This window comes from Macrotis lagotis, chromosome 4, assembly GCF_037893015.1.
Source record: "Macrotis lagotis isolate mMagLag1 chromosome 4, bilby.v1.9.chrom.fasta, whole genome shotgun sequence".
Lineage (NCBI taxonomy): Eukaryota > Metazoa > Chordata > Mammalia > Peramelemorphia > Peramelidae > Macrotis > Macrotis lagotis.
The window spans coordinates 227,065,871-227,174,072 of record NC_133661.1 but is presented as its reverse complement, the minus strand read 5'-3'; the positions used below and the strand labels follow the sequence as shown (position 1 = coordinate 227,174,072).

Here is a 108,202-nt window from a genome sequence, read left to right as displayed (position 1 = left end):
GTTGAATTTTTTTCTGAGATAGGGTTGTTTAGGTATTTAATCTCTTCTTCATTTAACCTGGGCAACTTATATTTTTGTAAATATTCATCCATTTCACTTAAATTATCAAATTTATTGGCATAGAGTTGGGCAAAATAATTTCGAATTATTTAATTTCCTCCTCATTGGTGGTGAGTTCACCCTTTTCATTTATGATACTAGCAATTTGGTTTTCTTCATTTTTTAAAACAAATTGACCAGAGGTTTATCAATTTTATTGGTTTTTCCATAATACCAACTTTTGGTTTTATTAATTCCATAGTTTTTTTTGCTTTCGATTTTATTAATTTGTCCTTTAATTTTTAGAATTTCTAATTTGGTATATATTTGGGGATTTTTGATTTGTTCTTTCTCTAAATTTTTTTAGTTGCATGTTTAGTTCATTGATTTCCTCTTTCTCCAATTTATTCACGTAAGCATTTATAACTATATCCCCTGAGAGTCGCTTTGAATGAATCCCATAGGTTTTGGTATGTTCTTTCATTATTATCATTATCTAGGATAAAATGGTTAATTCTTTCTATAATTTGTTTTTTGGTCCACTCATTTTTTAAAATGAGGTTATTCAGTTTCCAATTTGTTCTGGGTCTATATCTCCTTGGCCCAGTATTGCATATGACTTTTATTGCATTGTGATCTGAGAAAGATGTATTCACTATTTCTGCCTTTCTGCAGTTGATCATTAGGTTTTTATGTCCTAGTACATGGTCAATTTTTGTATAAGTTCCATGTACTGCAGAGAAAAAGGTATATTCCTTTCTATCCCCATTCAGTTTCCTCCATAAATCTACCATATCTAATTTTTCTAACAATCTATTTACCTCCCTAATTTCTTTCTTGTTTGTTTTATGATTCGATTTATCTAGATCTGATAGAGGGAGGTTGAGGTCTCCCACTAGTAGAGTTTTGCTGTCTATGTCTTCCTGTAGTTCTTTCAGCTTCTCCTCTAAGACTTTCGGTGCTGTCCCAGTGGGTGCATTTATATTCAATATTGAAATGACTTTATCGTCTATGGTACCTTTTAGGAGGATATAGTTTCCTTCCTTATCTCTTTTAATGCTATCTATTTTTGCTGCTGCTTTGTCTTAGATAAGGATTGCTACCCCTGCTTTTTTTACTTCAGCTGAAGCAAAATATATTTTGTTCCAACCTTTTACCTTTACTCTATATGTATCTCTCTGCTTTAGATGAGTTTCTTGTAAGCAGCATATTGTAGGTTTCTGGTTTTTAATCCACTCTGCTATTTGCTTACGTTTTAAGGGAGAGTTCATCCCATTCACATTCAAGGTTATGATTACTAATTCTTTATTGCCCTCCGTGCTATCTTCCCTCTATTTGTATTTTTCCCCCTTCCCCCTCTTACATATTCCCCAGTATTTTCTTTCTGAATACCACCCCCTTCAGTGTTTGCCCTCCTATAACACACCCTCCCCTTTCCCCCTTTCTTTCTCAATAAGTTTAATACCTCAGTTTTCTCATCTGTAAAATGAGGGTGGGTTAGCCTTGGACGTCTCTAAGATCCTTCCAACTCTAACCAGAATAAATCACTCAGATTCTCTTACCTTAGGTACTGAACTTATTGAGAAAGAAAGGGGAATGTCTTGGAGATTGGTAAACAAAAGTTCCTGCAACTCCACCAGTATGTCACACTTTAAGTCATCTCCCATCTTGCTTGTGAAGCGCTGTCCCTGTTCTAACACAGAATGGAGTCCTTGTTAAATTACTTAGTTGAGGCACCACTCTCATCCTCCCAGTTTCATACACTGTCCCATTCTGTTTACACCTGTCCAGGATAGTTCTAGCCATTCCAACCCTTATGGAAGTCCAAGCTTATCACCATTGGACAACCTTACAGAACCAGGCTCAGACTGACTGGCTAAGAGGGATCTCATACTCCATAGGAACATGCTTCCTTATCTCCAAATATTCACTTTCTGAAATCCTTAGGTCCAAACACCTGTTCTTTTCAAGGGCCCCTGAACATGAGTTATGGTGGTTTTTAACACCAGAGTATACATTTTATCATTACCATATTTTTTGCTGTTCTCCCTCCTGGAATGTCCTTTTCACTTGAACCATATCACATCTACTTCACAGGGTTGTTGTAGGAGCATATGAGATAGGTATGTGTAAATTTCTTTGCAAACTTTAACACTTTATAAATGTTATTTATTATTAGTATTATTTGTCCTTAAAGTCACTCTTTGAGCCCCTAGAGTTCTCTAGAGTGCCTTCCTACTGGCTTTTGTTTTCTCCATCTATCCAAAGTTCATTCATCTTTCAAGGCCTAGCTCAAGTCCTTTGATGAATTCCCCTGAGAATCTCTCCCAAACTACCCCAACCCACAGCTTTCCTTCCCATGAAATCCTATATAGAATATGTTCTCCACACTGTTCAACACAGAAATGCCTTTTAGAAATCTATGGAGCCACTGGATCAGCCTGATCTTTTTTGTGTTGCTTTATAAAGGGAATTTCACTGAGACAGTACCACCTGAAGAGAGCTGCTTCATATCCTCTTTGATTGGATCCTCATTACACACCACCAGTAATATCACATCCAGAGAACTGGTTACTGTTGACAATGTGGTTGTTATAGATGCAGAAGGTGCCCCACACCTGTTCTAGTGACAGAATACATGTGACAAAGACCATTTTCATACACTGCATAATCATCAGAATATTTGTCATCTGGGTGGGATGTGAGTGGTCAACAACCACCAGTCTGGTCTAACCTGGCTTTTTTCAGGACTGGACAGGGCTATTACACCAGTGAGACAACCAAAACTTTGTCCCAAGCTGGGCACAAAAATTCAGTGCAGAGATAAGCTACCATAACAATTAATTTCCTGCCCCCAAATGAATTTAACTATTTCTAGGATTATTTTCCAATCATGAATTATAAATAACAATGAATGTTACATGAAATTAATATCTAGTAATATATATGGGCAGATGTTCGTTAGCATCATTGATTAGTTTTGCAAAGGGGACAGTTAGGTCTATGCTAAGTATAGGCAGCAGGAAAGATGAAGAGGCTCAGGGGAATTCATCAAAGGTCTTACCTTATATTATCATTGGTCATCCTCTATGCATCTCAAACAATTAGCAGAGCAGTATAAAAGGAATTGAATATTATTTTACCATTCTATTCTAGGATCGGAGATTAAGAGTTGAAATGAATTTTAGATGCCATCTAATTATAACAATAGCCAACACATGGCATTTTAAACCTTACAATAACCTTGGGTAAGGCTTTTCTTTTTGCCTTCTTTTTGGTTTTTGCAAGGCAATGGAGTTAAGTGACTTGCCCGAGGCCACACAGGTAACTATTCATTGATTGTCAGAGGTCAAATTTGAATTCAGATCCTCCTGACTCCAGGGTCGATGCTCTATCCATTGTGCCACCTAGCTGCCCCCCCCCCCCGAAGTGCTTTTCTTATCCCCAAACCACTATCACCACCTTGATCACCAAATCCCCTCAGACTCAAGGGCCTTGAGTTTAGCAGTGCTGCAAATCACTTCCCCTGAAGCAATCACTGAGGGCAGATATCATTGTGAAGAATGGATTCACTTGCTCATCTTCCCCAGCAACAAGGGCTTACCAGTTTCCAGTAACAAGTAGTGTTACTAGTTCTAGTAACCACTGGTCCTGATTTTGACTCAGTCCTCTTGGTCATCAACCAGGAAAACAATTCCAAAGTTTAGAGAATGGGCCTACCATTCTCATCAACCACCAGTCAACTGCCAACTATAGTACAGGCAAACCAGTCAGGCAGGTCAGGCCAGCATCATCATCTTCACCCCAATCTCCCCTCATCCAGATGGGGACCAGCCCAAGATGTTGAGAACTACAACACTCCCAGGTCAGTGACTACAGCCATCGATGGAAAGCAACCCTTTGTGAGATGTAACCTGGTAGCCAATCCTGCTGGTATAGTTCCTGAAGACACAGAAAGGAAAATGGTAGTACCAGAGCCTTTGACATGAAAGTCAAAAAAGTTCAACATCAGAAAGTTTTATGATTTTATCAGTGGAATTGACATTAAACATTAAAGAAGAGGTATTAATAGCTGCTTTGCTGCTATACCCAAGGACATGGGACCTTTCCATCTGACTTGCAGTTCAAATCTTCCAAATGCTTCATCTCCCATTATAAAAAAGGGAGCTACTTGAGGGCAGAGACTATCTTATTTCTTTGTTTCCCCAGTGTTTTAGCACAATGCTTTCTGCCTAGTAAGCAGATAAAAGTCTTTCATTCATTCATTTTCTCACTAAAATTAATGTGCAGGTCTGTGTGACTACCAAGGTCTGTACTTCTGGACAACTTTAAGGGGAGCCTTCATCATGTCTGCGAGGTCAGGGAGGCTAGGTGTACAAATAAGTTTTGGAGGGACAGATGCTTGAGCTGGTGGTCAGTGTGGATGTTGGTCCTGCAGGAACCTGCAGATATGTGTGTAAGAGAAGTTCTTCAGAGGAAGATATTTCAAACTTAAAGGTTTCAACGGACTGCCAAAGGGGTCCGATACAAAAAAAAGGTGAAGAAGTTATGCTTGGCAGGAGATCTTAGTCTATGTAATTCCTGGAGTCTAGAGGTAGATTCTTAAGTAGCATTTAGAACAATGATGATGAAAGGTTCTGAACAGACAAATCTGAACTGACAGGCAGTTGCTGGGAAAGCCTGGAGAGTAATAGTTAGACCTAAGAACTGGAATGTGAAAGTGTGTGTGTGTGTGTGTGTGTGTGTGTGTATACACACATATGAAGTACATGTGCATGTGCTGTGAGTCCACTGGAACAAATACTGTAATAGAAATTATATAACAGTGTAGAAACAGAACTTCAAAGCTAAAAATAATCTTTCACCTGGAAAGGGGTATTGACATTTGAACCTGTTCAGGACTAAAGCTACAGACTGAAATACTTCAATACAGAGAAGTCCAAAGTGATCAGAAAGATGGAAAAGGAGAAAAACCAAGCAGAATGGTCTAGGTGGAGATGGAAGCCCCCGTCCAGACTGCTGCAGGTGGCTAAGGCTTATGATCAAGCTATAATGTCAGCAGGAGATGAAAACTTCAAGCTGATGTCCTGATTAGATGGTCACCAATCAGGGTTCAATTTAATCAGATGGAAAAATCCCTTTTGTTATTTTTTTTTTTTGCAAAGCAATGGGGTTAAGTGGCTTGTCCAAGTTCACACAGCTAGGTAATTATTAAGTCTCTGAGGCCGGATTTGAATTCAGGTCCTCCTGACTCCAGGGCTGGTGCTCTATCCACTGCACCACCGAGCCACCCCAGAAAAATCCCTTTTCCAAAAGTAAACTGTACATTAAGGCTTTCAGTCTCTTCATGGTTTTGTCTTTGGTTAATGAAAAGCCACTGTCATCAAAGGTTATTAGCTAGCCTAATTAATAAAATTATTATTAATTACCCAGAAATTCTGTCTCTTAGGTTTTTCATACATTATACCTGTATCACTGAGTAAAAGCTGGAAGGCACCTTAGAAATTACTGAGTCTAAACCCCTCATTTTACAGATGAGGAAACTAAAGCACAGAGAAGTTAAGGGTTTGATGAAGGATCTGAACCCAGTCTCTCTTATCCCAAGTCCTAAGTCCACCATACCATCTCACCAAAACCAAATCTCTTCTCCAGACTAAATATGCCTAGTTCCTTGAGCCTGTTCTCATGGGACATTCTGCTCTGCAATTTCAATTAGAAAGTTTCTTTTCTCAGTTTTCACAAAGGGCTCTTTATCTTCAAAATGAAGACAAAGCAAAAATAAATAAAACTCCAACATTAAAACTCAGCATTATAATAATCAAGGAAAAGCAAAGGACATTTGTTAAAAGCAACACTACAAAAAAAATACATCTCTATATTCAATAGCAAGTTTTTTTAAAATTTTTTTTTTAGTTTTTTTTCAAGGCAATGGGGTTAAGTGGCTTGCCCAAGGACACACAGCTAGGTTATTATTAAGTGTCTGAGGCTGGATTTGAACTCAGGTACTCCTGACTCTAGGGCCGGTACTCTGTCCACTGAGCCACCTAGCCGTCCCAATAGCAAATTTCTTAAAAGTTGTTTTCTTCAAGTTCAAACTATTTTATGGATTTAAAGATCCCAGAAACATCAGTCAAAACCTCCTCAGAACATTTTCTCCTTATGAACCTTTTAAAGAATTACTAACAATTTTAAGTAAAAAAAAAAACACTTAAGACCATTGTCAACTTTGGCTCCGTTGTTTTAAAAAACTAAAACAAATAGTTAAGAGGGATTCTCCCACTGATGAGCTCCTCCAACATCTTGCTGTTGCATGGAGGTGGTTTTGACTTGGCTCCCTAAGGTAAAGAAAATCTGTCATTCCAAGCTCAGGGGGTCTGGTTATATTCTGAGAGGTTTATCACCATTAAATCTGACCATGGGTCTCTAGAAATAAAAACAGTATGGGTTTCTTTTTTTCTTTTTGCAAGGCAATTAGTGTTAAGCAACTTACCCAGGGTCACATAGTTAAGTAATTATTAGTGTGTCTGAAGTAGGATTTGAACTCTGGTCTTCCTGATTCCAGGGTTGCTCTATCCACTGTGCCACCTAACTGCTCCCAAAAAGTATTTATTTCTATAGTAACACAAGACCTTAGAACAACACTGTGAGGCAGTTAATGAACATATCAATCTCAAGTTTCATTTTACCTAAGAGGAAACTGAGGCAGAGTGGCAAAGTGACTTGACCAGAATGACACAGCAATAAGTGTCAATACTCAGGTCTTCTGCTCCAAGACCTGTGTCCTTCCCACTACAATGAATAAATGCTGAATCAAAAATAACACTGAAAAAAGGGGAGCATCTCCTTGACAGAGGATGGGATTATCAGAAAGTGACATGTAACTTTCACACTTTCCCATTACAACAATTAAAAAATTGCTACTGAATAAACAGTGGTCTCAATTATGATAGGAATGCCTTAGGAAACAAAATAACAATTCAATACAAAGAGCCATAGAGTCATTGTTAAAACTGACATATGTTTGGGAAAAAATCCACCCTAGAATTTTCCCCAAGAAAACCCCATTGAAAATATGGTTCATAGGGTCACCAAGAGATGGTTATAACCTAACAACATCAACTCTTACAATTTGACAAAGAGTCCGAAGTTATATCCTGCAAAAATAAAAGCTCCCTGAGAGACGATGATCATGATCTTTGGTCCCAAATTCATACATAACCTATGTCTAATTCAGGCTAAAGGGGCTAGTATTCTCACCTCCTGATCTCCAAGTCCTCTGAGGAGATACAATTAACATGCTGATAATGAACCACACTGAGAAAAAGCTTTAAAGGGAACCATCTATAAAAGAGTTATTCTTTATTCCTAAATTTGTCTTTCTATACATATATACATGATATTCACATATATATAATTTATAAAATAACTGGTTTCTGTATGAATAAGTTATCCAAAGCATATGGAGGGTATGAGACTGCTAAAAACTGAAAATACAGCATATTGGGCTAGAACCCTTGAAAATTTAAATAAATTCTTTTAAAAAGAAAGGGGAAAAAAAAAAGCTTTCCAATCCTAGTCCAAGATTCCCAATTTGTACAATCCAAACTTATCAAAGAACTGTCAGACTTCAATCTTAGAGACATTAAGCCCTCTTGTTCCACTCATCATTAATCTTCTAAGAGAAGCTCTAGTTCTTCTATTGGCACCCGAACTCTTAATTCTTTCTCAGTCATCAGATCCAGGATTTCCTGGATTTGGTCAGGGAAATAATCCACTGCATCCATATATAACACCTACAAAAAGAACAAAAAAGAGGGTGTGAGTAGAAGGGACAATTTATACCTTATAAATGAGGAAAGAAATCAAACAATTTTCAATAAACAAAAGCAAAAAAAGGGCAGCATTTGGAAAGGAACAGGGAATGAACCTTTCTGTTCATTAACAGCTTCCACTAACATGAATACAGTAGGGATTCTTTCTTCTCCCTCTCCTGCAAAAGTGTGGGCACAGTGAGAAGTCTTCTTTTAGGAAAGTTGCACTCAAACCAAAAAAATAAAATGTGTCTAAATGTGAATACTCTCAAAGACAAGCAGAAAAGAGTATCAAATGGCAATTGTGTTTATTAAGCACTATAAGAGAGGCATGAAAAAACCTTAGGTGAACATTCAACCTGGAGTTCAGACTAGGCCAGAATCTAGGTGGAGAAATCAAAAACAATTTGGAGAAACAATCTTTCCCCCCAATGCCCCCCCCCCATTCTTTCCTCAAACTTTAAATTAAAGAGCTATGAAAAGAAAAAAAAATGTCGCATTATAGGATAAACTCCCAACAGAATATACATGTTATCTGATGTGACCATATTTTCCTAAAACAGGCAATCACCACAGGGTGTAAGAGCCTCCCCACAGACAGACGTTATGTAACTTCAAGTTGAGATTCTGTCATGCATCAGCTTTTCTTTTAACCTACCTTTGCCCAAGGACAATGCTGGAGGGCTCTGTAAAACACACCTTTGCTTCTTTCTTTGTTTCCTAGAGAAACCTAAAAGGATAAAGGGAAAAAAGGAAATCAAAGAAATAGAATAATCTGCAATGAGGCAGTCAGAATCAAAAATCCTTCAGTGACCCCAAAAAACTAGCATTAGCTACACTATGACCACCCAACTTTACCAACGGTAGTTTCTTTACCAATGGTCAACCATCCAAACACAGTCAAAAGACTACTCAGACTCCAGGGGCTCCCTTTCAGCTCCAGGATTAAAACCTCCTCAAGAATGGGGATTGTCATTTTAATTTTTATAACTTCAGCATCTAGTAAACAAGCTGGCATATAAAAAAAAGTACGTAATTCAATGCCTAAGAATTTAAATTAAAATCTGAAAAATTGGATTAAAGAAGATCCAATTCTAAAAAAATAAGACATATCATGGTGTTGGAAGCAATTTTAGAGGCCAGCTCCTTCATTTTATATTAGCTTTATTTTCAGCCTCTTTATTTTGCAGATACAGAAAACAAAGCACAGAAAAATGACATTGCCCAATTCTGGATAAATGAAATATGACTATAAATTCTACAGTGGAAAAAACTATAAAACTATTTCTTAAAAAGTATCATCCATCAAGTATGAGTAGGAACTTTTTTACCCAGATTTTTGGAAAACTCTTAATATGTTATAAGGAAGTAAAATTTTGGGTCTTGACTTCCGGCCAAGACAGCAGAGAGAAGACAGGCACAGTTCTAAAGTCTCCTGATCTCTTCCCCATCTATCACATGAAACAAACCTCTTAAAAGAAATCTGAACCACAAAACCCAGAAAGAAAAGCCAGGAGAAGGAACATCTACCTCAGGATTTGTCTCCCACAGCAGCCTTGGCTGAGTACCGACAGGTGAGTCTGGGCTCAGAGGGAGGATCAGCCCCGGATCAGCCAGATTAACAGCTGAATTGGAACCAGGAGTCTGAGGGCCAGAGAGCCAGACATGCTGGATCAGCTGTGGGGCTGGACAAAAGGGGCTTGGGTCCTCGGGGAAGCAGAGGTGCTGGTGTTGGTGCTGTACCCCTGGAGCTCGGGGACCAGGCTGGGGAAGAGTTCTGGTGCAGGAGAGCTGCAGACACCATCCCTGGGCTCCTCAGGTCTGAGAAACTCTGAGCCCATGGCACCATTGCACTGAGGCCTCCTCCCAAACAAAATGCAAATTATTTCTGCCTCAGGCCCAGGTGTGTGAGCAAAAGAACCAGCCCAGCTGAGGAATGACCTCAGGCCAGGGTAAAGTCCACCATTGACTGAAGGCAAAAGAATTCAATAGCTCCAATTACCTCCCTCAAACAAAGGGAGAAGGCCTAGAAACCCAGGTCACAGACACTCCAGAGAAAGCAACCGGCACCTCCTACTGGCCAGCCAGAGAAACTGCACTCAGTACAGCCTTTAGTGATCCCAAGCCCAGGTGAACCAGCCCCCCCCCAAACTCAAGGTCTTAGCATAATGAAGAAGGGTCAGCAGAAAGGTGGATCCATAGAAAAATTCCTGGAAGGGAAAGACCCCAACTGAGAGAGACCTGGAACCTCTGAGGAGAATACAATCTGGTCTCCAGCACAGAAAGACTTCCTCGAAAAAATAAAGAAGGAGCTTAAAAATTTGGGAGAGACAATTAATACCTTGCAACAAGAAAACAAAACCTTAGAAAGTACAATTGAGGGCGGCTAGGTGGCGCAGTGGATAAAGCACCGGCCCTGGAGTCAGGAGTACCTGGGTACAAATCTGGTCTCAGACACTTAATAATTACCTAGCTGTGTGGCCTTGGGCAAGCCACTTAACCCCACTTGCCTTGCAAAATCCAAAAAAAAAAAAAAAAAAAAAAAAAAAAAGTACAATTGGACAAACACAAAAGGAGAATAAATCTCTCAGATCCTCAAATGAGCAAATGCAAAAAGAAATTAATTCTCTCAAAACATCAACTGGTCAAATGGAAAGCTCTTTCAAAAGTAGAATTGACCAATTGGAAAAGGAGTTTCAAAAGGCTAATGAAGAAAACTCCTCCCCCAAAAAAAGAATGGAGTCTACAGAAACTAATGACTCCATGAGACAGCAAGAGTCAGTTAAACAAAATCAAAAAATAGAAAAAATAGAAAAAATAGAAAATACCTCATCAACAAAACCACTGACCTCGAGAATAGATTGAGAAGGGGCAACCTGAAAATTATAGGACTTCCTGAAAACATTGAAGAGAAAAAAAAGCCTGGACTTAATATTACAGGATCTAGTGATGGAAAACTGCCCTGACATCACGGAATCAGAGGGCAAAGTAATTACTGAAAGAGTACATCGATCCCCACCAGAAAAAGATCCTAAAATGAAAACACCAAGGAATGTTGTGGCCAAACTCCAGAACTATCAGATAAAAGAGAAAATCCTGCAAGCAGCCAGAAAGAAACAATTTAAATATCAAGGAGCCACAGTAAGGATCACGCAGGACCTGGCTGCATCAACTTTAAGGGATTGAAGGGCCTGGAACGAGATATTTCAAAGAGCATGGGAGCTTGGAATGCAGCCAAGAATCTACTTTCCTGCAAAGCTGAGCCTTCTCTTCCAGGGAAAAAGATGGATATTTGATGAAATGGAAGAATTCCAAAAATTTCTGATGAAAAGACCAGAGCTAAACAGAAAATTTGGACATCAAACAGGAGGTTCAAAAAACACATGAAAAGGTAAAAAAAGGGGGGGGGGCAGTAAAAGGAAAAAAATGCAATCCAGTAAATTGAAACCGGCTATATCCCAGCATGGGGGGGGTGGGGGGGTGGGGGAGACTCTCATAAATCCTGAGAAATGTAACTCTAACAGAGAGAATATTCCTAGCCAGAAACGATGGACATCCATGACCTATCCATGAGACTGCTATCTAATGGGATGTAACTGGCTTTAACCCCACTTGGGAGAAAGACTCTAATAACTCTCAGGAATTTTGACACTATTCAATAGAATATACTGAACTAGAAAGGACAGACACTCAGAATTTTCTATGACTTAAATAGAATAATCTAAAAAAATACACTACCTCCCTAAAAAGGGGGACAGGAAAGAGACAGGAGGAGGGAGGGGACTGAATGGGACAAATCTCATTACACTAAGAGGTACAAAAAAGCCTATGGTTATACAGGGGATGAAGGGAGCAGAAGAGAAACACCTGAATTATCTTCTCAACAGACTTGGCTTAAAGTCAACATACACATACTCAGGTAACTTATGAAATATCTAACGTTTGAAGTATTGAAAGGGGAAAAGGGGGGGGGACGGAGAAAGGGAAGGGGAAATAAAGAGAAATAACAGGAATGGAAGGGAAAAAGGGAAAGGGGAAAGAAAGGGGAGGGTGTGATATAGGAGGGCAAACACACTGAAGGGGGTGGTATTCAAAAACAAAATACTGGGGAATATGGATAAAAGGGGGAAGGGGGAAAATACAAACAGAGGGAAGATAGCACAGAGGGCAATGAAGAATTAGTAATCATAACCTTGAATGTGAATGGGATGAACTCTCCCTTAAAACGTAAGCAAATAGCAGAGTGGATTAAAAACCAGAAACCTACAATATGCTGCTTACAAGAAACTCATTTGAAGCAGAGAGATACACATAGAGTAAAGGTAAAAGGTTGGAGCAAAATATATTTTGCTTCAGCTGAAGTAAAAAAAAGCAGGGTTATCAATTCTTATCTCAGACAAAGCAGCAGCAAAAATAGATAGTGTTAAAAGAGATAAGGAAGGAAACTATATCCTCCTAAAAGGTACCATAGACAATAAAGTCATTTCAATATTGAACATATATGCACCCAGTGGGACAGCACCCAAAGTCTTAGAGGAGAAGCTGAAAGAATTACAGGAAGACATAGATAGCAAAACTCTACTAGTGGGAGACCTCAACCTCCCTCTTTCAGATCTAGATAAATCGAATCATAAAACAAACAAGAAAGAAATTAGGGAGGTAAATAGATTGTTAGAAAAATTAGATATGGTGCATTTATGGAGGAAACTGAATGGGGATAGAAAGGAATATACCTTTTTCTCTGCAGTACATGGAAATTTTACAACAATTGACCATGTACTAGAGAAAGAACAAATCAAAAATCCCCAATCAAATACCAAATTAGAAATTCTAAAAATTAAAGGAGAAATTAATAAAATTGAAAGCAAAGAAAAAAACTATTGAATTAATAAATAAAACCAAAAGTTGGTATTATGAAAAAAACCAATAAAATTGATAAACCTCTGGTCAATTTGATTAAAAAAAAGAAAGAAGAAAACCAAATGGCTAGTAGTATAAATGAAAAAGGTGAGCTCACCACCAATGAGGAGGAAATTAAAGTAATAATTCGAAATTATTTTGCCCAATTCTATGCCAATAAATTTGATAATCTAAGTGAAATTGATGAATATTTACAAAAATATAAGTTGCCCAGGTAAATGAAGAAGAGATTAAATACCTAAACAACCCTATCTCAGAAAAAGAAATTCAACAAGCCATTATTGAACTCCCTAATAAAAAATCTCCAGGGCCTGATGGATTCACAAGTGAATTCTACCAAACATTTAAGACACAATTGGTTCCAATCCTATATAAACTCTTTGGAAAAATAGGGAAAGATGGAACTCTGCCTCTTTCTATGAAACCAATATGGTACTGTTAGCTAAACCAAGAAGAGTTAAAACAGAGAAAGAAAATTATAGACCTATCTCCCTGATGAATATAGATGCAAAAATCCTAAATAAAATCTTAGCAAAACGATTACAACAAGTCATCACTAGGATAATACATTATGATCAAGTAGGATTTATTCCAGGAATGCAGGGTTGGTTCAATATTAGGAAAACTGTTAGTATACTCAATTATATCAACAACAAACCTATCAGAAATCATATGATCATATCAATAGATGCTAAAAAAGCTTTTGACAAAATACAGCATCCATTCCTATTAAAAACACTAGAGAGTGTAGGAATAAATGGACTGTTCCTTAAAATAATTAGCAGTATCTATCTGAAACCATCAAAAAGCATTATATTCAATGGGGAGAGGCTAGAGGCATTCCCAATAAGATCAGGGGTGAAACAAGGGTGCCCATTATCACCACTACTATTCAATATTGTATTAGAAATGTTAGCATCAGCAATTACAGAAGAAAAAGAAATTGAAGGAATTAGAATTGGGAAGGAAGAGACAAAACTCTCACTCTTTGCAGATGACATGATGGTCTACCTAGAGAATCCCAAGAAATCATCTAAAAATCTACTGGAAACAATTAGCAATTTTAGCAAAGGTGCAGGTTATAAAATAAACCCTCATAAATCCTCAACTTTTCTATATATGTCTAGCAAGAAACAGCAGGAAGAGCTAGAAAGAGAAATCCCATTCAAAGTAACCTCAGACAGTGTAAAATATTTGGGAGTCTATTTGCCAAGACAGACTCAGAATCTTTTTGAAAACAATTATAAAACACTTCTCACACAAATTAAATCAGATTTAAATAACTGGGCAAATATCAACTGCTCATGGATAGGTAGAGCTAATATAATAAAAATGACAATTCTACCAAAACTAAACTATCTGTTTAGTGCCCTACCAATCAAAAAATTACTTTAATGAGTTAGAAAAAATTGTAAGTAAATTCATATGGAGAAATAAAAAGTCAAGAATTGCCAGGAGCTTAATGAAAAAAAGTGCAAACGAAGGTGGCTTAGCACTACCCGATCTAAAATTATATTATAAAGCATCAGTCATCAAAATTGTTTGGTATTGGCTAAGAAATAGAGTGGTGGACCAGTGCAATAGACTAGGTGTAAAAGCAGGAGAGGATTATAGTAATCTGCTGTTTGATAAACCCAAAGAGTCTGGCTATTGGGATAAAAACTCCCTCTTTGATAAAAATTGCTGGGATAATTGGAAGTTAGTATGGAAGAAACTTAGATTAGACCAACACCTCACACCCTTTACCAAGATAAGATCCAAATGGTTACAGGACTTAGACATAAAAAACAATAGTATAAGCAAATTAGAAGATCAAGGACTAGTCTACCTGTCAGATCTGTGGAAAGGGGAACAGTTTATGACTAAGGAAGAGTTGGTTGGAGAACATTACCAAAAACCAATTAGATGATTTCGATTATATTAAATTAAAAAGCTTTTGCACAGATAAAACCAATGTAATCAAGATCAAAGGAAATGTAGTAAATTGGGAAACAATCTTTACAACTAATGATTCTGACAAAGGACTCATTTCTAAAATACACAGAGAACTGAGTCATATTTTTAAAACAAAAAGCCATTCTGCAATTGACAAATGATCAAAGGATATGCAAAGGCAATTTACAGATGAGGAGATCAAAGCAATCCCTATGTCATATGAAAAAATGCTCTAAATCATTAATTATTAGAGAAATGCAAATTAAAGCTTCTCTGAGGTACCACCTCACACCTCTCAGATTGGCCAGTATGACCAGGAAGGATAATGATCATTGTTGGTAGGGATGTGGGAAATCTGGGACACTATTACACTGTTGGTGGAGCTGTGAACTCATCCAACCCTTCTGGAGAGCTATTTGGAATTATGCCCAAAGGGCAACAAAAATGTGCATACCCTTTGACCCAGTAATACCACTACTGGGTCTATACCCTGAAGAGATGAGGAAAAAGGGTAAAAACCTTACTTGTACAAAAATATTTATAGCAGCCCTGTTTGTGGTGGCAAAGAACTGGAAATCCAGTAAATGTCCTTCAATTGGGGAATGGCTTAGCAAACTGTGGTATATGTATGTCATGGAACACTATTGTTCTATTAGAAACCAGGAGGGATGGGATTTCAGGGAAACCTGGAGGGATTTGCATGAATTGATGCTGAGTGAGATGAGCAGAACCAGAAAAACACTGTACACCCTAACAGCAACATGGGAGTGATGTTCAACCTTGAAGGACTTGTTCATTCCAACAGTGCAACAATCGGGAACAATTTTGGGCTGTCTGCAAAGGAGAGTACCATCTGTATCCAGATAAGGAGCTGTGGAGTTTGAACAAAGTACAAGGACTATTCCCTTTAATTTAGGAAAAAAATAACCAGATATCTTATTGTCTGATCTTGTTACCTCTGAGAATTCTGTTCTCTTTAAGGATATGATTTTTCTCTCTCATCACACCCAATTTGGATCAAGGCACAACATGGAAACACAGTAAAGACTGAAAGAGTGCTATCTGTGGGGTGGGAGTGGGGGGAGGGAAGCAAGATTGGGGGAAAATTGTAAAACTCAAATAATATGTTTAATAAAAATAAATTGAAAAAAATAAAAAATAAATAAAAACTATGTGGTTTCTCAAAGGGAAAAAAAAATTTGGGTCTTTACATTTACTTGTGATTTTTCTTCTTCCTATGAAATGAGGGAAAAGAGAGATCTTTTTCTCTCTGAAATCACTGCTCTTTGTTGAGATAGCCAATTTCAAATTATAGCATAAAGTTTGCCCAAAGTCTATCCTAGTTAGCAAAGATGAAGCTCCTCAAAATCATTAACAATGATTTGTTGTTCAGCTCTTCTAAAGGATTCAAGTTAACATAGAAAGCATCTCTAGGACAAAAGAATGTGTGCAACTGAATAAAATGACATGGATGTCTGGGTTAAAATGTTCCTTTGGATATTAGAGATGCTCATTTTCATTGGTCTGTTCTCCCATTGGATTATAAGTTTCTAAAGCATAAAAGTCATTTCTATTTTACAGGTACTTCAAAACTAGAGATCTTAGCAGCACAGAGCTAAAAAGGAAGTTAAAGGTCAAAATCCAATTGCCTCATTTTACATATGAGGAAAATAAGACTGAGAAGGTTGTAATTTGCCCACGGTCATATAGCTAAGAAGGGTTAGAGGTAGGATTTGAACCCAGGACCTCTGACTGCAAAGCCAGAATTCTTTTTTATTTTATTTAAGTCAATGAGGTTATGTGACTTGCCCAAGGTCACACTGTTAGGCGATTATTAAGTGTCTGAGGTTGGATTTGAACTCAGGTCCTTGACTCCAGGGACAGTGCTCTATCCACTGTGCCACCCACCTAGCTGCCCCCAGGACTATTTCCATAGTACCACACTGCCTCCCTGAGAGTGAATGTTGTTGACTCACTGAAATGATGGAGATTTAGCTAATGAGAAAGTCCAAATTATTTGAAAGACCTGCTTCTTCTTTCTTAAGTGCCTTCTCCTCCCATCAAATACATACATTTGATTTTTAAATCTGTCTCAACACAAGACTAACTTTAGTTGGACAAAATCAAGAAAGAGTCTATTAATCCCATAATTAAATATTTAACTCAAAATTAATTCCTGACAGCTTCTTATATTGAGTCAGTCAATAAAGCAGGAACTCTCTTGTTGGAGGACAGGATTCATGCTCCTCACTATTTCATTTATTTGCTCAATAGAAACACTGGACCCTAGAAATGTTTCCTAAGAAGGAACACTTTCCTATATCTGAATTCCTTTCTTCCTTCTAAATGACTATTAGGTACTATGAGATATCTCCTCTTTCCTTCTCAGTATTTTCTGAATGCTATTTGAATCTAATTCATTCTTTTCACAAAAGGTGTGAGAGGAATATATTTTCCATACTTTCTCAAAAATCACCAAGAAGTATTTGTGAGAAACTTCATGGATATTTTGAGAAACTCAACAGTCAAGCTCAATGACAGTTATAATTGTTCTTTCAAGTTTTCATTTGAGAATTTGTTCAGTTACTAGATAGATTAAATAAATGCCATAAAAATAAAATGTAGCAAGGATTAACACTGAGTGGAAATCTCTAAGTAGGGAGGGTGGTTTTAAGGTTGTCTTTTTTTTTTTTTTTTGAAAGAAAAATCTAAATCCTCAAACACTGAGATTAATTTGGAAAGGCTCCTCTCCCCACAATGACAAAAACACTGACCAAGTTCAGGGGCAACTTCTGAAAAGAAAAGTTGATGGAAAATAACATCTGCATTTGCTTTCCACATCCTCTTTACTTGTTCTCTAAGTCACATACTAAGAATAAGTTCTTGTCTTGAGTATAGGCCTTCATATGTTATTAAATTCAACTTAGCCTTTTTAATTCAATTCAATAAACACTTCTTAAATTCTCATAATATGCAAAGTATTATTGTTGGTCATTGTGAGGGATATAAAGATTAATGAGAAATGTTTCCTGTCCTTGAAAAACTTATAATTTTGTATACATAAATTGATATTGCATACAAGAAGTACTTTTTATAAGATTTAAGAAGAGAAGGGGCAGGGAGAAGGAAGAAATCCCCAAGGGTTTCTTGGGTAAAGTAGCATTAGAGCAAGGCCTTGGAGGATGGGTCTCTCGTTTTCATAGCTGAACTCTTTCAAGAGTAGGTTCAAAGATGTTTTATTAATTGGACATTCTCTTTGTTAATGTCAATTAGATCTAAGAACTTGGAACTAGTTAGTAGCAATGAACTCTGGAGAACTAAGTAAAATTTTAGGAAAACTGTGTGTGTACCAAAGGTTAGCTACCTAAACTCAGTTCCCCATATGAATAATTCTCTCAGTGATTTGTTTAAAGATCATGATTCTTAGAAAATCAACAAGTCAGAGTCTAGATCAATAAGCAGAGGTCCTAAAAATCTAATCAATCTTTTTGTAAGATGTTCATTAACTCCCTAGAGATAAAGTATGTTTAACTGTTCAGGTCCACTGATTAGAGATGATTTAGTTTGGGTTTCTTCTGTTTTGCTGCCTCTTCTTAGGTAGGGAAAATTTTTCTAAGAAAATGAAAAGCCTAAAGTTTGTCAGATCCTTAAGACTTTTTTTCTTACCTCAGAGGGGAAACAACTGTAGCCTGCTGACAGTTTGTATGGTGCTATAAAAAGTGAATTTGAGAAAATAGTGATATCTACCACACAATCATTAAAAACACTATGTCTATATAACAATCATGCAAATGCTTATGAAAGACTGACAGTGGGCGAGATGGATATACTGATTCATCAAATGGGGAAGGGCAAAATGAAAAGGAATTTTCCCCTCCCACCAACATTTGAAAATAGCAGCCTTTGAAATTATACTAACTTCTGTCTGTGATTGGCAAAAGGGAGGGGAAATTATATGGGAGGATGGCAAAATAAGATCCCACATTTAACAAGCCAGAAGTGCCATTCCCACAATATCTGTTTACTGATGCTTCTTTTCTCACTCAAACAAAACCATCATCATATTCAAGTTGTTTTCTTTGCACTTTTGGCAGATAAACAGCTTCTATGCAACCTTAGCTCTGAAAAGAGCTAAGTCACTGCAGTCAAAACTATAAAAATTCACAATACCCTGGTAATGCTTTATAAAAGTAAAAAAAAATTAAAGTTAAAATTAATATTATTAAGCTCATACTGACTGAATCACAGCCATTTCTTTTGTCCAGATAACTTCTTCTGAACAGACTTTGGATTTCAAAACCCATGTTAAAGTCTCAGCTCCTTTATGAATCTTTCTACCCAGTCAGACTCATCTCCCCTTTTTCTGATCTTTTAGGGCTCTTACTATCTGTCCTTTGCTTTTTGACATTTAATGACATTATCTTGGGATAAAAAAATCAGGAATGAATCAGCAGTCTAACAGGCTAGTCACTTTTTATCTGCCAGACAAGCACACTTACTTGATGAGAATCTTAGACCTTTAGAGCTAGAAAGACCTTGGGAATCACCTATAACAGTCCTCTCCTTATCTGACAAATGAGAACATTCAGGTCCCAAGTTGGTTAATTGACAGGTGTAAGATCATACAAATAGGTATTGACAAATCTACGACTCAAGTCACTTAACCAATCTCTGCATCAGTTTCTTCTCCCATGAAATGAGGGAGTTGGATTAAATGGCCTCTCTAAATCTATGGCCCCATTTAGAACTATGACTGAAGTCTCTTCTCAGGGCCAACAAGCTATCCTCAATGAATGCTCATAACATTATCTATAAGCTTCTGAGCCCAGATAGCAAAGTCCTTCAAATTCTGGTTCTAACCTGCCTTTCTGGAATTATTTTTCCACTTTTTTCCTTCTAAACTCTAAATTACTTGCCATTTCCAAGTTATTCTTTCCTACTTCTTTTCGTTTGACCACACTGCTCCCATGCCTGGCATATTCTCCTTACCAGTTCTACCTATTGAGAGTCTTTCTTTTTTTCAAAGTCCAAGTTCAGGTCTTCTATGTAGCTGACCCTGATTCCTTGAAACCAGAAGTCTTCACCCTCTACTTGAAGTTTTCATAGCCCTCAGTACTCTTCCTATGCACTTTTATTTGTAATATAATTCTCCCTTTATCTTACTTATCCTATTAGATTGCAGACTTGTTAAGGGAAGGCTCCGTATCTTATTCATCTTTGTATCCCAACATCAAGCACAATGAGCAAACAGCAACCATTGGTGCTGTGGTATGAGTATATCAAACCCTTCTCAAATCTTTAATAGCTCTCCAGGTTCTAACATTCTAAATTCATTTCCAACATTTAATTCATTTCTAACTCTAAATTCACTTCTAAATTCATCTCTAACTCTGAGAGAAGAATGAAGATTAAATTCCATTACCTGGCCTTCAAGGTCTTCCATAAACTGATTCTAACATTTTTCTTATCTCACTCTATGTTCCAATGAAGATGGATTATAGCCTATTTCTGTACCTATTGTAATAATCATGCTTGTCCTTCATTTTTGAAGACCATTGACATCAGGAAAGTGATGCTATGACAAACACATGAACTGGATTTGAGTGAGGTGGGGCTGTGCTAAGTCACCAGAATTACTTTCTCCTCCAGAGTCATCTGGGTCCAGTGGCCAGATATGAATTAGGAAGATTAGAAATGGCCCTGGATATGAGGGCAGTCAGGATTAAATGACTTGTCCAAAGTCACACAGCTAGTTAAGAATCATGTCTGAGGGCAGATTTAAATTCCTGTCTGAGGGGAGATTTGAATTCCTGTTCTCCTGACTCCAAGGCCACTGTACCACTTACCTGCCCCACTGATTGTAATATGTCTGAAATATTCCCCCATCATCCACTTATTAATGTCTTCCTAATTTTTCAAGGTTCAGATACAATGTCATTATCTCCATGAACACTAATTCTGGATTCCTTCTTACTAGAAATGATTTCTCCTTCATCTAATCTCACAACTTCTTATGTTCTCTCTCATATAATTCTATCTTAATGTGTTGTATTTACCTGAATCAATATATTATTTCCCCCTACCCTACTAGACTGTAATCTCTCCTTGAAGGCAGGAGCTATTTATCTTTGCAGAATACGTCATATCATCCCTATATGCTATATTGCAAAATAAATATGTTTGTTGAATGAATATTGAGTAAAAATTAAACCATATGCAAACAATATTTTATAATGATTCAGGCGATAAACTTTTTAAGATGATCATAAAATCTAATTTGCATATTTTTAAAATCCACATTTCACATCTGAATCAAATTTCTTTACTTAAAAAATATGAAAAGGTAATCAGGGCTCTGAAAATCTGAGTAAAATGGAAGAGAAAAAATCACTTATAGTAGAGTCCTGAAAACATTGTCAAATCGATTCTCTTACTCTAACAATTCAGGAAAGACTTAAAATTTTGCTTTAATTCTACATTCCAATCAGTTACAAAGTCTTACTAATTCATCCATACTATATTTCATGAATCTGTTCCCTTTCATCTTTCACTCATCTTGTTCTTTTCACCTTTCACCTGTAACATTGTAAATGCCTTATTTCTAAAAATGGCATCTCTGATTCTGTTTTCTCTTACCTGATCAATCTGTCCTGAAGCTGACAAATTAATCTCTTTTTATGGCAACCCCTTAGTCAATAAACTTTAGTAGCTTCCCACTGTTTGCAGGATAAAATACAAATATTGTAGTCTTCAGCTAAGACTTGACAGTATCTGGCTCCAATTTACCTTCCACTCTTCTTTCTCATTACTCCCTTCCCACCCATCCTGTGTTCAATCAGCCATTAAGTTGCTCCCTACTCTTGTCCTACTCCACCAGTTCTACATTTTCATGCAGATCATCCCCCCCCACTAAAACTCATTTCCACTACTTTTTCTTTAAGATTCAACCTTTTTTTTTCCCCAAGAAGCCTTCTCTGAACAAGATTCCCCAGTTTGAAATGTTCTTTTCCTTCTCAATATTTTAAAAACATTTTGCACAGATCTCTGTTTTATATCTATCACAATTTGCTTTGAGGCATCCATATTTGCATCCAAGTGTTGATCTTGGTGGCATACATCATTTTGTTTTTAATTTTGGAATCCCTAACCCACTTAGTATCTAAAACATACTATTTTGTAGAACTAAATTGATTCACTGTACACAAATAATTATTCCTATGGTTCATTTCTAGAACTAAACCTTTACATAATAAGAGAAAGTCCAAAACTCTAGTTTCTTACCAGAAAATTCAAATACATCCTCCATAATAAGGGGCAGTTGCTCCCATTATCACTCTGAATTGCATTTTCAAACAAGGCTTTGATTCGATTTGATAAACCTGTTTCAGGAATTGTTGAATGGATTTCTCCAGCATCTAGTCTATAAGAAAAAAATAAAATGGAATGATTTTTGAGTCCTAAAGAGATAAATTATTTTGTTCTATTGTTTGGGAAGAAAGAAATTTTGGTAACAATAAACTTTAATTACAATTAGAGCTTGTTACAATTAAAATTACCTTACATAATTCAAAGAGCATGCTTTAAATTTCACAACTTTATTTTTAAAAATTATTTAAATTTCATCTATTTTTAAAATTTTTAAATTTAAATTACTTTTATGATCATTATATATTTTAAAGGCTAATTTTTCTACCTTGCCCAGGCTGGATGTGCAGACTGCTCTTATTGACATGGGAACTTTGATCTGCTTAGTTTCCAACATGGGCTGATTTGCCTCTCCTTTAGGCACCTTGGATACCCCAAGGGTTAGACTAAGTGTGGACATCTGACTGGTTTAGCTCAATCTATGGTGATTCACCAGTCTCATTCACCTTAGAAGCAGAGATTACAGGTATGTCACCATGCCTGGCCCATCAACTTTCCAGTGCTTAGGGCTGCATATGGTAGATGCTAAATAAATATTTGTGAAGTTAGAAACATGGCTTTTAATCAACAGCATACAATTGTTTTATTTGAGATAGAGATCTAAAGTATAAGTTAAATATCCCTTTAAGTTTATAATAGAGAAAATATAATTCATAAAGGGTGATTAAAATCCAATCCAAACATTTATTAAACAAAGAGTTCTGTAAAGGCTTAGGGTATGCAATGAGGATGAAAAATGATGCAATCCTTGCCCTCAAGGAGTTTATAACAATGGCAGTGATGTGATCTACACAAATCGGTATGAACTTAAAATCATAGAAACTGAGAATTTAGAAGAAATCTCACAGGTACATATGTACATCCAGTACGTACCTATATCTCCCTTTACAACATCCTCAACAAATAACCATCCAGCACCAGCTCCAGTACCCTCCAAAAAAATTAAGTTTTCTTTTGGACAAAGATAATTTATAATAAAGTTTTTCTTCATATTGAGCCCCAATTATGCCTCTCAACAATTTTCACTGATTACTCCTTGTCGCGTTCTCTGGGTCCAAGGAAAACAAACCTATCATTTCCTCTGCAGGATAATCCTCTAAGGTACTTGAAGACGGATGTCACACACCCTCTTACCCCATCCCATCTTTTCTCCAGAGTGAATGTCTCCTGTTCTTTAAAAGATCCTTATATGGTATGAGTTCAAGCTCTCTCACCTATTCAGATATGTATTTTAGAATTGGAAGGAAATGTAGACATCATCTAGTTCAACACCATTAATTTATATATTAAAAACCAAAAGCCCAAAGAATCAAAGTGGCATGTGTATTGTCCCACAGGGAATAAGGAGCTGAGCGGGACTTTGAACCCAGTACCTCTAACCTGAAGACCAGATCTTTTTGCACAACATATCTTAATCAAACACACTCAAAATAATTTTCTCCTATAAGAAATGTGTTTCAGTATTAAGTTTTCCAGGTTTGTTAAAGAAAAACAACATGAAAGACATTGGGAACAACCATTAGTGATTTAGCTCAAAACCACAGGTTCGCCCTCAGTTATAAGAGTTAAAAATTAGCCAACTAGATTTGGGTGACCTTAAAACAATGCAATTTCTACTTCAAAAAAATTAATAGACACTACCCAAACACCTTTTTAAGTTGAAACTGGCAAATACCACTTATATAGCATAATAATAATAATAATTCATCAAATTTTCTTTGTACCAAAAAGAGGCCCTATATGTACTAGGAAAGAGAGTTCTCTAACTCCTTCTAATTAAGGATCCTAGTGGCACTTCATTTTTAAATATCTTGATACATTTTCAAATCTGTCATCTTGTAATCCCCATGGTTCTTTGCAGGCTACAGGGGTTATGCTGTTATTATACAGATACCTCAGAACAGCTTCCACCAGCCTTTTTCTCATTTTCTCAGCTTGGATTGCAAACAGCCGTGGCTCCAGGTATGCAGAAGACCTCATGATGACATCAAAGAATCTTCTTGTCTTGCTGGCATTATGGGTTTTGTTTTGGATCTGTACATATGACCTCCAAAGAACCTGGTTGCCCGGATACAATTTTAAAGCCTCTGAAAGTGCTTCTCGAAGAGGATTCAAAGGGAACACACTCACTTTCATGTGGTACCTGAGTAGATTTGTGTGCATCAATGTGACAGCTTCAAGGGCATTGGTCAAATTTGGGGCTCCAATATTTGTACTTGGCCCTGTGAATTCTGATGAAACAGACCCTTTAAGTCTTTCAAACACTTGTTTATATATATGCATCGAAGCATTAACCCCTATGGTCAAATACTGGAAAAGCATAAAGCATCCAACCATACTAACTAGATGACTGGAACAACTTTCATTCAAAAGCTTCTGAAGTGTGTGTTCATATGCTTTGCGGGCTTTCAAAATGTTCACAGCCAACACCTGTCCAGTATAAGGGACATATGGCCCATTCTCAGTCAGCTTGGTTAATATATGAATCGCTCTGGATATGGCAGCCCCTTCCACATTCCCTGACTGTTCCACTTCTAGTTCAGCATAAAGCAGGCTTAAGTCATAGAGTCTTGAACTTAAGTCTTCTGGCCCCACCATGCTAATGGCAGTGTCAAAAACCTTCCTGGCATCTTCAATGTTGCCAAGCAACCACTCCAAATGAGCATACTCTTTCCAAAGGCAAAAATTGTTTCTGTTCTCAGGTTCCTTGAGGAGATTCTTGGCCAATTTTTTGCATTTTTTCCCTTGAGACTTCAGTCTCTTCTTGTTTTTGGTTTGAAGATACCAAATGACCTACAGGCAAAAAAAAAAAGATGAAATTAAACAGTGGTAACTTCTAAAATATTAAATTCATTCTGCATCTTTAAATTAACTTCTTTATACTTCAAATTCTGTACAGAAAACACAAGTCATCTATGATATATTTCTTTTATCATGCTATCATTATGCTCCTGAGATCACAGAATCATAGATTTCAAGGTAAAAGAGAGTTGTCAGGTTATCTCCTCCAACTTTAGATAAAAGAAACAGATGGTACAACTGTTATTAATTCAGCAAAAAACACTTATTCCACAGAAATGAAAATATCATCAGTGTTTCTATTTGGAATTTTCAAAAACATGGTTGTAGATCTTTGATCTGTTTTACACAAAAGACATTAATATTCCAACTGTATGAAGGATGTTATTTTAATAATCTAAAGTGATTCTAAAATTAAGCCATTGCAATTTGAAGCAAAAGTCAATGTTAACTGTGTCCAGCAGAGGGAAGAGTAAGTTAATCACATAATTTTTGTTCTATATGCCCAAATAAAAGTTGGGAAATAAGCAATTTTATTCAAGCTAAAATTAATCAGAATTCTTAAGGCTAATTACAGAAATCTGAAAATATAAATAACCAACATAGTATTCATTGTATTTCAGTAACCTATATTATCTACTCTCATCCTATTCCTTGTTCTCCCAATGATGAAGTCACACATAAAATATGGGGAGAACAATTAAGGATTTCTTCTAAAGGATTAAGGGGGTGACTAATATGACATGCAAAAACAACAATAAAAGTTGGCAATTAAATAACATTCAAGGGTTTGTAAAACACCTTTTAAGCACTTTGTTATTAGATCCTAACCACCCCCTATGAGATAGGTATGTACTTTAGGCATTATTCTCATATTACTGAGATTGGCAGAAAGGGGTAACAGGGCAACTGAGGCTGAAAGGTGAAATTACATCACATTAGGCTGGAATTTAATACCACTGTCTCTTGAATTCAAGTCTAGAACCATATGGTATTCCCAAGAGAAAGCCCCCAAATCTCAACCAACATGAACCATAAAAGTTAACCAGAAATGAATAGAGCACCAGACAGATGTAATGTGAACACAAATTACCTTAGCAATTTCATACTGCAACCACGAGACACAGAGATGGGATTTTTCTTGCCCCGAAAATAGGGGCAATACAAGATGAAATATATTCTGTATGAACTCCTCGCCTTCTTTGCAGTGACCCATCCGCTGTCCCTGTCTGTTCATTTTGTCCATGTGACCTATGCAATTAACCCCAGAAAATGATGGGTTTGAAAAAGTCAATGGCTTTTCATCAGAAAGCCTCTCATCAAAAATACCATTTTCATCCATGGCAAGATAGAGGCATGAAGTTGGAAGATTATAGCCTGAAGGGACTCCCAAGAATTGTAGAAATGAATCAATCAGACGAAATTTTAGATCCAAGCTAGAAAGTTTTATGAGAGACAGACCTAGGTCATCAAATAACACCTAAAAAAAAAAGGGGACAAATTTATTAAAGTCACACATCTAAGACTTCACAGTTTAATGGAAAAACCCTGCCAACTTCCCATTGTTTATTCACAGTTATTTTCATAAGGGTATCCTGACAATTCAATATCTGGAAATATAAAAATAGTACACAGACAAGTGTTAGAGGTTGGTCTACAAGATTCAAAGAACACAGAATTCAAAATCTGAACCCAGAAAATGAAAGGAAAAAAAAATCTGCAAAACAATATAACTAGTGTATTTTTATTTTTTGAAAGATTTTATTTATTTTGAATTTTACAATTCCCCCCAATCTTGCTTCCCTACCCCCCCCAATCCAGTATTTAAAAGCATTTTAGCCTATAGTTTGCATACAAGTCTAGTTATATTAGTTCTGAAATCCAACAAAACTGCTTTGGTAATCATTCAGATAAATGGCAATTGTGCATCATTTTCATCATAAACTAGACTACATTTTTATTTTATAGTTTCTGGATAAAACTCCTCTAGGAAATTAAAATTAGAATTTAAAAAAAACTCAATAAACCAAACATAGCAAAAGAAGGAAATCCACAGACAATTGACCACACCAACAACGATTTCCAGATCTCAGTAAAAAAAATATACAGTACTTAAAGTTGAGTTAACAAAATTATTTTCAAACTCTAAAGTCCCCAAGTGGCAACAAATTGACTTATAAGCCATCCTGGCTAAATGGGAGAGGGTGGTGAAACGATGAAATGGTGAAACAGGAATGGAAGATATTTGTGGATTTTAACAGTGAGAAAGCCAATATAAGCAAAAGCTTGGTCACTGAGAACCCAACTTGTTATATATCAATTGAACTTTTTCTCCATGCTTTTCTCTTAGAAGAATGAGAGAAGGAAAAGCAAAGATCTCTTAGAAAAAGGGAACTCCCAGGATATGAACAGATTTAAGTCTATTTCCAGAACCCTTTCACATTTAAGTCCTATACAATAAGAACTTATGAATCCATAGTCCAGCTGAATCCTCAAACATCAGTAGCTTAATTACTTTCAATACAATCTGGTTAAAGCAGCAAAATGCTAATGTAATTTGGAAAAATTATATAAAAGATTTTTTTAAATAAGAAAAATGTTTGATTAGAAAGCTTGAAACTAAAAATTGTTTTGTCATGTCTACTTTGAGAAGAGAGGAGAACAAGTAAGAAGTAGAAGTGGGCATGCTGTGCTCATGTATTCTTTTTAAATACTTGCTGTTCCAATTCCTTATTGAAATCCACCCATTTCCCTTCACCTTGAGCACTGTTGGATCTTAAGGATGGAAGGGTCTTATTTTTTTTTTAGGTTTTTTTTTTTTTGCAAGGCAAATGGGGTTAAGTGGCTTGCCCAAGGCCACACAGCTAGGTAATTATTAAGTGTCTGAGACCGGATTTGAACCCAGGTACTCCTGAATCCAGGGCCGGTACTTTATCCACTGCACCACCTAGCCGCCCCGGAAGGGCCTTATTTAGGCATTAGGCAGAAAGGGGTAACAGGACAACTGAGGCTGAAAGGTGAATACCTACAGTAACAGGTATGATGGTGATCAGCACTTTCACAATGCATAGTCTTACTTAATCTTTATAACAAACCCTGGTGTTGGGGGGGTCATTATCTTTCCCATTTTCAGATAATTAACTAGTACTTAGGTCATGTTTTTAAGGTTTGCAAAGTGATTTTCACATATCTTAATTGATTCTCACAACAACCCTATGAGGTAGGAGCTGTGATTATGCCCATTTTACAGATAAGGAAACTGAGGTTGGGAGATGTTAACTGACTCCCCCAGGAACACACCTCCTAAATGTCTAAAACAGGATCTGTCCAGACTGACACCAAGTCCAGTCCTCTGACCACTACGTCCCCTAGATGAGAAGTCCAAGATTTAATGACTTGGTTATAATCAAATGGTATGGAAGTGATGTAGTGAGGACCTGAAGTTGGGCTTTCAGTTTAGAGCTCCCCCCCTCAAAATCTGCTGCCCTTCCTCACAAATGTACTGTCTTTTCCAGCAATGGTCTATAACAATGGTCACTTATATAGTCACAGAAATGACCCACAATGGTTTTGAAAATACAGCTGCAAAAACAGGAAGCCTTTCAATTGTGCTTTAGACTGATCACCAAACGTTAAATTATTCTGAGTTTTCAGAATGATTAATACAACTAACTATACCATGATGGTGAAATTTGACAGAGAAAATTTTCCATGCTGTACCTATAATTTGTCACATACAAGGCATATAATTGCTGTCTTGTGAAACTGGGTCAGTTCCAGAAACCAAAATAGAATTCCCTCCTTCATCACAATTCAAAACCTACACAGGTGGATATTTGCTTCACAAATAAAAGGCTAGGTACCACTATGGACCCATCCCTTCTTTGTCTACTTAACTATTCTTTATCCCCTACTAACTCTTTTCGTGCCAGTTATAAAGCCACCCAACACATCCTTCAATTCCACCCCAAACCCCCATCAGCCACAGGGACCCACAAAAACTAATAATGCCTTCTTTGGGCTGGGATTGAAAAATCTTACTGACTTCAAAATGTCCTGGCCAAATGAGATGGGGCAAGAAGGCTGGGGAAGAATGATGACACAGCACTACTCTCCCAGCACTCCCTTCCCAAGGGGGAGATGCAGAGTCATAGAGCCACTACTGATGAAGAAAGAAGAAGGCCCTGGACAGTTCCATGACTGACTCTCCCAATAGGTCAATCATCTCCAAATGATAATCACTGACGTTTGTAAATCTTGTAAATGAAAAACTTATCAATGCCTCTTTAGCAGTTTTATTTTCATTTTTTTTAATTCATCTATTTAGAGGCAAAATTTAAAGTTAACCAGAATTTCTAAACAGGTTCAATATTTCTGTCCAAACCCTGAAAAATTTACATGAACTGATGCAAAGTGAAGTGAGCAGAACCAGACTATAATAACACAGTAAACAGCAATACTGTATAATGGTCAATTGTAAATGACTTAGCTATTCTCAGCAATATTAATAATCTGAGACAATTCCAAAGAACTCTTTTTTTTATTTTGCAAGGTAATGGGGTTAAGTGGCTTGCCCAAGGTCATACTAAATATTAAGTGTCTGAGGCTGGATTTGAACTCAGGTCCTCCTGAATCCAGGGCCGGTGCTCTATCCACTGTGCCACCTAGCTGCCCCTCAAAGGACCCTTGATGAAAAATTCTATCCACTACCACTTGGAAACTTACAAATAATTCAGAAACACTCTTTTCTCATTCATTGGAAAGCATAAGTGGATTATAATATGCTTTGAAATAATGTGTTGTTTTATTTTTTTTTAGTTTTATTTATTTAAGGCATTGGGCCTAAGAGTGACTTTCCCAAGGTCACACAGCTAGGCAATTACTAAGTGTCTGTGGTCACATTTGAACTCAGGACCTCGTGACTCTAGGACTGGTACTCTGTCCACTGCGCCACCTAGCTGGCAAAGAATTGATAAGAGTCTGAATGAAGATCAAAGCATAGTATTTTTCAATTTCACTGTTGTCTTTGTTTTTTTCCCTTCGGGTCTATCTTTTTTCATAACATACCAATATGGCAATATGTTTTGCATGACTGAACATGTATAACCTCTAATAAATTTCTTACTGTCTCAGGGAGGGGGATGTAGGAAGGGAGAAAAAATTTATAACTCAAATTTTTTTAAAAAATGAATATTGAGGGGTGGCTAGATGGCGTAGTGGACAGAGCACTGGCCCTGGAGTCAGGAGGACCTGAGTTCAAATCTGACCTCAGACACTTAATAATTACCTAGCTGTGTGGCCTTGGGCAAGCCACTTAACCCCATTTGCCTCTCAAAACAACAACAACAACAAAAATGAATATTGAAAATTGTCTTTACATGTAACCGAGGAAAAAGTAAAATATTATTTAAAAAATATTTCTGTCTTTCAATGATTCACAAGTTCATCATTATAGGTATTCTCTCTACTAGTACTGACTCCTTTGTGATTTACATCAAGAGTTGCTGTGGTTGGGAAAATTCATTATCTTATGACCAGAACTGAGCTAGGCTGGTCCTCAGATATATATATGTGCATCACCAGAGAATGCCTTCTACTAGAAAAGTTGTTACATATCCAGGTGTAATCATCATGTTATAATGAGACATAAGAGTAAAATTATTACTAATTTCTTTAAGAAAGGACCCAACAGACTGAAAACTGTCTGATAGTGCTGGCAGTGAAGAGGATGATCAAAATAGCAACTCTGAGAGGAGGCTAACATGTGGCCTCACATTATTCCTTTCTAGGATCTGTTTACCACCACTATTCTCCTCTCCCCTATCTCATCCCTAATTTTCACACAGAACACAAACAAGGACCTAAAAGATAACCCCACCTTTCAAGAAACAGATGGTTATCAGATTGAATCACCCTCAGTTACCAATGACCAGTGACATTTTAGTTACCAATGACCAGTGACATTTTACCCCAGATACCCACAGTTCAAGTTAGATAGGCATTTATGAATCAGTGATAAGGCTCCACATCAATGAACTGGAAGAGGCTGGCTTCCTTGGGACCAAGTCATTCCTCAGAAAGAGTTGGTAAATTAGCCAGGAGTCTTTTTCTTCCATAATTAAAAATGTGTGGAAACCAGAAATCAGGGGAAAAAACAGATCCCCACCTCCTTTGGCAAGTGTTACCTGTCTCTCTGGGTCATCACAATCTTCATCAGTCTGTTTTTTTGTTTTGTCAGGACGCCAGGGCAGCCAGTGCCTGTGTTCACGGGAATGCTCAATACTGAGCCAGATTTGCCACTTGGGAAGATTCTTATTCTTTATTTCTTGGTCATCCTCCTCTGGTTCATCTTCATCCTCATCTAGCCAAAAACAAAACATACAGAATTACCAATCATTGATGAATTCCAACAAAAAGCCCAATATTAATCTGTAGTATGTGTATATATATTACATACATATAGGTATGCATATATTTATATTTTTTATCCTGATTCCCCATGGAAAAAGAAAAGATTCAATGCTTGTAAATCAGATAATCTTTTAACAAAATCAGAACTAAAACAACAAAAATGTTAGAATGTAACTTTTAAGTTATATTTATATTTTAGTCTGCCTTGGATTTAGTACTAACTTGGATTTTTTTAAAGCAATTGGAATACCTGGCCAGTTGATAAGCTACAATTAATAGAACATGTTGAAAACAAGACATTACAGAGGCAGCTAGGTGGCATAGAGTACCACTCCTGGAGTCACAAGGTCCTGAGTTCAAATTGAGCATCAGACACTTAATAATTGTCTAGCTGTGTGACCTTGGGAAAGTCACTCTTAGGCCCAATGCCTTAAATAAATAAAACTAAAAAAAAATAAATAAAACAAGACATTATTTCAAAACATATTATAATCCACTTTTGTTTCCCAATGAATGAGAAAAGAGTGTTTCTGAATTATTTTTAAGTTTCCAAGAAAAAAAATTACAAAACTATTTAAAATGTAAAGTAGAAATATGTTTACATAACAACCCAATTGTGACAGCAAAATTTACAGTAGTAAAACTCTAACCTAGGTGGCTATTTGAGGAAAAATATCAAGTTTCAATGTAATTCATTACCTAAATCTTATCTTATTCTGAAGTTCTACAAATAAAACATTCCTTTGAAAGTCTCTAGGATTGTCAAAAGCAACTGACTCTGAGACCTAGTTTTTTAATTGAGACATGAATTCATTAATATATTAATTAATAGTAATTATAATTATAATAATTATTATATTAGCTAAAGAATTCAAATAAGTGACATGAAGTTGAAGAGAATCCACTCAACAGTAAAACAAAGGCAAGGAGCTTGTTTAAAGGCAACACCGATGTTTTTAATTAGTCAAAAAACCAAATTTAAAATTTGTTAAGATCCAAAAGAAAAAGGCAGGAGATAGAAAAAGAGGGCAAAGAAAAAATATGCTGGAACATATGACATAAAACTTGTCTAGTGAATGTCACCCCTACCTCAGGAGGGACACAACAGAGCTTGGATGAAAGTACTGTTCTCTAGTCCGTCCCCCCCCAAAAAAGGCATCTTCAGGGTAAAACTTTTCTTCTGACATTGTTGAATTTCCAAACCAAAACTGTTAATCATTTCAAAATGAGTAAGGAAGGCAGACTAAACTTAGACAGAAGCTTCAACTGCAGTAATCTTTCTGAAAAGACTAACTTTGTGTGACCAAATATATTTGGTAGTTTTCACAAGAAATGGTAATTTTGAAAAATGTTCGCTAGCTATTACTGTGAAGATGTATGTTTTACATTTTTCTACCTTATAGAACTGTTTGACAGCTATAAAAAGGTGTAACAGATTTCAAAAAAAAGCTAGCTACCTTAAAATAAATAACAAGACTACAAAATAAGCTTGATTCTTTCATTCAAGGAGGGTTTAGATCCCTGAAAGTATCTTCTTTCATCATTTGTTTATACTCCACATAATATAGATGGATTAGGTTTTTATATTTTGCACTTAAATATAAATTAACTAATTCTAGTTTTGGTGACATAAATTATTATTGGTCTAAATGAGATGCTGGTAAGTATATCCCTGAAAGTGGAAGAGTTCAATTTTTTTTTTAATTCTCAAAGAACACCCAAATCACTATGTACTACATTATCCCCCAAGAGACATCACTAAACACAAAGGCAAAGGCAAAGTTCTATGAAGAATTATGAGGTCTCTTTAGGACATATTCTAAACCCACAACTCCTTTTCTGAGGCAGACATATCACATTCCAAACTGAATTTATTAGTTGGTTCGTTGATTCTTGTCTTTCATTATCAAAGATGACCAAAATGACATCACTATGTTTGAGACAAATTACAGTGTGCCCAACTGTGGCTGATCAGACCAATACAAATTTGGAATGCTCTACCACAAGTTGGGCACAAAAAGTTCATGAGAACACCTGGGGTGGGTATTCTAAACTTAGTACTTTCCAATGGAAATAAGAGTGATACAGTGGACCAAGGTTCAAATTCTGGCTTTGCCACTTAATAACTGCGTGGCAAGTTTCTTAAACGGTCTTAGTATCAGTTTTCTTATCTGTAAAATAAAAAGTTTGCATTAGATGTCCTCTAAGATCTCTATGCAGATCTAAACCTATTATCCTATAAGCTTTCCTTATTTCTTATTGAAAGCCTGCATGTAGTATGGCTGACCACCTTTTAAATAACTACTACATTAACATTTTAAGTTATGCCAATATTTTAATGAATAAAGCAATAACAGCTCTACAACTTCAAAAGCACTTTCTTCACATAACTTATAAGGTAGGCTATACAACTATTATTATCTCCCCTTACAGATGAGGAAAGTGAGATCAATGAAAGTGACTTCTCCAAGGTCACTCAGCTGGTAGTGATGGAAGAGTCACTTTTCTTCTAACAGGGCAGAACTATATCTTCTAATGCTAACAATGTTCTTTCATGCCATCATGCTGATTGTTTGACTGTTGCCTTCATAATCAAAGAAGACCATCAAGTGTATCATCATATAGCATGCACACATGTTGATTAAAGTGAGAATATTATACAAAGACATCTTTCTCACTAACTTCCAGAACAGTCTTAACCCAGTGGCCTGATGGTATAGGAAACAAGATTTCTGGTCTGGATGCGATGGGAGACCTTGGTCTTTTGGATGTAGGTTTTTCCCATATCATTGAGGCATCAGGGTGTCACAGTAATCAGTATGATACTTTTATACTTATGACAGTACAATAAAGCTAACTTGTCTCACAGAGGTCTAATCATCAGTATGGTAATATTTGGTAACAAGCTTTCAACAACAGGACAAAGCTAACTGGTCAGTCACTCAATGGTCTATTCAGCTCCATAACCATACAAACTCCTGGAATCCAAAGACTCTGATTTCCCAAAAGCTGGCCAGAAGGTCATGGGAATCTCCTGTTGGCATCATTTATGGTCAGAACTACAATGGTTTCTGATCATCTTTGAACAGCCAATTTTCATTCTTGATTAATGAAAACATTATTGGCAAATGCTTTCACTCTGGTATGTTTTGTGTGGTCCAAGAATTTCTCTTCTAAGGACATGATACAAATGCCCCTGGTTATTTCTCTTAATCATAGCTCCAATCCCAGAAACCCAACAAAACAAAGGGGGGGGGGGGTCCTATTCCATTATTCCTAGCTGGGTTATTTAGGCAACTTGGGTCTGCTTTGAACACTCTAACTTTTTCAAAGTAAACTTTTCAGGCCCCATAGAATCCTCAGCTAAGAGCATCAAAGGGGCTCAGAGAGGCAGGGGCTGAGAAGAGTCAACTATGAGCTTCTTAACTGTAGCAACTGTAATATTAGAGTTAGAAGTACCTCAGCAACTAGCACCAGACTTGCCCTCCAATGCATATAACTAGTTAAAGAATTTAAAGGATACTCATTCCATTTATAGGGCCTCAAAAGAGTCCTGTATTGTTATTTTTGCATCTCTACTCCTTGGGTCTGTAGTGGGCAAAATACCTTTATCCAAATGTGTAAATAATCCTGGGGTCATCCAGAATGATACATAAATGCTAGTTAGTAATTATTTTTATAATACTCCTAAAAAAGGAAAATATTTTTAAGTAGTCTGTCAGCCTGTGAGCTGCAAAGGGAACAAAAAAGACTGACTTAAATGAGCACTAAAAATAGAAGGAAAAAAGTTAGGAATAAGATTACAACTTGTGAAGGAGCAATCTATAAAAAAAAGAAAAATTAAATTAACTTCATTTAGAAAGAAACTGAAACCCTCAAGTGTGTAAGTTACTGGAAAAAAATATAGTTGCATGACTTTATGGCTTCTAACTTATGAAGGAATGAAAAAAAACAGAGCCACATTCCCTTATAACAATCAGCTTTAATGTGGTTTTGACATTCAGATATTTATGGAGTTGCCAGTCTACTAATAAGCAAAAGCCTATACAGGTAAACAGAGAATATTGCAAAAATTCCAAGGTTGAAAACCACATAAAAGCATTAAATAGCTTACCAGGCTTAACAACGACCCAGCCACCCCTTTCTTGCTGGTGCATCCAGGCTCGCCAACCTCTGGCTCCCTTTTCTCCAACCCGAGGTTCTCCACTATCCCAAAAAGGCTCAAAGAATTCCACCTATTAGGGAGAAGAAAAAAGATTAAACATTATAGAAATGAGTAGTCACTGTGCAAAGAATATGCAGGCAGAATTGGCTAGGTTCTACAAATCCTGGACCAAGATGAACTTCCCATTTTGAAATGAGAATAAAAATATTCATCTCCCAGAGCAGATTTGTCACATGGAACATAATAGCTGCAGCACTGGACTTAAAAAGTAGAAAACCATAGTCAAATAACTTAAATTCAAGGAGGAGGAGGAGGAGGAGGAGGAGGAGGAGGAGGAGGATGGTGATGCTGCAGCTACTGCTGGTACTAGCTCAAAAGGGTTGTTACAAAAAAAAAAGCACTTAGAAAATTATTAGGAAGATAGAAAAAGCACTAAACTTGGTATCAGGAAACATGAAGTTGAATCCTGGCTCTAACATTTACTAATAATATGACTATGCACAAAGTGGTCTATCTCTCCAGGCTTCATTTTTGCTATATGTAAAATAGGAATAATATTTACACCACTTGTACCTCACAGGACAGTTTTGGGAAAAGTACTTTGAAAGTATTAAAGCACCACAGAAATGTGAATTATCATTACGTATGCAAAAACGAAAAAGTCTTCTAAAAGCCTCACTCTTTAATCTTATTAAGTCTTGGTACTAATGCAAATGGCCCAAAAGACCTAAAAGAGATGCATGACAGGTATAAATGAGCTGTAGGACATTAGTGACAATTAATGTGAAGCCTAAAATATACCATTAAGAAATGTATGATCAAGGGGCGGCTAGGTGGCATAGTGGATAAAGCACTAGCCTTGGAGTCAGGAGTACCTGGGTTCAAATCCGGTCTCAGACACTTAATAATTACCTAGCTGTGTGGCCTTGGGCAAGCCACTTAACCCCATTTGCCTTGCAAAAAAAAACCTAAAAAAAAACAAAAACAAAAAAAAGAAATGTATGATCAAATAATAAAGTTAACAGGTCATGTAGCAAGGACAAAGGATGAATGAAAGATGGCCTGAGCACTCTCCTGCTTCCACAACATTGTTACTATTGCTTTTCTTTTTTAAAAGATCCAGAGGAAGAAGTCATCCACTGTGATAGGATAATACATCTCTGCTGGAGAAGTTATTATAGGGACAAAAAGAATAACCTAGGGATGAGTAGGCATGGATGGGCTAGTGATCTGTATGTTAATTAACCACATTAATGAGACTGCATATCTACTGAAATCTTAATAATTACAATACAGTAGCAATATTAATAGGATTCCATGGTCCCTACTTAATAATAAAGATATGACATGAATAAGCAGGCTGTGAGCTATGTACAACATGGGTACTGAGAAAAAAGATTCTAGAACACGAATCCTGAATAATTTTGTGTATTTTCAAAATAGCATGTGGGCAGACCAAGATAAATGGGCCGACACTAGTATTGTATTTTGAAATATATTCTACCTCTGCTAAAGAGGGAGTTGTAAGGATTATCTGCCCTTGAAATTAGATTTCAGTACTGTGCTCTGAACCCTTATGATTACAGGGGAAGGTGCTACCAAGAGGAGGGGGAAAAGGCAAAACAAATACAAAAAGTAACATGACATGTGTTTACAATTCCTCCAGTAACATGTCATCAGATTCCTCACTGAACAAAAACTAATTGCTGAAACAGCTGCAAGGCCTAAGCTAATTTTTGTAATTGGTCTAAAATCAGTGTGATTCTTGGCATCCTCTGCCTCTTTTCCTCCATTTGCCTACCCCTGGAATAGAAGCAGAAGAAGGTCACAGAAGACCGAGGGCCATTTTATATTTTTGTCCATTTCACAGGTTAGTCTGGCTCCCCAAATTCATTCCCTGGTAATGAGGCCTTTTATACTTTAGCTAACCTTTTTAGCTAAAGGATCAAAGTCTTCTCTGAAACCTCTAGTCAAAGCCTTTCTAAGCTGGGAAAACCAAATGGAGTTTGAATTTCTTTATATATCTTTTGGAAACTCTAGTTCATCATGAAGAGGTATCTGAGTAGGAATTTTGCTGAGGTTACCCCATGCTGGATTTAACACAATATTAAAGGCATTCAGGGCTTAGTTTTCAAATATTCTAAGAAGAATGCAAAAGAATGCAAAAGATCACTAACAATGCTGTTTTTTAAAGGAAAAAAATCTCAGAATCATTTATCTATATGTCTCATTTCTCTAAAATCTTCTTGATAGTGCCCTTAGTACACAAAGAATAGCACTGAAGAAAACATAGGGAAAGGCAGGCTTTCCCATTTCTCTACTGCAGAACTCATCCTTGTGGTCCTATAACTAACAGAACCCTCAGTGAATTGGAAGTTTCTTCCACTAGTAGCCAGAATTTCTGCAAGACTTTAGTTTGCAAATTGCTCTACATATGAGAACATATGTTCTCTCATTCAAGCCCCACAACAGCCCCTTGAAGTGAGTGTAACTAATATCCTTATTTTGCAGATGGATTCAAATTCAGGTCTTCCTGACTTACTCTACCACCTAGCTGCCCATTCCTCGCTACCAATCCTGTGGGACTCTAACCTTCAATGGCCTCACCACAAGCAGTTCACCCAACATGGTAGAAGCCTCCTTTACTTTCTCCAGACATTGCAAAAGATCAGTAGAGCAAGTTAGCTTTCCACTTGTCAACCTTGTCCTTGCCATGACCAGCTTACCTTACCTTCCTATCATAAATTCCTTGATGCTCTTCTCTGAAGTTCCTCACTGGGTTCTTATATTGCCTGATTACATCCATCATGTCTGACTCTACTACCCTCTATGCAATGCTGATGTTTACTCCTTCAGAGAATGTTTTATTCTATGTAGCATGCCCTTACACAAACACCAGTAGAATGCTAGAATTAAAAGGATGGGCTTTTGCTTCCACAAGAAGTATGGGTCATTACAAATCTGGTAATTTACTAATGGCAATATAGCCCACTCTCCTAGTCCTGTTTTAACTCTTGACTAAACGCATTGTCCTTCTGTACTATCTATCCAAATTTAAATTCTTATCATTTTTTATGCCCAGTCCTTCCCAGATGAATGGCCAGGCCAAAACTTCATTTGAGTGACTATAGATCTCTTTCATCTCTTCTATATAGAGTTTGAAGATTGATAAAATCAGCACAATGTCATTTGCAAACAAATATATGAAGAACCTTATAACCTACAAAGGATTTCTCTTCAATGTCAGAGTTACTCTGCATCATGTCCATCACATTTTAGCAAGCATCTATTTGCCTATCTTATATCTTGCACCTGGTATATCTATAATCAGAGAGAGGCTGAACAGTCATTTCTGTTTTTAGATCTTTGAAGGGCTCTTAAAGGATTATAATATGTGATGGGAAATACTTTGTTAAAAAATAGCCCATAACAATAAACATATTGGGACCATATTATCTCTATTTCTTTCAATTATGATTTAATGAAGCTATGATCCATTGCTGACTATCAGTTGTCAAAATCTGCTTGTTACTTTATCAAGAACGTCCATACAAATGAGTGGCTCACATAAAGATTTCATTTATATAGGAGAGAAAGTGTGCAGATTATTGGTTACTGATGTTCTTTCAGTAATCATTTTTTGACACTCATAAGGATTGAGATTTTTTCTACACTTCTGAAATCTTCTTTCAGATACATTTAAAAGAAAATATGGATCCCTCCCTAACCTCACAACTGCATCTTTTCCAGCTCAGAATCTCCATTATTTTCACTTGGTTCAACCCATCTCTCTTGTTTTTAGTGTGTTTTTTACCCCATCTATAAACCCCTCTGGGGTTGTGATGATCTCAATATGGTGGCTCCACTGTTCTTAATGAAGAAAATCTTGTTGGATGATTTTTAAAAATCTTTAACATTTTTATTCCATTTGTAATCCTTCCATTTTCATATTTAAATGCCCTTGGGATTAGTTTTCTCAACCCCAAATCTTCCGAAATTTCAACAATTTTAACCTCTATTACATCTCATTGTTTTATGAGATAATACTGCTCAAAAGAGTCAATTAACCTTCTTCATAAAAGTTTACAAACAAATTTATATTCTAACCTACTGTTGCCTTGGCAGGTTATATCAATCCAAGCAAGTCAATCAGATTTTTGCTAACTAAAGTACTTTCTGGACTCTTCCCTTCTTGTAGACATCTTTTCTGTTGTCAATTTTCCAACTAACTCAAAGGTATTCCAAAAACACTAATAAGTATACAGAATAAAAACGTATTCTGTCTATTGTGATAAGAAAAAAAAAGCAGACCTGAGCATTCTTCTTAGACAAAGAAATCTCTCTAGTTAATGCAGGTGATTCTCAGCTATATCCATATAAGAAGTATCTCTATGCTGAGTTTCAGTCCAACATCATCAATTATTTATTGACTATTTCAAACTACATGTCCCAGAGATATCTTCAATTCCACAAAGCTAAAGTTGAACTCATTATCTTTCCCCCTAAATCTTCCCCTCTCCCATATTTTTCTATTTTTGTCAAAATCACTACTACTTTTCCAGAGTCTCAGATTTGCAATCTTCAATAATATCCTAGGCATCTTGCTCTCTCTCATTCTATGAATCTAGTCAATTGCTAAATTTTGTCTTTTCTACCTTCCTATCTCTCAAATTAGACTCTTCTTAACTTTCTAATAAGCTTTTCAGCAACTATCCCTGCTCAGGCCCTCATTATCTCTTGAATAGATTAATGCAACAATCTAATTGTCTCCTTACTTCAAGTCTCACCAATTCTGTCCATCCTATCTACTGGTGACAAAGTAATTTTCTTTAAGCATAAATATGACAATATGACTCACCTATTCAACCAAGTCCAGTGGTTTCCTATTGCCTTTAGGATAAAATATAAACCTCCATCTTGAGCTTCATTCTGTATGTTGGGCACTTAAATTGTTCCATTTCTCAATTTTTCTATTTTTTTCCACTCAACTGCTTCTCTTCTTTTCCTATATGTGTTAATTTTGTTTGTGCAGAAACTCTTCAGTTTTATCTTTTGCAATCACTTCTAATCCTTGCTTGATTTAAAAAAAACTTAATAAAATAGGTTCAGGAAGGGCTAAAGATATGGCATGTATATATTATAAACACTTTCAGATAAGGGCATTGTATGGTTATTTCTGCTTGACTGTATTGCTTTTGTAAGTAGAGAGCTCTCATGGGTAGGTAACCTGGAAATGTTCATAAAGTAGAAACAAAAACAACAAATAAGACTTTTTTAAAAGGCTGTCAGGTATTTTTTTTTTCCTTAGGTTTTTTTTTTTGCAAGGCAAATGGGGGTTAAGTGGCTTGCCCAAGGCCACACAGCTAGGTAATTATTAAGTGTCTGAGACCGGATTTGAACCCAGGTACTCCTGACTCCAAGGCCGGTGCTCTATCCACTACGCCACCTAGCCGCCCCCTGTCAGGTATTTTTCAGAGCAGGACAAGCAAAGGCTATGCTAACAGTTTGAAAAGGGTAGTGTCATGTCAATAAAGAGAAAGAACTTAAACTGGAAAGTGCAGAAGAAACACAGTTAAAAGGAAATTTGAACCTAAGACAAATGTATAGACTGCAAGCTGCTTTAAGAAATTCAAGTTTTCAAGCTCTGGAAAAAACTACATTCCATGGACCTGAGATATCATGGAACCTTTGACAATCACTTCTGAAAGACTATGGGGAATAGGATATATGATAAAAAGACATGAGATGGAAAACCTGTCCTAATTTTCAAAAAGGTGAAAAAAAAGGTAAATTCCTGAAACTAAATACAAGTGAATTTGACACTGATTATTGGCAATATCTTAGAATATATTAATAGATGATGAATATAGGAAGAAAAATAGTGATCACAAGAAACTAACACAGGTTCATCAGGAATGAGCCTAACATTTCATTTTTTACATGAGATTAGTAGCTTGGTAGCTAGGGAAATGTTTAAATATAGTATGTTATTTTAACAAAGGATTTCACTGAAAGACTCGTAATATTGTCGGTGAAATAGAGAAATGTGGGTTTGTTTTGGTAAAATCATAGTTAAATGAATTACTATACTACTACTATACTATTATACTACTAGAATTGATATCAACTTGCAAAGAGAACTTTGTAGAAAGCTCTATTCTTTAGTTTTGGGTTTTTTTGGTAAGGCAAATGGGGTTAAGTGGCTTGCCCAAGGCCACACAGCTAGGTAATTATTAAGTTAATTATTAAGTGTCTGAGACTGGATTTGAACCCAGGTACTCCTGACTCCAGGGCTGGTGCTTTATCCACTATGCCACCTAGCTGCTCTGAAAGCTCTATACTGCTCAATATTTTTATTGATGAGTTATGTAAAAAGACAAAGGCATAAATATCAGTTATGAAAAAGATGAAGTGGGAGGAATAATGACAAATAAGTTAAGAGAATCTTGATCTAAAAATATGACTACATACCCAATATATATCTTTAGACAAACCAGATGAAAATTTATTAAGAACAGATATAAAGTTTTATAATTAACTTCAAAAAGTAAACTACAAACAAAAACATTCAGGTTTTAGTTGCTTAAAAATTCAGCAGTGTGCTATGGATGCCCAAACAGAGATAACTTTATAAAAATAACTTTACATGACTCAGAAATTGTGATAAATATAATGAAAAACAGTTTCAAAAGAACTGATAGAGATATAAAGGACTCAGTTTGCAGAATGAGCTTATTTCTTTTGATTCAGATCAATGATGAAATTCTGTTTTTCTTGACTATACATGCTGCACCAGGGGTTTTATTTTTCATACTTTCTCAACTGAGAAGGGGAGTGGTAGGAAGAAAAAAAAGATTTTTCTTGATTAAAAGAAATTAATTTTAAAAATAAATAGTCCCACTACATTCTGCAGTACTTAGTCCTTGAGAATTCAATTCAATTAATTCTAGGTATATTTTAGGAGGTCTATAAAGAAACCAGAGGAAATTCTGAAGGGGTGACCAGATGACTGGTCTTAAAATCACTTCATGTGAAAAAACAAACATCCAAGAATGTTTCACCTAGAGTGTAATTGGGGAGGAAAAACAACTATCATCTGGTCATCATCTAAGAAAAGATAATAGATTCTTTCTACGTAGGCGTAAGGAACAAAACTATAATAAATTAGTGGTATATTAAGGATTCCTGTATATGATAAAAGTTTGAACCAGCTAACTATAGGAAAAACTTTATTTTTACAAACAAATTGGCATGTTTTCTTTGGTCAAAATAATGGAAATTAGGTATAAAGGGCTTCTCTTTCAACCTCCATTATCAAGAAACTCAAAGCTAATCTATCCAACTATAGTAATAGGCTTCTCTCAGTTCTCCTGCAGCATCTCTCTCTGCCATACTTTGGATAGTCTTTGATCCATTTTCATCTGGAATTGTCCTACTTTTGAAGTAAATTTAACTTGAAACTCGTCTACAATCCTTCTAGAATCACGTGGAATATAAATACTAAATATATTTTGACTTTTTAAATTACCAATATATGTGAGCAAACAACTCCTAAAAGGAGCTCCAAATGACACCCAATGTTTCTTATTAGAAAATCAACTTGCCTAAGGCTGCTATTCATTAGTGACCATAAAACAATATTAAGCACCTCCATGTGCAAAAGACTAAGCACAAGTATGTAGAGTTATTTTCAAAAAACAAATAATACTGCTCATTCATCTGTGATTCTAGCTAAGAATAAAATCAGAGAGGGAAATTTCTGGTGACTGAAAGATTAATTGGGCAGTAAACATTAAAAAGTGTGAAAGGGGGGCAGCTAGATGGTGCAGTGAATAGAGCAAAAGCCCTGGAGTCAGGAGGTCCTGAATTTAAATCTGGCCTCAGACACTTAATAATTACCTAGCTGTGTGACCTTGGTAAGTGACTTAACCCCACTGCCTTATAAAAAAAATTTTTTTTTTAAAAGGTATGAAAGAGTTAAACATTGTGAAAGAACAAGGCAATGATCAAATTCCAGTGTTGTGCTATAGATATTGTGCATTCACAGTAAAAGTTAAGTCAATCTATGGGGCAAAACTGTACTATATGAAAAGGAAGGGCACAAAACTACCTAAAATGAGACACCTCTCTTAGGTTTTCCTTTCACTGCTGCTATATTGGTTTTTTGTATTTTTATTTTTTTATTAAAGATATTATTTGAGTTTTACAATTTTCCCCCCAATCTTACTTCCCTCCCCCCACCCACCCCAACGGAAAGCAATCTGTCAGTCTTAACTTTGTTTCCATGTTGTACATTGATCCAAATGGAGTGTGATGAGAGAGAAATCATATCCTTAAGGAACAGACAAGAAGTCTAAGAGATAACAAGATCAGACAATAAGATATCTGGGGTTTTTTCCTAAATTAAAGAGAATAGTCCTTGAACTTTGTTCAAACTCCACATCTCCTTATCTGGATACAGATGGCACTCTCCTTTGCAGACAGCCCATAATTGTTCCCAATTGTTGCACTGAGTGAGTCCTTCAAGGTTGAACATCACTCCCATGTTGCTGTCAGGGTATACAGTGTTTTTCTGGTTCTGCTCATCTCACTCAGCATCAGTTCATGTAAATCCCTCCAGGCTTCCCTGAATTCCCATCCCTCCTGGTTTCTAATAGAACAATAGTGTTCCATGACATACATATACCACAGTTTGCTAAGCCATTCCCCAGCTGAAGGACATTTACTTGATTTCCAATTCTTTGCCACTACAAACAGGGCTGCTATAAATAGTTTTGTACAAGTGATGTTTTTACCCTTTTTCATCATCTCTTCAGGGTATAGACACAGTATAGACAGTCAAAGGGCATGCTCATTTTTGTTGCCTTTTGGGCATAATTCCAAATTTCTCTCCAGAAAGGTTGGATGAGTTCACAGCTCCACCAACAGTATAACAGTATCCCAGATTTCCCACAACCCTTCCAACAATGATCATTATCCTTTCTGGTCATATTGGCCAATCTAAGAGGTGTGAGGTGGTACCTTCAGAGAAGCTTTAATTTGCATTTCTCTAATCATTAATGATTTAGAGCAATTTTTCATAGGGCTATGGATGGCTATGGATTGCTTTGATCTCCTCATCTATAAATTGCCTTTGCATATCCTTTGACCATTTGTCAATTGGGGAATGGCCTTTTTTTTTATGTTTTTGCAAGGCAAATGGGGTTAAGTGGCTTCCCCAAGGCCACACAGCTAGGCAATTATTAAGTGTATGAGACCGGATTTGAACCCAGGTACTCCTGACTGCAGGGCCGGTGCTTTATCCACTGTGCCACCTAGCCACCCCAGGAATGGCTTTTAATGTTTTAAAAATATGACTCAGTTTTCTGTATAATTTAGAAATGAGTTCTTTGTCAGAATCATTAGTTGTAAAGATTGTTTCCAAATTTACTACATTTCTTTTGATCTTGGTTACAATGGTTTTGTCTGTACAAAAGCTTTTTAATTTAATGTAATCAAAATCATCTAGTTGGTTTTTGGTGATGTTCTCCTACTCTTCCTTAGTCATAAACTGCTTCCCTTTCCATAGATCTGACAGGTAAACTAGTCCTTGATCTTCTAATTTTCTTATAGTATTGTTTTTTATTCTAAGTCCTGTAAACATTTGGATCTTATCTTGGTAAAAGGGTGTTAGTCGGATCTAAGTTTCTTCCATACTAACTTCCAATTTTCCCAGCAGTTTTTATTAAAGAGGGAGTTTTTAATCCCAATAGCTGGACTCTTTGGGTTTATCAAACAGCAGATTACTATAATCCTCTCCTGCTTTTGTACCTAGTCTATTCCACTGGTCCACCACTCTATTTCTTAGCCAATACCAAACAGTTTTGATGACTGATGCTTTATAATATAATTTTAGATCAGGTAGGGCTAAGATCCCTTCTTTTGCACTTTTTTTCATTAAGTTCCTGGAAATTCTTAACTTTTTATTTCTCCAGATGAATTGACTTACAATTTTTTCTAACTCATTAATTTTTTGGAATTTTGATTGGTAGGGCACTAAACAGGTAGTTTAGTTTTGGTAGAATTGTCATTTTTATTATATTAGCTCTACCTACCCATGAGCAGTTGATATTTGCCCAGTTATTTAAATCTGATTTAATTTGTGTGAGAAGTGTTTTATAATTGTTTTAAAAAAGATTCTGAGTCTGTCTTGGCAAATAGACTCCCAGGTATTTTATATTGTCTGAGGTTACTTTGAGTGGGATTTCTCTTTCTAGCTCTTCCTGCTGTATCTTGCTAGACATATATAGGAAAGTTGAGGATTTATGAGGGTTTATTTTATAACCTGCACCTTTGCTAAAATTGCTAATTGTTTCCAGTAGTTTCTTGGATGATTTCTTGGGATTCTCTAGGTAGACCATCATGTCATCTGCAAAGAGTGAGAGTTTTGTCTCTTCCTTCCCAATTCTAATTCCTTCAATTTCTTTTTCTTCTCTAATTTCTGATGCTAACATTTCTAATACAATATTGAATAGTAGTGGTGATAATGGGCACCCTTGTTTCACCCCTGATCTTACTGGGAATGCCTCTAGCCTCTCCCCCATTGAATATAATGCTTGTTGATAGTTTCAGATAGATTTTTCAAGACAATGGGGCGAATTGGCTTGCCCAAGGCCACACGGCTAGGTAATTAGTGTCTGAGGTCGGATTTGAACCCAGGTACTCCTGACTCCAAGGTCAGTGCTCTATTCACTGCGCCACCCAGCCTCCCTGATGGTTTCAGATAGATACTGCTTATTATTCTGAGGAACAGTCCATTTATTCCTACACTCTCTAGTGTTTTTAGTAGGAATGGATTCTGTATTTTGTCAAAAGATTTTTCAGCATCTATTGATATGATCATATAATTTCTAATAGGTTTGTTGATATAATTGAGTATACTAACAGTTTTCCTAATATTGAACCAACCCCGCATTCCTGGGATAAATCCTACTTGATCATAATGTATTATTCTAGTGATAACTTGTTGTAATCATTTTGTTAAGATTTTATTTAAGATTTTTGCACCTATATTCATCAGGGAGATAGGTCTATAATTTTCTTTCTCGGTTTTAACTCTTCCTGGTTTAGGTAACAGCACCATATTGGTTTCATAGAAAGAGTTAGGCAGAGTTCCATCTTTCCATATTTTTCCAGAGAGTTTATATAGAATTGGAACCAATTGTTCCTTAAATGTTTGGGAGAATTCACTTGTGAATCCATCAGACCCTGAAGATTTCTTAGGGAGTTCAATGATGGCTTGTTGAATTTCTTTTTCTGAGACAGGGTTGTTTAGGTATTTAATCTCCTCTTCATTTAACCTGGGCAACTTATATTTTGTAAATATTCATCCATTTCACTTAGATTATCAAATTTATTGGCATAAAGTTGGGCAAAATAATTTCAAATTACTTTAATTTCCTCCTCATTGGTGGTTCACCTTTTTCATTTATGATACTAGCAATTTGATTTTCTTTTTTTTAATCAAATTGACCAGAGGTTTATCAATTTTATTGTTTTTTTCATAATACCAACTTTTGGTTTTATTTATTAATTCAATAGGTTTTTTGCTTTTGCTTTTATTAATTTCTCCTTCAATTTTTAGAATTTCTAATTTGGTATTTAACTGGGAATTTTTAATTTGTTCTTTCTCTAATTTATTTTATTTTTTTAGGTTTTTTTTTCTTTTTGCAAGGCAAATGGGGTTAAGTGGCTTGCCCAAGGCCACACAGCTAGGTAATTATTAAGTGTTGAGATAGTATCTGAACTCAGGTCCTCCTGACTCCAGGGTGGGTGTTCTATTCACTGCACTACCTAGCCACCCCCCTCTAATTTTTTTAGTTACATGTTTAGTTCATTGATTTCCTTTTTCTCCAATTTATTCATGTAAGCATTTAAAGTTATAATATATCCCCTGAGAGCCGCTGTTTCACTGCTGCTGTACTGAACTAAAATATATTTTCCCCAACACACTTGGACTACATTTGTTTTTTTTTTATCATTTTTATATCATATTTATTAAATCCATACAAATTCTTCTATCATACATATCTTAATCAACTAACAAACTGTTTATTAGAAAATATCAAAGACAAGAAAGAACTTTAAAGGTTATCCAATCCAATCCCTTCATTTTATAGGTAGAGAAATCTAAATCTTTTATTGTTAGAGTAAATTAGCCAAGATCACTCCATCAGATGGTCTTGGACTTTGAATTTAAACTACTATGAATTAGAATTTTAACTATTTTAATTCAAGTTATGTTCCAGTATACAGTATCACCTCCACTTACTATTCTCTAGACCAATAGGTATATACCAATAGGTAATACCTCTGGTCATAAACTTATTTCATCTTTACATATATGCCTTTTGCAGTATTATATTATACAAACATACATGCCAGTAGAACTACTAGTACCTTGTTCAGTAATCATTTCAACAGAAGCATAAACTTAAAAGCAATAAAGCCTCTTCTATGACATTCATTATACCTAGGCAAAAAAAGTGGGCACTCAATATTGCCTAATGGATAATAAGAGTTCACTAAATTCTGTTCACAAGAAAAGGCCAGTTTAATTAACCAGCATAGTCTAGAAAAAACTACTTACTGAAAATGATTTTTTTTCCATCTGACCACCATTCTACATGTCATCCTTGGTTTCCTTCCTAGCCCTCAAGTTCCTGTGTGTTCAAGATGGCATTCTAATGAGGAAAAATAAGAAAGTAGAAATTACTGACCTGTCCCCTGGTAGGGAGATCTTTCACACTATCAGGTTTGAAGAAAGTAAAGTCAATCATGGCTTGGAACAAAGAAATTGCTTTTTCAGTGTGGCCAGCTTGTCTGAGAAAATGACACTGCTGAAGAAAGAGTGCTATAAAAGAGAGAAGAAAAAGAGAAAATTACTCTTTAACATCATTAAAAGAAGGAGCTCATTTTCCAAAATACACAAATTTCCTCCTCTTTAATCTAAAAATAGGTTTGCACTGAGCTGAAAACAAAAGAACAAAAAAGTATTGTTTTTCCAAGAGGAAAAAAAAAGCTTTAAATATTGGGTGGGGGGGGGCACAAGGCAATGGGGTTAAATGACCCAAGGTCACACAGGTAATTAAGTGTCTGAGGCCAGATTTGAATTCAGGGCCTCTTGACTCTAGGATCAGTGCTCTATCCACTGTGCCACCTACCTGCCCAAAAGGTTTAAACTTTTAAAAAGCTTTAACTGTTATCCAATATTCTGGTATACCTACACAAGCAAATAACAAAATGCATTCCCTCACATTTCATAACTAATCTACTTGGTTAAAATATCAGAATTAAAAATGGCACAGTATATGAAATAAGTTGAGAAATTATCCTAATTATTAACTATCTTAAAGTCAAATTTCACTTGTACTTGATAAAAATGCCATTAAAGTGTATCAGATTTTCACCAAAAAGTAACGAGACCTATATCCACTCTAGCACTAGATGGCATTATTCACCAGCAGATTTTATCATATGTCCATGGCATAAACAGATGAAGATCTTATGATGGAATCTTTGAATTTATTTCACTCCAATAACTACTCATCTAAGAACCTTAAATCATCTATAAGGATGATAAGTAATTATTTGATCAATTTATAAGAACAGTAAATCTGTACTTGAGTAAAAAGTCAGTGAAATGATTTCATTTAAAAAAATTAGGAATCTAGGTTGTCAGAATGCTTTCAAAATTATTTTTTAGTAGATTTTCTCTAAAAAGTACTTAAAATATCAGCTTTTCTAATACCTGATAGAAATGTCTTATTCATTCATCTAATATATCCATTTGCCAGAAATAGAAGATGCTCCTTACCACATTTTAAATAATTTGACTTATGACTCAAGAAGAGCAGTGGATTAGTGTCTGTTAATTGGATGATTGGCTCCAAACTGACTCAGTAAATGTCTACTTTTATCTATCAAATGGCAGCAACCTACTAAGTAGGAAAAAAGCAACTAGAAAACTAAATAATAAATATCATATACCAAACAAACTTTTCATTACCTTGCTAAGTATTAATTCAAACTCAATTTATTTTACAAGATGAAAGAATTTATCTTTAGAAAACTTCACATCTATCTCCTCATGTTAATATTCCAGGTTCAGCTTTGAAATATCAGTAATTCACTCAATATATGTTCCCAGTTCTTTTGCAAACAACAAGCATCTGTTACATCCATATGGGGGGTAGCAATGCTTGCTTTATCAATTCAAGAAGCAAGACTCCAGACATTTTCAGTACATTTTTTTCCTAACACACACACACACACACACACACACAAAACAAATGCCCTTGATTACAACTATCTTTATGTATTTCATTTCACAGTGATATCTTCTTACCAAACATAGCTTCTTCAGTTCCAGGCAATGCAGGATGAGATAAGATGCTCCCATCTTGTACTGCTGCCAGGGTGCTGAGGCATTTTCCATACAGATTGTGAATTTTGGTTACTGTAAAGGTGCTAAATTGACTCTGGCAAAATAAGAGGTATTTCTGCCATAGGGCTGAATTATTGGGGTGTAAAAAGATCAGTTTCTGCCACTCTTTGATCAAAGTAGATGGTTCCCAGAATTCTGTACAGAGTTTTAACCTGGCAAGCTTCAGTTCCACATTGTTTTGGTTGCTTTCAATGGCACGCTCTAAAATGGACAATTTTTTTTCCAGAATTAGTTTCAGCGATTTTCTTCTAGACTCTTGCTCTCCCTCACTGATGGTGTATAAGCCAGGTCCTTTCATTACTTCATCCTCAAAACAAAAGGAAAACTGAGTTATAATTATACATGACATGTAGTTAATGTCAGGCATCTAAATGTTTTACAGTACATGGACCATCTCAAATTGGCTCTTCCTAGCAACGCTAAAAAGTTATTATTGTTATTATTAATAACAACAGAATTCACAATTACCTTTTTTTTAAAAAGTGAAAGTTGAGAGATTCTTACTGGTGAAACATTACTCAGGTTTGGTGCATAAATTTCTTTAAGTTTATGTCCATCATTTAAAAATATTGCGTTTACATCCCAATTATATCATAAAAGCACCATTAACAATTGTACTGAATAATATTCATCTGACTGACACAAGGCATTCTTTTTTGAGATAGGAGAATCACAACTATTTAAATGACTCAAAATGAATGGCCAAAAATCTCCCCGTGTCCACATATTTTAGTTAACAACTAGAGTGACTACTTCATTTGTCCATACTTAGGGCTAACCCCAAATGAGAGAACTTAAACTAAACAATGGACAATAAAACTTACCTGAAAAGAAACAAATTCCAGCCACAGTTGAATATCCCTGGGATTCTCACGAACTTTTCTGTTAAATTCCTCTACTTTAGCTTTTAAAATAGCATCTTCATTATCCTTCTGAGACACAGGCTGCTTTGTCTCTTGGTCTGAGGGACCCTGTCCTTGTAACCACAATGTTGTAGACTTATCATAAACTCCCAAAGGATTCACCCAAGTTGAGGTAGAAGGTAGAACTTCATCATCAGAGTCTTCTACTGGTATAAATGGGTTGGGATCAGGTGAGAATACTTCAGCTTTGCTACAAACAGCAACTCCATCAATGCTAAGTGAACGCACACTTTTCTTAGAGAAGTAGCGTTCAGATTTCTTATGCAATTGCTTCTTTTCTGTGGAAGTACCTTCCCAAGATATACGTTGTTTTTTAGGATTAATGCCAAGACAAGAGTTTCCCTTCCTTTTGTATCTTTAAAAAAAAAATTAGTAACTGGTTATGCATACATTTGAGTATCACAAATAGCTGGATCTCAGAAAGGTTTTTGAAGTCCCCTACTACACAATAAGCAGCAATAGAATATGGGTCTTTTTAACATATTTTTTTATTTCCTTCATGGGATTTAGCATGGTGTTTTGAATACTTTAGGTGTTAAATAAAGGACAACTTCTAATTCAGCAGGTGGAGAAATTTAAAGTCCTATGAAGAAATCTGACCAGGTCAACAGAGTGACCTTATGGCAGAACCAAAACCAGAAGTCATGTCTTCTCTCGTGCATTTCTATCCTCTTTCCAACCCACTACTTCTGACCAAGGTATAATTTTTTTAAGTTACAATTTCTTTCCCAGTAGTCACAATTCAAGCAGTATTTACTAGTAGCAATCTGGTAAAGCTTATAGGCAACCTTTTCAAAATGTTTTTAAATACATAAAGCATAATACACAGGAGTATTAAGAAAACCTATACTGAAATATATCTATGCAAGAATATATATGTATGAAGGCATTGTTTTTAAAGACTTTTAGTTTTTAAATACTCTTATCTACCCTACGGAAGTAAGGTTACTCTAAGAAATATTAGGGCCTTGACAATATTATGAGTTGTACAATATTTCAGATCATTAGTATAACCTCTGAAGTATTCTTTAAAAAAAATGAAGTCAGTTTACTACCTCTAAGTAAAAGCATATTTTATTAAAAAAAAACCAACATAAAAATAGATGTTTGCTTTGTATTCTCTTGATGAAATCTTCTATTTTTCTGAGTAATGGTATGCCCACTTTCAGAACCCAAGACTATGAAAATCCCAAATTACAAAACAGATGAACTGCAGATCATTAATCACATTATAATCTTTATATAGCGTTCTTCTTGACTACTTAGGTATATGTTTTATAAGCTACTTAATGGAGAATAACAGTCAATAAAGAAACTAATACTAATCATTAACATAACCAAATTAACATATTCCCCAAACAAAGATTAATTAGAAATTAAACTAAATTTTTGAAAGAGCCATGATTTCACTTGCATATTCCTCAAAATAATTCAGTCTTCTCTGGTAGTCAACCTTCTGGTAACTTTTAGTTAGGCTGATCCTAGAACAACAGATAGGTGGTCTGTTGTCAGGTACAGAGATAACTGAATTTTCTGCTTAGACCTTGCTGGACCTTTTGCTTGGTTAGGAATATTTTTCCAAAGGGATGCCATCTCCAAATCCTGATATGGCATAACGATTTAGAGTTCAAAAATTATAATGCAAGCTGGAAGGAAAATACAATTTGATTTATACTCAATCTTTCAGGAAAATACCACTGCACAACTGAAGCACCATTGTATAACACCATCAAGGATGTAATATGAGCCTTAAATATAAACTCATTTCTATAGGTTAGCTGCGTGTTCCATGCTCCAAGACCCTGAAGAGGACTAGTTTAACCTAAGAACATCTAAGTTCATCTCTGAAGATTCAATTAGAAAAATGTGAGTATTAAACAATTGTTTTTCTTTACAATCAGACACCTACCTATTCCACTTCAACAGCTGGTTAATGGGAGATGAAAATGAGACTTATTAATAACACTTTTCTTTCATCAGATTCCATTTTCATAACAGCCTGTGAGATAAGCCAGTCAGGAAATATTATTTCCATTATTTACAGAAGAAATTGAGGCCCAGAAAAGATACATACTCTTATCTGAGATCACATAACTAGTAAATGGCAAAACAAGGAATGTCTAGAACCTAAATATTTAATACTCTTTCTAACACAATACATTCCAATTAAAAAAATCTAACATTGAAAGAAATTAAATGTATCAATCAAAATTACTTTTCAAGTTTTCTATTTTAGAATAAAACTAAAATTGACATTTTTCCCCCATTTCTCAGGGACTACTGTACTTTGGAACCAGTCAAAAAAGGAGGGCTAAAAGTAGATCATTGCTAATGTCTCTTCCACCTCTAACATTATTTGAGGATACTCTCCTCTTTTTATTCTGTTAAGAAAAGGAACTATTAGTCTTCTACTATGGGACATAGAATCATTAGCTCTAGAAGTGGCCTCAGAGACAACTAATATAGGCCTCTCATTTTATAGAAGGGGAAATTGAGGTCTAGGAAAGTTGAGTAATTAGCCCAAGGTCACAGTAATAGGAAATATCAAAGCTAGATTATAGTTGTTTAAATATTCTGAGGATCTATAATTTCATCTGTTGTAAGAGTGACACCCCTCAAACAGTTCCCAATTCCTCCATGACTCAGCACTTTTTTAAACGTTTCCAGGGCTACTCATCCATTGTTGACTCTACACTCAAAAAAAAAAGTCTTTTTTTTTTTCAGTTTGAGGTAACAAGCCAGAGTTTGAGTTCTGCTAACATGTCACCTTCTGCAACTCAGGGTCATTGTAGGAATGCCATGGCCAAGGAGTCCAGGATCCTGCATTCTATCCTTAGTGCTATCTATCACTCATTGGGTAGATGACCAAGGCAAACTACATGACCATTTATAAATGAAAGGGAGAAACTGGATGACTTCTAAAGATCCTTTCCACATTTCTTCCTTCCTTCAGCAGTTATCACTTGTAATCAGTGTGGGTCCCTCCTTCCATTACTTTTGTATTATAATGATCACAGCTTCCTTAATTTCCACCACAAGTAAACTGATTCATATTTTCTATGAAATGATAGTAATAATAATAATAACATATAATGTAATATATATACTGTGTGATATATTATGTAATATATATTTCTTTCTCTTCTTCCTCTCTTCTTCTAACCTCTAATCCTCTTTTCCTATTCCTGCCACAATTCCCTCAGAAAAACCCTCATTCTACTTGCAAGTAATAAAGGTCCTAATAAGTGGCATCAAACCGGCTTTCTTTCAAACATTAGTATTCAAAATAAACAAAAAAAATTCATTGAATTTTATCAAAGACCTTTTGTTTTAATTATTAAAATTATAATAGTTTTGAATTCTTCTATTTTTAAAATAAATATATTAATATTCCACTTATCCTCAAGAGTCATAAGAAACTTTGGGCTGAAATCTATTGTACCTCCTCCCAACAAGAAATAAGTAAAAAAAAGTAATTCCTTCTAAATCTCTTGAACCACAGCCTCAGCCTCAACATTTTACATTGATAGATAAGACATTACATTACATTGTAAGACAAGCCATTTTTATTATCATTTAGTCCTAAATTTTAGAAAATTTATTCTTACACTGAACTAAGGCTGTTTCCCCATAACTAACACATCTGTCCTAATTCTGTTCTAAATTAATGCATACAATAAAACTCTCTTTCCCATGACAATTCCTCAACTACCTGAAAAGAGCTGGTAAAACTTCACTTTCTCCAGATTAAATATCAGTTACCCTCATAACCTCTCCAAAGTGACACCATCCTCTTTCAATTTTGGCAAATTTGACAAAAATGAAATTAAATGTAGCACTAAGAACTGGACCTGATATTCCAAACATGGACAGGCCAGTGCAGAACAGAACTATTTCCTCCCTTGATCTAGATACCATACTTCTGTTAATGATGATTAAGATAGCAGCCACATCATTTTGATGGATCACAATGAACTTGCAGACAAGACAAAAAAAAAACATGTGGAAGTTATCTTTTTATTTGAATTACTTCAAGTGTTGTTACTCTTGTTGAACCCAAGTGTATTTAAAATTTATTACTATTAAATTTCATTTTGTTAGTTGGACTCATCAATTTACTCTTTCTGAATCTTGATTCTGTCTTCTGAAATGTTATCTCTCCTAACTTTCTGTTACCCATAAAATTTGATAAACACTATTTCCATGTAAACATCTGTTTAATTAAAAAATTAAAAAGGACCACGAATTAGAACTTGTGGCTTGTCTCTAAGGCCCTTTATTGAGACTAACAATGATATTACTGAATGCCTAAACTTCTAATAAAGCATTGGGAACTGTGCAGTTGCATAATAAATACTTTTGATTTAATAATTGAGGAAAAAAGGTCTCAAATATATCATGGAGCAAATGTCATCCAGTCCTATAAATTCTCTATCCTTGAGAAATTTGGAACTACGTCCAAAAGGCAACAAAAATGAGCATACCCTTTGATCCAGCAATATCACTACTGGGTCTATAACCTAAAGAGATGATGAAAAGGGGTAAAAACATCACTTGTACAAAAATATTCATAGCAGCCCTGTTTGTGGTGGCAAAGAATTGGAAATCAAGTAAATATCCTTCAATTGCAGAATGGCTTAGCAAACTGTGGTATATGTATGTCATAGAACACTACTGTTCTATTAGAAACAAGGAGGGACAGGAATTCAGGGAATTTGCATGAACTGATGCTGAGTGAGATGAGCAGAACCAAAAAACACTGTATACCCTTATCAGCCACATGGGGGTGATGTTCAACCTCGATGGACTTGCTCGTTCCATCAGTGCAACAACCAGGGACAATTTTGGGCTGTCTGCAATGAAGACTATCATCTGTATCCAGATAAAGAGCTGTGGAATTTGAACAAATTTCAAGGACTATTCCCTTTAATTTAGAAAAAAAAACCCCAGATATCTTATTGTCTGATCTTGTTATCTCTTAGACTTTTTGTTTCTTCCTTAAAGATGTGATTTCTCTCTTATCACACTCAATTTGGATCAATGTACAACATGGAAACAAAATAAAGACTGACAGATTGCTTTCCATGAGGGTGGGGTGGGGGGAGGGAAGTAAGATTGGGAGAAAAATTGTGAAACTCAAAACTCAAATAAAATCTTTAAAAAAAATTCTCTCTCCTTAATGTCTAAATAAGTTCCTTATTATGGTTTTCAGAATTACAAATATACCTAATATCATCTAGCTTACACTTCCCTGAATATAAAGACTGTCTAATGCCTTATTGAAATCCAAATATACTATGTCTATAGTATTTCCCTAATCAACCAACCAATCTATTAATATCAAGAAAGGAAATGAGATAAAAATTTGTTATGAGTTATTCTTGGCAAACCTATGCTAGAACTTAGTGATGAATTCATTCTTTGCTCACAAATCATTTGTTTTAATAATCTAAAATTTTTCTAAAGATTGTCATTAGTCTCACTTATCTTTAATTTCTGTAACCTACCTTTTTCTCCTATTTCATTAGCTTGGTACAACTCTAGTACCTTTTGTTTTCTACAACTTCTCAGAAATGACCAATAGTTTTTCTATGATGTTCATATGTTCTTTCAGTACTTTAGAGATAGCTTATTTGCATCTGGAGATGAACACATCTAAAGAATGTTAGAGACTCTAGGCACTTTGCTTCCAGTCCCTCCTTGCCACATTCCTTGTGCCATTTACAGTTTATTCTCTTTGGTGGTGAGGATGGAAAAAAAAATAACAGTTAAATAGTTCTGCTTTCTGTATATCATCCATTAACATATTGAGTATACTTAACACTGAATCCCATCACTTCCTTCAAACATAGCCACAAACCAACAACCACCCCCGTCTCCCACAAACCTCAAATTTCTAGGTTTAGACTTCTTGACAATACTGTTTAAGCCTCATGCCACTCATTTGTATAGTCTAAGGTTTCCACCATTTATGACTTAGTCTCTCTCCTTTCCTCATCTTTAATTTCTCAGGATCCTTGCTGCCACATATATATCTAAGCCTCTCTTCTCATCCTTTAACCTTCACTCGATCCTCCAGCATCCCCTCAGGCTGTTAATTTATACCTATCTTCTCTGTTTCAGTCAAACTCCTAGGAAAAACCTATCTGTTCAGGCAGCTAGGTGGCATAGTAGATAAAGCAGCAGCCTTGGAGTCAGGAGTACCTGGGTTCAAATCCGGTCTCAGACACTTAATAATTACCTAGCTGTGTGGCCTTGGGCAAGCCACTTAACCCCGTTTGCCTTGCAAAAACCTAAAAAAACAAAAAACAAAACAAAAAAAAAACTATCTGTTCTAGATGCCTCTACTTTCTCCTCTCCTCTTTCTCCTCAACCATTTACACTGGCTCGCTCATGTAAAGCATAATTTTCTGAAGTCATCAATGACCTTCTGACTGCCAAATCTAATGAACTTTTCTCATTTTTTTTCTCAGTTCCCTCTTTAACTTTTGTCTTTTCTCAGTTATTTTCTCCATCCTCTTTGACCTCCTAAATAGCCGACATTATTAACCATCCTCTCTTCCTGGATAATCTTCTGTGTTTCACAACATTGGTTTCTCTTGGTTCTTTTTTCTATCTTACTGTTCCTTTTTTAAAGTCCTTTCTGGATCTGTATCTTACCCCCTGACCTTGGATGTAACTGAAAGGTTAATTCTAGGTCCTGTTCTTTGCGCTCACTCGCTCGTTCTCTCTCGTTCTCTCTCTCTCTCTGTGTATCTATCTTATCAGCTCCCCTGGTTTAATTATCATCGGTAAGAAGTGGTACAGAAGGTCTAAAGAGAGGAGAGTTTTGGAAGTAGGGTAGAATCAGGAGAAGTAAAAGGACTGTTTTTCTACCTGTTAGAGCTACATGAAAGTATACTCCATGTACTTAGTGCTCATTTACTGTGTGATTCTGAGTTTCTTATTAGATGTAGTAAAGAGAGGGAAAGAGGAGAAAGCTGCCAACACACAAGTCCTTCTTTACTTCTGACCTTGGACTAGCTAGTTAATATTTGTTCTTCCTGGTTCTCATATCTCCCTGCACCAATTCATTCTCCTCTATGCTGATGATTCAGATTTATGTTTCCAACTTTTTTGAAATCTCTATTCCTTAAGTCCACCAACAACTGCTTTTAGAACACTCGAAAGTGCATGTCCTGAATGCATCTCAAACTCAACATGTCAATTCTATATCCATTATCTTTTCCTTCAAACTGCTCCCTCTTCTAAACCTTTCTAATTCAGTCAAGGAACTATTCTTCTAGTTACCTCCAGGTTATGCTCACAGCTAGAAAGATATATGGAGTCAATAAATATGTAAGTGTCTTCAGTGTCTCAACATTATGCCAGGAATCTAGATATGCTAAGAAAAAATGAGAGGATAGATATCACAGGAATGGATACTAGAGCTAAAACTACTACAACATTTTTAACTTTACATTAGATTGTAATTGTTCTTTCAAATTCTCTGTACCAAACCACAATCTACTCCACCAGAAGATAATATGCACTCTCCAATTCAAAAATCTTCAATGACTAACCACCCAATAAATTCCCAAGTCCTTCATTTAGAATTGAAGGTACTCCTCAACTTGGTTTCAACCTAACTTCCCAGTTTTATTTCATATTACTTTCACCTGCTCTATGTCCTAGCTAAACTGAACTACTCCTCATTTCTCCAAATGTGCTTTTCTACCTCTGTGATTTTGTGATACCTAACACACTCTCCAGTCTACTCTCCTATCCATTTCAACCTACTGAAACCTAACCTATCCCTCAAGGACCAGCTCAAAGGACCATCCAACTTCCTTCCCTTGCTCTATGTGCCCCTGTCTTAAAGCTATAAGTTTTTTCTCTCTTCTGAACCATCTCAATACTTTATAACCTTCTTATAATTTTATTCCACTTTTGTCAAGATTACAGTGATTTATATGCATATTTTAACTCCCCTGTCAGAATGTAAGCTCCTTAAAAACATTTTAGATATGAATCCCCTCAAGTATCCAGAACAGTTGTCCTATGGACAAAGTGCTTGTAAAAATGAAAAAAAAATATATTATCACAAACATATTTCTAACAACTTTAGGGCTACAGCTATTATTCTGACAAGACATTTCAGCAAAATACCAAATTAAGAAGGAAAAAATAAAAGGGAATTAGAATGGAAGAACTCAAGACAATGTATCATAATCAATAAATTATTTCTAGAAATTTTAAGGACAGAATATAATGTGTACCTTGCTATGTCCCCACGATAAAGAGATTTATACTCCCAGTTTGCTGGATCTGGTTTCTTATCTGTTCTGAAGGTTTCTGTTGTCTGAGACTGAATGTCATCAAGCCAAACTAAGCGACTTCCACTGCTATCAGTGGCATTAGTTTCTTGACTGCTAGATAAAGGGAGGTTGAGGGAGGGGGAAGGAGAGGGGAGAGATGAACAAGAAAAGGGAGGAGAAAAAAACAGCTTTTTAAAAACCTCTTGGCTAAAAATTTGTTATTTGTAAAAACAAGCAAAGTTAAATATTTGAAATCCCACATCATATCAAACATACCCAAATATGCGGTATATGTACATGTCATGGAAAAGAGTACAGGAGTCTCAACTCAGTGAAACAGTTGAGGACATGAATGATAAGCATACCATACCCACCATCTCAGAAATGAACCTGTGAGTGTCACCAATACACACACATTCCCAACTTAAGATGTATAGAGTGATTTTCCTCATCACTTTATTCAAAGAATATACGCAAAACTCTGAAGTGTAGGCATTCCCTCCTCTGATATATATTATAGCCTCTGTATATCTTAATTGATGGTCTTCATGAGTTTCTATGGCCAACCTGGAAACCAACAGTCCAGTGATAAAGTTTTGAAACTAGCTACTGTCTTCTGAAAAATGACAACAATTCCATCATCAGATCTGTATTTGAAATCTTCTTGACCTGATAAAATTTTATGGGGTTTAGGCTATGAAAAGCATGGCCTTTGAGAATGCAGGGTCCATTCCATACAATGGTGAAGCATATAGGAGAGGAATATTAGAATAATTATAATAGTTCACACTCCTCCAGAATTTACAGTTCACAAAGTATTTTCTGGAGAACCATAATATTATTCTCACTTTGTAAATGAAGAAATGGAAGCTTAAAGGAGTTAAAAGTGATCTGCCATAGTCAGAGAGTTAGTATCAGAACTGAACCTAAAGCGATTTATTTTTCTATTACATCACAATGAATCCTACTTAAAAGTCTGTCTTTCCTTCCTTCTTTCTTTCTATGTAAGTTATCTCAACTCCAAAGGAGACATATTTTTTTCTGAAAAGTGGGGCTTCTTTCAGAATCAGCTATTAGAGTCAGACTTTGGAAATGATCTAATCTAAGTTATCCATTTAAAGGTTAAGAAAATGTGACCCATGTCTGCAATGGGGAATACCATCTGTATCCAGATAAAGAGTTGTGGAGTTTGAACAAAGTTCAAGGACTATTCCCTTTAATTTAGAAGAAAAAAAACCAGATATCTTATTGTCTGATCTTGCTATCTCTTATACTTTTTGTTTCTTCCTTAAGGATATGATTTCTCTCTCATCACACTCAAGGATATGATTTCTCTCTCATCACACTCAATTTGAATCAATGTACAACATGGAAACAAAGTAAAGACTGACAGATTACTTTCCATGGGGGGAGGGAGTAAGATTGGGGGAAAATTGTAAAACTCAAATAAAATCTTTAATGAAAGAAAAAAAAAGATTACTAGAAGAAAGAAAAAAAGAAAATGTGGCCCAGAAAAGTGAAGTAAAAGGACAAAACTGGGAACACTGGTTGAAAATTGCAGGGAGAAAGATTTCAGTTTCATTTAATGAAAACTTCTTTACCTTACAATTAAAACTACGTAAAAGTGAAATATGTTTCATTGGGAGGTAGTAAATTCCCTGTGACTACAGGTTGACTGATGACACGTCAAGTTATTATAGATGGAACTATTGTTTAGATATGGGTTAAAATACATGATCTTTCTAGTACCTTACAATTCTGAAGATTCTGTTATCTTACCCAGGGTCACATCACTCCTAAGTGAGAGAGCTAGCTTTCAATCCAGGACTTTTGGCTATAGGTCCAGGATTGTTCCTACTATACCGATGCTAACAATTTTATTTAGAGGGCTAATAAACTGAAAATGTGTTAGAAAGTTCATTTCATAGGGTTCAATTAGGTCTTAAATATTATTCAGGGTTAGAATCTATTTGATTTGGAATATGTGTTCTGAGCACTAAAATAGAAAAATACAGTAATACAGACAGACATGTAGACATCTATATATCTATCTATCCATCTCTTTGTCTTGCTCTACCCCTAGTTATCTAGCTATATCACAATGGTGGGGATAAGATGGGAAACAGAGTTGGCTGCCAGCACCATATCCCAGCACCCTGGAAGAAAACAAATTTGTCTTCTTAATATACCACCTTTGGATTTACTACAAATACCTTAACATAAACTGAAAGCTTTTGAAGTTAAACTAGAAATATAGTCCCCCAAGCAAAGGGAAGAATCCATAAAGATTTATGTCTCTAATAAGCCTTTGGGTGGAGGGGGAAGAAAGGGGGAACAAACAAACAACAAAAAAGTTTATAATGGTACTGACAAAGCAAATAGTTAAAAAAGTTCAAGCAAATATTAATAGTTATTCCATCACTGCCTACAGTTTTGTTGCCATGGAAATAAGTTCCATACTGTTTCTACACAAGGCATTTAAGGAAATGTTATGGGAATTCCAGAAGAGGGACACTCCTAGTCTGTCTCTAGGACTGATTCCCTCTGGGAAAAGCTGAATGAAGATTTTCTCTGCCAGTAGAGAAATTAAAGGGAGGAAAGAAGGGAGGAAAATCTCATCAACTGGAAATATGTTGAACCATCTCTGAAGGAAACAGGAAGCCAAAGTGAAGGAAGGGAAGGAACAATATCCAAATATTCCGAAGTTAGTTGTAGAACACCTAGAGAGTCAGCAACTTATCTCTATTTTGTTGAACAATAAGGTCAGTAAGCAGTTTATGATCCTGATTTAAGGGGGGAAAGATCACCCTTGCTTTGAAGGAGAAGAAATGTTCCATCTAGAAAACAGTAAACCAGTAGCTATAGATCTTAAGTTAAAGAAAAAAAAAATGATAGTAGGTGATTTCCTCCTAAGGGAAATAGAAAAAGCCAGCCCTTCTGCATCCAAATACAGAACCTCAGGAGATGGACTTTCAATCCATGACTCAAAGAAGAATTCCCATATTCACTAGTGCCCTTAGTTCCTTCCCCACCAGGGTATAAATTATCCAAGGAGATAAGATCCTGGGAAGGTTAAAAGGGACTATGCAAATTCTAGGCAAGATAATGAAGAAGATAGCTAGCAGGAATATGCATGATTAATAGATATCATCTAGCTCAACCTTAAGTTAGATATTTGATTTTCAGCAGAATGTCAATAAACTAACTAAACACAGTCTGGGTCACACAAATGATGCCATTTGTGTTGACATACAATGTCATGGATGGATACAATGGATGGAAAGTTATATCTATAAAGTTAAAAATTGTGATTTCCTAACACAACGCTCCTTGTACTTTTGGAAACTCCTTTAAGATTCATTGTCCCCATCTCTGAAATAGATTCAATAGTTGTTTTGTATGAAGGTTCAGTTGCAGAAGCATTAATCATGTCCCTACAAAATGAAGGCACTGTGCAAGAAAATAGAAATACAGAGATGAAAAATGAAAGTCCCAACCTTCAAAGATTTTACAATTTACTTGCAAGAATTTGACATTTATGCAGATGAACATAATCAAAAATAGAGCATTGTTGTTGTTTCAGTCATTTTTCAATACTGTCCAACTCTTCATGATCCTATTTGGGATTTTCTTGGCAAAGATACTGGAATGGTTTGCCACTTTCTTCTCTAGCTCATACAGGTAAGAAAATTGAGGCAAATAGGATTAATGACTTGCCCAAGTTCACACAGCTTGTAAATTCTGAAGCCAGATTTGAATCAGGAAGAAGACTCTGTCTACTAAGCTACCTAACTGCTCCAAGATAGAGCACAGTAAGGAAATATAGCAAGTGCTCAAGGAAGAAGAGAACACAGAGGAAATATTGAAGGCAACAGGAAAAAGAGAGGTCTAGAACTGAGTCTAGAAAAATCTTCTAAAAGAAAAGGATTTAGCAGGCAAAGATGAACAGAAGGTATACTCCAGGTATGTGGGTAAAGGACAATGGGAATGCATGGAAGTGGGAGGCAACAGGTAGAGTACAGAAACCACAGCTAGTAGTACAGTCTAACTGGAACTTAAATATCTACAGAAAAGTCAAGTGAAATATGGTTGAAAAGACACGTTAGATAGATAGAACCAGACTGTGGAGAACTCTGAAAGTCATGCTAAGGAGTTTGTTCTTTATTTGAAGAGCTTCAAAAGGTTTTTAAGCAAGAGAATAATGTATTATAAATGTTCCTTAGGAAAATTAATATGGAAGTTCTATTAGGTAAATTGGGCAGCTAGGTAGTGCAGTGGATAGAGCTCCAGGTCTGGAGTCAGGAAGACATCTTTCTGAGTACAAATCTGACCTGAGACACTTTCTAACTGTGTGGTCCTCAGTAAGGCATTTAACTCCATTTGTCTGTTTCCTCATCTATAAAATGAGCTGGAGAAGGAAACGGAAAACCACTCCAGTATCTTTGCCCCAAAGAAAACCCCATATGGGGGGGTCACAAAATGTTGGACATAACTGAAAAAACTTAACAACAATAAAAATTAAGTACAGTCCAAAGAAGAAAGAATCAAAAGGCAGGAAAATCAAGGAGGATGTTGTTACAAGTAGTTCCAGAAAGAAGAGATAGAGCTCCATATTAGGATGATAGCAGTCTGAGTAAAGAGGAAGGGGACTATATATTATGGAAAGAGTAGACAAGATTTGTCTAAGAAAATAATATATATATACGTCTACTCTGAGAAAAATAGCCACTAGTTAAGACTGCATTGACAGTTCATTCATGAAGGCATAAGTTTGCTCAAAGTTCTAAAAAGAAGCAGTTACTCATTTTTTAAATATGACAGACTATGATATATAAAGTAAATGAAGAGCAAATCATGCTTCAGTGATTTGAATTAGAATAAATGAAGAACCTTTGATTTACTGATTGGGAAATATGGATATCAAAAACTCTTGAATTACAGCACAACAAATATAATTTACCAAATTTTAGACAAAGAATTGAGATTTTAATTATAAAGTAAGAGGATCCAATGTCTGAACCAAGAAAGATAGGAAGTGAAAGGGCATATTTCAGAACTATGTTAACTGAACCTGAAACAACTAAGCAGTTGTTGTTAAGGGGTAAATCCAGTTGACCATAAAGAACATCTTGGAAAAAAGAACCAGAGAAGTCACCTGGCAAATATTTGTTTGGTCATAGTGAGTTGTTAGTTAAGCACAGTGTGGATTAATTCAGCTCAGGAGTGATCAACACATAAGTTATTTTTATCAAAGAACATTTATAGACAATACCGAAGTGTTTACTTTGTAGAGTTGTAAGTTAACTTGAGCATATGGATTTTCCTCATTCATACACTCCTTTCTCCAAGTGACCCCTCACCCTCACAGTTACTGAATGAATTGATGGAAAAGTATGAGCCAAGTTTATATGATGTATTTACTTTAATTTATGAGCATCTGTGATGCTATTATTATTATTATTTCTTTTGCCTTACTGTTTGGGGGGGGGGGGGTTTGCAAGGCAATGGGGTAAAGTGACTTGCCCAAGGCCACACAGCTAGGCAATTATTAATGTCTGAGGCCAGATTTGAAATCAGGTACTCCTGACTCCAGGGTCAGTGCTCTATCTACTGTGCCACCTAGCTGCCCCCTTTTGCCTTACTGTTAAATAAATGCTATATTTAAGATCTAAGTGTCACGACTGTAAATGGCTACTTTTGTCTAAATGGAAACACATCAGTGGGGGCTTGAGAGATGAAGTGGAATGTAAGGAAAGTATATTCCCCCACAATAGGGGGAATCTTAGAACTGTGAAAAAATGTGAGTACAAATATATGATGGTCTTTCTCTGGGAATACAGATCTGCCAGTGTGAAGATGGATTAGAGAAAGCAAAACAATAAATCCTTTTGTGAAAGGTATGAGGCACTATAATGGTGAGTGACCACCCTATGTACCCATTTCATTTGTCAATTGACTGGATGTGGAATGTTAAGGGCAAAGGAAAAGTCAAAGATGGCTGACATTTAGAGTGTTGATCATTAGTATTATTAATATTTTAAACAGATATTGGGAAATTAGAGAGGCAAGTTTAGTGGGAGAAGATAATGAATTTGGGACATACTGAATTTAAGGGGCTAATGGGACATCCTAAAGGAGATATACAGCACGCATTATGATGAACCAGAGCTTAGGAGACAGCCTAGAGCTAGATAGACAGCTTTAGGAGTTACTTTAATAAAGGTAATAATTGAACCCATGGGAACTGATGAGATTACTCAGATAAAAAGAGTAAAGAGAAAAGAGGGTCAAGGAAGAGGACACATATATTCAAGGGACAAGGATAAGATGATGAATCTAGAGAGACCATCAAAGAAATGTCAAGTAGAAGAAAAACTAATAGAAGACAATTTGGATTCATGTAAATTCCTTTGAAAATAAATTTTAAAATCAGCTTATGAGGACTAACAGGGAAATAGTCACCAACACATGAAAAGAATTACTAACAGGAAGGCTATTTCTGTTTAACTGCCACTTGAAACTTCTTTTACCTTGCTATTCAAGAAGGTAAAATTTGGTGCTTGGTATTCTAATGACATCTGAGACCTAAATTGGCATATCCGGATGACATATAAAGAACTTCAGAGCTCTAAAGTGCTTTTCAGCAGGTACATGATGTAGAATGGTCCCCAGAGGATTCACTGTTTACAGGTTGAATGGAAACACAAAGGGCTATATTCCATACTTGGCTCCAAGTATAGTGCACACTGACATCAATGGGAGTTACATGCACAGAACGAGAATGTGACAGTCTCCTAAGAGCTACAGAACACTTAACTACTTTTAAAGAACACATGAGACACATGCTTAAATTTTAAACTTCTCTCTCCAAATTTTCATATACAAATAAAGGAAAGAATATATTTAAATAACGAAAAATGCAGCAAATTTTATGCTGCACTTCCTGTTCTATCTATGGATGGGGCACTTTCACACAGAACTCGTTATAAGAAAAAGATGAGGCATGCATGGTATAGTAAAAAGAACACTAGATTTAGAGCCAGAGAACCTTGGCTCAAATCATTTCTAATTACTAGCTATGTGATGCTGGTGGGCAAGTCACTCGGCTTTTCTGGATTTTAGTTTCCTGGTTTTAAAAAAAAAGTGTCATGATTGTAAATGGCTAGTTTTGTATAAATGGAAACACATCAGTGGGGGCTTGAGAGGTAAAGAGGCATGAAAGGAAAGCTACATTAAATGAGAAGTGGGAGTGTCAGCCCAAACCCCATTAATTGGAAAATATTTTAAAAATAAAAATGCAACAGAATATAGATAATGTTCATCTGAGGTTTTGAAAATCAATATGAGGCCTCAAGGGATCTTTAGGTACAATTTGGTGACTTCTATTTCTATCCGAATTTGTCACCACTTCTCTAGATAAACACTAAATGAACAAGTGGGAGATGGCCTACATAAATGAATGAGTATCAGGAAACACTGAGTAGGACATACATAAGAGCAAATGACACTAGGATTCCTAAGAAAGGAAAAACTCAAATGACATGGTATGGGTATTTATGAACAGAAATACATACTTTGGTTTCTCAACTTCCTTTTTACTGTCAATGACTCCTCTTGTAGATATATCCTTTTCAGAGTCAGTAGCTGAATAAGACTCACTGTCACTAGACTGCTCATTTACTTTTTTGGTTTTCTTGTGGTGTTGGTGTTTTTTCTTTTTCTTCTTTTCTTTCTTCTTTTTTCTACTGGTTTGTTTATGCCTTTTGTGTGTATCACTGCCTTCTGAAAGGTCTGGTCTCAAAGGGCTTCTGTTCAGAAAAAATAAATCAATAAATCTTCTAATTATCCTCAAAGAATAATTAAGGGAAATATTAAGATACACTAAACAATTACAGATTGAAGGGGGAAAGAACAAGAAATAATGCTTACATAATTGAAACAGAACTTATAAGATATTCTTATAAGATCTGTGCTAAGAGAGTCTCAGCTACATTTATAAGGTCTTAAAGTTAGAGAAAAAAATATGTAACATTAACATGTACCTTTAAACAAAAAGCATCTTGAGATTAATTTTTCAAATCAAAAATAGGATTTTTTTTAAAAAAAGGCAACATTCTAAGAAGTACAATTTTAGTCTTACTCATTCCCACTAACATGGCTTTAAAGGCAAAAAACTGAACCTAAGTCTTGTTCATAGTTTCTGAAGATTAAAACTAGGCAATATAAACAATTCTTTCTCAAATTCAGTAGCACAGCAGCTTTATCCTTCCTCAAAAACAAAGGCTTATAGCACTGTATACGCAGGCCCAGGGCATAAAGCATATAAACAAAGGTATACAAATCTATGTCTGCAGGACAGCTCCATAGAGTCATTACCATAATCTTCAGCAATGGACTTTTAAATTCAGATACAAATTATATGTTGGTCTAAAAAAAAACTTTCCTCAGAATTTCAGATAATCCAGGAGTAGAAATGAAAAGGCACAATTATCAATTTTTATGAAAAGAGATCAAAATATAATAAGGAACTATCTTAACTATAAGATTTGAGAGATTATTAAGATTAATAAAGTTGCTTAAGAGAGTCAAAAGAAAATATCTACATTATCTATAACAATGTAAATAAAGTCAACATGGTCAGGCAGAAAAAAAACTGTTCAACTATAACATTTAATTTAGTAGAGTCATACTGTCTGTTAAGGAGTATTTCCCCCCTTTGTTTTAATAAATTGATACATTTTTTTCCTGGGGAAATTCACCTTGTAAGGAAGGGAGGAGATTTGGAGCTTTGTTTGGAAATGTCTGTTATATCAAAACTAATGTTAAAACAAATAAAGCTGCTTAAGAGTCATGATACTGACATGTCCCTCCTGGCCCAATTACAGAGGCACTTCCTGTGATGTCACTTTAAAATGGAAAGAGGAGAAAGAAGAAGGGAAGAAAAAAAGGAAATTGTTAGTGAGATAAGGGAAAATATAGTTCAGAAAAGATCAGCATAGTGTTTATTAGTCTTTCAAGGAGTTTCATTTAAGCTAAGACGTAGAAGTTCCTTCTTATACTAGTCACAATGGCAAATGACACAGCATGAAAGGGAAAAAATTCATTAAGAAAAATGTCAAAAACATACTACCTTATGAGCAGTTCCTTCTCAGAAGTAAGGGATGCAATCTCTATAGTATTTTGTTGCAGGGTTGGTATGTTTCCAGTACAAAAGCTTGAGTTGCTCAACCAATCTAAATCTACACATAAGGGGGGGAAAAAGATAAATAAAATTAGCTCAAAATGCTCTAAAAAAAGCAGGAAATTCATCAAATCAGCCTATGACCTAATTCACTGCCAATGTCAGGAAACCATTCTAAATAGTCAAAGACAGCGAAAAGGAGTTGCAAAAAACTTTATCTGGCAAAGGACAGGAGGATTTTAGCACACTTAACTATTTAAGACTATAAACTCTCTTGTCTTATCCAGCTACCTTGTAAGTAAGTCAACATCAATTCAATTCAGCAAATATTTACTAAATGCTTCCTATATATGAAGCACTATTCTAGGTGTAAAGAACAAACAAAAACCAAATAATCTCTGGTCTTTAGGAGTTTAAAATCTACTGCAAGTGCCAGGTAATCTGAGTAGGTTCAGGGAAGGTTTCATCTAGAAGCAAGAAACAAGATTTTGAAAAGACAGAGATGGGATAAAGTACATTGCACTTTATAAATGCTTTTTTCACTCATTCATTCATTGAAGGCACAGAGGAATGATTTGTGGGAATATATATAGCACCAGGTGACTGGATTCCAGGTTAGAATTGACTGGAACTCAAGTACCTAAAGAGAAATGCTGATATGAAGACTGAAGCTATATTGTAGAAGAGCTTCAAAGCTGGTCTAAGAAGTTTACATTTTAATTGTAAAAGCAATAAGAAGCTACTGTAGACAGTGGGTGACAGAGAATCTCCACCCTCCTTTGGGAAGAGTAGCAACTTCCACTCAATGACAATCATTCTTAACCTGGTCATATCCTTTCTAATACTGGCTGCATCTGCACTCTTTCTCTCCATCTCACAGATTGGGGGGGGGGGGGAGGTAAAATGGGGAGAATTGGAATATTCTGTGCTTCCCACTGCTACTTTCAAGTCCATCACTCAATTACCTCTCTTCCTCTGAGGTTCAAACTTCTCCTTTCTACCACCAAATCAAAGTCCTGTTGCCTATATCTATAGACTGCAAGTCACTCCCCCTTCATTCCTCAATGAGATTTACAATTTTTCTCTCTTCCTCAACTTCTGTCCTCAAACTAGGTGACTTCAACACACAGAATGACCTTTCCTCAAACTCCTTAAATGCAGTTTCCTAACCTACTCACTTTCCATGAGCTATTTCTTCATCCTCAGACACATGCAAACAGAGTCATACCCTTGAAACTGATAAGTCCAAAACAAAATTCATTATCTTTCCCTCTAAACTCTCCATGCCTCCCACCTTCCCTAACTGTAGAGGGCAATACTATGCTCCCAATCCCTTAGGACACAAATAGATGAGATATCTTTGACTTTATCACAATCTCTTACCCCCTCCCCATAAACAATCTGTTGCTAAGACCAGTTGATTTCACCTCTGCAATATTTCTTGAATACATCCCCTTCTCTCCAAAGACACTGCCACCACTCTAATGCAGGCCCTCACCATCTCATAACGAATATTGCAATAGCCTGTTGGTGGGTCTGCATGCCTAAGGTTTCTCCATACTCCATTCTCCATTCATTCATTAAAGTGATTTTCCCAAAACACAGATTCAATCATAACAGACCTCTATTCAATAATCTCCAATGGCTCTCTATCATCTCCAGGATCAAATATAAAATCATGTTTGGCATCAAAGCCCTTCATAACCTATCTTTCCAGTCTTCTTAATGATTTATTCCTGGACATATTTTTGGTGTAGTAGCAATGACCTTCTGTCTGTTGCACAAGATGCTTCACCTTTTAGCTCCCAGCCATTTCGCTGGCTATCCCCACATTCCTGGAATACTCAACTTTGCCCTAACTGACTGCCCTGGCTGTCCTGTAAGTCTCATCTCACCTTTTACAGAAAGACTATCCTAGCCCCTCTTAATGTTAGTGCCTCTTCTCTGTAATATTGATTTGTATATTGTCTCCCCATTAGATTGTGGGCAGAGACTGTCTTTTGCCTCTCTTTGATCCCCCAGTGCTTAGTACAGCATCTGACATGTAGCTGATGCTTAATAAATGATTGATTGACTGATTGATTCTAGTGACAGGAACTCTAAATTTTAGGAGACAGAAAGCAGAGATAGGGGAGATGCACCAGGAAATAGTCTGACACATCTCTAGACTATGAGAACATATTTCAAAGTATCCAGACCTAATTGCCTACAATCCTATATAGAAATAGATACAAAAAGGAAACTGTCAGAGATATAATTCTGAAAACAGAAACAGAAATCTTTCCAGTGAGTAAGAAATGAGGCAAGAATTTTATCTAAAGGACCAATGGGTTTCACAGGGGAACTCACTAGTCAATTTAGACTTTTACAAAGTATGCAATAAAAAACAAAGAAAGGAAAGGTAACAAAAAAATCTGTACAAGAATAGGCCTGTAAATACAGTGTAATAAGGGTTAAAATTCAGAATAAACCAAGGCTGGCAAATAATGCTAAGGTCAACAGAAATGATCTTTTTTTAAAGAAAAATCTCTTTGGGGAAAGAGGAAAAAATCAAAGGAAGGATAGGATACCTACCTAAGATAGATAGGTTGTACAAGAATCACAGATGAGAGGGAAAAGATATACCTACTTAATTTTTCATTTGCTAGTTTTGTCTGTCAAGGAAAATGATCTTTTGACAGAGAAGGAACAAAAAGTGTTTAACAGGGAGTTGAGATCAAAGTGAGTAAGGAGAGGGAAAGAGAACTAGCTGCCCTGAATAAGTTTAAGTCAACAGAGCTAAACTGTATTCTAGGGCACTGAAAGAATTGAAATATAAGCCTGGGGAATGGGAATGTGATCTGATCGGTGGGGAATAAGGGAGGGCAGCACAAGACTGATTGCTTATTTGTTTCCCCAATTTCCCAAACATATTACAATGTACTGTCTGTAAAACAGGCCCCAATGAGCAGGACTTCTTGAAGATATGTAGTGCCAGTTTTGGAGTCAGTAAGACATGAATTCACATGCAGGCTAACAGTTACTAGCAGTATGACCCTTGGGGATGGATTTGACCTTTCACAGCCTCAGTTTTCTCACCTATAAAATGAGGATAATAATAGAATCTTTCAAACAGAGCTGTTGTGAAAATTGTAATAACAGGTAAAACACTTTGCAAACTTTAAAGCACTATATAATGTCCTACTAGATTTAAAACTATAGTTTAAAGCAGCAGTTATCAAAACTATTTGGTATTGGTTAAGAAACAGAGTGTAAATCAGTGGAAGACTGCAAGACACAGTCATAAATAACTATATTAATCAACTGTTTGATAAACTCAAAGACTCCAATCTCTGAGATAAAAACTCACTATCTGGCAAAAACTGCTGAAAAATTGAAGAACAGTTTTTTGGCAGAAACTAAGCATAGAACACATTTCACACCAAATACAAAGATAAAGTCAAAACAGGTACAAAATGGGTATGCATTCGATATAAAGGGTGATACCAAAGGAGGGTTAGAGAACATTATGAAACACAGAATGGATAACTGCTATTATATTAAATTTGAGATTTTGCACAAATACAACCAAGATTGGGAGAGCAGAAAGCTGGGAAACAATTTGAGTCAGTGTTTCTGATAAAACCTCATTTGACTCAATTACATATTTTAGAAATTTTAGAAACATAAAAATATAATTCATTCCCTAAATGATAAATGATCCAAGAATATGAAGAGGCAATTTCCAGATGAAGAAATTAAAGTTATAGTTATATGAAAAAATACTGTAGAGATACTTAGAGAAATGCAAATTAAAACAATCCTGAGGTACCACCTCACATCTATCAGATGGCTAATATATCAGAAAAGGGAAATGATAAATGTTGGAGGAGATATGAGAAAACTGGGACACTAATGCACTTTTGGTAGAATTGTGAACTGATCCAACCATTTTGGAGAGCAATTTGAAACTGTAACCAAAGGGCAATAAAACTCTGCATATCCTTTGACCCAGTAATGTCACTACTTCCATCTCTATCCCAAAGAGATCACTAAAAGGGGGGAAAGACCTATATGTACAAGAATATACATGACAGCTCTTTTTGTGATGGCAAAGAATTGGAAATTAAGGAGATGCCCACCAATAAGGGAATGAATGAACAAGTTGTGGAATATGAATATAATGGAATATTATTGCTAATAAGCAGGCAGATTTCAGAAAAACCTGAAAAGATTTGTATGAACTGATGCTGAGTGAAGTGAGCATAACCAAGAGAACATTGTACACCTTAACAACAACATTATACAATGATCAACTATGATGGACTTAGCTCCTCTCAGCAATACAGGAATCAGACAATTCTAAAAGACCTTCAATTGAAAAATGCCATCCACATGCAGAGAAAGAACTATGGAATCTCAATGTAGATCAAAGCATACTATTTTCACTTTTTTTTGGTTTTGCTTTTTTGCTTTTCCCGTCTTGGTTTTTTTCCTTTTTTGTTCTGATTCTTCTTTCACAACATGACTAATATGGAAATAGATGTAACATGAAAAAAAACCTCACCTCTGACCCTACCAAAAAAGGGCTTTATACATACTAGCTACAATTATTATTGTTATTCTATTCCTGGCAAAATCCTAGAATATATTATTAAAGGAACAGTTTATGAGCCTTTAGAAAGGTAATCACTAAGAGTTAGAATAGGGCAACTACAAAGTCCAGGGGATAGAATGCTAGGTCTGGGTTCAGAAAACTTGAGTTCAAATCTGGCTTCAGAAACTTTGTAACCCCAGGCAAAGTCACTTAAACTTGTTTGCTTCAGTGTCCTTATTTGTACTACTAGTACTAGTACTAGTACTAGTACTACTACTACTAGTAGTCCTTTGATATTGAAGAGGATGGACCAACCAAGTGACTGGAAGGTGTGAGTGAGTTGCACTATTATGTTCATCACAGTGAAGAATATGCAGTGCAAGGCCTCCTCATTTGCCTTTTCCAGAATCATTCTATCTCAGGGACTAATTTATAGGAAACAGGACTGACTGCTGCAGGAGTCTCTTGACCTTTAATAAGTTTCAATGCTTCCCATATGAGTGAGGCACCACAGCACATTATCAAATACCATGCATGACTAGCATGTGAATTTTGGAGACAGAATGCAACTACAGGTACATCCTTACACCTGTCTCTCAATGGGCTAATTGTCAAAATGAGCTGAAGAAGGAAATGGCAAACCACCCCAGTACCTCTGCCAAGAAAACCAGAGTTGGATATGTCTGAAATGACTTGACAGACTGAACAATAAAAACAATAGTAGAATGGCTTCATCTATAATAGGTCATGCCAAGCTAACCACATTTCCTTTGTTGACGAGATTACTACATTGGCAGATCCAGGGGAATACAATCACAATCCACACAGTACATCTGATCAAGACATCTAACAAAGTGCTGGATGTTCTCCTCTGGAGACAGAGAAAGTAGACTAATGAATATAATTGATAAGTTTCAGAAATGTTTGAATTATTAGTTCTGAAGAGTAATATGAATGGTTAGGTCTCGTATTGAAGGAAATCCCTAGTCAGTGCATTCTAAGGGTCTAGTTAGTATGTGTGTCAATTTTCAGGTGACATAAAGCTAGGAAGAATAATTAATTCACTGGATGACAGAAAGAAGAACGATCTCAACTGGCTAGAATGAAAGACTAAATCCAGTAAGATAAAAATTGAATAGTTACTCTCACAGGTCCAAGGATATATGCAAAATTCCTCAATTACACTGAAAAAATCAACTTCACAAGTAAATGATGAGGGAGGCATGACTAGACAGCAGTTCCTATGGAAAAGAACTGATTTAATAAACTACAAGTTTAAACTGGCTCAACAATGTAACATGGCAACCAAAAAAAAAAAAATCTAATATTATTCAAGACTCCAATAAGAAAAGCTTGGTGCCCAGAACAAAGAAAGTAATAGTTTACATTGTTCTTTGCCCAGGTCAAACCACACCTAGAACACTGCAATCAGCTCTAGGCATCAAATTGTAAGACCATGGAAAAACTAGAGTGTGCCAAAGGAAAGCAATGAGGACAGTGAGGATACCAGACCCTATGCAGGTAAATGGAAAGAACTAGCAATGTTTAAAGCCTTAGAAGGTACATGAAAGTTATCAAACTTTGACCCAGAAGGACAATAAAATTTTGCTGTCAATTTGAGCTTAGTTCTAGTACTGTTTAACGTTATCAGTGACTTGGAATGTAGGTATAAATAGCATGCTTATTAAATATACAGATGGCACAAATAGAAGGAAAGTGAATACACCATCCAAAAAGATCCTGACAAATTAAATCACTGGGTTAAATCCAAGTTGACAGAATTTATTAGCCACAAATACAAAGTCTTACACTTGAGTTCACAAAAAACAACTTTATAAGGACAAGATAGAGAAGGCAAAGTTATCCAGTAGTTTACCTGAAAAAAAAAAGGGGGATTTCATGTACTATATAAGCTCAATATGAGTCAATAGTGTGAAACGGTAATGAAAACATGGAATCCAAGGCTAAATGGATCAGTGTCCAGAGTCACTCTGGACATCAAAGTTTCTGATGTCTAATCTGTCTGGTGTCATGCTGACTAGGGTAAGAATGCATCTGGAGCATAACATCCAGTCCTCATCACATGTTTAGAAGGATTTTTATTGTATAGTCTTGATTTTAGAAGAGGACCATGCTATCAGGGAGATGATATCATGACTTGCAAGTAAACTGGATTTATGTGAGGAGGGCTGTGCAAATGTCACCAGTCTCACTTTCTTCTCAGGAGCCATCTGGGTTCAGTGTTAAGATATAGATCAGAATTACTAGAGACCTTGTTTTTTTTTTTTTAAGCAAAAATTTAACAGTCTGTTTAAAGGAGGCAACACCCATTCAGAGATTAAGGCAAGGTAAGAAATGAGTCAAAAAAAAAATCAATCTGAGAGGGGAAGACTCTCAGGGTTTCTGGTAAAAACAGAAACAATTATTTGCATTCACTATGAGCCAATCAGAAGCCAAAAAATGACTAAGTGGGGATTAGAGAAGGCACTAAGAAAGGTAAAGGACCCTGAGATTATGATGTGAGGGTTGATTGAAGGACTTAAGACTGAGGCCAGATGATAATCACAGCTATCCCAAATAGGAATGGACTATTTCAGGATATACTAGACTTTCCTTACTTACAAGTTGTCAAATAAAGACTAGGTAATCACTTGATAAGTATTGTTTAATAAAATTCAAGAAGCATTCATCAAAGTAAACCTTATATGCAGTTCTGGGCTAGGAGCTGGACATACAATGATAAAAAAACAGAAGTCTTTGACCTCAAGTAGCTTACATTCTTACCCTAGAGAAAAATTCATATTCATTCACAGACTGGAGTAGATGATTTCTGCAGTTATATCCATTTCTACAATGTGATGATAAACGCAACATACAATGTATATTGTATTTTGGTTTTGAACTCTGCACTTTCATTCTATTCTTATGGGGATGACTGTTTTTAATTAAAGTTCAGGCTTTTACACTGATATCTTGAAGAATTTGGTCCACCATTTCAACCTGTTAAAAAAAATTTAATTTGGATTTCTGTCATTTAAAATAATAGCTATCACACTTTCATTTTGTGTTCACAAATTTGGTAGACGTGTCTCTGGTGTCTTCATTGAAGTAACTGACAAAAATGTTGAACAGGAGGGAGATGACAGAACATGCCACTAGACAACACATTTAAGATTCACACTCTATCAGATAGGACTTGAGCTGAGCCTTGAAAGAAGAGTAGGTCTTATGTAATCCAAGTGGATTGGGGTGGGGGTGGGGGGTAAGAGGGAAAAGTGAGAAGGCAGTCCAGGCCAAAGTCAAAATATTAACAGAGGCACAGGAACGGAAATAGCCATGGCTTGTTAAGAGAAAATTAGGAAATCACTATGGCTGGAGAATATAGAGGATGTGCAATGACGTTAGAAGTAAGGGAGACCCTAATTATCTTCTGGGGAAGGCAGAGAAGACTGACAATAATCTGTGCCAAACCTGGAAGAACAAGTAGAATTTTCATAAATGCAAATGGATTTGTCTGGTCAGTGATGCTGGGGACGAAGGAAAAAATGACAAGGGCAAAGATTTGAAAGTATTTTGTGGTGAGTGAAGAACCAGGACCATTCAAATGAAAGATTCATATTGGGAAGTAGTAGGGGACTAAGGTTGGAAAGGCAAATTGAGCTATATTGTAAAGGGTCTTGAGGGTCCTAACTGGTAACCAGAAACCACTCAGAGTGTGTCATGATAATGTTTTAGAAATATTAATTTGGCTATAAAATACAGATTTGCAAAAGAATGAATTATATTTAAAAGTTCTATATTTTTCTTCTTTTATTAACTCAAAAAGAAACAAGTACTAAAGTTGTTATACAAATAGGTTCATGGGGTGAAAATGTTTAAAACCTGTCTTGCCTTTAGTACAAATACACCACCAGCCATGCTCTGCAGGTGCTTGAGGCCTAACCAAATTCTGGCAGCAGGGTAGCAATCATTTTAATAAGCTCTGCTTCTTCAGTTCCAAGAATTTCTCACATCATCATGAAATACCACTGTTATTTTTCTCTCTCTCCTTTTAATCATTCAAAAGCTTTTCTTTTAATTTAACCTGTTATCTACAAAGCTGCTTTTTCTCAGTAAGGGTTCATGGGCACAACACAAATGTCTTAAGGATATTCAAATTGGTGCTCCCTATTAACAAACTGAAACAATGTATATACAGTACTTGAACCTTTGGCACAAAGAGGAAAGAGACCCAAATGAACAAAATTCACAATGCTATCTATATTGGTCCAACATTCACTGAAGGTCCACTATATATAGGATTAGAAAAAAGAATTATCTGCTCCCCAATCCCAGACTCAAGGACTTTGTAATCTAATGGGTGAATTTAAAATCACTGTGACACAAATGCTAAAGAGAATTTTTCAACAGAATTTCGTGCAGTCCTAAGTCATCCTCATGCCCAAAGACTCTTCCATTTCTTTTTCTTTTTACTGAAGTAGTCCCCATTCCCTTGGGTTTAATGCCTGGGGAGGTAAATTTGAAAATAGCTCCTGTTGCTCAGTACCCACTTATTCTCCACCAGAGGTCACTGTCATTTCCCCAACGACTTCCTGCAGCAAATGAGGAAAAAGGATAAAGCCACAACAAAAATCTACACAAAGACCAGAAAAGTCCATTTTTATGTAAAAGTCTCTAATAATGGAGATGAAGAGGTAAAATTTAGAAGATTCAAGTTAAAAAAAAAAGATAAAGTCTAATTCTTTTCCAGAATTTTTCAGACAGAACAAGCAAGGTTTTAAGGATGCAATTAAGGCTTTGCCATAGGGACCATGTGAGGAAACAGTTTGTAAAGAACTAAGACTAAGGTAATTGGAGTTAGAACTCTTGAGTTTTCAAGCTATATCATCAATGACTTGCTTTGTTGTGCCTGATGTTTCCAGAGTCATTTTAAAAGTGGTTGTATTTTTCATTGTTATATTCCTTTATCTCTCTTGACATGATAGAAATGGATACTAAAGCATACCTTTTTCTTTCTTACAGATATGTTTTATATAACTTTACATATATATAATAATGCTTGTCTTTTCAAGGGGCAGGAGGAAGGAAAATAATTTGAAATTCAAAAATTTTAAACATGAATGTTATAAAAATTAAGGAAAATATTTAACAAATAAAAATATTTTTTTTTAAAAATGGGGGGGAAGAGTGAAGACTTTAGATCCTAAAATATCAGAACTGAAAAAAACCCTTAAAAACTAATCCCAGTGCAGCCCAATTCACATTTATAACCTAGAGATCAAGAGGTCGAGGGAAATGACTCACCTCAAGTCAAACAATTATTAGTGACAAAGCCCAAACTGACTCCCAGGAACTATAGTAATACTCTCAAAAATATCTTGAGATCTTCAAATGTAACATGCTATTTATTCATTCATTCACTAATCTTTATTAAGTGATTACTATAAATTACACAAAGACAAAAAAAACTTCCTACTCTCAAGAAATTTACATTCTCCTGGGGGAAAGGCATACAACACTGCACAAAATTAAATACAACATAGACACAAAGAAGATAAAATAATATCTGGAAGGGGGGGTAACATTAGCAAAAAGGCAGCTGGGGAGGGGGCCAAAACAAGAATCCAGTAGGAGGTGGCATTTGAGCTAAGTTTTGAATGATGTAAAGAATTCTAAAAGAGAGGAAGAGGAAGTACATTCCAAATATTAGGAATAGTTTGTGTACAAAGGGATGGAATCAAGAGGGAGAGAATGTGGCCTATGCAAAGCAAGTAAATCAATTTGACCAGAAGACAGAATTAGAAAATAGAAAGAAATAAACCTGAAAAGGTCAGCTGGAACTGGATTGTGAAAGATTTAAAATGCCAAACAGAGGAGTCTGTATTTTACTCTAGAGGCAAAAGCAAGTCCCTAAGGCTTCTCAAAAGGATGTTCATCATGATTAAGCCTACACTTTAGGATTATCAATTTGGCAGTTGTGTGAAAGAGAAATTGGAGAGGGAAGAGGCTGGAGGCAGGGAGAGTAATTAAGAACCCACTGCAGTAGGGGAGGTGGGGACTGCTGAAAAACTAAATTAAGATGATGACTCCGAGGAGAAAGATGCCGAAAAACATCAAGGAAATTAACTCAAAGAGATCTGGCAAGTGATTAACATGAAGGTTGAAGGAAGAGTTGAGAATGAGTCAAGTTTAAAATATAGGTGACTTGAAGGATGATGAAAGGAAAATTAGAAAGAAGAGAAATTTTTGGAGTAACAATAATGAGTTTTGGACATGTTGAGTTTGAGATCCCTACAGTATATCCAGTTAGAGGCATCTAATAGGTGATACAAGACTGGACATCAGCAGAGAAATCAGAGCCAATTGCATAACAGCAGAATAGCAGAGTCTATGGGAAAGTCTACATTGAATTTGTTTTTTATTCCTAACCTTATTGTTAATTTAAGTTTTTAGGATCACTTCAAATCTAATTGAAACTAGGTTATTTGAAATGAAGATGTCTCATTGAAATAGAATGACAGAATCCTCTTTTATATTTATTAATGTCCTCACATCATTTTCAAGTGTACAAGTGAAATAAAATATCTATTTAGATAAGAGTGCAAATACTGGGCAGGATGTTACATATTATCCAAAGGCCCACAGGGATACCAATTCCTAACTGAGGATTTAAAAGGAGTAATCTGATTGGTTGGCAAATAGTCTGACCCCGTAAGGTAAAATGAATAGACAGGTTGAAACTTGCTAGGCAATTAACACTCTTTTTCATGCTTTTTTACCGAAGAGATTCAAGGAAAGAAACAGGGTAAAAACAACATGTGGGAAACCATTTCTGGCCTTTAGCCAATAAAGAACAAGCTATCAAGAAGAACTAAAGACTAAGGCATGCCTCTAACTTTGTATTTCTAATGTAATTTTACAGGAAATAATACAGTGACTCATTACCTGAATACTTTAAATCTGAAATACTTTTGTCAAGTCTTTATTATGTAACTAGACTCTCCCACAGTGGAGAATGTGCTTTAATTCAATTACAGTGTGGACAGATGGAAGAATTACCAGGAGCAGTAAAAATTTAAAAGCAAATCTTAAACTAAGCTTTGCTAAAAACATCTAAAAACATCACTCATAGATTTTTTTACTTATTTGTTGCCTGATAGGTAAGCCAAATATGAACATAAAAATTTTCAGAATTAGCTGCATAAATAATCAAATATTTAGGGAAGAAGATGGCATATAATTTACTAAAGAAGGAAAGCTCTCCTAAAGGATCACTGGGCAAATAACTATGCTTACAAAGAACCTAAATATGTGCTTTAAATATGAGAAAAATCAATAATGACAACAAATCACATTATATAATATGTTATGGTTTATAAAAGGGTTACCTTATAACCCTACGAGCTATGTTGTATAATCAATAGTAGCTACTTTTAATGACACGAAAAGTCAAATGACTTGTCCAAGGTCACCTAGCTGACAGAGAGGAAATTTAACTCTGATCTCTTGAATCAAAGCTCAGGATTTTTCCTACCACACTATATTCCTATGATAACAAAATACAAAAGATGAAAAATCAACATTGAGGAGAGATAACCTACAATTTTAATGAATTTTGCTTGACATACTAAAGCTGAAGTCTGAAAAAAGCCAACTAAAAATGTAACAACCTAAAAAATCTGAATAGTTCACATTGGCATAGCACTTTACAGTAATAAAACATTTATAAACTGAGTCTCATATTTCTCAAATTGATCAATATTCCAGTTTTCACTCCAATTTTAGAGGTGGGAAATTAAGGCTGGGTGATGTTAATAGACTTGTACAAGGTCACAGTATTATTAAGTAGTAGAGCTGAGACTTAAGTATTTGAACTCCCAGTTCCAGACTCTTCCAGTCTATCACACTGAGTGATGATTAAGCACCAGACTAAATTCAGCATTCTAATTTTCAAAGTGAGCTAAGAGTTAGAAGGGCTAAGCTAGGTGGTCAAATGGATAGAGCTCTAACAGGAGTTTGAAACCAGCTTCAGACACTTGACTCATATCTGCTGTATGTGTGATCTTGGGCAAGTCACTTAACTCTGATTATCTCTCATCCAGAGCTATCTCCAGTCATCCTGATTCATATCTGGCCACTGGACTTAAATGGCTCTGGAGGAGAAAGTGAGGCTGATGACTTAGCACAGCATCCCCTCACTCAAATCTAATTTACACACTTGTCATGTTATCACCTCCCTGATGTCATAGTCTTCTTTGAAAATGAAGGGAAAAACATGGGTTAGAATTGGAAACTTGGGTTCCAAACCCAGTTATATCACTTAATGAATAACCTTGGGCAAATCACTTGAAAAAAATAGGTATAACACTATATAAGCGCTTTACTTCACATACTTCTCTTGAGGATCAAGTAAAAAATAAGCACATATGAATTGCAATTGATTATTAAAGAAGGTTGTTTAGTGATCCAACCATTCTGGAGATCAATTTGGAACTATGTCCAAAGGGTCATCAAACTATGCAGATTCTTTGATCCAGACAAAGTACTGCTAGGTCTGTATCCCAAAAAGATCTCCCCACCACCACCAAAAGGGAAAAGGGTGGAGGTGAGGGAAGGTGGGAAAAAATTCAAAACTCAAAAAAAATTGTTTTAAATGAGGGGCAGCTAGGTGGGGTAGCGGAAAGAGCATCATCATCCCTGGATTCAGGAGGACTTGAATTCAAATCCTGCCTCAGACATGTACTAGTTGTGTGATCCTGGGCAAGTCACTTGATCCTAACTGCTTCCACTCCCCAAAAATGTTAAAATTTGTCTTTACCTGAAATTGAATAAAATGAAATTACTATTTTAGAAAAACATATGCTGGGGGGGGGGAGAATAAAAGCTGTTCAGAAAACAGTACAAAGGTACAGAACACATAAAGAAGCATGAACTATGTGAAGTCAAAAGATAACAATGATGTAGAAGGCAATACATTGAACTGGAAATAATGAAATCTAGTTTGGGTTTTGTCCTGTGACCTTGGGCAAATCATTCTATCCTTAGTTTCCTTATTCGTAAAATAACAACCCTGGACTGGATGATTTTAAGTACCCTCACACTTCAATTCAACAAATATTTATCAATCACCTTATCTGAAGGTTGGAGAGATACAAAGATTAAATATTTGTACTATCTATCTCACTCAAGTAGTTAGGTTAGAATGAGATAAAGTGAAGCACTTTGTAGAGAATAAACCTCTAAATATGAACCAATTATTTATTATTATTGTTATTATTATTATTAAAAGGGGAGAGTGATTTGACAGATATCCAACTGGCCTCAAAGTTGGGAAGACCTGGGTTCAAGTGCCACCCTGGACACACACACACTGGTTGCACGACCTTGATCAAGTCATAACTTCCAAACTCCCAGTCAACTTTCTAAGGCTTTAAGCTAGAGAACAGCTGAGGATCACTGGAGGAGCTTCCTCATCAAAAGTTACCCAAGTCAAAGAAATTACATGTAAGGACAAAAAAGTATTAAGACATGGTCCCCACAATCACAGAATTTGCAATGTAATGGACAATGCAGAACAAACAAAAATAAGCATGATTTAATATGTTTGGTAGTGATATTTAATTTTATATTTTTCTACAAAAGTGGAATTGGTTCAGATCACAATTGTACCACTTTAGTTTTGTATCTTAGATAAATCACTTAATGTGAGTCTTTTTTTTAAGGTTTTTTTTTTTTGCATGGCAATGGGATTAAGTGGCTTGCCCAAGGCCACACGGATAGGTAATTACTAAGTGTCTGAGACCGGATTTGAACCCAGGTACTCCTGACTGCAGGGCCCGTGCTTTATCCACTGCGCCACCTAGCCGCCCTTTAATGTGAGTCTTAATCTTCTCATTTGTAAAATGGGGCTAATAATAATACACTTCAAAGGCTGTTGTGAGTGAAGTACTTAATAGATCATCTAAAGCACTAAAGTAATGTGAGCTACTAATAATAAATGGAAATAATAAGTATAAATCTATTTTTACCAGAACTGAGATCTAAATTCTTAGCATTATCACTTCTTTCTTTTTTTTAAATTTTTTGAGGTTTTTGCAAGGCAAATGGGGTTAAGTGGCTTGCCCAAGGCCACACAGCTAGGTAATTAAGTGTCTGAGGCCGGATTTGAACTCAGGTACTCCTGACTCCAGGGCTGGTGCTCTATCCACTGCACCACCTAGCTGCCCCTATCATTTCTGTTTAATAGAAATATAAATATATAGACTGAGGACTTATTCCTTTCTTCCAATTTTGACTTTTCAAATCCCAACTTTCTTACCACTCTGGCTTCACCGTACCTTTTTCCTATTGCTTCCTTCTTTCACTCAACTGTCCAGAACTTCATTTGACAGACATATCTAGATAATTCTGTTTATTTACAAAGACAAAAGCTAATATACATCCTTAATTCAACTGAACATAGTAATGTAATAAAGGACCACAGAAATTAAGGGGGAAAAAAAGACAATATTTGTTCTCAAAGATTATACAGTCTACTAAGGAGAAACTATACAAATGCAAGGTAAGTATAATGAAATACGGAAAGTAACAAAAGTAAAAAAGCTATCTTAGCAACTTGTTCTAGGAAAGTCTAAGTTAGAGAGTATATTCTCATTTTGGAAAAACAATTCTCAGAGTAGGGAGAAGAGGGGGGGGGATGTGCCCAGAAATCCTTGTTCAAAGGGAAAACAAGGTCAAAATTATTTTAAAAACAATACTAAGGGGTGGCTAGGTGGCATAGTGGATAAAGCACGGGCCTTGGAGTCAGGAGTACCTGGGTTCAAATCCGGTCTCAGACACTTAATAATTACCTAGCTGTGTGGCCTTGGGCAAGCCACTTAACCCCATTTGCCTTGCCAAAAACCTAAAAAAAAAAACAAAAAAACAATACCAAGTAGTCAAGCTATTAAAATAGTATTTCCTTCTCCAACTATCTATCTGTGTGATGGCAGATTTTCTTCTTATACTTCAAGTAAAATAATAAATATATATGACAATAAATTAAATGCAGATGTAGATGAGAAATCAACAGTCTTTCTATCAAGCCAAACATTGAAGGGGGTTGCAAAAATATGTAAAACAATGGCACTTCTAAATTTTTGTTTTGGAAAACAAAATATAAAGGGCCACTATATACATATATGTATATGTGTGTGTGTATATATATAGTTATTTCATTTTAAAATATTAACAAATGGGATAATTTTGTGATTATTTTAAAAAATTTATCAGTTTTCATTTCTAATCCAGTCATGGCCATAAATAAAAGTTCCTTGGGTTTTCAGTTTTTTTTTTTTGGAAAGGCAGTGAGGTTAAGTGAATTGCCTAAGTGTCTGAGGTCACATTTGAATTCAGGTCCTCCTGACTTCACTGTGCCACCTGGCAAAATTTTTAAGAGCATAAGGCAATAATTTTTTTTTAAGAGTGTGAAGGGGAGGGTGACTAGGTGGTGCGGTGGATAGAGTCCTGGATGGGTTCAAATCCGACCTCAGACACTTAATAATTAATTACTTGGCTGTGTGGCCTTGGGCAAGCCACTTAACCCCATTTGCCTTGCAAAAACTAAAAATAAAGAAATAAATAAACAAATAAATAGATAGATGGATAGATAGATAAACAGATAGATAGATAGATATAAGCGTGTAAGGGGAGAAGGGGGTCTTGAGACTAAGACGTTTCCTTATAACTGACTTATGGGCATTTACTTTTAACTTCTTCCGGGGCGGCCAACAAGCTTTGCTAAGCACCCGCCCTGTGCCAGCCCGTGCTGGGGGCACGAGGAAGGTAAAGGGGCGCCCCTGCCCCCCGGAGCTCGTCCTGTAACACGCCAAGCTCGACAAGGCCCCGCTGTTCGTTGTTGTTGCCGGGCTTTCACCTGACACTCGGGCCCCGCCATGCTGGGCACGCGGTGGAGAAAACCCACGAAGCGCCCGTGCCCCCGAGGCTGGCACTGCCACCCTTCCTCCCGTCACGCACTCGCGCACGCCGCTCATCCACCGGGCCCGCGCCCGACCCCTGGGGAGGGGGGAACCTCGGCGCCTTTCCCAGAAGGCTTTGCTCCACCGCAGGGCATGTCGGGAGGATGGAGCTCGAAGGGATACCCCGAGCCCCGGCACCCCGGGCGGGGCGAACGGGGATGCCCTCCACCCCAACGAAGCCCTCAGCTCGCTCGCGCCCTTACCCCTCCTCGAGCTGCCGCCAGCGGAGGACTCAGGGGCCGCACTAACCCCCGCAAAAGCCGGGAACAGGGCCATGGCTCCGGGCCGGGGCCGCTGACCCGCCTCCGTAACACGCACGGAAGTAGGAAAAAAAAAGCCAGATGTCGAGCTGTGCGCATGCGTCCGCTCCGGCGCGGGGCATTGTGGTAGATGTAGTCCGTTGGCGCTTGTAGGAATAGAGCATCTTATAGGGGCTTCAAGCTGCGAGACACCCTCCGGGTCAACTTCATTTTACAGTATCTTCAAACTTGCCCAAGTCCACATAATTCAAATTAATAGACATTTTTAAGGGTTTAGTATGTGTCAGATATCCTGCAAGAACCAAAAGCACTGGTTTGCCACTTCTTTCTCCAACTCATTTTACAGAAACTGAGTGAGGCCAACAGGGTCACAGCTAGGAAGGTAGGTAAGGCTACATTGGAACTCAGGATGATGAGGAGTCTTCCTGATTCCAGGCCTGGGGTGCTATCCACTTGGCCATCTAGCTGCCCCAACCTGCTAACTGGGGATTTTAAATAAAGGGCAAAATAGCCCTTGTCCCCAGCGGACATCATTGCCTAAAGAAAAGGACAGCACACAAACAGCCATGTACCAACAAGGATAAACCAGAAATAATTAATAGAAGGGGAGGCATTAATTGTTTTTTTTTAGGTTTTTTGAAAGGCAATGGAGTTAAGTGACTTGCCCAAGGTCACACACTTAGTAGGTATCTGAGGCCACATTTGAACTCAGGTCCTCCTGATTCCAGGGCTGGGCCACCTAGCGAGGCACTAATATCAAGGGGGGATCTGGAAACATAATGCACAGTCTAAATATTAGGAAACTAAGGCCAGGGAATCCAAGTAAACATAAATATTAAGCTGAAGAGTCACTTCCTCTGACTCCATGTTTAATGCTTGCTAAGTCAGCTATGTTACGTTCACAGTGTAAGGCAGTGTGTAACAGTGCATCTCGGATTCTATCACTCCCCTTGTCACAGTTGCCACAACACTTGGTTGCCAAGTCTTGCTAATTCCAGTTCTGCAATATTTCTGCATCCATCCCTTTGTAAAACCACTCAAATAGTTCTGACCCTAGTTCAGATCCTGTTCATCTCTCATGTGGATTATTCTAATAGTTTTAACAGGTTTCTCTTATCTTCTTTCTCCCCGACTCTGCAATCTATACATAACTGTCAGTTCTATATTGGGAAGATTTATCTATGTTACATTCCTATCCAAAAGCCATAAATGGCTCCCCATTGCCCATAGAATAAAATATAATTTCTTTTATTTGGCATTTCATATCCTCCCAAATCTGACCTCAATGTGCTTTTTTTAGGCATCTTTCATATTATTTCCTATTTCTTTTTTTTATATTTCCTATTTCAATAAAGCACCTACTACCTTTCTAATTTTCATCCTGCCCCCCTCCTACTTCCATGCATTCATATGGGCCCCCTCCATTCCTAGACCTCATTCCCTCCTCATCACTGTTCAATATAATCCTTTTTGTTTTAAATTTCTTCCTTTAGGGCCAATTCAAGTAGCACCTCCTCCATTAAGTCTTTACACAAAAATATGATCACATTCATGTGTGTGTATACACACACAATTAAAAATGATGTCTCTGTCTTCAAATTGCCTAGAGTGCTATCCCTGGATCTCTCCTTTGTTTTTATTACTCTTATTTTTACTTATCTGTGTACATGTTGCTCCTTATATGGTGTCATTTTTCATCTGCCAATGACAGTCTTTACATATAGCAGAGACTAAAATTTCTGTTGAATTGAATTATATGAGATAGCCATTTACTTTAAATTTTTGCAAGTTATCTTACTACTTTGCCTGGACTTTTTTTGTACTCAGATTCTGTTTTGTTTTAGAATTACCCAGCTAAAATATCGTCTTCTTCAAGAAGTCTTTCACATTCTCCCTTAATACCTGTAACTTCCTTCTGAAATTAACTTTAATTTATCCTGTACATCTCTTGTTTGTACATACTTGTTTACATTTTGTCTTCCCCATTAGACTGTGATCTCCATGACAGCAAGGACTGTTTTTGTTTTTCTTTACATTCCCTAGGTTGAACACTATGCCTGACATAGAGTCAGTAATTCAGAAATCCTTATTGATTTGACATAGTTAGTGAAAAATAATTTTAGAATCAAAATATCTCAAAGTTGGAAGGAGACCTCCAAGGTCTTCTAGTACAAACCATGCTGTTGAAAACATCCTCCACACAACTGACCAGTGATCAATCAGCCCTTATCAGATTTCTGATGATGAAAAACTTGCTATCTTTTGGGGAGGTCCATTCCACTTTTGGACAGCTTTATTTCTTATATTGAGCCCAATTCTGCCATGCATAAGTCTCATTCCCTTAATAATAGTCTCCTTGAAAGTTGTAATTGTGTTATATTTATCCTTTTATCTGATAACTGCACATAGGAGAGGAAGGGGTCTTAACCTCGTTCTTTGAATGGCTTTTTCTCCTATTTTAATAAGTATGTTTCAATTTAACTGTTTTCCTTTTAATGCTATATATTATTTTGTGCACTTAAAAACAGTATTAGAAGAAGACTTGACGTGACTTCACCTGGCTTCTAAAGGGGTCTGTGACTCAAAAAAAGAAAAGGATTCTTTACTTGATTATAATAAACATAAATTAATTGAATGAATATGTAATAACAGTCTACTCATACTGAAGCAGGGCACAGGAAATGGCCATGTTGCACTTGAAAGAAGGTCATACCCTTTGGGATAGAATACACCCATGTGCAATGAATACTGTGTCAACCACTCCTTGGAGGATGGCTTCTGTGGCATTCATATTGGGGAATACCTGGATCCAGGTGCTAAACCAGTCCCCAAGCATCACCTTGTCCAACCCTCTATGGAAATGCCTTTAAACAAGGTCTTCTGGAGAGGGAGCTCTCCCTCCTTTCTTTCCCTTCTTCTTTGCAGGATGGCCACTTTCTCTCTAAAAGCTATAACCACCAGTTGCAGGCCTATGCTGCTGGCGAACTATAGCCTCAACTCCATGTGCTGGGCCTTGGTCTAAGCCCAGCCAGCTCTTATGGCTGCTTTCCTTTCTCTCTTTCCCTACTCAGGTATTCTCACCTAGACCTTTGTTATTCAGCCTGTCCTCAAGCAGTTTATTTCCTCCAAGAAAAAATTTTATCTGTGAATTTTCCAGGCTTGTGAAATAAAAATCCTGAGCTTTTCCACCTCCAGGGCTAGTTGAGAGTTTTTTACTTTCAAAAGAACTCACATGTTTATGAGGGCACCACTAATTTCCACACCATCAAAGCGAACAGCAAACTGTTTGATCTGACTCCTGAGAAAGTGAAGATTTTAAATAGGACTTTGAAGACTGCTGATTTAGTGTCTTTTGTATGCATGTTTCAATGTTAAATGCTGGGAATATAAGCTCAAAAGTGAAACCACTTGCCTGCCAAGAATTTACATTTGGTTGTTTCATTATGGAAGAAGACAAAAATGATATCACTATTCTTGAGACAAATGAGTGTATCCAGCTGTGGCTGATCAGACCAATACAAGTTTGGAATGCTATACCACATATCTGGTACAAATAGTTCCTGTGAATATTGGTAAGTAAACTTATAAATGTCACTTTCCTTTGAGTGCTTTAATTCTCCCTTCCTGAAAGAGTGCAGCACCCTCACTTGTGTGCCAGTGTCTCCTGTGCTGTACAATTAATTCTGAAGTTCTTTAATGAGACCTTCAGGCTATCTTGGTATCACTTCTTCTGACCCCATTATGAGTGCTTGCCCTGTGTAAGTTCTCTATATAATAGTTTTTTTTTGGCAAGAATATATATATATATATATATATATCTGCTGGCTACTTGAGTTCTATTCTGCCTATGAGGAATCATTATTTGGACTCAGGAAAGCTTGGATGGAAATAAAACAAAAATTTATTAAAAAGGTTACAAGACATAGGAAGGGCTAGGGAGAGGGGGGAGAGGGAGGGAGGGAGAGAGAGAGAGAGAGAGAGAGAGAGAGAGAGAGAGAGAGAGAGAGAGAGAGAGAGAGAGAGAGAGAGAAAGAGAGACCATGGTCAGAGAAGACTGCAGCCCTGAGCTCTAGTCCAACCCATGTCTTACCTCTCATCCAGAGGGCAAAAGGTGAACTCCCTTCCCCTATACTGGGCCAGGAGTTAGGTAGAGGGTAAAGCCAAATTTTACATTAAACAATCAATGGTACATCAAGAATGGGGGGGGGGGTCTCCACCCAAGCAGCTTTTATGATAATTTCTGTTACAATCATAATTCTCTACTTCTGTCAATTTACATCTCAAGAGTAGGTGGTGGTCAATTTACATCTCCACACAATTTCTACGTTCACAGTTCTCTTCATCTTTCCCCTGCATTATATACATATATGTATATATGCATACCCACATATATATGTATGTATGTAAGTATGAAATATATATGTAACCATATTATAAACAATGAATATAAAGTAATGGGGGGGAAGACAGTAGTAGCTGGAGGGATCAGGAAAAGCTTATTCATATAGAGGACATTGCTTAAGCTGAGCCATGACATGAGAGATGGAGTCTTATGGTAACAGAACAAGTAGATTAATAAGGCTAGATTGTAGAGTGCATCGAGGGTAATAACATGTGAGAAAACCAGAAAAGGAGAAAGGACCCAAGTCGTAAAAAGACTTAATTGCAAACCAAAGGAGTCTTGTATTTGATCCTAGTTAATAGGAAATCGCTAAAACGTATTAGGGCAGAATAGATGGAGTATTGGGCTTGGAATCAGCAAGATTCAGCTTTATGGTTCAAACCCAGCCTCTGACACTTGCTACCTATATTATCCTGGTACTCAACCCTGTTTGCCTCAGTTTTTCCATCTGTAAAATGAGTTGGAGGAGGAAATGGCAGGAAAACCAACTAGGAGATGTGGATGTGATGACTGTAAATGGAAGGTAAAGAACAGGTGAATAAACATGTGAGAAATGTAGAAACAGAGATGATAAGATCTGATAGGATATTTGAGGTTATAGAGAGGAGGGACTAAATTTCAACAGTTGTATAAACTTAGATGACTTAAAAGAGTATTCATCTAAATTTACAAGACATTTCAGAGCATTTCAGAAGAGTAGGCTTAGAGAGAAAGATAATGAACTCTGTTTAGATTATATTATGTTTGATATATGTGTTTGCTATGTCTCTTTAGTGGATTAAAAAGGTATCCTTGAAGTCAGACAAGAATCTATTATTCATACTGACTATTTGATCCTGGGCAAGTCACTTAACATCTTAGAGATCTAGGCAACACTCTAATTCTGTAAATTGCAGAAAAGGAGCTAACTTGCATTACTTGAAGGAATTCTCTCACTTAGGAATTCTTTATACCATTGAAGAACCAGTCTCTACTACCTAAGTTTGAGATCCTTATTGAATATTCAGATTATGAAAGACCTTAAAATCTAGGCTTGTTTTTATATTTTAGGATTTTGTATTTTAACCTAGAGGCAATTATCATGTTTTTCTTTTCTTTTTTTTTTTAGTCCCCAATGCCTAGTATAGAAATTTGAATATAGTATGTACTTAGTAAATATTTATTGGATTTTATATCATAAAGAAAATTCAGGTAAGGAGTTAGATGATTTCTGAAGTGCCTTCCAATCATAATATACTTTCAGTTTTTATTTACTTATTTATTTATTTATTTTGGTTTTTAAAAGGCAATGGGGTTAAGTGGCTTGCCCAAGGCCACACAGCTAGGTAATTATTAAGTGCCTGAGGCTGGATTTGAACTCAGGTATTTCTGACTCCAGGGTCACTGCTCTATCCACTGCACCACCTAGCTGCCCCTATACTTTCAACATGAGTGAATTAAAGAGTGATCAAACATATGAATGCTAGACAGGAAACCAAAAAAAAGGTTTTGCAAAAAAGGTCTTCACCAATGTTCTAGCAATGTCTTTGCACTGAGAAGTCACTGACAGAGATCAGTGATCAGTAGAGGTATGTGGGTGGAAACTAGATTGTAGTTGATTGAAAAATGAGTATTAAAAAACTTCATAAATAAATGCAAACTCTACTTTCTAGAAGTTTATTGTGAGCAAAACTAGAAAAATAGAGCACAGTGTGAAGGAATGATGAAGTTAAGGACATAATTTTTCAAGATAGGAAAGTCATACTAGACAGAAATTGACACAAAGTAGAAAGAATACTTAAAGTCAGAAGATCTGAATTCAAGCCTCATTTCTGCTTTTCATTTTTTTCTGCTTTTCATTAACTGAATAACTTTAGACAAAGTATTTTCCCCCCTTTAGCCTCATCTTCCCCATCTGCAAAATAGGCATCATCATCATCATCCTCATCATCATCATCATCATCATCATCATCATAATTTTACTCTAATCCTTTTGTGATTGTTCAATTCAACAAACCTTTATTAAGTACCTTCCACTCTTTGTGTAAGTCACTGTGCAAGATGTTGAGGATAAAACACTGAAGAGCAGAGAACTTGCCCTCAAGAAGATTATAAAGGGGCATAAGACATATGCACAGATAAGTGTAATATAAGGCAAAAATGTGATCATAATAAAAGAATGGTCTAGATAATGAGAAGAGAAAAAGGATGGCTTCATAGAGGAGGTACTCTCTGAACTGGGCCTTGAGGAAATGATTTCAAACAGGCAGAGATAAGAAAGAACATGGAAGACAGCCTACCAAAATTTACAGAGAAAGGAAAATTTAGAACAGAATCAGGAAACAATTAGTAGTCCAATATGGCTAGCATAAAGTATGTGAAGGAAAATAGAGTGAAATGAGGCTGGAAATTTACATTAGAGTCAAACTTTAGAGGACCTTAACACTAGGCTCAATTTTTACCTAGCAGGCAACAGGAAAACACATGCTTTTTGAGCAAATGAGTTACATGATTACCTTATGTAAAATGAAGATTATTTTGGCAGATAGAGAAAGACCGGAGAGAGGAAAACTGGAGTCAGGGAGGAGAAAACTACAGTCGTCTAAGCAAAGGTAATTAGGGTTGTGAAGAAAAGTGCTTTGTAAACTATGACACGCCCCCCCAAATGTGGGTAATTTACTTAGAGAAAACAGATAATAATTGATGAGTCAAGGTCCCAGAAAAAGCCTGAGTAGCAAGAATAGCATCAAGACTTATGAAAATAGTTCAAGAGCTTACCTTTGGCTAGGAGGACCACCTAATTTTCTGATGCAGCAAAAAAGAATAGATTAAAAAAGTACAAGAAAAAAAGATTTTGACATGAAAATATTTTATTTATATAGAAGTATTGTTGGGTTTTTAAAAATAGTTGTATAAAGGAGTTCAAACTAAAAGTCCACAATTTTCACAGAAAAGTTGGAGGAAAGATCAACTACCAAAGAGATGGAAGTGTGGGCATTATCTGGTTCTTATGGAGTATGGTAATAGTTTGAATCAGCAATGGTAGGAAAGTTCTATAGGTCAGTGAAGAAGGAACACATGAATTGCTGCATAATAATAGAGGTCCAGTTGAAGATAGGTGGTAAGAATTTGTACTGGATCCAGTCAGTATGGTTTATATCTTTCTCTAATAATGGAGACTAGTGACTTTCCTCTCCAAAGAGATCATAAGTTCTTCAAGGGTTGATGTTATTCATCTTAGCTTCTATAGTTATTAATTGTATTTTACACATAAGATGCTTGCAAAATATTTGTTGATGGGTTACCATAAGAGCATTCCATTTTACTTCAGAGAAAGACTTAAAAAAATGAATGAGTGGGGCGGCTAGGTGGTGTAGTGGATAAAGCACCGGCCCTGGAGTCAGGAGTACCTGGGTTCAAATCTGGTCCCAGACACTTAATAATTACCTAGCTATGTGGCCTTGGGCAAGCCACTTAAGCCCGTTTGCCTTGTAAAAACCTAAAAAAAAAAAATGAATGAGTGAAAAATTCAAGCATAAAAACATTAGCAAGTTGGCAATGTTCAAATTGGTTGAATGATGAATGAGATTATTAAACTTGTCTCCCCAGATCATTTAAAAGCAAAACCATTTCTTTGAAATGAAGATGAACCCCTCCCAACCCCTATAAAACTGGAAGGACTAGTCTATCAACTTGTTCAATCCTGAGACATTCTCTTGTAAGCTTCTGAAGTTCCTAACAAAGGAAAGAAAGAAAAACCTGCTTTGTAAAAAACAGAGGTGTCAGCAAGGAAGATGTTAGCCACTGCATTAATCTCTCCTATTTCCTCTGCAACTTATTCATTGACTATCAGAAAATTACTCCCACCCACCCAAGAAAATAGCCTGGTTCTAATTTTGATTGTAATTCTATTTTGCTTTATTTCTGTCTTGTTCTACTTCCTTTCCTTTTATTCTTAACTTTCTGCAGACTGGCTTCTGACTTCATCATTTGACTGAGACTGCTCTCCCCACAGCTGCCAATAATTTCTTAATTTTTAAATCTAATGACCATTTCTCAGTCTTTATTTTGATCTTTCTGCAGTTTTTGACACTTGATAGTCTCTTCTCTCTAGGTTTTCATGACACTGTCCTTTCCTGGTTCTTCTCTGACCTATCTGACCAATACTATTCAGTCTCTGCTGGATTTTCATTCAGGTTAAGCCTGCTAACCCTGTTTTAAGACTTCTCTTCTTGCTCCTATTCTACTTCACTTGATCTCATCAACTCCCATGAATTCAATTATCATTTATATGCTGATCATTCTGAAATCTCTTTGTCCAACCCTAACCTCTCTCTCAGTTCCCAGGCTTGCATTTCCAGTTGCAATTCCAATACTCAAGTTTGATGTTCAGTAGAAATCTTAAATTCAACATGTTTGTTCAAAACTGAACTTATCTTTCTTCAAGGCCTCTTCTTCTGGGGCAGCTAGGTGATGCAGTGGATAAAGAACCAGCCCTGGAGACAGGAGGACCTGAGTTCAAATACAGCCAAAGACACTTAATAATTACCTAGCTATGTGACCTTGGGCAAGTCACTTAACCCTATTGCCTTGCAAAAACCCAAACAAACCAAAAAAAAAAAAGCATCTTTTAACTTCCCTATTACTATCACAGGTATTGTCATCTTCCAATCACTTGGGCTCACAACCTTGAGAACTGGTGCGAATACCTGTGTAGTATTACCAACATTACTCCAACTCCCTTATTCCCAAATTCGCAGAGGAAAGCGGAGGGATGAAATAGCAAGTGGACTTTAAAGAAGTAGGGAAGATTGAGCCCAGGAAAGAAGTGGGACCAAGGAGGTGGCTAGGTGGCGCAGTGGATAGAGCACTGGCCCTGGAGTCAGGAGTCCCTGAGTTCAAATCTGACCTCAGACACTTAATATTTACCTGACTGTATGGCCTTGGGCAAGCCACTTAACCCCATTGCCTTGCAAACCCCCCCCCCCAAAAAAAGTGGGACCAATGGGCTGTGTTGCCCAATATGAAGAATATGAAAATCTGCTATAGGAGGAAGGATTGAAGGATTGTTCCCAGATTATGGCTCCCAGGGGAAAAGCTCTAATCACTTCACCTTATACTGCTCTGCTGATAAATAGGGTGACAACAATCATGAATACTTATTAATCATGAGGTGCTATGCTGGTAGAAGCATGACATCAAGCTGTGGACAAAACTGAGGAGTCCTAAAGTCTTGTGTTGCTATGAGACCAAAATCTATGATAGTTATTTTTGGTTTAGACCTGTGATTTCATTGGTGTTGGGAACTCCCACTATGGAATATCCTTCTGTTCATGTGAATTGCAATTCATCTATAACATAGAGTATGAAGAGAGTTAGTTGCCTGGAGGTACTGAAAGTTTAAATGACCTTCCCATGGTCATACAACCCATATACATTAGAGGCAGAACTTTGTTTTGTTTTATGCTTCCCAATTTTTTTTTCTGGGACAATGGCGTTAAGTGATTTATCCAAGGTCACACAGCTAGTAAGTGTCAGGTGTGTGAGGCTGATTTGAACTCAGGTCCTCCTGATAGATAGTGATCTATCCATTGAGCCAATTAGTTTCCCCTTATTGAGTTATGTAACTGCCCCTCAGAGGCAGAACTTCGAAGACGGATCTTCTTCTCCAAGGTCAGCCCTCTGTCTATTCCAACAAACTACCTCTTATTGGTATTTCTACCAAAAATCAATACTTTTTATCCATTACTTCAAAACTTCCCCCCCCCTTCGTCTGGCCCTACAGGAATTGATATCACCTAGTAGAACTGAGCACTAGATGTTGAGTCAAAGTCAAAGACTCTGGATTCAAATTCTTGACTCTGTCACTTATCTTCTGTGTAACATTGGGCAAATCATCTAGTATCTCTGAACTTTGACTTCTTTATAAAATGGAGATAATAATAATTGTGTTATCCCTCTAATAGGATATTAGGAGGAATTAAATGAGATAATGGATCTAAAAGACTATATAAATGTAACAGACGTATACAAGACAAGTACAGAGGAGATCAAGGTCATCTCAGAGCTGCTACCTCTTGATAATGGGGCTTCCTAAAAGTGGAGGAATTGAACTGAGATTTTGTAGGATGGAGAAGACCTGAACATGTTTGTAGGGAGAGACTGAAGATTAGACAATGCAGAGGATAGTGGAGAAAATTATTTGGAGAAGTGGGGAGGGAATGATTTCAAAGGTCTATGGAGAGATCTAGGAAATACCAGATCATATAAGTATAGCTATCAGTTCTTTGAGGAAATCATTTAGATCAAGTTTAGATCAAGTTTTCAATTTGTTTTGTGCCATGGACCCCTTTGGCAGGCAAAAATAATCTAGCTAAATACAATGAGCAGATTTTATTTTATATCCTGCTCCCATTTTCTATTCTTGTTTTACTGATATGGAAATATTAGAGCCAGGTCAAACCTAGGAGTCTCCTGATTCCAAGTCTAGCACTCTCAACACTATATAATACTGCTGTGAAGTATATATGTGGTATAGAAAGAGTAACAATGACCTAGTCTCTACCCAGAATGAGCTTATAATGGGATAAGACAAGGATACAATTATGATAATGTATGATTTAGTGCATAGGAGAATTGAAAGGGTCAAGGACTGAGGGATTTCTTTATTTGGGTATATCAGGGAATTCATCTCAGAAAAAGAGTTGGCACTTGACCTGGACATTGAAGGTGGTGAAGGAAGAGAAATAATACCAAAGAAAGTTAAACCCTTTTCTGGCACAGTAGTGACCTGCATGAATGTCCAGGGGCGGGAGTCCAGTTTAACAGGAGCAGAGAGAAAAAATATGGAATAAATTTGGAAAGGTATGATGGAATCAGATCATAGAATCAGATTTAGTTTGAATCCCAAATTAAGATATTTGTTTGTCAGCCAGAGGAATTCACTAGAGGATTTTGGGTAGGAGAGTGATGTGACTTGGGGATTAAGAAGATGGTTTTACTAAAAAATGTGGAGAATAGATTGTAGAGTGTAGACATTGAGGGAGAAAAACCTTATTATTAAAATAGGCCAATATAGAGGTGATGAGAGCTTTAACTAGGGTGGCACTGGAAATGAAAGAGATGAGTAGATGCAAGAGGTTTTAGGCAATAATAATAATCAGATTTTTCTAGCCCTATAAACTTTTCAAAGTACTCTATACATATCATCTCACTGACCCTCATAGTAACCCTGTGAGGCAGCACTAAAGTCTATGATCCTGATTACTATGGATAGTATTTTACAGAAGTGGAAACTTAGAGACAGAGAGGTTCAGTAACTTGGTCATGGTCATATGGCATCAGAGGTAAGATTTGAATTCATTTATGATTCAAGATAAAATGTTCTATTCCTAACACCAGCAGATTTCACAAAAATTGTAGATAGAATTAACCAAGATTTGACAAATAAATGAATGAAGGAGGGGATAATGAAGAGGAAAACTAGAGCTGATTCCAGGGTGATTAGAAGGCTGGTAGTACCTTTAGCATAAATAAGGAAGGTAGGGGAAGGGTCAAGTTGAAGAGGACTCAGTAGTATGTTCTAGGAAGTTCTGATTTTATGTAAATGTAATTTTGAGTGTGCATGAGTTGTACTCATCATAGGACCAGACATTTTATAACCAAGACAAAAAATAATTGGCAAAAAGACTCTTTAGATTGTCTCTACACATAGAAGTCTTGGCAGTTGCTTAGGTTGATGAGTATTGACACCCAAACCAGATAATTCAGTCCCCATAGACAAAATTTTAGTGAGACATTTCAGGGAGAAAATTCAAGTGAGCAACTGACCTCATTATATATCAGTTAAGCTGCTTTCATTTATTTTAGGTTCATTCTTCTTGCACTCAACTTTTTACTTTCTATGAGCAATTATAAGATTAAATCCCACATTTCACAGTCATTAAAAACCAAGACCAAACAGACTATCTACTCATAGTCTGGGCTAGGTTACCACGAAGGAAATCTATTGTAGAGTTGGCAATTATTTGATCAAACAGAAATAACTAATCTAGGTAATTCAGAGTGGATTGTTTTCTTTGGTCTGAATCATCTAAATAATGGTTCTAATTCTATACCAAAGCATTAAAATTCAATAAGGTTCTAAAAATCCAAAGACTTCTCTGGCGTAACATAAGCATCTTTATTTAAACATGTTGCATGAGGACAGTTTAATCCTTAGGTATCCATTCTATATATCTTTAGTGAATATATCTCTAAATTAAAGGTTTTTAACCTAGGGTGTCATAGGCCCTTCTGGCAATCTGATGATACCTGTGGACCCTTTCTTAGAATATTTTTATTGTAATTGAAGGAAAGATTAAGATTCAGAGTTTAGTGAAAATATAATTTACCCTCATCCCCCCCCCAATTACAGACACCCCCCCTCCCCAGGGAAAACCTTTGCCTTACATTGAAGCATTCAAAATATAGCTTGATTTTCTGAAGCACATTCAGTAGGGGTAAACAGGTAACCCCCCCACCACCACCAATCTTTGGGATACTTAGCTAGTTGGACTCTGGCACAGTGACAAAGACCTTAGCACTTTGGGGCAATCCTCTCATTGCTCAATAAGTTTGAAAGAGTTTGTCTTTAAAGGAAGAAATGACTTGTTTTCTTGCTTTCTTCAGAGCATGTGGCATGGAAATTTCTTTGCTGATGCTTTCATTCCTATTACATTCATATAACAGAGACATTAAATTTTAGATTGAAAAGCATAATCCTTCTTAGAATCTTTTGGTTTAAGGCCAAAGTTCCATTAACTAGTTTGTTACAGCAAATATGATGGCCTTCCTAGGTTCCCAAATAACCTGAATATAACTGACAAAAGCTGAATGTATCTTTTCATGTTCTTTCAGCAGGTGAACTGTAAGAATAGAAGGAAAGAAAAGTCTATAGAGAAAAGATTGAAGCATGCCAATGGAAAAAATATTGGTTTTGGAACTCCTGTGTTCAAATTCTGTCTGTAATGCTTCCTATTTGTATGACCTTGGGCCTCAGTTTCCTTCTCTGTAAAATAAAGTGGTTGAATTAGAAGTACCTCTAATGAGCTTTCTACTCCTCCAAACCCTTTTCCTATCTGTATACCTCCCTTCCTCCAAGGCAGAGGTTAGTTGTCACTTTATCCATTTGACCTTCCCTGATTTCCCCAATTAAAGTGGTTCCTCTTTCATGAACTTCTATGTTTTGCCTCTTTTAGCAGTCAATCATACCCTAATTTGAACTGTCATTATTTGTGTACTCTTCATTCCCTATATCAGGGCTTCTAATTTGAGCTTTTAAAAAAATATTTTGGTAACTGTATTTTGAAATAATTGGTTTCCTTTTTTGGATTTTTTCCCTTTTTAAAAAATTTATATTATTTTATTTTCCAGTTACATGAAAAAATAGCTTTCAACATTCTTCCTTTTGCAAGCTTTTGAATTTCACATTTTTTCTACCAATTTCCCTTCTCTTCCCCCTCCCCATGGCAGCCAGCAATTTGATACATATTGTACATGTATAATTGTGTTTAACATATTTCCATATTAGTCATTATGTGAAAGAAGACTAGGAACTAATAGTGTGGGGGGAAACCTTGGGAAAGAAAAAAAACATAAAAGAAGTTTTAAAAAGTGAACACAGTATGTGCTTTGTTCTGCTTTCAGACTCCATAGTTTTTTCTTTGGATGTGGATGGCATTTTCCATAACAAATTTCTCAGCTTTCTGCATTCTTTCTAATCTTGGTTGCATTGGTTTTATTTGTGCAAAACCTTTCTAATTTAATGTGGTAAAAATTATCCATTTTGCCATTTACAATGTTCTCTATCTCTTGCTTGGTCCTAAACTTCTCCCTTCTCCTTAGATCTGGCAGACAGACAATTCTTTGTTCTCCTAATTAGCTTAATCTTTATGCTTAAATCCTCTACCTGTTTTGACCTTCTCTTGTATAGGGTGGATTTTATTTTCTGCATTTAAAAACATTATTCTATAAAAGGGGCTATAGTATTCCCTATATTACTAAAACGGCTTAATAATTCAAAAAAGTTAAGAACTGCTCTAGATTGAAAATTCTGTAGGTTTTGCTGTTGAATCTTTAATAATTTCTTAATTATTATATAAATTATTGAATTTGAAATATTGAAGAGACCTTAGAGATGATCTAATTCAAGTGTATACTATCCTGGGCCAACAAACCTCCAGATATTACCAAAAGCTTGTCAAGAAAGTATCCTACTGAAATATTTCAGAAGGAAGAGTGTTAGTGAAAATATCTGTGGATTTCAAAAATTTTTAATCACTTAAATTTTCTTTATGAATAGTTAATCTATTTTATTTCATTTGTGAGCAAATACATATCAAATTCTAGAATTATTTTCCTTTATTTTGAGTAAGGGGACATGAGAAGGTTTTATTGGAAGCCAAAGAGAGGATTGGACTGAAAAAGGTTAGAAACTCATTATCTAATCCTACATTCTCAATTTTATAAATAAAGAAACTGAGAACTAGGCAGGTTAAATGACTTCCATAATGTCAAATAGTTAATGGCAGAGCCATAATAGGTTTCTTTATTCAATCCCTTCCCTTTTCTTTCCCTATCCCTTTATAGTGCAAAGCTCTGACAGGTTGCCTCATTGATTCCCCAAAGCAGTGCTTTAATAAACTTCTGGTTAAAATAACATATATTAACTTTTGTTAATATTTAATGTCTTTTTTTTCCACTATTGAAAGCAAATTTAAAAAAAATAAAAGAAAATTACTTTCTCCTTTTTTATTCCTTTCTTGTAGGTAAAGTTATTTTATAAGTGACTGTTCTTGAAATGTTCTGTAAATTGTCTTTGGGTGTTTTGAATTAATGAACTTGGTGATTTATTTACTGCCCTGGGTGTTATTCATTACATTTTCAATTACTCTAAAACTTTATTCATCACTGTATGAGACCCTGGGCAATTAGGTGAATTGTAGTGAGTATTATTTTTTAACAGAAACATGCAATAAAGTAAAAAAAAATTTAATTTACATCTCAAATATGCCAGTATATATTGCTATGAATAAACTTATGAAAAACTATTATTCAAAAACTCAGCTTTCAAGATTTATTAAAAAAGTATAACCTCTATCCTCCAGTGTTTACTGGAAACTATTGAAAAACACCTTGTTATTTAATTTCATAATTTTGTACGTTACCTTGTTAATTAGTTAAATATAGGCAAGGTAATAATGAATTAAGAGACATAGTGGAAAGAACTTTGGAACAGAAGTTAACCATGAATCCTACTAAAGATTCTGCCCTATTTACATAATCGTTAGCCAAGTCACTGAATTTCTCCAGGACTTAGTAAAAATAAGAGAGGGAGTTGAATCAGGTTATCTCTAACGTCTCTTACCAGCTCTGGGAGATCTGTGATGATCTATATTTGACTCTAAGATTTTTAAAGTACTGTAGTTGTGCTATATCTTATAAACTCTGAATATATTTTAAGCGACAATTATTCAATGATTGGCACCAAGACCTGAAATTCATTAGTTCTTTTGATTAAATTAGGTAACATATATTAGCTAAGAAGCCTGATCCTGCCCTGATGACTTGGAAATTGGAGAACTATACCAAGGGCAACAGGGCAGCTGAGCTGAGGGAACAGGAAAGTAGCAGCTGTGGCCCATAGTTCTGAAAACTATCTTCTCTCTTACTCTGAGGCTGCCCACAGGTAGCCCCCCCCCCAAAAAAAAAGATGTTTTAACAGAATTATTTGTTGCTTTACCTTGGATAGGTTTGTGTTTGTATATGTGTGTGTGTGAGAGGAGGGGGGTAGCTAGAGGGAAAGGAGGAAAATAGATAAATAAGAAAGAGAGGAAGGAAGGGGACGAGGTTAAAGGAAAGGGAGAGAGGATGAGAGAGAGAGAGAGACAGAGACAGAGAGACAGAGAGAGACAGAGAGAGACAGGGAAAGAGAGAGACAGAGACAGAGAGAGTACAGTGCTGTGGGTATGTTATTCTAAGCTTTCCCTATGTCTCTTTGTTCCCTGTGTGTGTGTTGTGTGTGTCCTCAGGAAGTATTGTGTTCCAGGCTGTGCTACAAGCTGCCCAAGGTCTGGGGCAGAAAAATCACCAAAAGGTTTGGACTGTGATTAATCTGTGTGACAAGATCAGTGACAGCTGTGTCCTTGATAGCCCCTTCTGAGTCCTCTTCATGCATGCCTGTGTCAAAGATGACTAGACCCTGGCAAGCAGAGGCCACTTAGACAATAATATGGTGAAGGCATCCCCCTGAGGAGCTTTCTATTTACCCTTGTCCTCTAGTGTTGTCCTTTTGGAGGGATGTGTAATATAGAACACCACTTTTGCTGTAAGAAATAGGACTGTAAACCAAAATAGGAAAAAGTTAAAGGAAATATTGCTGAGGGCCCCCCAAAATCAAAGGCAAGCACAAAAGCCCAGTTGGAAGCTTGGAACAGTTGGCAGGGCTAAAGAAGGACCAAATGGACTCTGTAGGAGTCTGTATTCAGCACCAGCAAGCCCAGCTGGCCACACTAAACACAAATACCATCCATGCAAATTCCAAGAGGCCGTCATGCCTGGACTTTTGTCTAGCTGGCTCATCTGACTCTGCTTGGTGGTCCCAACCTACACATATTTAAAATGTGTCAACATCAAAGAAGGAGAAGAATTATTTTCCTTGACACTTGGGGATATAATTTATAGTAGTGAGATAAATATGGGGGAAAGAAAATTCTGGCTGTTCTCCATTTAAAATAACAGGCCTGGCTCTAGAACACTGGACTGTTAATAATATCCCCAAACCATGGGTAGATCCTCTGTCACTTGGGAAATTTGAGACCGGGCCAGAGAAAACACTATAAATAATTTTGTATTTGAAAAGATATTATGATAATTATTTAACACATTTCTTATCTGTTTTGAAATAAATTCTTCATCCAGAATCCAAACATTGCCCCAGAGGCCTTCCTTTCATTCATCAAGATCTAGGAGGTACCAGGATGCCACTTGGTATATTCATGTCAGAATATTGGGGTAGGAGAAAATCAATTTGCCACAGTGTATGGAAGTTTTCCTTCTACCACATTCTACCATTGTGGAATCAGTTGATTCAGGCAGTAAGTGTACTGGTGTTTCTGAGTAATTCTGAGAGACAGGTTCAAATAGTATGCTCAAATGAGTAGGCTCCAAAAAAAATAAGGAATATGTAAATTATTTCTCTTGACTTTGCACACCTAGATGTGCCACAAAAATGTTTCTTGATGCTGTTTAAAACAATATTTTAAAAAAATTATTTATATATATTATTATTATATTAAATTATATTATATTAAAATTATATATATATGAACTAGCCATGATTTCATTGATTTAGACTGGAGGGCAATAGAGAATGCTTTATTAGGGAATGAGAGAGCATGGTGTGGAGAGTATTGAATGAATAAAGGAAAAAGTATTCATTAAGAGCTTAGTATGTGCCAGGCCCTGTGATAAGCATTAGGAATTCAAATAGAAAAAGTGAGACTCATCCCTGTCTTCGCAGAATTCATCATCTAATTGAGTGGAACTACACATAAAAGAAAGTTCAACTGAAAATCAGAGGGAAAGGGACTGAAGTCCTGGTGCTGAGGTGGCTAACAAGGGAGATAGCAGGTTGGACTAGGGAAAGCTCACTAGAGGTTGGGGAGGTGTGTCTCAGAAATCCCCATGGAATGCAGACACGGTGGCAGGCTATTCTGCAGAGAGGACATCGCTGCTCCAGGAGAGGTTAGCCCTGGCCACTGGGGCACAGGCTCCAAACCCTAACATTCTAACCTCAGGAGAAGGTGGAGGAGAGAAAACCTTTGGAAGTGGTGAGGAAAAGAGGAACCTAGGAGAGGGGCAACTCTGCAGAGGAGATGATCTCTGAAGGCTTGAAATGAAAACAAAGAAGTTTCCTATTCTTTCCTGGTAAACTTATTTCCCAAGGTCTCATTGGAAAACTCCCTGACTTGATTTCTATTACCAAGGGTACTGCAAAAGAAATAAAGACTGATAATTCTATTGCCTGTAACAAGTGCAACCCAGGAGTCCAAAGACCCTTACTTGTCTTTAATTGCTCTGGTTTGGGAATTTCTTGCCCCCAACTTTCCTTCCCTTCCATATCATTAGGGAGATGGTGCCTTGACATGCACATAATTTGGATTTGAGTGAGAGCGTGCTGCGTTAAGTCACCAGTCTCACTCTCTACTCCAGAGCCTTCTGAGTTCAGTGGTCAGATATGAATCAGGACAACTGGAGATGACCCTGGATGTGAGGCAGTCAGGTTTAAGTGATTTGCCCAAGGTTACACAGCTAGTAAGTGTCTGAAGCTGAATTTGAACTCCAGTCCTAACTCCAAGACTTGTACCACTTAGCTGTCCTGTCTTTCCTGTATTCTTGAGATCAATACCTACACTAACTCACATTTTATAGAACTCTTTTAGATTTGCAAAGCATTTTCCTCACAAACAACTCTGTGAGTTCATTAGTGTTAATACCATCCACATTTTAGAAATGAGAAAAGTGAGGTTCTTGAGAGATTGAATGGCTTGCTATGCAGCTATAAAGGGTCTGGCATGGGATTTGAACTTAACATTTCCTGACTAAGACTAGTCCAATGCTTTTTCCACTTACCCATGCAGTCTTCCTGTTTGATCACTGAACCAAATAGGAAGACCTGTTATTTTAATCAAGTCTATAGAAAACAGATTCTCTAATAATTAAACTTTTTAACTCTTCCTTAAACCCCTTACTAAATAAATATTTTTACTTAAACTTCTTTTTAACCAAGAACTGGTCATAATTTTTGAAATTTGTTGATAAAGGATGCTAGTAACAGAGCCCCTTGCCATAATCCTAATATTGTTTCTGCAACATGTTGGTAGGAATACCTGTCCATCACCAAGAACTTGCTCTTAAAGCACCTTTAATCTCCCGGAAGGGGCAGTCCTTTCTTCCTTCAAAGAAAATAGCCAATTGACAATGTTCTCCAAGGAGAATGTTCTCCAACATTCTAATAAGGAGACCACCCATGTCTGATCTGCTCCAAAGGTACAAAGCTAAATCTTGGAAGCTAATTTATAAAGGTCCAATTAGGGTAGTATCTGCTTCTGCTACCCCTTGAAAATGAGTGGTGATAGAGTAGGTTCAGGCCCAGGTTGCACTAAGGCTTTTTGAAGTCCTAGAGGTCAGGATTTGAGGATGTTTCTGTAGACTGAACTTACTGCAGGATCACTGCAGAATGAGCACCTGAAAGCTTGGGCAGCTGCTCCCTGAGCCTGTGCACAGTCTGTGCCAGGCCCTCTATTGAGAAGGAAAAAAGCAAGTGTCATGGATGATAATGTTGCTTTGCTAGAGTTCAGAAATCATCCTAAGTTGGATGGTCCAAGTCTTGGATAGGTGCTGTGTCACAAGTACCCCTAGATTGCCTCAGGAAAGCCTTAAAATCACAGACTCACCTAAGAACAGAAGACTAATCTCAACCATTTGGGTGATACTGAGTGTAATCATCACATGGAAGATACCCAGGAGCAGGGGAAACACAAACATACGGCTCTATTGGCCATCTTCCCAGAAACTGTGATCTTCCCACATTAGGCAAATCTCCTGAGGATTCTGACATTCAGCCATACTCCGAAGTCTCTTATGGATGATAGTCAACTTCCAAAGGCAATATTGCCATACAGTTTCACAATAACCACTGGCACTAGGGATGTTATGGAGCTACAAATAATGGAATGTCACCATCTGAGTAATTAGAATTGCAGGTTACCCAAAGGGCAGTTGAGAGATGTAGAGTGGATACAAATAGGCTGCAGTATATTGCCAATGATAAATTGTATGCAAAGAAAACTATAAAGGAAATTTTCAGAAAGATTTATGACCAGAAAAATGAGATGGGTCACTCATGAGTGGCAAACTTTCTGAGGTCATTCATTCAACTCACACTGCAACTACAGGTTAAATTCCCAGTGGGGAATACTATATTATTGTCCTCAGAGTTCTAAGGGCAATCTAAAAAGGGGTTTCTTCTCCTGTCACTCACAAACCTTGTTCTACTGTGTTACTTGTTCTACTGTGTTATCAAATATGGACTAAATAGTTTACATCAATTAGAATATTTTATGAGATGATGTAATAAGATCAGTAATTACAAAACAATTATGTTTGTTACAAGGGATATTTTTTCCCTTTTTTTCCCCCTTGGTTGAGGACGGAGGGGAGTAGAAAGCAAAGGTATAAGAAATTTCCTGATGCTAAAGAGGAAATTAAAAGAGGGGAAAATGAAAAGAATTAGGATCAAAGGGAGTGCCTTTATCTCTACTTAGACAATTGGAGATGGTAATGAAATGATATTGCTTTATAAGAAATTATGAAAGACATGATTTCAGATAATCTAGAAGCATGAATTGATGGAGATTGGAGTGAGTAGAACCAGAACAACTGTGCCAAGATAGTATCACTATAAAGAAAAATAATTTTGAAGGACTTAAGAACTCTGATTAAAGCAAATAACCTAACTCATCTCCAAAGGCCCTATGATGAATCTAGTTACCCATCTCCTAACAGAGGGATGATTAAGATAAAGTTAAGAGCAATGCATTTTTGGATATTGCTTCAAACTTTAAAAACGTTTTTTGAAAATATCTTATTAATATGACCAGAAAGGACAATGATCAATGTTGGAAGGGATATGGGAAATCTGGGACACTAATGCATTGTTGGTGGAGCTGTGAACTCATCTAACCTTTCTGGAGAGCAATTTGGAACTACACCCAAGAACAATAAAAATGTGCATACCCTTTGATCCAACAATGGCACTACTGGGTCTATACCCTGAAGAGATGATGAAAAAGGGTAAAAACATCATTTGTACAAAACTATTCATAGCAGCCCTGTTTGTGGTGGCAAAGAATTGGAAATTGAGTGAATGTCCATCAATTGGGAAATAACTTAATAAACTGTGGTATATGTATGTGATGGAACTATTATTGTTCTATTAGAAACCAGGAAGGATGGGAATTCAGGGAAGTCTGGAAGGAGTTGCATGAACTGATACTGAGTGAGATGAGCAGAACCAGAAAAACATTGTACATCCTAACAGCAACATGGGGGTGGTGATCAACCTTGATGGACTTGTTCATTCCATCGTGTAACCATCAGGGACAATTTGGAGCTGTCCATGATGGAGAATACCATCTGTATCCAAAGAAAGAATTGTGGAGTTTGAATAAAGACTAAAGACTATTACCTTTAATTTAAAAAAATTATCTTATTATGTAATTTTCCTATCTCTTATACTTTATTTTTTTTCCTTTAAGGATATGATTTCCCTCTCATCACATTCAACTTAGATCAATGTATACCATGAAAAAAATGTAAAGACTGACAGTCTGCCTTCTGTTGGGGGTGGGGAGAGGGAAGCAAGATTAAGGGAAACTTGTAAAATTCAAAATAAATAAATAAATTTTAAAAAACATTTTAAAAAAGAAACTATCTTGTTATATGAAAAGAGGTCACAATTTTTGTATACTGATTCTGAATGTAATGTGGGGAGTTTTATCAAAACTTCAAAGAATAAAGAGTTTAAAAGAAGATTTTTTTTTAAAGTGAGAGCTATGGAAGAAAGACATGAAAAGAGAATTAATAGCTAGGTAAAAGAGGCACAAAACTCTACTGAACAAAATAACTCCAGGAAAATCATAATTGGTCAAAGACAAGCTAATGACTTCATAAGACATTAAGAAATAATAAAAAAATAAAAAAACTTTTAAAAAGGAAAAATAACTGATCTGGAAAATAGATTAAAGAGAGATAATTTAAAATTCATTGGACTACTTAACCTAGACATCATATTTCAAAAAAAAAAAAAGAATAACAGAAAACTGCCCCCATAGTTGAAAACCAAAGAGCAAAGTAGAAAAATCACTTGCAAAATCCAGCATTCCCAGGTCAAGAAAAAAATATTGCATGCAGACAGAAGAACCAGAGATATGGGAATATAATATTACAGAAGGCAAAGGATCTAAGCTTAAAATCAAGAATAACCTAGTCAGCAAAACTGAATATAATCCTACAGAAGGGAAAGTGGATCTTTAATGAGAGAATTTTGAAGCATTCATGATACTAAAGTTGAGTAGAAAATCTGATATATAAACACTGGATTAAAAAGTATAAAGAATAAGCACAAATGATAAATTATAAGGAACTAAACAAGATTGAACTGTTAACATTATTGGGTGAGCAAATTATGCATGTAAGCTTTCAGTACTCTATCCAACACCCAGGGGTATTCTGATTAGAAAGAGGGTCTAGGTATCATTCTGTCATATTTAGATGATCTCAAAAGAAGAATGGAAGGAGAGATAAAAGGAGTGCACTTGAAGATAAGGCAAGGGAGAGAAAGAATAAGGAAAATTAACAAATGGAGTATTAAGGAAGAGTTTATATATCAGAGAGCAAAAGGGCGAACTGTCAACACTTGAACCTTCCTCTCACCTAAACTGGTTAAAGGAGAGAACACACAAACACACACACG

The 108,202-nt window shown here is 36.3% G+C and overlaps 1 protein-coding gene across 2 annotated transcripts; it reads right to left on the bottom strand.

The window, feature by feature from the left end:
* Window positions 1-3,485: 3,485 nt before the first annotated feature.
* On the bottom strand, window positions 3,486-85,292 carry NRDE2 (NRDE-2, necessary for RNA interference, domain containing). Of its 2 annotated transcripts, none has more exons than XM_074235514.1 (14): window positions 85,188-85,292; window positions 68,341-68,449; window positions 66,785-67,018; window positions 59,172-59,324; window positions 50,815-51,268; window positions 49,892-50,297; window positions 48,264-48,397; window positions 35,455-35,575; window positions 31,115-31,290; window positions 26,023-26,409; window positions 24,025-24,923; window positions 21,987-22,125; window positions 8,509-8,580; window positions 3,486-7,832 (listed from the first exon to the last, which is right to left on the bottom strand). In XM_074235514.1, the coding sequence occupies exons 1-14, from the start codon at window positions 85,258-85,260 to the stop codon at window positions 7,707-7,709; spliced, it is 3,483 nt and encodes a 1,160-aa protein (XP_074091615.1). In that variant the 5' UTR covers window positions 85,261-85,292; the 3' UTR covers window positions 3,486-7,706. The 2 variants fall into 2 exon arrangements, with proteins under 2 accessions (XP_074091615.1, XP_074091616.1); XM_074235515.1 differs by having other exon boundaries at window positions 59,172-59,321.
* Window positions 85,293-108,202: the final 22,910 nt, after the last annotated feature.

Bases quoted from the DNA above. Each gene is read 5' to 3' on its own strand.
- NRDE2 (XM_074235514.1), bottom strand. From the start codon at position 85,260: ATGGCCCTGTTCCCGGCTTTTGCGGGGGTTAGTGCGGCCCCTGAGTCC. The intron at 24,924-26,022 runs GTAATTTGTGTT...TTTTGCCTGTAG, and splicing joins TGCAGTATGAAATTGCTAAG to GTCATTTGGTATCTTCAAAC. The intron at 7,833-8,508 runs GTAGGTTAAAAG...TTCTTTTTGTAG, and splicing joins AGCATTGTCCTTGGGCAAAG to GTGTTATATATGGATGCAGT.